This window comes from Jaculus jaculus, chromosome 1 (genome assembly GCF_020740685.1).
Source record: "Jaculus jaculus isolate mJacJac1 chromosome 1, mJacJac1.mat.Y.cur, whole genome shotgun sequence".
Taxonomy (NCBI): Eukaryota; Metazoa; Chordata; class Mammalia; order Rodentia; family Dipodidae; genus Jaculus; species Jaculus jaculus.
This window is the reverse complement of record NC_059102.1, coordinates 168,864,107-168,986,002: the sequence shown is the minus strand read 5'-3', so window position 1 is coordinate 168,986,002 and position 121,896 is coordinate 168,864,107. Positions and strand designations below refer to the sequence as shown.

At 40.4% G+C, this 121,896-nt stretch overlaps 4 protein-coding genes and 1 pseudogene across 4 annotated transcripts in view; 1 reads left to right on the top strand and 4 right to left on the bottom strand.

Moving 5' to 3' along the window:
- Positions 1–11,326: 11,326 nt before the first annotated feature.
- Positions 11,327–11,629, bottom strand: LOC101613846 (annotated as a pseudogene).
- Positions 11,630–27,333: 15,704 nt separating this feature from the next.
- Cblif (cobalamin binding intrinsic factor) lies at positions 27,334–42,076 on the bottom strand. The gene is made up of 9 exons (XM_004667694.1): positions 41,998–42,076; positions 41,070–41,246; positions 40,045–40,158; positions 39,503–39,643; positions 37,804–37,985; positions 32,351–32,528; positions 30,492–30,693; positions 29,307–29,425; positions 27,334–27,395 (listed from the first exon to the last, which is right to left on the bottom strand). Exons 1-9 carry the CDS (start codon positions 42,074–42,076, stop codon positions 27,334–27,336), a joined length of 1,254 nt encoding a protein of 417 aa, XP_004667751.1.
- Positions 42,077–50,138: 8,062 nt separating this feature from the next.
- On the bottom strand, positions 50,139–66,212 carry Tcn1 (transcobalamin 1). Its single transcript, XM_004667693.2, has 9 exons — positions 66,134–66,212; positions 61,588–61,767; positions 60,258–60,398; positions 58,958–59,113; positions 56,976–57,166; positions 53,801–53,990; positions 51,259–51,442; positions 50,438–50,556; positions 50,139–50,267 (listed from the first exon to the last, which is right to left on the bottom strand). Exons 1-9 carry the CDS (start codon positions 66,210–66,212, stop codon positions 50,206–50,208), a joined length of 1,302 nt encoding a protein of 433 aa, XP_004667750.1. The 3' UTR covers positions 50,139–50,205.
- Positions 66,213–71,624: 5,412 nt separating this feature from the next.
- On the bottom strand, positions 71,625–71,849 carry LOC101615484 (SS18-like protein 2). The gene has a single exon (XM_045135147.1). The coding sequence runs from the start codon at positions 71,847–71,849 to the stop codon at positions 71,625–71,627; it is 225 nt and encodes a 74-aa protein (XP_044991082.1).
- A 38,889-nt stretch (positions 71,850–110,738) lies between these two features.
- The window catches only part of LOC123456415 (oocyte-secreted protein 4A-like), a 20,294-nt gene continuing 9,136 nt past the window's right edge, over positions 110,739–121,896 (top strand). The window contains exon 1 of the mRNA XM_045139472.1: positions 110,739–110,832. Within this exon, the coding sequence (XP_044995407.1) occupies positions 110,739–110,832 (94 nt within the window). The remainder of the gene's footprint in view (positions 110,833–121,896) is intronic.

Sequence of the window (121,896 nt, the reverse complement as noted above, 5' to 3'; positions counted from 1 at the left end):
CTTTATTGTGGTCCCAAAGGTTTTGGTTTGTTGGGCTATCATTACCATTTGATTCTGTGAATTTTGTGATTTCCTTCTTATTTCTTCATTGACCCATTCACCATTTAATAGTGTATTGTTTAGTTTCCATGATTTTGTGTATGCTCTATAGCTTTTCTTGCTATTAATTTGTAATTTGATCCCATTGTGATCAGATAACATGCAAGGAATTATTTCAGTTTTCCTGTATTTGTTAAGATTTTCTTTTTGTCCTAATATATCATCTATTTTAGAGAATGTTCCATGTGCTGCTGAAAAGAATTTGTATTCTGTAGGATTTGGATGAAATGTCCTGTGTATATCTGTTAGGTCCATTTGTTCTATGACCTCATTTAATCCAGATGCATCCGTGTTTATTTTTGGCTGGGACGACTTGTCAGTTGATGAGAGTGGGGTGTTGAAGTCACCCACTACAATTGTGTTTGGTGTTATCTGTGACCTTAGTTCTAATAGCATTTGTTTTATAAAATTTGGAACCCCCATGTTATGTGCATATATGCTTAGGATTTTAATGTCCTCCTGTTGGAGTGTTCCTTTATTCAATATAAAGTGACCTTCCTTATCTTTCCTAATCAATGTTGGTCTAAAGTCTACCCTGTCAGATGTTAGGATAGTGACTCCTCCTTCTTTTCTAGGCCCACTTTCTTGAAACACCATTTTCTACCCTTTCACCCATCCTTTGTAGAATGGTGTCCATCCTTTTTAGAAAGGTAAGTTTCTGTGCCACACAATTGGAGAACAGGGAAAGCTCCCCAACTCCTTCTATGAAGCTAGTATCACCCTAATTTCAAAACCAGGCAGAGATGCCACAAGAAAAGACAACTATAGGCATATTTCCCTGATGAACTTAGATGCAAAGATCCTGAACAAAATCCTTGAAGACCAAATCCAACAACACATCAAAAGCATTATCCACTTTGATCAAGTGGGATTCATCCCACGAACTCAGGGGTGGTTCAACATATGGAAATCTGTCAATTTAATATACCACATAAACAAGGTTAAACACAAAAACCACAGGATCATTTCAATAGATGCAAAAAAGGCCTTTGACAAAACACAATATCACTTCATGATCAAAACATTGGAGAGAATTGGCATGATTGGTTTATATCTTAACATAAAAGCTCCTAAAGCCCAAATAATACTTAATGGAGAGAGACTGAAGTAATTCCCATTGAGATCAGGAACAAGACAGAGGTGTCCACTCTCACCTCTGCTCTTCAATATAGTATTGGAAGTCCTAGCTCAAGCAATAAGACACGAGAAAGAAATAAAAAGGATTCAATTTGGAAAGGAAGAAGTTCAGTTAGTTCTGTTCACAGGTAACATGATTCTATACATAAGAGACCCGAGAGCCTCCATCCCAAAACTCTTAAAGGTGATTAACTCCTTCACCAAAGTAGCAGGATACAAAATCAATTCACAAAAATCAGTAGCGTTTCTATATGCAAATGACAAAGATACAGAGAAATTAATAAGTGCCATTGTCCCATTTTCAGTAGCAACAAGGAAAAAAATACCTTGGAATAACATTAACCAAGGAAGTGAAAGACCTATACATTGAAAACATAAAAATACTCAAAAAAGAAATTGAGGAGGACTTGAGAAAATGGAAAGACCTCCCATGCTCCTGGATAGGCAGAATTAACATGGTGAAAATGGCAATCCTACCAAAGGCAATATGCAGACTTAATGCAATACCAATAAAAATCCCAACATTGTTCTTCACAAAGATAGAAAAATGATCTCAAAATTCATATGGAAAGGCAGAAGGCCTCAGATATCCAAGCATATTCTCATCAAAAGAAACACCTCTGGAGGCATCACCATACCTGATCTAAAGCTATATTGCAAAGCCATAGTAATAAAAACAGTATGGTACTGGCATAAAAACAGGAGTATAGATTAGTGGAATAGAATTGAGGACCCAGACTTTGGGTCAAGTAACTATAGTTACTTGATATTTGACAAATGCCCTAACAATGTAGGCTGAACAAAAGACAGCACAGCATCTTCAACAAATGGTGCTGGACAAACTGCATAACCATATGCAGGAAATTGAAACTTGATCCACACATCTCACCATGCACAACAACCAAGTCCAAATGGATCAATGACCTCAATATACCACCAGAAACTCGGCTACTACTGGAAGAAAAGTTACAAGGAACATTCCAAGATTTAGGAATTGGAAAACACTTCCTGGACAAAACCCTAGTAGCACAGGATCTTAAACAATCACTCAACCAATGGGATCACATGAAGCTGAAGAGTTTCTTCACAGACAAACATACAATAAGCAGAGTCAATAGATTACCCACAGAGGGAAAATATTGGCTGAATATCTAACTGACAGAGGCCTAATCTCTAGAATCTACAGAAAACTCAAAAACCTAAACAATGAAAAGTCAAACAACCCACTCACAAAATGGAGCAAAGAACTGGACAGGCAGTTCTCGGAGAAAGAAATACAAATGGCAAACACACACTTAAGAAAATGTTCATCATCCCTAATAATCAGGGAAATGCAAATTAAAACACCTATGAGATTCCACCTTTCCCCAGTAAGGATAGCAAATATTAAATGCTGCCAAGGATGTGGCAAAATAGGAACCCTCATCCATTGTTGGTGGGAATGTAAGATGGTACAATCACTTTGGAAAGCAATATGGAGACTCCTGAAAAAGCTGACTATAGAATTACCAACAGACCCAGTTATTCCCTTACTGGGCATGTACCCTAAGTGGCCCATGCCTTAGTTCAGAGAGATTTGCTCAACCATGTTTATAGCTGCTCAATTTGTAACAGCTAAGAGCTGGAATCATCCCAGATGTCCACCATTAGATGAATGGATAACTAAGATGCAGTATATCTACATGATAGAATTCTACACAGCAGTAAGGAAAAATGACACAATGAAATTTGAAGGAAAATGGTCGATCCTGGAACAGATCATTCTCAGCGAACTCACCCAATCACAAAAAGATAATCACCGCATAGTCTCACTCATCTACAGCTCCTAACCTGAATCTATCCAAGATGCTAACTTACCTAGCAAGCATCTCGAGGACCAGAGAATATGGTGGGAGGGGAAGGAAAGGAGGGTAAACACAAAACTGGACCCAAATGGCAATGGTACCATAAAACTCTATATCCTAAAAGACAGACCAAATGGTTGAGCCTTCACCAGGCCCTTAGAGGGAACACCTGAATCACAAGGCCATGGAGACAGTACGATGAAGACTGACCTTAATCTTCTACTGTCTCTCTCTCTCTGTCCCCATCCTTCTCTCTAACTCTTTTATATTACTTATCTTTTTCTTCCTTCTCTTCTTGGACACTGACGTCTAACTCCCAGTACCAGCCAAGGGCTATCATCCACAATGAGTTTTTGATCAGAAAGACCTACAAGGTTTCCTAAAAGAATGACAGATTTCTGTCAGAGTACTTAATGACCCACCAAAGGTTAGTGGTAAGAACCCACTGCTGAAGACACCATATGCTGTTGGTACATAACATGGAGTTACATGGCTGGAAGATGGAAAAGAGTCAGTCCCCAGACAGCACGTCTAGTGCCAGAAGGTGCTACATGGGCAGTTGGGGGAAAATGACCAATATCTGTCCAAGCAACTCATGGTCTAACCTACTTACCAGCAAACAACTTGTTGTGATGCTCACACAAGTGCAATAGTGGTGTACAGCCATGGTGGGAAACCAAGTGCTCTTGATTTGGCTAACTGATCTGCTCAGTGGAACAGAATCCACAGCTAGAGCTGTGAAACAAGCCAGAGCCATTTCCAAAAATTAAGCCACTCTCCATTATCAAGCTACCATCAGTCATAGGCTACAAGATGGCATACAACTATTAAATTGTCTCTAAAAAATAATAGTTATCCCATTTATCTGGTGCTTACTTTACTCTGTCTGAAAATCTGCTATTCTTTTTCAGATAGACCCAGATCCCAAGGAGAGAACCACCCCATCACACCTCAAAAGGGCCCTAGCTAAAACTAAGAATAATTGGTGAAACAAGCAAGAGTGCTGTTTTCTTGGTGAACCTGGTACCAGCACAAGTGTGAAGCAGATAGACACAGAGAATAATTAGCTCCTGCCAAATCAGATATCCAGAGACACAGAGGCTTCCAAGACCTCATCACTGAAGCAGACCTAAAATGAACCCAACATGGCTCAGGGAAATTTGTGGAAGAGGGGCCAGAAAGAATGTCAGAGCCATATGTTGGGTCACGATACACAGAAACATTTCCTCCTACCTATAACTGAGAGCTAACTCCACAATGCATGACCCATATACCTCAACAAGGAGGGTTCATGTGGAGGGGGTAGGGCATGGATGAGCCTAACAATGGTACCAACTTTACTGTATTCACTGAGTACAGAACTAATAAAATAAATAAAAAAAAATAATAAAATGTTAAAAAAAAAAGGTGAATTTCTTGGAGGCAACAAATTGAAGGATCCTGCTTTTTAGCCCAGTTTGAAAACCTATGTCTTTTGGTTGGGGCATTGAGGCCATTAATATTAAGAGTTATTATTGAAAAGTGTGCATTTATTTTTGCCATTTTTTTTCTGTTTTGTAGCTCTTGTTGGTTTTCCTTTGCTCTCTAGTATTAACTAGCCCATATATTTTTTTTGAGTTAGGGTCTCACTTTAACCCAAGCTGACCTGAAGTTCACTGTATAATAGTAGTCTGGCTTCAAACTCACAGCGATCCTCCTACCTCAGCCTCTTGAGTGTTTGGATTAAAGGCATGTGCCACCATACCCAGCAGAAAGAATTGGGCACACTGTAAATGACTTCTAGATGTACACTCCACTTTATGTATCTGACTATACATGGGTACTAGGGAATCAAACTCAGGTTGTTAGGCTTTGCAGACAAATGCCTTAACCCCTAATATCTCCAGCTCCCTAGCTTGTTTTTAAATTATTGTCATATCATTATGCACATTTAATATCTGTTGGATACAGTTTTCATTTTTGCACACTACTGTGCAAAAGTCATCCTGGTATGTTTTGTGTTCAAGAAAATAAAATTTAAACTGTTTTCTTAGGTTTCATACTTTTTGTTTTGACATTGGATGTCTAATAAAAAGGTTTAAATTTTGGAACCATTTGTATTTCTGAGTGTCACTCAAGGCCAGTTCCCCTCTCAAGGTTTACAGGTGCTCAGTTGGAAGGGATAGGAGGTGCCATCTATTTGGTCCCAGTTACTCAACACTGTATTATCTTGTTGTATAATTGATATTGGTAACTTACATATCTGGTTAAAGGCAAGTACAATTGCATACATTTTGTAAATGGGGAAAAGATATTTGCTAGCAATCATCTCTTCTTTTTTCCCTTCATCTTTACAAAGCTAGATGTTTTTCTAAGACTACTTCTCTAAAGAAAGTTTAGGGTTTACCACTCATGACCATAAGATGGCAGAAAAATGCTTTTATAGTCACAAACCTGAACTAAATGCATGCTTAGGAATTATGCAGCATATAAGAAAGAACACACACATGCAAACTTATGATTTTGCAATTGGAGGGGGACAATAACATTTTAATTTGTTCTTTTGCTATTCCAGTGAGTATGCTTGGGTGGGTAGCTCATTATAAGCAATATACATATTTTAAATACTTCATACATTCATTCCTCCATCCATCTGTATATGTACATTTGTATGTCTTTCTCTGTAATGTGTTATCTATTGATCTATCTTCATTATCATCATCATCTGTCATCTATCTATCTATCTATCTAACTATCTAATCTATCTATCTATCTAATCATCATCATCATCTGTCTGAGGATTTCAATGAGGACTCTAAGCTGGCTCAAATTCTGGATTCTGTATATTGCTTCTGCCTCTTGAATGCTAGGATTATAGGTAGGTGCCACCATTCCTGGAAAGAATTCTTAAAACTTTTCCAAACTAAAGAGATTTTAAAATATGATTGCAGGCCAGCCTCCTCATTTTACAGATGAGGATGCTAAGTTTTTAGTTGGAGACTTGTCTAGGCCAATCAGTTTGTTTAGAAGCATGCAGAGAATGACTGGTCAAAATCTTTGATTTGTAGTCCATATTTCTTCTCATACTGTATTTCCAAACTATTAAATTTTTTTATTATTGACCATTTCCCTAATTATAGACAATAAGCCATGATAATTCCCTCTACTTTCTCCTTCACAACACCTCTCTCCATCATGTCACCTTCCCTCTCCATCAGTCTCTTTTACTTTGATGTCATTATCTTTTCCTCTTATTATGATTGTCTTGTGTAGGTAGCACCAGACTTGTGAGGTCATGATATTCAGGTATTTTTGTGTCTAGAAGAGTGCATTGTAAGGAGTCCTACCCTTCCTTTGGGTCTTGCATTCTTTCTGCTACCTCTTTCACAATGGACCCTGAGCCTTGGAAAATGTGATAGAGATGTTTCAGTGTTGAGCACTCCTCTTTCACTTCTTCTCAGCAGGATGGTGCCTTTTGAGTCATCCCAGAGGTCACCTCCATCTGAAAAGAGAAGCTTCACTTACAAGGAGTGAGAGAAACATTAATATATGGGTATTTACATTAAGAGAAGTGATTACCAGGCAGTTTTGTGAGCATAATATATTCATTTATTCAGACACTAGAAGGCATTATACCTCTAGGGCTCATGACCCCCCATAATGGGTTTTTCAGTATCAGGCATGTATTCCCTCCCATGGATCAGGCCTCCAGTTCAATTAGAAAGTGATTGTTTTGCCCCATAGCAGACATGCCACTATTGCACCTGTTGGCTCATTTGGCCTGGCTAGCCAAGATTAAGGCTTGCCATGTCCACTGTTGAGTATCTTCACGAATGATTTCTCTCTCTTCCTTGGAGCTGCATGCAGCATAACTTTTTCTATCTTTCTGTCAGCTGGTCTACATGGAGGAAATTTTCAGATCACTTCCAGCAAGATTTCTCAGTGACCTTGAAGCCCAAGCAGGTGGAGTCTTCGGCAAGAGGGTTTTAACATCTATTACTGATAGGTGGGAACCCAAGAGCCTTGACAATGGCCTGTAATGTTTTGGGGGCATCAGAGACCTCCCTGGCCAACAACTCACTGGAAGGTATCCCATCCCTGTCACTGAAAATTTTCTAGTAACAATCTGTGGCTTCTGGATGTTCCATTGTCCAAAAAAGTAGGTTTCTATATGACTTATTCATGCCCTCTTAGATTTTGATTAGCCCTCCCTCCACCTTTCCTTTACTCAGTCTCTTCTGGCCTCATCTGGGCCTTTTCACCCCCCAGTAATCTGTTCTTCTACCTACATATATACAATACCTTCCACTTAAGTCTTCTCCTCTCCTCCCTACTTTATAGCTCTTTCTAGCTTACTTGTTTCTACTACTGAGTTTTATTCCAACTCACATACAGGTCCAAACATTTGTAGCTAGGATCCGCATATGAGAAAGAACATGGTTTTCTGGGCCTGGATTACCTCACTAAGTATAATCCTTTCCAGGTCCATCCATTTCCCTGCAAGTTCCATAATTTCATTCTCTTTACTGCTTCCCCTCTTAGTTGATCTCTCCTTTATTTATTTTTATTTTAAGATATTTATTTATGAAAGAGAGAGAAATAGCAAGGGAAAGAGCAGATATATATAGAGAGACTGGGTATATCAGGGCCTACAGCCACTGCAAATGAAGTCTAGACACATGCACCACCTTGTGCATCTGGCTTACATGGGTACTGGGAAACCGAACCTGTGTCCTTAGGCTTTGCAGACAAACACTTTAGCTGCTAAGCCATCTCCCCAGCCTCTCTCTTTTATTTTGATGTCATCATCTTTTTCTCCTATTATGAGGGTCTTGTATAGGTAGTGCCAGACACTGTGAGGTCATGGAGATTCAGGCCATTTTGTGTCTGGAAGATTGCATTGTAAACAGTCCTACCCTTCCTTTGGCTCTTACATTCTTTCTGTCACCTCTTCTGCAATGGACCCTCATCCTTGGAAGGTGTGATAGAGATCCTAGCAGAATTTTCAGTATTTTTGTGTTTCTATTTCTCTTTTAGAATCAGGAATATTAATAATCCTATTAAGTGATTTTCTTCTTAGGTAATTTTCTAATGCAAAGTGACCAACACATAGGAATCAATAACAGGAAGAACAAGAGGTACATAGCTTGGGGGAAAAAAATCTTCAACCTGTATAATTTTCTCCACAAATAAAGGGAAAGTAGACATTCTTTGTTTGTGAGATAATGATTAATGGAAATCAACTAGAAATTGTAGGTAGATATATAAAAAGTTTGAAAAAATCTTTGTAAATAAGTATATAATCTAGACTAAATATATGTGACAATGCCTCAAGACTCATAGGTGAATTTATTTTGCAATATTTTCTCTTCATATGGCAGCCACATTTATTATTATTATTTTCATAGTGCATGCATACATAATACCTTTTAAAGCATGCTCTCAAAGCCATTTGTCATAGTAGATCCCCTGTCAACTCATTCCCCATCCTGAGTACAATGAATACAAATGAATGTGCATGTGTCCACACACCTGTGCACAGAGTGAACTCCCTCATAGGTAGGTAAAACAAGGTTTTCATCTATGAAGCCAATTTGTTAGTTCTTTCTCATTGCACACTCACATCCTGGTTTCTCCAATTTTCATCATTAGAACAAAAGTTGAGGGTGGAATTACCCCATAGGTATATGTGTGAAAGCGCGCACACACAAGTATTTCATCTGCCAATTTGTTCTTAAGCAAAAAAATGTGATCTTTGGGCTGGAGAGATGGCTTAGCAGTTAAGGAACTTCCCTGTGAAGCCTAAGGACCCATGTTTGACCCTCCAGGTCTCAAGCAAGCCAGATGCACAAGGTGACACAAGCACACAAGGTTGCTCATGCGCACAGGTGGCGCACACATCTGGAGTTCTATTGCAGCAGCAGGAGGCCCTGATGTGTGACAATTCTCTCTCTCACTCTCTCCCTTGCTCTGTCATTAAAAAAAAAAAAAAAAAAGCCAGTCTGTTGGGCTTGTCTCAAAAAAAGTGATCTTTGTTTATAATTTCCCTCCCAGTTTCTAATTGCTCCATTGTTACATTGAGAATGGATAAGACAATGGAGCAAACAAACACAACCCTCTAATCACCAACAGCTGTCTCACACACAGTTGACCACTACACAGGCTGGTGAGGATGGCACCATAAGGCTGTGCAGTCTGCTTCATCCACCTGGCAGTATGAGGAGCTTTTTGCATGTCTACAAGTAGTTGTTTTCAACACAGATTTTGGTAACCTTTAAGTATGTGGTCATAAGGATGGATTAGAATTTATCTTTCCAATACCCTGTCCCTAGACTTGCAGATGGCTCCTGTGGTTCCATGGCATAAACGTTGTGATATATTATGAGAGAACTCTTTACTTCCCTCTTTTGAGGTTTTCTTCCATTACAATGGCAGTCTCACCATTACTGGGATAGAGTGATTGACAAATCAGATGTGTTTGGAATGAGAATCTGCTCCTGTGTGGCTCACACCTTTGTTCTTGGAGCTAAAATTTTTTTTTTGAGAGCAAGTACCTTCTCTATAAGGCCAAATGGAAGGCCTGTGACTCAGATGTTCAGTCTGTCTAAGTCTGGGTTTGATAGTGGGAAACGTTTCATTTCTGTATACCTAAGCACTGTTATCTGATCTTCATGAGTGATACTTTGAGTTTTGTATATTTTTGTGTCTTCTTACAATGCTTTTGTTTGTATAAATTTCACACTTGGAGTTTTCTGAGTTAAAGATGAGTACAGTTAAACTTCATTATCATTGGAGTATTGACTCCAGGACACTTAGTGATTCAAAAAAGTCTGTGGATATTTAAGTCCCTTATATCGAATGGCGAGGTATTTGCACATAACCTATGAACTTCTACCTGTATACTTTAAATTATCTCTCAATTACTCACAGTATCTAATGCAATGTAAGTTCTATGAAAGCAGTTGTCATACTTTATTGTTTAGGGTGTAATGACAAGAAACACAGCCTGTGCATGTTCAGTACAGATTTGATTTAAAAACATGTTTTTAAATATTTTATTTACTTATTTGAGTGTGTGTGGGGGGCAGATAAGGAGAATGGGTGTGCCAGGGCCTCCAGCCACTGCACATAAGCTCCAGATGCATGTGCTACCTTGTGCATCTGGCTTATCTGGGTACTGGGGAATAGAACCAAGGCTCTTAGGCTTCACAGGCAAGTGCCTTAACTGCTAATCCATCTCTCCAGCCCTGATTTAAAAGTTATTTTTGTGATACAGGATGCCATGTCTTGACTGGGACCTGCTGGGACTTAGAAATTCCATCAGCTGGATCCCATTGGAAGTCCTTTCCCCTTTACCCTGCTGTGGTGCACAGGACCCTACATTTTGACTGCAACAGCTGTGTGTAAGTTCCAGTGGCAAGATTCCCTCTAGAAATCTCCCCTTTACCCCATATGGTGCACAGGACCTTACATCTTGATTGGGATGGGTATGCTTAAGCTCCAGCAACCTTATCCTTTTAGAATTCTTGTCCTGATTTGCCCCACACATTGCACAGGACCCACCTCTTGACCAGGACAAGCATGTTAAGTCCCAGCAGTTGAATCTCTTTAGAAATTAGGTACAAAAAAAGATTTCACTGTATATCACAAAATGGTACAAGACAGCTAGGCCTTCAGCACACATGCTTAAGAAGTACAAGAAACTACACAGTAACAGTGACATTTCCTGGAAGCAAGTTGCCCAAAGCAAGACAGAGGCATCCCTTTGTCTAACAACCTGGCCCCAGTGTGGCTCAAGCAGTCTCATGGTGGCAGTGAAACTGGGGGAATCAGAAACTAACTATAACTGTGCCTGGGAAGAGGATTAAGGGAGCAAATGCACTTATGGAAGGCTCCATGAAGAAGAGACTGCATTTTCATACTTCAACTTTGCCCAAATAATCTAGTCAAGGTGTCATAACCTCCAGAATTCTTCCTTCCAAAGACATGTTTTTACTTTCCATTGACTGTGTTCTGAAGACATCAAAGGGCCACACAGAGGAAAGTGACCATTTCTGGTCACAGAGTATCTTCTGAGCCTTTTGTGCTTAAGCAACAAGTCCTGGAAGATGCAACTGAATAGAAAGCAAAACAAAACAATGAAAATATGTCCTAAGTAAAATGATTTTATCCAGACAAGTGTTTTCACACAATGTTCATGATTTAGTGGAGGGATGAGGAGCTGCTGTCACCTGGCGTCACAGCCCTTCTGCTGCTGGCTTTAAGGTTCACTCCAAGGACAGCTGCACACTGTCAGCCTGGCTCTTCAGCTGCTGACACTCGTACTTTCTTGAAATGGAACACATTTCCAGTTGTTGTTTTAAATGTATTTTGCTCATTATGTCATAAAAGCTGGGCTCTGACAAAGTCTCTTCTGTAGGTGGTATGCTAAAAATCCTCACAATTTTCCTCTTATTCCTCTTGGCATACATGAAGAGGCCAAAGCTGACAAGCATCATTATCAAGCAGACATAGGTGGCCTAACTCCATGCTTCATGAACAGTGTAATCAATAGAGCTATCATCACCCATGGGGGCAGCGAGCTCTGTAGGTGCAGCTAGGGAAGCCAGCGCCGCTGGCTAGCTTGAGGGGAGGCTCCTCTCTGGGAAGGGGAGGGAAGGGAGAACAGGGCCAATGCAGGGGCCGGTGATGGAGTGGATGTGGAGGGCTTCTGCTGCGTCATTTCCTACAGGCCCCTTGGTTTCCGGATGCAGCCAGGAGCCAGTGTTGTTTTTTTGGTCCCTCCTACACCTGTACTTCACGCACCTCTTTTCTCCTTTTCTTCAGTATTTGAAGCCGAGGTGCAGTGGTGGCCCTGATGCCATGGCTCGCCGTGACCGGAGAGCGTCCTCTTCTCCCGCCAGGCATGCGGTGAAGCGGGTGGGAAGCAGTGCCTTTTTTATGTATAGTTTCCATCTCTCTGTTGAATTACCCTTTCACATCATTTTCTGATTTTCTTTTTTTCTTTTTCTTTCTTTCTTTTTTTTTTTTTTTTTTAGTTTTCGAGGTAGGGTCTCACTCTAGTTCAGGTTGACCTGGAATTCACTATGTAGTCTCAGGCTGGCCTGGAACTCACCTTTATCCTCCTACCTCTGCCTCCCAAGTGCTGGAATTAGAGGCATGTACTACCACATCTGGCTCATTTTCTGATTTTCTTAATGCTTCTTGGAATTCATTCTTGAATTTCTTTATGTCTTCATTGGCCTTAGCCAGCTGGTTATTGAGGTCCTCATTTGTTTTTTTTTCTGTCTCCTTCAGATCATTTAACTGCCTTTGGAACCCTTCCTGGTTCTTTTCTATTATGTCTAATCTAGCACGGACAACATTCATGCAATTATTGGTCCTTTGTTACTTTTCTGCAAGTTCTGCTATTTGCTTGGTCAGGGTTGCATAGCTTGAAACTTCATTTTGGGGTTCTGATTCTATTGTCTTTTCTATGTTTTGACTAGAGGCATCCATTGTGGGACTGGACCATCTTATTGGATTAACTTGCATTTGATTTTTCATGTTACTCCTTTTGTGCTGTAGTCTGCTCATCACAGTGTAGGAGTCTTATTTGATTTAGGAAGAAATATACACTTGAAGTGTCTTAGGTGATTATTCCCTTTTCTGTTTTCTTCCACTAGGCTTCTGATGGCAATGGGGCCCACCTGCTCAGAGGGAAGAAAGGCTCTGGTTGGGGCCCGGAGACCTGATGAAGGGGTTTGTTGTTCTATGATGTGGGGTATGGGACTGTGAGGCTAGGTGGCCCAAGGGGACAGGGGTAGTGGGGAATGGGACAAAGCAGACTGATATTGTGGCTGGGTTGCTGCTGCTGCCCCCCACTCCTGTGCAGGGACTCAGACCTCCATGTGTGAACACTGTCCCACTTGCTGCTGCCCCTCACCCTGTGTGCGGACTCAGGCCAGCAGGCTAGCATTTCCCCTGGGGCCTCCACAGTGCAAATACCACCCCACTTGCCACTGCCCCCTTACTCCTTTTGAAGATTATATCTTTTAGGCTATCTCCAAGGATAAAGGATTATATGGTACCAGCTCATTTTGGATTTACTTTTGTGTTTGTTCCCCCTTCCCCTCCTCCCAGACCCTTCCATTCCTGTTGTCTTGGTCTAGGGTTACCTATCAGGTATGTCAGCAATTCAAACTCGCCCAGGTTAGGAACCAAAGATAAATGAGACCATGTGACATTTGTCTTTCTGTGATTGAGTTTTCTGAGTATGATCTGTTCCAAGTTTGTCCATTTTTCTACAAATTTCATTGTAGCTTCTGGTCAAGATGGCATCTGCCTAACCATGCTTCATTTCACAGGGAAGGAAAGGCAAGATTGGTGGGGCCTTTCAGGTGTGCAGGCCCTAGAAGACCTCTAGTGGGAGGGCACAGAGTAGGGAATCTCCTGATTTCCATACTCTTGGGTAGCTCACCAGTTCCCAAACCTCTCAAGCAGCCATCCCAATGCTGATCCAGCTGCCGTGCCAGTTCCTGCACTGCAGACCAAGTTCTCCTCTGCATTACCTGCAGTCTATGTGGACCCAAGCCATCTGGATAACATTCCTCCCTCCTTCCCATGGCTTGTCTCCCTCTTCCTGCAGCCAGGACCGCCATGTTATCCCCCCATTATGCTGCATCACTGGCCTGCTCCATCCCCCCATAACTGCATCACTGGACCCAGCAGCAGTCCCATCCCTCCCACTGTGACACATCACAGGACCATGCAGTCCCATCCCCCTCCTGATTCCCTGCACTAGCAGACCCCACAGTCCCATCCCCTCACCCCACTGCATCACAGGACCCCACAGTAACATCCTTCCCCCTGCCACAACACCAGACTACATTGTCCCATACCCCCTCCCCCTGCCTCATCAGGCCACCTGACCATGCAGTCCTGACCCAACAACCAACGAGCCCCTCCACCAGGTCTTTGGGTCCCTACCAGAGCCTCACAAACTCCTCTCACCTGAGCAGACAGGCCTTCTTGCCATCAGAAGCCTAATATAGTCCAACATAAAAAGGAATAATCACTGAATGCACTTCAAGAGTAAAACATAGCTTCTTCCTGAATTAAATAAGATTCCCACACTGTGATGGGCAGACCACAACACAAAAAGAATAACATAAAAAAATCAAACGGAAGTAAATCCAACAAGGTTGCCCAGTCCCACAATGGAAGTCTCTAATCAAAATGTAGGAGAAACTATATAGATAGATAGATAGATAGATAGATAGATAGATAGATAGATCAGAGACAACAGGGTAAGAACCCCAAAATGAAGACACAAGTTATGTTACCCTGGCCAAGCAACTACCAGAAACTGCAGAAAGTCAATGAAGGTCCAACAATTGTATGAATGCTTTCCTTGCTAGGTTAGACCTAATAGAAAAAACCAGGAAGTCTTCCAAACACAGTTAAGTGATTTGAAGGGTGGGGGGGAGGAGAGAGAGAGAGAGAAAAGGAGAGAGGGAGGGAGGGAGGGAGGGAGGGAGGGAGGGAAGGAAAGAGAGATCCTCAATAATCAGCTGGCTAAGCTCAATGAAGACATAAATCAATTTAAGGATGAATTCCAAGAAGCATTAAGAAAATCAGAAAAGGGAGGCTTCTAGCCAAGGTGGCGACTGCCTAGCTGCACTGCAAATCCCAGGGAAAGAAAGGCAGACCAAATGGCTGAACCTTCACCAGGCCCTTACAGGGAACACCTGAACCACAAGACACTGGAAAGGGTAGGATCAAGGCTAACCTTAATCTATATTTTCCCTCCCTCCCTCTCTCTCTCTCTCTCTCTCTCCTCTCTTGTATATTAGTTATCTTTTTCCTCATTTTCTTAGTGGGCACTGACCTGTAACTCCCAGTACCAGCATGGGGCTATCATCCACAATGAGCTTTTGATCAGAGAGACCTACAAGACCTCCTAAAAGACAGACAGATTTCTATCAGAGTACTTGATGACCCACCAAAGGTTAGTGGTAAGACCCTACTGCTGAAGACACCATATGCAGTTGACATGTAAAATGGAATGGCATGGCTAGAAGCTAGAAGAGAGTCAGTCTCCAGACAGTCAGTGCTTCTAGTGCCAGAAGGTGCTACATGGGCGACTGGGCAAAAATGACCAATATCTGTCCAAGCAACTCATGGTCTAACCTACTTAGTAGCAAATAACCTGTTGTGATGTCCACACAAGTGCAATAGTGACACACAGCCATGGTGGGGAACCAACTGCTCTTAATTTGGCTAACTGATCCCCTCAGTGATATGGGACCCATAGCTGGAGCTGAGAACCAAGTCAGAACCATATCCAAACATAAGCCCACTCTCCAATATAAAGCTACCATCAATCATGGGCTGCAAGAGGGCCTACACCTATTAAATTCTGTATAAAAAAGTAAAGGCTATCTCATTTGTCCTGGTGCTAACTTACTCTCCATTGGAGAATCTGCTTCTCTTTTTCAGATGTAGATCCCAAGGAGAGAGCCACCCCATCATACCTCAGAAGGGCCCCAGCTGAAACTAAGAAAAATTGGTGAAACAAGCAAGGGTGCTGTTTTCCTGGTGAACTGGATACCAGCACAAGGGAGAAGGAGACAAACATAGAGAAAAATCAACCCCTACCAAATCAAAGAGCCGGAGACCCAGAGGCCCACAACACCTCATCACTGAAGCAGACCAAAAATGAACCCAACATGGCTCAGGGAAATTTTGCAGAAGAGGGGGCAGAAAGAATGTCAGAGCCACATGTTGGGTCATGATATGCAGAGACATTTATCTTACCCATAACTATGGGCTAACTCCACAATGCATGACCCATATACCTCAACAAGGAGGGGCCGAAGGGGAGGGGGTAGTTCATGGATGAACCTAATAATGGTACCAAACTGACTGTATTTGCTGAATACAAAACTAATTAATAAAAAAATTTAAAAAAATCAGAAAAGGGAACTTGACAGAGGGATAGAGGGATGGATACTATACATAAAAAGACAATAGAAAATACTAACCAAATTGAACAAGTGAAAACCTATACAGAACTTCTGAAGAACAGAGTCACTCATGTGGAGGACAGAACCTCAGAACTGGAAGACAAGACAGAAGAAACAATTTGCGAGTCCACAAATTTAAATAAGTTCAAAATATTTTGTGAAGAGAACATGAGGGAACTGTGGGATACCCTAAAATGTCCCAAGAAGGGGAATAAATTCAGACCATAGGCATGAAGAACTTATTCAACAAAATTATTGAAGAAAACTTTCCCATTCTTTTAAAAGATACTCCCATCAAGTTACAAAAGCTAACAGAACTCCAAATAGACTGGACCAAAGGAGAAATTCTCCAAGACATATTATCATTAAGGATCTAAACATCACTACTAAAAACAAAGTCCTAGAAGCAGCTAGGGCTAAACAACACATTACATATAAAGGTAACTCCATCAGAATTACTTCAGACTGCTCAATGGAAACCCTGAAAGCCAGAAGGGCCTGGAATGGAGCACTGCAAAGTCTAAGAACCTATGGCTTCTAACCCAAAATACTCTACCCAGCAAAGGTATCCCTCATAATAGATGATGAAAGAAAAACTTTTCATGATAAAACTCAGCTTTACAACTATATGAACACAAAACCAAACCTACAGAGAGTACTTCAGGGAATTCTCCACACAGAAGAATCAAATAACCAACCTCAAGTACCTATGAGAAGCAGATCACAATAATCAAACTCAGAGAAGGCACAAAAACTACAAAGTCCAAGAAAACACCAATCCACACAAACCACCACAGTATGCCAGAGATTAAATCAAACCTTATAGTCATTATCCTAAATATTAATGGCCTTCATTCACCCATCAGAAGACATAAACTAACAGGGTGGATCAGAAAATTAGACCCCTCATTCTACTGTCTTTAAGAAACCCACCTCATCACTAAAGACAGACACGTCTTTGGGGTGAAAGGGTGGAAAATGATATTCCAAGCAAACGGAAATAAGAAACAAGCATGTGTAGCTATTCTAATATTGGATAAAATAGACTTCAAACCAAAAGTAATCAAAAAGACAAAGGAAGCCACTTCTTACTTATCAAGAGAATGATCCAACCAGAGGATATCACAATCATCAATCTTTATGCACCAAATACAGGTGCACCCCAATTCATAAAGCAAAATCTACTTGACAACAAACAAGAAATAACCACAACACCATCATAGCTGGGGCTTCAATACTCCATTATCAGCTATATATAGATCATCCAAACACAGAATTAAGAGGGAAGTGAGAGAGTTCAACAAAACCATAGATCAATTAGACCTAATGGATATCTACAGAACATTCTACCTGATATCCACAGATTACACATTCTTTTCAGCAGCCCATGGAACCTTCTCTAAAGTAGACCATATACTAGGTCATAAAGCCTGCCTCAATATATTTAGGAAGATCAACATAATTTCCTGCATGATATCAGATCACAATGCTGTATTGATAGAAATTAACAAGAAACGATGTGCCAGGAATTCCATCAGTTCCTGGAAACTGAACAACACACTTTTAGACAATAAATGGGTAGTGGATGAAATAAAAAATGAAATTGCAAAATTTCTAGAAATGAATGACAATGAGAACACATCATACTGAAATTTATGGGACACAATGAAGGCAGTCCTAAGGGGAAAATTCATAGTATTAAATGCTTTCATAACAAAGAAAGAGAGATCCCAAATCAATAACGGAACCATCTGCCTAAAGGCACTGGAAAAACAAGAAGAACCCAACCCAAAAAGCTTCAGATGGAAAGAAAGAATTAAGATCAGAGCAGAAATTAATGAATTGGAAACTAAGAAAGCAATTAAGAAAATTGATGAAACAAAGAGCTGGTTCTTTGATAAAATAAACAAGATTGATAAACCCTTGGCCAATTTGATCAAGTGGAAAAAAGAGATGCTTCAAATTTACAAAATTAGAAATGAAAAAAGGAGAGATCACAACAGACATAAGTGAAATTGGAATAATCATCAGGACTTATTTCAAAAACCTCTACTCCACAAAATGGGAAAATATGGAGGAAATGGATGAATTTCTGAACACATATTACCTACCAAAGCTAAACCCAGAGCAGATTAATCTCCTAAACAAACCTATCACATCCATTGAGATTGAAAAGGCAATAAAAAACCTCCCAAAAAGAAGAGTCCAGGACCAGATCACTTCTCAGCTGAATTCTATCAAACCTTCATGGAAGAGCTGAAACCAACTTTTCTCAAACCATGCCACACAATTGGAGTACAGGAAAAGCTCCCCAACTCCTTCTATGAAGCTAGCATCACCCTAATACCAAAACCAGGCAGAGATGCTACAAGAAGAGAAAACTGCAGGCCTGTTTCCCTGATGAACTTAGATACAAAGATCCTGAACAAAATCCTCACAAACTAAATTCAACAACACATCAAAAGCATTATCCACCTTGATCAAGTAGGCTTCATTACAGGAATGCAGTGTTGATTCAACATATGGGAATCTGTCAATGTAATACACCACATAAATAAGCTTAAACACAAAAAACACATGATCATTTCTATAAATGCAGAAAAGACCTTTGACGAAATACATCATTTCATGATCAAAACATTGGAGAGAATACATGGACAGTTTGTATCTCAATATAATAAAGGCTATATATAAATCTCCTAAATACCAAGTAATACTTATGGGGAGAGACTGAATGAATTCCCCCAAAAAATCTCAACATTTTTCTTCACAGAGATAGATAAAATGATCATATAGAATGGCAGAAGGCCTCATATATCCAAGCAGTCCTTATCAAAAGAAACACCTTTGGAGGCATCACCATACTACATCCAAAGCTATATTACAAAGCCAAGCATGGTGGTGCATACCTTTAATCCCAGCACTTGGGAGGCAGAGGTAGGAGGATAGCCATGAGTTCAAGGCCACCATGAGACTACATAGTGAATTCCAGGTCAGCCTGAGCTAGAGTGAGACTCTACCTTGAAAAAAAAAAAGCTATATTACAAATCCATAGTAATAAAAACAACATGGTACTGGAGCATAGACCAATGGAACAGAACCAAGGACCTGAGTTTTGGGTCATACATTTCACTATGTACAAAAATCTAGTCCAAATGGATCAAAGACCTCAATATAAGACCAGAAACTTGGCTACTACTGGAAGAAAAAATAGGAGGAACGTTTAATGGTATAGGAATGGGAAAAGACTTCCTGAACAAAACCCCAGTAGCTCAAGAACTTAAGCAGTCCCTCAACCAATGGGGTCACATGAAGCTGAAAAGTTTCTTCACAGACGAACATACAATAAGCAGAGCCAATAGATTTCCCACAGAATGGGAGGAAATTTTTCTGGTTGTACAATTGACAGAGGCCTAATTCCTAGAATCTACATTTTCTCAAAAACCTAAACAATAAAAAATCAAACAACCCACTCACAAAATAGGGCAAATAACTGGATAGGGAGTTCTCAGAGGAAGAAATACAAATGGCAAACACACACTTAAGACAATTTTCATCATCCCTTACCATCAGGGAAATGAAAAATAAAACAACTATGATAGTCCTTACCCCAGTAAGGATAGAAAGAATTTTAAAAAAATCAAATGAAAACAAATGGTGAGGATGTGGAGAAACAGGAACCCTCATTCAGTATTGGTGGGATTGTAAAATGGTACAACCACTATGAAAAGCAATATGGAGACTCCAATAAAGGTTGACTATAGAGTGACCAACAGACCCAGTTATTCCCTTACTGGGCATTTACCCTAAAAGCTCCATCCCTCAGTTCAGAGAGATTTGCTTAACCATGTTTATTGCTGTTCAATTCATAATAGCTAAGAGCTGGAATCAACCTGGATGTCCCTAATTAGACAAGTGGATAACCAAGATGTGGTATATCTACATGATGGAATTCTACACAGTAGTAAGGAAAAATGACACAATGAATTTTGAAGAAAAATGGTCGATCCTGGAACAGATCATTCTTGGAGAACTCACCCAATCACAGGGAGGAGGCTAACGATGGCACCATCATAGCTATATACACACTGTGTACGTAACTAATAAAAAAGAGTAGTAAGGGGGGGGCACCTGAAAAATAGTATCCTGCAGAGTGTGGGATGAAGCCTAAGCTTAAAAGAAAAAAAATTTTTTTTCTGTCTCTGGCCTATAACTCCCAGTACCAGAAATTTGTTGCTATCCACATTGAGCTGTTGATCAGAGAGACTTACAAGGTCCCCAAATCAGCACAGCTTTCTGTCAAACCACTTGATTACCTGCCTGAGGTAAAACCCATGAACCTATTGCTGAAGACACCATATGTTGCTAACACAGAGCTTGAGCAATCTGAAAGGAGTTCAGAAGAAAGCCAGTCCCCAGACAGTTAGCCTGTCTAGTGCTGGAAAGCAGTACATGAGCTACTGGGGAAATGTGGCCAACAGTGGTCTGAGCAAACAGAGGCCTAAGCTACTCAGAAGCAAACACCCTGAAATGATGTAAATGCCAGTGCAGTAATGACACAGAGCTTTGGTGCGTAAGCAGTAACTTTCTCATTGGCTAAGAGGTCTGCTCAGTGTAAAGTAACCCATATCTGGAATTGGATACCATGTCAGAATCCTATGGAGACAAAAATTATGCTGTCCAGTGTCAAGCTCTCACTAGTCTTTGGTTAAAAGAGGTGTTAAATGCATAAAATTCTCCCTAAATTAATAATGCTTGTCCCGTTTAAACTATGCTGACTTCACACTCTCTTGGAGCATCTGTTCTTCTTTTTCAGAAGTTAGAGAGAACAGAGGAGATAAACTACCCCTCACACTTCAGCCAAGCTACAGCTGAATCCACAGAGGAATGGGGAGATGAGAATTAGCACTGCTTTCATGCTGAATCTGATAATCAGTGCCATGGTATAGGAGACAGACCCTGAGGATATGCAGCACCTACCAAAGCAGAGATCCAGAGGCTCCTAAGAGCTCATCACTGAAGTAGGTTTAAAATTCACCCACCATGGCTCAGGGAACTTGCAAAAGAGGGAGCGGAAAGATTGTAAGAGCCACAGGTTGAGAAGTCATGCTCATAGGCATTCCCTTGCCCCTAAAATGACTGCTGCTCACACAACACATAAATCATAACCCCATAGGGACTACCTGCAACCCCACTGAGAGCATCCCCAGTGAAATGGAGGCAGGGATGAGGGAAAAGAGGGTGCCAGCACTTGGTATATCCCTACGAAATATGTTGTTAATGTTAATGACAATGATAATAATAGCAATGAGCATAAAAAAGACAGAGACTACCATATGGGTAAGAAAACAGGATCCATTCATTTCCTGTCTTTAAGAAACTCACTTCATACTCAAAGAAAGACAGACACTATCAGGGTGAAAGGATGTAGAAGGATATTCTAAACAAATGGATCTAGGAAATAAGCAGGTATGGCTATTCTGAAAAAATGGACTTCAAACATAAACTAATTGCAACAAATAAAGATCATTTCATGTTGATCAAAGGAATAATAAACCAAGATTATATTACAATTCTAAACATATATACACCAAACACTGGTGCACCTAATTTTATAAACCAAATTTGCTACATAAAGTCAGAGACAAATTCCAAAACAGTAATAGTGGGTGACTTTAGTATCCCATTATCACCAGTAGACAGGTCATCTAATTAGAATATAAACAAAGAAACAATGGGCTTAATAGACACCATAGGTCAAATGGACATACCAGATATTTATAGAACATGCCATCCAAACTACAGACTGCACATTCTTAGAAGCTCATGGCACTTTCTCTAAAAATGATCACATATTAGGATACAAAGCAAGTCTCAACAACTTTAGGAAAATTGAAATAACTTCTTGCATTTTATCTGAACAACATGTAAGACAACTAGAAATTAACAAAAAGAGAAACTAGAGAAGACACATGAACTCCAGGAGATTGAACAATACACTATTAAACAATGAATGGCTCATTGAATAAATCAAGAAGGAAATAAAAAAAAAATAACTGACAGAACTGAATGAAAATGAAAATAAAACATACCAAAACCTAAAGGACAGAATGAAGACAGACTTATGGACATACTTAGTATAGATACAACATATGTTGCTACCATCCTTTCCCTTATCTCTGTCCCTTTTCTGAAGGGGCCTTCTTCATTGGAGTCACAGGTTATCCCCATAGGGATTGATTGTGGGTTATGCATTGTGGGAGCACCAGCGAAGACAGTCTATCTAAAAAATTATTTTTCTTGATTTGTTTTTGAAGAGGAAGGGAGGAAAAGGCAGAGAGAGAGGAAGGAAGGAGGGAAGGGCAGGAGGAGGGAAAGAGGAGAGAAAGAGGGAGAGAGAGAAAGAAGAGCTGGTGCCATGAAGAAAACAAAACTAAACAAAATAGAACATTGCTGACAGTATCAACATACCAGATTTCAGGTTATATTACAGAGCTATTGTACTATAAACAGCATGGTATTGCCCCCCAAACAGACCTGTTGATCAGTGGAATGTCATAGATGACCTAGGTATAAGTCCAAGTAACTATAGCCACTTGCTTTTAACAGAGGCCAAAAACAAACACTGGATAAAAAATATCATTTTCGCCAGGTGTGGTAGTGCCCGCTTTTCATCCCAACACTTGGAAGGCAGAGGTAGGAGGATTGCTATGAGTTCGAGGCCACCCTGAGACTCCATAGTGAATTCCAGGTCAGCCTGGGCTAGAGTGAGACCCTACCTCAAAAACAAAAAAAAAAAAAAAAAACAACAAAAAAAATCATTTTCAACAAATGGTGCTGAGAAATCTGGATATTCACATGTCAGATAGTGAATCTAGACTCTTCTCTTTCACTATGCACAAAAATGAACTCCAAATGGATCAAGGACCTTAATAATGAAATGATAAGACAGGAATGTAGGAAGAACAGTTCAAGATTCAGATTTTCTTAGTAGTACCCTGTTAGCCCATGAAATAAGGCAAATAAACAAATGGGATGTTATGAAACTCAAAAGCTTATGTATAGCCAAGGAAACCATCAGCCAAGCCAACAGATGGCCTATAGAATGGTTGAGTCTTCACTAGCTGACAGAGAGCTAATATGAAAAATGTACAAAGTGCTTAAAAATCTAAGCAATTAAAATATAATGACCAATGAAAAAACAGGCCATGAACCCAGAAAGCCAAATGTCACATGTTCTCTCTCATGTGTGGATCCTAGCTACAAATGTTTAGATTTGTGTGAACTGGAACCAAAAATTGGTAATAGTCGCCAGTAAACTAGAAAAAACTATAAGGGAGAGAGGAAAGGGAAGGACTTTAGGGCATGGTATTGTAGATATGTAAATAGAAGAACAGATTACAGGGAGTGGAATGGCCTAAGTGAGGCCAAGGGAAGAGAAGGGAGGGGGAAGGTCAATCAAAATTCAAGAGATTATAAATAAGACATATGAAAGCCTACTGTTTTGGATAACGACACATCCAGAAGCCATAGGTTGCTACTAGAAATTTTTCAGTGCCAGGGATGGGATACCTTCCAGTGATTTATTGGCCATGGAGATCCCTGTTGCCTCCAAAACATTACAGGCTATTGCCAAGGCCCTTGGCTTCCCTCGAGTACCAGATGGTAATACCCTATTGCTAAATACTTCACATGCCTGGGTGGCAAGGTCACTGATAAATCAAGCTGATGCTGAGCTGAAACCTCCTCCCCATAGACCACCCAACTGAAAGCTGGAAAAAGCTGCACTGCCTGCAGCCCTATTGGAGACAGAAGTCATCAGCAGGGAAATAGTGGACACTGGAAGCCTCAAGTTTGGCCAGCCAGGCAAAATGACCAAATGGGTCAATAGTGGCATGTCTGCTCTGGGGGAAACCAACTGCTCTCTAATTGGACTGGAGGCCTACTCTATGGGAGGGAATTCATGCCTAGTACTGAAAACCTAATCAAAAGCCTGTAACAGGGGAGGTCGTGAGCCTTAGGGGTATAAAGCCTGCTCTTGTCTGGCTAAATGCATATATTATGTTCACCAAACTGCCCTGTAAGCACGACACTTAATGTTCATAATCATAAATTAATGTTACTCTCACTTTTGGCTAGAAAAGCTCTTTTCAGATGGCAGTGATCACTGGGATGACCCAAAAGGCAACATAGTGCTGAGAAGAAGTGACAGAGCAGTGTCCAGCATTGAAACATCTCTATCACACCCTTTAAGGCTCAGGGTCCATTGTGGAATAGGTGGCAGAAAGAATGTAAGAGGCAAAGAAAGGGTACCACTCCTTACAATGCAACTGTCCAGACAGAAATTGGCCTCAATATCCATGACCTCACAGTGCCTAGCAATACCTTCACAAGACCCTCATAATAGGAGAAGAAGATGATGACATCAAAATAAAAGATAGACTAATGGGAATGGGAGGAGATATGATGGAGAGTGAAGTTGTGAAGGGAAAAGTGGGGGAGGGGAGGGAATTCCCCTGGCTTATTGTCTGTAAGTATAGAAGTTGCCAATAAAAAAATTTAGAAAAACAAAAACAAAACAGGCCAAGGAACTGAGCACTACAGAGTTCTCAAAAGAAGAAATACAAATGGGTAATAAATATGTATTTGAAACATTCAACATATTTAGCCATTAGGGAAATGCAAATTAAAAACAGATTCCATCTCACCCTGATTAGAATAGTTATCATAAAAAAATCAAATGACAATTGCTAGTGATAATGTGGGAAAAGAAGGACACTTACTCAACTGTGGATGGGAGTGTAAGCTTTTATAGCCATTATGGAAATCAGTATGGAGGTTTCTCAGAAAGCTAAAAACTGTCTACTATATGATCTAGCTATACCACTCCCGGGCATATACCATAAGGACTCTATACTTTATTATACAGATAGTTGATCATCCATGTTTATTGCTGCTCTATTTATAATAGCTAGGAAGTGGAATCAGCTTAAATGTGCATCAACTGATGAAGGGATAATGAAGATGTGGTATCTATACACAATAGAATTTTATTCATCTCTGAGAAATATGAAACTATGAAATTCACAGGAAAATGGGTAGATAATGGAAATTATTACAGTAAGTGAGGTAACGTAGCTTAGAAAGACAGATGTTACATGTTCTTACATGTAGATCTTAGCACTGAATGTAAGTTGGATTAAAAGTTAATAGTAGAGGCCAGGAAGCCAGAAAGGGTCCATGAGGAGGGAGTGGGGGGAGGCCTTAAGGGGAGGGGATAGTAGGTAAATCAATAGAGGGATAGGATACAAGGTGGGGGCTAGAAAGGACTAAAGGAGGTCAGGAGAGGGGGATAGAAGAGAGGAGGGGGCAGGATAGGGTTAACCAAAACTAAATGTAATATGAATAAACCATATGGAAACATTTTCTGTTAGCCAACTAAAAACGTACTTTAAGAAAAGAAAGCGACTTTGAGCAGACATAACCTTTGGGGGTGGAGAATGCTGTGGTCAGAAGCCATAGCTTGTAATAGGAAAATTTTAGGATACCCTCCAGGTAGTTTGTCAGGAAGTTCCCTGAGGCCCCTCAAAACAATACAGGCTATTACAAACACTTTTTTTTTTTTCCCCCACAAGAACTAGATGGTAAGACCCTATTGCTTAAGATACCACAGTGTTGGTTGCAGGATATTGAGAAATCAAACTGGAACTGGAAGCTTCCTTCCTGCTAGAAAGTGCTTTGCAGGCTACTGGGGAAGAGAAAGCAATGATCTTTCCTAACAGTGCATTCTGAGATGCACAACCAGCAGCCAGGCAAGATATCCCTACTGGTGCAATACTGGCTTGACTATTAGGGAGTAAAGCACTGCTCTTTGATTTGATTTGAGACCTCATTCCACAGGAAGATATCTAGGCCAGGCGCTGAAAATCTAGTCATAACCCAAGGGTTGCAAAGGTCATGGATGTTAGGAGGGAGGCTAATGTTGTTTGGCTAAATGGATACGTTGTGCTCCTCAAACTATCCTGTAAATATTTATGCTTATGTCCATAAATTAGTATTTATTTTAATTTTTGTCAGATAAGTTTCTTCTTGTAGATGGCAATAACTACTGGGGAGAAGTGCTGAGCAGTGACAGTTAAGTGCTCAACACTCAATAAGACTGGTCAGTCACCTCCACTGAAGCTGAGGGAACACTACAGAAGAGGCAGTGGAAAGAATGTAAGAGCCAGAGGATGGGAGGAGTGCTTTGGAGTGCTGCGTTCTGTACATGAAGTGGCTGTTGCATTCATGACCTCACAGTAGCTGCTGTTTCCTGCCCAGTGTTGGGGAAAACATGACAAAGGAGAACTAGTTGGAAAAGAATAAGGGATTATGTGGAAGAGTCATGGGGTTGGGGGGCAAAAGAAAGTAATTGGGGATTATCATCAAAATAAATTATGTGAATTATCAACAAAGATTATACTATAAAATACTTTTATGCACAGTTGGATGAATCTGGAGATGCAGAACCTACTGCAGAGAGCCAGCTGTATATTTTAGGTCTTCTGATGTAAATTTTCATGCGCTCTAGGAAGTCTGTTCTAGTATTATGACTTGAAAGCTTAACATTTTTATAGCTGTCTATATAATATATTAAATTATATATATTAAACATCTAAAAACTATACAAAATATTTTAAAACATTATTTTACCCACAAAATGCTTTAGAAATGGAAGGGGAGAGTAAAAACATTATTTGCTGAACTCTCAATAATTTGAGAATTACTTATGGAATCATTTTGGTCATTTCATATATATATATATATGTGTGTGTGTGTGTGTGTGTGTGTGTGTGTGTGTGTGTGTGTATAGATCTCATATACTTATATATGTCTGTATATATGTTTATAGAGGTAAATTGAAAAGGACTTTTGGTACTTGAGACACAAATAGGAATTTAAAATATATCATTTCATTACATTGTTTACTTAACTTGGAAGATCACAGTGATCTCTAAAAGTATCACTGGAATGTTTCCCATCCCACTCTCTCCAGGTTTAAATCATGAATTAGAGCCTGCATTGAGAAGTTGGAAATTTTATTTTCATGAGTTACAGATGTTGAACATCTCAGGAACTTTGGGTCATGAATTTCTGTGATTTTACTGGGAATGGGGCAGCATTGCAGATATCCACTTTTCTGGCATACATTTGAGATAAAGTAAAAAAAAAAAAAAAATCCACCCATCCTTTGGAGTTCTTCAACAGAAGCTGAGCCTACCTTCTTCTCAGTATTTGGTGAAGTTGGCTGTGATGTGCTCATGGTTGAAGGGAATATAGTAAGCAACTCCTGTAAAGAAGCAGAGAAAGACACGAGGTGCATGCAAGCATCCCACCCCTCAAGTCTGCCCATTGCGTGCGTTAGAGGAGTATAATCCCTCTAGAGAGAAATGGGAAGCTTGACTAGTCTGGAAGAAATGTGGGATTGGGATTTTTAGGTAGTTCTTATTTCTAGGTTTTAGGACACCCTTTTGCAGAGCATATCTTTGGGCTAGCTCCTTAAGGTTTGCCAGCCTCTTTTCTTTCACACAGAACATTGTGTCAAACAATTTCTTCTAAAAAGTTATCTTCAGGATTAGGAGCAATGTCTGCTAGATGTCCAGGAAAGTACCTGACATCAATAACCTCACAACAAATGGTTGTTGTTGCATAAATGGTCCAAATTAAAGCACTTAGGGAGTATCTCACTGTTTTTGAACACCTCATAGGAAATAAGGGAAGGTCAGTGGGCTGAGAATCTTTGAGGACAAGAAAGATAGGCGATTCACCCAGTAGTTTCAGGTCACAGACAGTATGGCAATTTCATGGCAAATATTTTTGGATCTGAGGCTTATCTTTTTGCTGTCCTTGCTCTCAGAAAAGTAAAATGATTGGCAGACATGGGAATAAGCCTCAGTTATGTTCCCAGGGCAATTTCTCCAGATAAGGTTAGGAGAAATCATTAATAATAATAATAATAATACATTTTTGAACATATGCAATACAAAGACAGTATACTTATAATTTTAAACATTTTTTTTCTAATCTTCACAATAACCCAGGAAATGATTATTTCTGTTTCCATTTTATGGCCATGAAGACTATAGCCCAGAGAAACTGGATTACTTATATAATGCAGCTTGTAAGTAAGAGAAGGAGATTTTCAAAGATCAAAGTGACACCAGAATCTTTATCCTATGTCTTAGGCAATCCCACAAACTCTGACTAGCCAGGTTTTGTTAACTGTGATAGAAGCTAAGCAAAACATTTCTCCATTTTAAGACTAGACAGTGGAATCTTTTATCAAGTCATGGCCTTGGCCTGTCTCTAACTTCATTTGTCTTTACAGTCCTCTGTATGGTAAGAATTAGCACCAAGTTAACATTATTCTTAGAAAAATACATACACCTGTGTTCTTTAAGTTAGAAGATAGTATATGTGCAACAAATTTAAGAAGTATCATGAGAGCCGGGTGTGGTGATGCGCACCTTTGATCCCAGCACTCGGGAGGCAGAGGTAGAAGGATCGCCAGGAGTTCAAGGCTACCCTGAGACTACATAGTGAATTCCAGGTCAGGCTGGGCTAGAGTGAGACCCTATCTCAAAATAAAGTACTAAGAAGTGTTATGATTTTGTTGGAATCTGAATTTTATTCTTACCATTACCCACATAATTATGCAGTCATGGACTCTCCATTCATCAGAGATGAAAAAAGTGAAGAATGAATTTTGGACAAAGCTCTGGTAGGAAGTAAACATATCCTAGTGTTTGGAAGCCTGGACTTGATTGTCAGCTCTACCATGTTCTGGGGCCATACTTCCCATAGCTCCCTTCAGTGTCTCAGACTCAGTTACCTCTCTGTAAGAAGTCACTGAATAATTGCAGAGTTGATCTATAATGGCTGTAAAGACATATGCAATGCCTCTGCATGTGATTATTAGAGATCTGTATGTAGTCACATTTGCAGATGAAGTGCGTGAATTAATTTAAAAAGAATGAATGAATTGGGTGTGGTGGCACAGGCCTTTAGCCATAGCACTTGGAAATCAGAGGTAAGAGGATTTCATGAGTTCAAGGCCACCCTAAGGCTACATAATGAATTTCAGGTCAGCCTGGGTTACAGCGACCTTACTTCAAAAAAAGAAAAAGAAAAAAAAAAAAAAAGAATGATGAGTGTAACCGTTAGGCTGTGGAAGAAAAGCCCATTTCTTTTCTTTTCTCACCTTCATCTAAAGGTGTTTTGTTGCTAAGGAACTGCCAATATGTCTTGTGATTTACATCTTCTGCAATATTGTTGATAGAAGAGACAACTGGGCCCCAAGATGTCATTATGGTTTCAAATCTAAGAACGAAAAGAAAAACAACTCAAAAAAATTAGAGCTCTTTTTATGAATGAGAGAAGTTCTTTCTGACATTCTTATCAATAATTTTGAAGCTCCCTCTCTTGACCTCTTTATCCAGTCACTGTGGGGTCTTTGGTCTGGTTTATTTATTGCAGTCCTTATCACCTCACAGCTTCATTATTGTGGCCATCCCTTATCTCTTCTTGTCTGCTGTTCTCACAATCCAAACATTTGACAACATGAATTCTCTTACTCAAAAACACAATGCTTCTCTGGATGCAAAACCTAAGCTTCTTCACTTGAAATTTCAGGCTTTTTGCAATATCACCTAACCTTTGCTTTCAGATAACACTTAGTGCAGTCCTGTAGCCTCTTTTCTAGCAAAGCTGGTGTACTAACTGACTCCAGCTCCCATCCTCACTCCTATCTCAATGCATCATATTAGCCATTTCTTCTTCCTGGAATGACCCCTATCCATATTAAATAACACGTGTTCTGTGGAACCAAAGCCGGGGATCCTTCTTTTACCATTCTAACCTACACTGAACTCTCATTCCTTGAATTCTGTTATTAAAACAACATCACAGGGCTGGAGAGATGGCTTAGCACCTAAGGTACTTGACTATGAAGCCCAAGGATGCAGGTTCAGTTCCCCAGAGCCTACATAAGCCATATGCACATGGTGGCACATGCGTCTGGAGTTCATTTGCAGTGGCTACAGACCCTAGAATGCCCATTCTCTCTAACAAGTAATTAAAAATTTAAAAATCCACAAAATAAACTCCATCATATATTGATGTGTATGATAACTTTTCATGAGATCCTTTTCTGTTCATGGGATTTAAATTTCTTCAATAGGCTATTAGATAATCTGTTATCAGAAGGAAAAAGTAAGAAAATGAGAAGCAGGGAAGGAGGAATGGAAAGAGAGAGAGAGAGAGAGAGAGAGAGAGAGAGAGAGAGAGAGAGAGAGGGAAGAGAAGAGAAGAGAAGGTGAGAGACTGTAAGAGGGAATAGGAAGTTGAGTTAGGCTTGGGGAGAACGAGGCATCTCTATACCACTCACTTGAACATGGGATTTTTGCGTTGTGCTTCTTCTAGGACAACGAGCAGCACAGATCCACCTCTCACACTGACCTCGATGGTCACATTGAAAAGCAGTTCTACCCCCCTCAGCTGGTTGTTTATGGTATATGTGACAGTGATGTTAGTTGCTGATGTGGGGACAGGGGTAGGATAGTTAAATCGAGTTGGTTGCACTTCATGATCTATGAAGAAAAAAATTTGTTAGAGATTGTGGGGTTTGCATTATAGATGCAAAATTGTCAACAACTTACCTCAGGAAACATTTCAAGACAATAGTTAAGTTTAAGATCATTTAATAAGATATTTGGACAACTATTCTAGAATCCTGGCAGAGATCTCATGTTCAAGTTGGGAAATCATTGAGAAGCAGGTTAGGGAGTTGGTTTCTGTAGATTCTGCGCTGAGTACACAAGGCACATATAATCTCAGCCCACCTTAAGATTCAGTGTAACACAAGAGGAATGTGACTTTGGTATTTTATTAGAAAAAGGTCTAGAGGAATGTATTTCCAAGACTCTATCTAGAGTGATCAACTTTTTATGAAGGTTATCTACTTTCCAAATGTATATTTCTTCAATGTCTGAATTTAGAATATTTCTGTATTGCTTGATTGGATAAAATAAAGATACAAAAAAGTAGCACACCAAGTATGATGGTTAATCTCCATTGTCAACTTGACAGAACTTAGAATCACCATGAAAATGAATATATGGGCATATCTATGATGGATTTTCTTCTCTTTTTTTTGGTTTTTCGAGGTAGGGTCTCACTCTGGTCCAGGCTGACCTGGAATTAACTCTGTAGTCTCAGGGTGGCCTTGAACTCATGGCGATCCTCCTACCTCTGCTTCCCGAGTGCTGGGATTAAAGGCGTGCGCCACCACGCCCGGCCTTATGATGGATTTTCTATATTAAGTTAATGAGGTGGGACAGCCTATCCTAACTGAGTGGGATCTTGTACTGCATAAAATGGAAAATGCCAGCTGTCCACCAGAATCATTGTTCTCTGCTTCCTGACTGTAGGTACAATATCACTGTTGCTTCATTCTCCTGCCACATACCTTCCCTGCCATGATGGATCATAACCTAAAACTGTCAACCAAAACAAACCTTCCTCTAGTTTCTTTCATCCGGTATTTGTGACAGTGAGAAAGTGGCCATTCTACCAGATTCCATCCTACCCCTACTGTTCTGTGAGCATCAGGCTTTCACATTCAGATCTTTAAGGCTTGGCTGAAATGTCAGCTCTTCTCTTTAAAGCTTTCCAAATAAAATCAACAGGCTGTGTATGTTGGCACACTTCTGTAATCCCAGTACTTGGGAGGTGGAGACAGGAATTCATGGTCATCCTTGGTTTCACAGGTGAGTATGAGGCTAGTCAAGTGGATATGGGCTGAATTCCGAGGGCTGTACGGTTTGGCTCTGTGCAAGCAGATGCTCAGGTATTGGAGGGCAGGTAAGGCTCTACCCCTGTGGGGGAAACTGCCAAAACAGGCCTGTATGTCTCCTAACATTAGTTCACATATAATTCTTAGTTTAAGTTGTGACTTTATCACATAAGAAAAGGAGGCTGTCCCGGGGCTGGAGAGATGGTTTAGTGGTTAAGCACTTGCCTGTGAAGCCTAAGGACCCCTGTTCGAGTCTCGATTCCCCAGGACCCACATTAGCCAGATACACAAGGGGGGGCATGCGTCTGGAGTTCGTTTGCAGTGGCTGGAGGCCCTGGCACAGCCATTCTCTCTCTCTGCCTCTTTCTCTCTGTCACTCTCAAATGAATAAATAAAAATAAACAAAAATAAAAATAAAAAAAAGAAAAAGAGTCTGTCCCAAAAGTTCTTACCAGGGCCACAGGTCACTTGGGGAATATCTAGGTATGTCTTGCCATTCAAGGAAGGGAGGATTTGGGCAATGGACATGGGGTTTTGGAATTTCCCCTGCTTAATCTCCTTGAGTATTGTATCCATAGTCTTCTCACAGTCCCACTTTTTGGTAGGTTGCTCAGGTGTCACGGAGAGAGCCTGGGACAGAAGGGACAGAAAGAGGGAGTGGCAGAGAAGGTGAGAAAGAGGGAGAATATATTGTGAGGTATAATGGAGCTGACTCCTGTGAAGGATAGACTTGATCACTAATCTTTGTGATCATCCAAAACCCCCAAAGTGCAGCAACATGATCTATGGACCATGTTTGTTCTTCTCAGAGCTACATCTCTACTTCATAGCTCAGGATTTATCATATAATCATTGTAGAACAAATAATTATTCAATGACTGGATTCAGGAAACTGTTAGGACTGTTTAGGATGTTTGTGAGTAGTTTTTGGAAGTAGAGTAAAGGTGTCACACAAAGCAGACTACAGAGGGAACTTTAGTGAGGATAACCTGGATAACCTAAGGGTTTCCATGCACACATTTAGGTAGATTCCTCCCATAGCTTGTAACTATGCCAGGATTATCAGTCAGAGGTTCTCCAATCCTGGCCTTGGCATGGGGTCATGGTCTGGGCTGCACTGATCTCCCTGCATTATGCCTGTAGGGACAGTGATTGGTGGCTGTATGCACTAATTTGCTTTCCCCTGACATACATATTAAGATAGAAAAATATTTTTCTCTTGCTGGGGCTAGTCATCCAAGAACATGTGAGCAAACACTGAGCTGCTACTGGCCATCTTTCTGAGACACTTGGAAAAAGCTACCCAGGAGAAAGACGATGAAGGAAACTAGGGATGAGAGATGAATAAACATCTCTGATGTCATGATTTGAACCCTTTATTCTGGTTATTCTTGAAACCACTTAATGTACCCTTGACTTCCAAGTGTATATAAAATAATTAATTTAAATTTTTGATTGAGCAAAACTAATTGAGCTTCTGTTACTTACAAAATGAGTTTCAGTTAATATACTGAGCAATTCATTTTATGTCACCCAGTTTTATATCTCATGGATAAACTAGAAAGCATAATACTCCTCTGTCTTTTTTTTTTTTTTTTGAGGTAGGGTTTTGCTCTAGCTCAGGCTGACGTGGAATTCACTATATAGTCCCAGGGTGGCCTCGAACTCACTACCTCTGCTTCCCAAGTGCTAGGATTAAAGGTATGCATCACCACGACCAGCTTACTCTCCCATGGACAGATATGTGAAAGCATTTTGTAATGCCTGATGTGGAAACTATTATTGCAGCCTCCCTTTCTTTAACATTAGGCAAACTAGAACCACAAGTCACACTGGCTTCAGATTGCAAAGACCAATGTGCATGAATCTTGGAATAGAAAATAGAAGGTCGACGGGAGTCAGAACAGTCTGCTAGGAAGAGAAGTATGGGTACTCTGACAGTTGTGTCAGGCATGGCCAATCTGTTAATTCTGGCAGCCCTGGACCAGGACTCTTGCTAAAGACTCCTTTACAAGGCAGTTTGGTTTTAGAAGCATCAGGTAGATATATATTCCTCAACAACAGTATTCTGAATTTCAGTAAGTGGTATTTTTTTTTCCCCTTGAAATAAAACACCACCAATGCCAGAGCTAGGGAGGTGGCTCAGACGTTAAAGTTGCTTACAAACCCACCAGCCCAAATTCAATTCCCCAGCACCCATGCAAAGCCAAACACAAAGTGGCACAGGCTTCTGTGATCCCAACAAGCCTAAGGCAATAGGAGTCAGAGTCAGGAAGTTTGGAAGATTGAAGACCATCTAGACCAGTGTACAGGAAGTAGCAAAAGCAAGACAACAATATCAAGGGGAATTTCAAGGAGAGGACAAACACTCTGAGGTTTTCTCAGACCTTCATATGTACACTGTGGCACATGAAATCCCCTCCTGCAACACACACACACACACACACACACACACACACGAAAAACATTATCAAGATGGGGAGATGGCTAATCAGTTAAAGGTACTTGCCTACAAAGCCTGGCATTATAGGTTCAGTTCCCCGGTACCCACATAAAACCAGATCCACAAAGTGGGCACAAGTGCATGGAGTTCATGTGAAGTGGTAAGAGGCCCTGGTGTGCCCATTCTCTCCCTCTCCCCACACCACTCTCTCAAATAAGCAAAAAGAAAAAGCAAAGCATCATAAATGCTAACATGCTAGAGTGTTGAGCTATTAGAAATCATTCATAACTTCATAAGTTTATGAGACTCTTTGTTAATATAAGTTCTTATCTGAGGAACTGAGGAAACTTGAATGCAGTAAATGGTGATGAAGAGAGAAATTTTGGTGCATAGGATGAGAATGGCTCAGGTCATGCAAAGGACTGACGTTTGAAAACAACAACCAAGGCTGGAGAAGTTTGACAGCGCTAGTGTTCTCTTAGGAGATGCTATGCCCAGACAGTAGTAGGGAGAGCACCGTGGCTGTGATCCTTCTGTGTATCACACATCAGTTTACTTGCTTGCAACATTACTATTGTGGGGAAAATAAAACTCAGAGAATGTGAGTATTTGTTCAAGATGTCAGATTTGGGATCCAAATCCAAGTTGCTATGAGTTCAGAACACTTTGATCTTAATGCCCGAATATTTCAGGTTAGACATAGTTTATAGATTGCACACCTGCTGGGTTCAGCTTTCACCCTTTCTGGGTCAATTCTAGGTATGGGTGTACAGGAGCAGGGAGAAGTTATGGAACTTCGCTGCAGGAAATATACTTAGCCAGTGGTTTCTGGATATGCATGTGTTACACCTTGGTAGGAAAAGCTTTTCTTCTCGGGTATCCTCTATCAGAGTGTACGTAGCAGGTGAGGAAATCCCAAATAGAACTCAGAAGTCAAATCAGCAAAGTAAATGTTTCGTGTCTGGCCTGAAGTAAGCAAGCAAGGTACCTGGAGCAAGGCTAAGTGAGTTGTGCCCCTCCCTTCCTCTAGAATTCCTTTTGAAACAAGTTCTGTTTGAGGCAAGCCCAACAGAATGGCCTTTGTAATGCAAGAGAGTGAGAACTAGAGCAAAAGCAAGAGCACAAGCGAGTGAGAGAGAGAGAGAGTGAGCGAGAGTGAGCAAGACAGAAAGAGAGAAAGAGAAGGGGGGGGGAATTGGCGTGCCAGAGCTCCAGACACATCCACCACCTTGTGCGCACGTGTGACCTTGTGCACTTGTGTCACTCTGTGGGTCTGGCTTACATGGGACCTGGAGAGTCTAACCTGGGTCCTTAAGCTTCGCAGGCAAGCACCTTAACCACTAAGCCATCTCTCTAGCCCCATCTTTCATTTTATCTCCCACAGAATTATTGGATGATTCAGCTGTGGTCACTGGCCATGATATAAAAGTTGTACTCTTGAGCTTGAGAGATGGCTCAGTGGTTAAGGTGCTGCCTTCAAAGCCTAAGGACCTGGTTTTGATTCCTCAGAACCCATGTAAGCCAGATTCACAAGGTGTCACATGTGTCTGGAGTTAGTTTGCAGTGGTAGAGGCCCTGGTCCAGCCATTCTCTCTCTCTCTCTTTCTCTCATAAATAAATAAATAAATATTCTTAAAGTTGTACTCTTTATTTTTTGGGGGTATTGTCTCACTCTATCACAGGCTGGGCTTGAACTCACAGTGATCCTCCTACCTCAGGCTCCTGACTGCTGGGATTATAGGCATGCACCATGCCTGGCTTGGCTTTGTAAGTTCTATACAAGGTACATTGGAATGATAAGTTTTAACTATTAAGCTTAACATTATTAATTAACTATTAATTAGATGATTTATACCTTTCCAAATTCTTAATGTTTGAAGGATACCAATAGTGTCTGTTTTTTTTTTAAACCTCCCAGGAGACAATTCTCTTTCAATAGTCCAGAACTACATGAGCTTGGGACTGGAATCATAACTCCAGGACTCTCCCTTTCCTTGGCTTTCTGAGTTGTAAATTCATGGTGTAGTTTTTTTTCTTAATTTTATAATATATTTTGAGATGTTAGAGCATAGACATCTCAGTTGAGGATAAAGGATTTTACTTTATGTAGCTTCAGAATTTCTGATTGTAGTTGGTTATCTCTTCCCACTATCGTGGATGCAGCTGCCTTCCTTGGAGGACATAGCCTAGTTAGCTGGTGCAGGTGGAAGGGGTGGTAATGTATTTGGATCTGCTAAGCAGTATCTTATCCAGTTCAAGCCAAGCCAGGGAATATATGCTGGGAAAGCCTAGGACTGAATATGGATGTGGTTGAGAGACACATATAGCTTCACTATTCACTAGGGTTTAAAAAAAAGTAATTCATTAATTTTCAAGCACAGGGGATAGAGAGAGAGGGAGAAAATGAATGAAGGAATGAAAATGGGCATGACAGGGCCTCTTGCCACTGCAAATAAAATCCAGATGCATGTGCTATGTTTTGTGCATCTATCTGGCTTTATGTGAGTATTGGGGAATTGAACCTGGGTTCACAGGCTTTGCAAGCAAATGCCTTTAACTGCTGAGCCATCTTTCTAGCCCTGGATTTATCTATGACATGATCAATGCCATTATAATTTATCTTTACTCAATAAATAGATATGTTTATTTCAGAGAGCTATACATCATTATCCTTTTAATCTGAATCTCACATTTTGCATCACTATTTGTGTGTATATTATCTACTGGGCAAGAGAGATTACTAGGGATTTTTTGTGAGGTAGAATCAACTTTTGATATTTCCATTAGTCATTGGAATACAAGCCAGCCTTTTGTGGTTCAAGATAAATGGTTTAAAAGGAACACATGCCTACCATGTTAGAAGCAGAAATCTAAACTTTTTTGAGCAACTGCTTGAATATCAGTATTTATGCATCAAACTTTCAATAGTCTCTAACTATCATAAGTAAACAGGTTACTATTGGTAACAAAACCTCAGGTTTCTTGAATTTTTTTGTCTTTTTAATATTTTATTTATTTATTTGAGAGAAACATGGAGGGAGGGAGAGAGAGCGAGAGAGAGAATGGACATACCAGGACCTGCAGCTAGCTACTACAAATGAACTCCAGATGCATATGCCACCTTGTTCATCTGAGTTCATATAGATTCTGGGAAATCAGACTTGGGTCCTTAGGCTTCATAGGCAAGCACCTTAACCACTAAGCAATCTCTCCAGCCCCTCACTTATTTTTCAAGGAAGGAAAATGAGCTCTTATGGGGTTGTTTTCACTCAATCTATGAGCTAGTGCTTACCTGCATTTTACCAGTGGAGGAAATGAGGCAACACTTTCCAGGAATCTCCCCCAAATGACATTTCTTGGACTTTCCTAGACATTTTAGATACAAGGTATACAAGGTCCCTCAATCCTACAACCCAAGCATATTGGCCTGTACACAGTCACAAGCATCTAGGATGGGTTTACCTGCATAGCCAGGCCAGTGCTGTAAAGGTTTCCAATGATGCCATTGTCTTTGATGTTCATGCTGATATTCTCCACAACAACTTTTAGTACCTGGCCAAACAAGGCTCTGTAATTTTCTTGGGAACCCACGGGGATCTTGTTGTACATGCAGGTCAGGGCCAAGGTCACCACTGCTCCTGTGTCTGGGAATCACAGGTAGGATAAACCCGCATTTCAATCACCATCATGGCTCATGTTTATCAGGTTCTAGTTACAGGACCTCATTTACTTCTCAAGACCACCTGTGAAATAGGACCTGCAATTATCTTTGCTTAAGAAATGAGGAAATGAAGGCTCTGTGAAGACAAGTCTTTTCCCATAGCCATACAGTCAGTAAGTAGCAGGACTAGAACTTGAACATAAATTATAGAAATCAACAGGTCCAGATTTTAAATAATGCAAGTAAAGAGTATGCTCAGTCCACTTATCTTGTTCCAGTGGTTATCTTTTGAAATGTTGCCAGTTCTTGGAAGCCTGGCCATCACCACCACTAAGAAAAGCCGTCTAGATCTTTCTAGCACAGCAGATTCAATCTTGTTAGTATTTGTTGTTTGTACTTACTTTTCTATCTCAGCATTATTTATATGCTTTCTGGATTGGGGGCTCTGCAAAACACTGGTGTGGGAATGCTGCAACCCCATCAGTACAGTGGCTTCTTCACTGTTTGCATGTGATAAACATGCATGGACCAAATGAACAAGCTCTGGGGTGACAAGATGGGAGCAAATGAAAGACTTGGCAGATAGCATCTTTAATTTCTCTGACCTTCCCATCTCTCCTCATCTCTACCTGGAAGTTACAAAACTTCATCATGAGTAGCAGTGTTATTAACATCCAGAGACAAAGAAGTCCAAACTTCCTGAACTGGCAGAAATGGCCCCAAATCCATGAGGCTCAAGGTGGGAAAGGAAGGCCCGTTTGTTCTCAAATTCACATGTACCTTCTTGTCTGATAGACTGTGAAAGGAGAAAGGTTGATCAAGAAGCATGTCAAAGGCAGCGAAAGCTTGAGATAACACTGCTGCTTAGAGAGTGGCAGATGGATATGACAGTGAGGCCCATGCCAGTGGCACCCACAAAGGAGAGAGTTACACACAGAAAAGGAGACAAGAAGGAAGTAATATTGCAGAGGAGAAAGGTTCCATTCACAAGTAGCCAAATGCTTGTAGGACAAAGGAATAAGATGGTCACAGTGTTTATTGAAAGGGAACATCCTGGGATTAGGGCTCAGACAACAGGTGCTTAATAGAAAGAGGTTTTTGGATATAAAAAGAATAAGTACTGCGAATACAGAGCATGGACAAATTAGTAGTGATTAAAGAAAGAGTGTAGCTTGGGCAGAGTCAATACATCGCTACCAGGTTTGGGAAGAAATTTTGACTTGGGTAACATGTTTATTGTTCCTAGTCATGGTTCTGTGGCTGTCAGACATCTAAGTATTGTCCTTGCTTCTACACGTTACTGTTTCCCCGGCTTTCATTTACTCCTTTATTCACACATCCAACAAACATTTCCTAGGTGTCTCTCACCTATTCCCACTTGCATGATTCTCAGCTTCTCTGTGGAAAGTCTCCTGCCCCACACCCCCTCCAGCTCTGCCTCTCAGAATCCCGAGCCGTCGATGTTCTCAGTGTAGGGCAGTGTTTGATGCAACAACTTACCCACATTGAAGGGAGAAGAGTTGGCCAGCAGGGCCTTTGCAAGGCGCACTGCTATTGGTAAGGTTGTCTCTGGGTTCTTCTGGCACAGTGCCAAGATTGCCAGGCCAGGCCCGTAGAAGGCCAAGGCTTCATCATTTGGACCTCAAAAGATGAAAGAGAACCATCCTTAGGTTAACATTCATTATGCTGAAGACATTTGTGAAGAAGATAAAGCCAAAGTTTTAAATAAAAATTTTAAGAAAAAATATATCCCCAAAGTAAGACACAGAACGGGCCTATGACAGCTAGGATTCTCAGCATAAGAGTGCCATTTGGCATTTGAAGAGAATATGATGGATGATGCTATCTCCATACAGGCAATCCATGTGCCCAGTGCAGTAACTAGAGAAGTGGATCTCTCACTGGTGTGAGATCAAGCAGAGGTGATCCTGTGCCTTTCCCCCTAATACTAAATTATCCCCATATCCATCATTTTCCTTTGCAGGATTAAAATTCCCAGGAAGGACCCTATCCCTCACTTTCCCTTTCCAATGAGTTCTTACTTGAAGGTGCCCAGTTCTCCATTCGTTTCTGGAGAACTGACACTTTACTTCCAGAGTCTCGGCAGGAAGAGGTGAGGGCCATGATGGTAAGGGAGAGTGGCCCAATGGTCAGGTCTGCAAAGGAGAGAACAAGAACAGTGTTGCACGGACATTCTCAGGTGAGGCACCACTGGGCCTGCGCTGAGCTTTCTGCTTCTCAGCAAGGTCATCTGGAGTTTTAAGTAGTGCATTCTTTTTTGATGTCTTCCCAGATAAATGCAGAAATATTCTTAAGGGAATATTGTATCTTTTGTGTGATTTGATGATTCTATAATAAAACCTATTATTTGGTACAATTTACAAAAAGAGTCCCTGTGTCTGGTTAGAAAAGAAAGAAAAATATCCCTCAGTTATCCATGATTGTGCAGTATAAAGTAACAAACTCTGTTGTGTAACTTGGACCTCATATCGGCACTTGTGAAGTAAGAGCATAGATCTTGTTGCAGGTGTTGTCATTGTTGTTAGAAGTCAAGGTGAAGTTAAATAACATCCAGGGACTTGCTCAAGGACACAGAGTTCAAACCTAGTAGATCAAGAACTGGAAGCACTTTCTTTATACATCCTGTCTGGAACTTTCTGTTTCCCTGTGCTTCTTCCCAAATATTCTAACTTCACATATATTTCTTTTAAAAACTATTTTATTTATTAATTTATGAGAGAGAGAGAGAGAGAGAGAGAGAGAGGGAGAGGGAAAGAAAGAGAGAGGGAGAATATTGCAGGATCACTGCAAATGAACTCCAGATGCACAAGGTGGCCCATGCATCTGGCTTACGTGGGTACTGGAGAATTGAATCTGGGTCCTTAGACTTCAAAGGCAAGTACCATAACTACTAAGCAATCCTTCCAGGCCTACATATATTTCTAAACAGGTATTCTACAGGTGTGAACGAGGGAGCATTGGGATGGGAAGTGTCCCAAAGATAGGCTCTGAGGGTAGTCAGTGTTGTGGAGAATTCAGGCCACAGGGAGGGGCTCAGATATCTCACCCGCAGTGTCACTGGCCAGGAGCTTATAAGTCAGGAGCTTCTGGGCCTCTGGGTCAATGGCACTGGCCAGGTTCATGGCAATCAGGATGCTGGGGTTTGGGAAGGCTGATGTGGTCACCGACTTCTCCATGAGTGCTTGTAGACCATCAACCCAGGGCCACTGTTCTGAGGGGACAGCTGAGAAGAGAAAAGCCGTTCTATCAGCCCACTGACTCAGCCCTTATTTCCTCTCTTCACAAACATAACCCCATGCCATACACCTTTTAACACAAGGCTTGAGAGTTCTGTGATCAAGTGACTGAAGAGAAATGTAGAAAATATGAATTTTTTCAGATTAATTAGTCATTATATCTTCTCCAATAGCCTTATATATTTAAAACTACTTTTCATTTACTAACTTTAAGCAGTGTGGCTTAGATTTTTTTTTTTTTACATGAGTTCTAGCCACTTCTTGGAAATCACTGATTTTTCTCTTGCATTAATGAAGAATATTAAAGATTTAGCACATAATCTATCCTTGCTATGTACACAAGCTTCCTATTTATAGTGGTACCTGGTTGAGTAACCACTAAGTGCCTATTTTGCATCAGCAACATCATTCCTATAATCCTAATTCAATCTCTCTTTCCATCTTCTGAAAAATTTTAATTTTATTAGCATATAAAAAGCAGGTTTCAGTATATTGTATTTTAAATAAGTTTGGTTTCAATCTCTTTTAATAGAAATTGACTTGATTCTGAGGGAACTTATGCTATTAAGTCAGGAGATAGGAACAACATTCCCCCTGCCCCTAAGTTATCCACTTTGGCATTCCTGTAGTCAGTGCCATTTCAACTGCTTTCTTGTCAGCAGAGCTCAGTGACTGAGATCTCTGCCTATCCTTGGGAAAGAGCTTCCCTGAATTCTGCAGAACAAAGTCCATACTCACAGCATGAGCTTCTGGTCTGGGTACTGGTTCCAGCCATAGCCCAGAGAAGATGTAGGAGACCAAGGACAAGCCAAGGCATTTTACTCTCCTGTCTTGTTCTGGTCTTCCTGTCCACAAATATCAGTATTTGCTAATGAAGTGTTTGCTACCTTCTCTTATATAAGCTTATCTTTGTGAAAGCTGGCTGCAGGCCTAGCCTCTCCTAACTGCCTATGCCAAGTTCTCTTACAGTGATACAACTCATTTCTATTTTCTTATCTGCATCTACCCACTGGGTAGACCCTCCATGGTGCCTGAAGGTGACCTCTATGTAGCACATGAGGTAAGAACCTTGGGGTGGGGCATAGACAACCACAATAAAGTGTCCTTTAACAAATTCCCAGATCACTGCATTGGGAAATCTGGCCAATATGTGAATATAAATAAGAATTTCCTTGGGTTTTACTGTGTCCAGGCAGATTGAGGTTTAGGTATTTGGTAGGCATCAGCTCACTCTGTGGTTCATAACACCCTTTTTAGGCACTTAGGTGAGGATCTACCTTCAGGTGAGGTTTGCATGTAGCAGTTAACTTGGACCTGGGTGACAGCCAAGATTCTTTGAAATTGTTTGACTTAAACATGGAACGGAAATAGGTTTGATGTTCTCCCCCCTCCCATATTTAGTGATACACAGTCTTCAACACCCAGCAAACTTCAGTATTTTTTATTTCTCTTTATTTGGAATATAGATATTTAGGTATCTGTCACTCTGACATTTTCTTTCTTTTAAATATTTTCTCTATCTATTTGAGAGAGAAAGAGAAAGGATGGGCACACCAAAGCCTTGTGCTGCTGCAAACAAACTCCAAATGCATGCACCAGTTTGTGCATCTGGCCTTATGGAGCTGGGCCAGTGGTCTTTGCAAACAAACGTCTTTAACCACTGAGCAATTTTCCCAATTCTCATTCTGGTGTTTTTAATTTACCACTTGTTTTTGTTGATTCCTGACACTTTTTAAAAAAAATACTGAACCCCCTCCTCCTCCATTTCTCTCCCACAGTATCTCCCATCCTTCTATTTACATCTCTCATGTGTCCTTTTGCCCTTCCCTGATCCTTCTTCTTGCTCATCTCTTTATATTCACTGTTATTTTTTTTTAGTTTTGTTTGTTTATTTTTATTTATTTATTTGAGAGCGACAGAGAGAGAAAGAGGCAGAGAGAGAGAGAGAGAGAGAGAGAGAGTGAGAATGGGCACGCTAAGGCTTCCAGTCACTGCAAACGAACTCCAGACATGTGCGCCCCCTTGTGCATCTGGCTAATGTGGGTCCTGGGGAATTGAGCCTTGAACTGGGGTCCTTAGGCTTCACAGGCAAGCACTTAACCACTAAGCCATCTCTTCAGCCCTCACTATTATTTTTTTAAAGTAAGTAATTAGAAAATGTGGGATTGATGAGCTGTATAAGATGTATGCCTTTCTCAGAATGTAGTTATACTATAAAGCAAAACATCCTTTACCTACCCCACTCAAAAAAGACAACTGGAACTAATATCTTGAAATTCTGCACTTTAAGTGGCTGCTTTTCAGGGTGAGGGGAGTTATGCAGTGGTGCATCCAGTCTTAGAATAAAAGTCTAACTCCACAATGCATGATCCACCATTCCCCAATGAAGAGAGGCCCTGCAGAGGGGGAGGACAGGGAGGAGGCTACCATGGTTGTATACATACTGTGTACATAAATAATAATTAAGAACAAAGTCCTTTTAAGGACTTATAAGGCTCTATAAGATTTTGTTTCTGGTTTTCAATTATTTTCTCCCTTGCTCACAGTGTTCTAGACAGGCAGAATCTCTGGTGGTGTATTTCTTGAGAGCTTAGCCACTTTGCCTTGACATCTAGGATAGTCTTGCAAATGTTCTTGTGGTGGCTTCTGCTTCCTTCATGTCTCTGCACAAGGGAGGGTTTTTGAAGGGCTTTCCAGACCACCTCATACACAAAAGCTTCACCCCACTAAAATGCACCCCACCCCTTACCTGCCAGAGCTCACACTCTCCTTCATATCATGCGCAGTTATTTATTGTACTCCCTTTGCTAGAGTGTCTGCTCCAAGAAGGCAGGCTAGTTTTCCCCACTGCTTTGAATGAGTTGACTGAAAAACAAATATAAGACATGGGTTCTGAAATACTTTTTGAATTTTTTCATGGAATGTTGATGGTTTTGTGAGGTGAGAGCACAGGGAATACTCATTGGGATGTGCTAGACAGCATCTATCATGGTATCCTATTTCCTGGTATGCATGTCTTTGCAAGTCCCTATGAATACTGTGTGGGCTGGTCTCACTGCTTAAGGTTGTGATGGGTTAAAGTTACAAAGGTCTGAATTACTCTTCGTTCTCTCCTGGCTCTTGCTAAAGAAAGCCAACTGCCAGATTATGAGCTTCCTTGTGGAGAAGCCTATGTGGTGAAATACGTATAGATTCAAGCAAGCACATAGGAAAAGGGGGATAGTGTTAGTATTCATGTGAATAAACTGGAAAGCAGACACTTCTTTAATCAGGTTTTTTAGATGAAGGCAGCCCAGCTGACATGTTTATTTCAGCCTCATGAGAATCTCTACTCCCTGAATTTCTAACCTACAAGAACTATGGGATAATGTGATTAAACTTTAATATAAGGGCTGGAGAGATGGCTTAGTGGTTAAGCGCTTGCCTGTGAAGCCTAAGGACCCCGGTTCGAGGCTCGGTTCCCCAGGTCCCACGTTAGCCAGATGCACAAGCGGGCGCACGCGTCTGGAGTTCGTTTGCAGAGGCTGGAAGCCCTGGCGCGCCCATTCTCTCTCTCTCCCTCTATCTGTCTTTCTCTCTGTGTCTGTCGCTCTCAAATAAATAAAATTAAAAAAAATGTAACATAACTTGTTAAACAATAGTATATATATGTGTGTGTGTGTGTGTGTGTGTGTGTGTATCTATATCTATATCTATATCTATATCTATATCTATATCTATATCTATATCTATATCTATATATCTATATCTATATCTATATCTATATCTATATCTATATCTATATCTATATCTATATCTATATCTATATCTATATCTATATCATCTGTCTCTGTGTGTGTGTGTGTGTGTGTGTGTGTGTGTGTGTATCTCCAATGTATCATGTATTGTGGGAGATAAGAAGGATCTTGTGTGTCATGCGAAGGACTGAATAGAAGATAGAACAAAGCCATACTTCTATCCCCTCTGTTGGATATTCATGTCCTGATAACCCGTGAATATGTTAAGTAAGTTATATGGTAAAACAGAAAACATGGCTATATAGGTGGATAATTATGTGCCCAGAAGTCATAAATGGTTATAAGAAAAACTTAGGGAGGGATATCTTCCAATGATTTATTGGTCAGGAAGGCTCCTGATGCCCCCAAACAATATAACACAAGCTATTGCCAAGGCTCTTGGTTGCTTGGTTGCCTACCAGAACTAGATGGCAAAACCCCATCATTGAGGTCTCCACATGCTTGGGCTGTAGGACATTGGGAAATCAAGTGGGAGCTGAGCTGGAAGCCTCCTCCCCATGGACCTGCTGTCATGGTACTGCAAAGAACTATGTAGCCTGTCGGCAGAGAAAAGTTAACAATGGTCTTAACTAGCAGTGGACCCTGCAAGCTTCATAGCTGGATAGGCAGGTCACATATATCATCTGGTGCAATGGTGGTGTGTCTGTAATCGGGGAAATCAACTATGCTCTGATTAGTTTTGAGGTCCCCTCCATGGAAGGGAATTCCTGCCTGATACTGAAAATCTAATCAAAAGCCTATGGCTAGGGAGGTCATAAGCTCTATAGGGGAAGATACCACTGTTATTTGGCTAAATGTTTATACTATGTACACCAAATTGCCCTCTAAATATTTATGTTTATGCCTATATATTAATACTACTCTTACTTTTGCTTAGAGAAATTTCTTCTTTCAGATGGTGGTGACTACTGAGGAGAATCAAAAGTCATCCAAGTGCTGAGAACAAGTGACAGAGTGCAGCACTGAGACATCTCTATTACACCCTCCAAGGCTCAGAGACCACTGTGGAATAAGTGGCAGAAAGAATGTGAGAGCTCAAGAAAGAAATAGAGTGCTTTGGAATACTATCTACCAGACACAAAGTGGCTGTGGCATTCATTACAGTGGCTGGTGGTACCTACATAAGACCTGCATAGTATGAGGGTAAAAAAGGGACAACATTAAAAGGGAACAGAGATCAGTTAGAAAGAAGAAGGGGTTTAGTGGAGGGCGGATGTGGGAGGGGGACAAAGGAATGTTGTAGGAGGGGATTATGATCAGGGTACATTGAACATATATATGGAGCTTGTTAATAAAATGTAAAATGTAAGAAAGTAAATAAAATAAAAAGCCCAAGGTGATACATGGTGTGAAGGTTGCTAAGGAGTGATATGGGATAGAAAGATTAGCTCTGATTTGTAGATATAGGAGTCCTCACAAGTGAGGGGGGAAGCAAGAGAGTCTGAGTCGGAGAGGGAGAGTTGATGACGGGAGGAGAGGCTGCAGTGATGCAGCCTCTGGCCTTGAGGGTGGAAGGGGCTATCACTCTTGGAAAGCAAGCTGTTTTGAAGCTGGGAAAAGCAAGGAAATGTATTGTTGCATAGATATTCTAGAAGGTTCATAGCCTTTCAACACCTTGATGTTAACCTAGTGAGGCCTGGTTGGGTCTTCTAACATCTCAAACTGTAAAATATTAAATCTATATGAAGCTACTGAATTCTTGAAAATTGTTGCAGCAATAAAAATCCACTGTAGGACTAAGAACCCAGCATGTTGTTGACTTTGGGCTTCAGAGCCTACCTGTGACCATCCTAAGGTGATTCACACATCTTTGGTATGCCAGATCTTGAGGTCCATTTTTGTCTTTTGATTTTTTTTTTTTTTTTTTTTTTTGAGGTCAGGTATCACCTTAGCCCAGAATAACCAGGAACTCACTCTGTAACCTTAGGCTGACCTCAAATTCATGTCAATACTCCTACCTCAGCCTCTTTGGTGTTGGGATTAAAGCCATGAACCACCATGCCTGGCTTGTGTGCCAGCTCTTTAACAATGCATTTCTTTTAAGTCACCACTTACAACTATGGTTGCTGCAAATCTGATTAGAACATAATTATTGTAGTCAGCAAATAAGTCCTGCAACAGGAGCCCTACAAGCCATGTATTTCTTAACTAGTTCATTTCAACAATCTTTGGTTAACTGTACAAATCATATCATCAAGTTTTATGGGGATAGTTCCTTTCAGCTGTTAATATTTTCTTTTAAAAATTATTATTATTATTATTATTTTGGTTTTTCAAGGTAGGGCCTCACTCTAGCTCAGACTGACCTGGAATTCACTACATAGTCTCAGATGGCCTTGAACTCATGAATATCCTCCTACCTCTGCCTCCTGAATACTGGGATTAAAGGCTTGTGTCACTATGCTCAGCAAAAAATTATTTTTTTTAATTTGGAGATTGTGATTTCTTATAATTGTGGGTCCAGCATGATGATGGGGAGGAAACAGAGAGATGCTGGGAAAGGCTACAGTTTCTTTGTCAGAAGGAATAAATCTGTGAGCTCTGTAACACAACATGGTAACTATATTACACATTTCAAAATTGCTCAGAGAATACATTTTCAATACCTCACCACAAAAATGACAAGTGAGGTGGTAGGTATGTTAATTAGCCTGATTTAATCATTTCATACTGTTGAAGGCATGGAAATAATTTCCTTGTCTATGAAGCCACTAACCTTGTTCACCTTTCCTGATGTCCTGGCAAGTGATGCATTTCATAGTCATGTCACTTATGATGGACAGGAATGTCAACCCTAACATTTTATATGTTTGTCACTGAGTGTGAAATCCCCCACGTCTGGGAACTGTATGGTTAACTTTGAAAGGCTACAGTTGGCTGGGGACAGGAGTCCAGAGCTCTGAGAGAATCTCCACTCTGGGAGATCAGCCCAAAACATTGTTGCCAAGGAGGCCCTGTCACTGCTGGCTGCTTCTAAGGTTTTTCTGCGGTCAGTTTGCCAGTTCATTTTGTTCTTCCCCAATCCAGTAGTCTAACGCGAAAAGACATCTAGTTACTACTAAACTTTCAATAGATAATCAACCTAGAACACTTTCAATTATAGGTAGAATCCAGCCCTCATTTGAGTTCCCCACTTTCAGAGGCTCCTGACTATGTCAATGGATACTTTCTTGCTTGTGTGATGTTCCTGTTTTTACTGAATCTCTGAATCCTGGTTAATAAAGCCTGTTACCTACATTCCTTTACCAGCCCGTGATTGTCTTGTGGGTCAAACAATACCATCCTCTGGGCAAGGACTTGCTCTTGCACGGGTCACTGAGAGCAGAACCTGGGCCTCTCATGTTTCATCACCCTCTACCATTCGTATTTTATTTTCTATTAGTTTGTTAGTATACAAAAGGATGGGTTTCATTATGACATTTTCATACATGTATTTGTTTATACATATATACATTCATACATATATTTTCTTCCACTCTTTTTACTCCCCTCCTTTCACTAACCCACACTTATTTTCTCATAGATTGGGTAGTTTCCAAGTGTGGCAACTGCTGCCTGCGCTAACAGCACCATCAGGGCCAAAGGGCTGACCTGACTACTTGGGTCTCCATCTTTGCTTTGAAGATGAGGCATTGACCCAAGAAGACAGATGCCATTGCTGCCTAGTCACAAAGGCATCCATCACCCCAGGGTAATGAAGGCAAGGCAGAGTTGAATCTGAGAGTGGCGGATCAGTATTAGAAAAGAAAAGGTATATGGGAATAGGTTTCAATCTGTCTATGAGGCAGTGTCCCTGGTGAGCAGGAAGACAGCAAGGAATAATGTGGGAGCATTGCTAAAATATTTTAATTGCACATGAAAATATCTTTATTTTGGGGTTGCTTTAAGCTTCACATGAAATACGTTCACCCCTTGGTGTCTTCAAGGGCTCCCAGGCATGTCCATCCAGGTTCTCAAGCAAAGTGTAACCCAGCTCGTGCTGTGTTGCAGTTACCTTTTTGTTGCTGGGACAGAGCATATGACCAAAAGCAGCTGGTGGGAGGAAAGCTTCTATTTTGGTTTACAGTCTTAAGGGGAAGCATCATAATAGCAAGGGAAAGCATGTCACCAGCAGAGGCTGAACCTCACCTCTGCCACAGCAGGTGATAAACAGAAGCAGCAGAGCGAGCCAAACTCTAGCAAGGGGGAGCTGGCTACAAAACCTCTAAGTTTGCCCCCAGCAACCTATCTCCTCCAGCAAGTCTCCACCATTCGAATTTGCCATCATCTGGGGACCAAGCATTTGGAACACATTTATTTACGGGGGACATCTGATTCAAACAACAACATGATGCTTAGATATGACTTAGCCATTTTTTAAAATGAATTCTGCAGCAGTAAATACCAGAGGTGAGTTTTGTACCTGTATTTAATATCAGAATAATTTTATGAAGAAATAACAAAGAATGTGGGAGAAGAGCAAGTGTCTGATGATCTTATTCCTCAAACTGTGGGCTGAGTTTTTTTTTTTTTTTTTTTTTTGAGCCTCATATTTTCCCCTCTCTTCCAAGTAATCCTTTTCATCCCTTACTTGTGTGAAGTCAGTATAACCAGGTTCCTCCCTTGCATTTGTACCACCAGGCACGCAGTCTTTGTGCAAACATTCTGTTGATATCTTTGCTTCCTGCTGTAACATTAGACCTTTCCCAGTTGTCCAAGTTGTCCCTGAACAATAGAGGAAACTTGGCTAGAATTCAGCTCACTATACATGTAGTCTAATCTCTTTCTCCTAAGGTGATCTTCCCTCAAATAACTTTTAGAATCCTTTAAAAAATGAACCAGTTAATGCATGATCTTTTTGAACAGTAGTTGATCTTTTATTGAAAGTGATGAGAAAGGGAGGTTATTGTCTGTCCCTACTGGGATTTTGATAAATGACAAGGAAAGCATAAAGATAATTTCTTCATGAAGTTTGGTTGCAACAAGTTGGTTCAGGAGCTGAGTATATGACTCAGTTGATAGACTAATTGACTAATTATATGAAGCCCTTGGTTCATTCCCTAGCACTACGTAAATTGGGTGTGGTGACTATGCCTATAGCCCTACCTAGCACTCGAGAGGTTAAAATTTGCAACATAAAAAGGTCAATTTTGAGGAAGGTCTGAGTTTATTAGTATTTGCTCCAACGAATCTCCAAGTTTTCACCATTATGGACAACATAGTTACCAACTCCTGTAAAGAAGGAGAAAGGGAATTGAGTCAAAATATTTAACAAGTGAATGATGAAATGATGAGAACCATCTTTCCCAACATTTTGACCCATTCCCCACACTCACAGGCTCATACCCAGATGCGCTGGGCATTTTTACTCTGTGAGTCATTTTGCTACATTGACTCCTTACCTTGGCTCAGTGGCTTGCCTCCACTCAGAAGTTCCCAGTAGGTTCTGTCATTATTGTTGGCCTTTATTCCCTGAACAGAAGTGATGTAGGGACCCCATGAGCTTTGCTTCACTGTAAAACTGCAGGAGACAGTGAATAAATTGTAAAATCTTTAAATTTTCAAAGAAAATCCTTCATGGGTATTTCTTAAACTTCAACATGCCTAAGAATCACTTGATAACATTACAAAAATTATATAGATTAGCCAGATGTGGCGGCACACACCTTTAATCCCAGCACTGGGGAGGCAGAGGTAGGAGGATCGCCGTGAGTTTGAGGCTACCCTGAGACTACAGAGTGAATTCCAGGTCAGCCTTGACCAGAGTGAGACCCTACCTTGAAATCCAGCCCCCCACCAAAAAAATATATTGATTTACTGGTTCTATCCCCAGGTAATTTAATTCTTAGGCCAGGAATCTGTTTTCTAAACACTTCTGATGCAAACATTCCTCATTTCATGCTAAGTTGGAGTCATGATGCCTGTGGGTTCTGCCTACCTGACTGCCATAATATAATAGATGCTTTGTTGAAGTTAAAGGCTTCAACTTTTTATCCCCTCAAGAGAGTAACTGTTGAAGATACCAGAGCAGTGGGAGAAAGTAATAGCTTCATGTTTCAAAGACACCATAAGTCTATAGTACACATAGCTGACTTAAGAGGCTGTATTGATTGACGTTTTGCTAAAGAAAAAAGAACACCCTGGGACTCATTATCCTATTAGGCTAACCTAATACTTACTTTGTGCAACAAATATTTTAGTCTTAAGTTATATATAGACATACCCAAATAAGGTCTCATTCTTTTTCTGAGCTGCCTTCATCACATCTATGAAGACAGAACCGTTTGGTATGGTGATGTAGGTGGAATATGTCTCATTGATTTTCAAAGAGTAGTGAACTGAGATATATGAAGGTGAATGAGGGGTTGTCACAGGCTGAGGCACCTGAATGGAGATGCTGAAGTTATCTGGCAGAAATGAAAAGGCAGAAAGAAATATTCAGGATAATAAAGTTTATGCTAAAGTCTTTCTTTTCTTTACTGAAAATGTTCTTAGCAGTTTTACTCATAATATCACAAACTAGACCAGCCCAAATATCTGTTCATAGGTTAATGGTTAAACAAATCTTTGTACATTCATACAGTGGAAAATAATTGACATATGCAACATAGATTAATCACAAAAGCAGTACTCTTAGCAAAGCTACCCCCCCCATATAAATACCATGTGATTCCTTCCTGCATAGTTCAAGAACAGATAAGGCTAGACTGATAAAAACAACAGTGGTTTTTCTCATGTATAGATCAGGTTGGTAGGGGATTAGCCAAAACTGGATCAGAACTTTTAGGTCTACTGGAACTGTTCTATACTGTGAACTAGGATGTATATATTCTTTCTCACATGCAACATTCAAAGTACAGTAAAATCCATACATTTTACTGCATGTGTACAGCCTTGAAAGATGTTTTTCATGCTGTTATTGCTACCTATAAGCTCATGTAGAGCCTTTCTTAAGGACCAGCACATATATCCCCTCGTCCCTGTCTGCTGTCCTAAAAGAAGTACTTATAGGCAGAGATCTCAAATCTGGCCGTGTGTCACAATCAGATAAAATACAGATTCCTGGGTATTAGTTATCCCTAGGAAATCTGACCCAAAATCTACTTTAAATCCAAGACAAAGGGCACAGTAGGGTTCTGTTTTCATTTCTTTTTTCATTTTAAAGAGTTGGATTTGCTAGAAGGGCCAAATGCCATCAATCAAGAAGCAGATCAGTCATGAGGCTGACATTTAACTCAATTCCCAGCAATTTGAGCAATTTAATTACTCAATGTACTTATCTCACAGAGGGTCCTAAGTATTATTTCATTTTATTTTTTCTTGTTTTGGTATAATGTCTACTTCCTTTCTCAACCTTTTGTTTTGTATTTCTTAACATTTATTGAGAACATATTAAGTTTCAGATACTGTACTAGACACTTAATGTGAATTAGCTTACTCCTTTCTTACAGAAACCATTCCCATTCTTTAAAAAAGTAAGTAGAAAACAGAAGCTTAGGAAATGGCTCAGTGGGTAAGGGCACTTGCTTGAAAGCCTGACATGTCTGAAATCGATTCTCTAGTACCCACTTAAGGCAGATGCACAAAGTGGCACATGCAACTGGAGTTTGTTGGTCGTGGCAGGAAGCGCTGGCATGCCCACTCTCACTCTCTTCCCCTCCTCTCTCAAATAAGTAAATAAGTATTAAAAAAGAATTTGTAAGTGCTGCTGAAAATGTCTAGACACATTTCACTGATGCATGCACACCAGAAAAAGACTCAAGGAAGATAGAGTTCATCTCTCTGAACACATTTCAGGAAATGACAGTTGGGGACTTTATTGGTGTTTGTCTAACTTGACCACTTTATAGGCAAGGATGACCCTCCCACCCCTACTTCCCCAGTGCTAGGTTGATGGACATGCCCCACCGTGTCTGGCTGTGCTGAAGATACTTATAAATGGAAAACAAGCTAACAAATCCTAATTTGTGAGTACAACCCTTCAATCAAACAAAAGGGGCAGGTGGAGTCCAGACTCCCTGGGGTAAACATTTTTTCCTCATTTAAAATGGAATTCCCTGGGTAGATTTCCTCTTTAATATAGACAGACATATTCTTTTTCAGAGACTTAGGACATTGTTTTACTAATTGATATATGGAAACAAATGTAAATATGTAAGAATGTTTATTTGTCGCACATAACTTTTTTGGTATATAATAAAGGTAGAAGTTACCCGTGTGTGTGTGCGGGGGCGGGTAGTAGCTTAGAGATTGAACATTTTGCTCACATTCCCTAAGTCTTTCAGTGGTTAACCCAAGAATGCACAAAGACAGGAGGAAGTACCCTCTTTTTTTCTAACTTATTGTCAAGTGACTTATTTGAACAAATAATTTATACAACATTTCTCTTAAAATGCTATCATATTTCTTCCACCTAGATGTCTTATTTCTTGAAGTCACTCACTGTGAATAATGGAAAGTTAGAAACCAGTGGTCCACTTCTTGTACCTTTCTTTTAAAAAAAAGAATAGACACGATGCTCAGAAATATCGATTATTGAATGATGTGTACCTTGGTTACCAGTGTTGGAACCAAGATTGTATCACCCTAAGCGTGATCCTAAGGTAGTTCCAGTATCTGATGATGTAATGAGAACCGAATCTCTCTGGGAGATATTCCACTTTCATTGGAGGCTTATCTCCTGGATACCACCTCACATGCTTTGAGTGTTATGCTGAAAAAAAAAAAAAAAAACCACAAGAAAAACCCTTTTTAATTGCTTATACCTAAACCATGACCACAAGGAACATCCTTGTTAACATCCAAGTAGGTCTTTCCCTGCAGGGCAGGTAGGATCTGGACTAGAGCAGGTGGTATATTGATTGCTCCTTGAGAAGTTTCCTTGAGTATTGTGTCCTGAGTTTTTTGGCAATTCCATTCACTTTCTTTGTAATAGTTTGATGAGACAAAAAGAGCCTAAGGAGGGAGAAGGAGAGAGTAAGAGAATGAAACACTTCAAATAAGGTTGAAGGCTTCATATAACTATTCGAATAAGTATTTTTTGAACATTGGCTACATACACTGGCTATTTAGATAATTCAAGTATCTTTCTTTAATTTAAAAATTTAAAATTTTATTTGTGTGTGTGTGTGTGTGACAGAGAGAGAGAGAGAGAGAGAGAGAGAGAGAGAGAGAGAGAGAGAGAGAGAGAGAGATTGGCATACCAGGGCCTCCAGCCTTTGCAATTGAACCCCAGACATGTGAGACACCTTGTGTGCAAGCATGACCTTGTGTGCATATGTCACCTTGTGCATCTGGGGAATCAAACCTGGGTCTTTAGGTTTCATTGGCAAGTGCCTTAACCACTAAGCAATCTCTCCAGCCCTAAAGTATCTTTCTTTTTTTTTTTTTTGGTTTTTCGAGGTAGGGTTTCACTCTAGCCCAGGCTGACCTGGAATTCACTATGGAGTCTCAGGATGGCCTCAAACCCACAGCGATCCTCCTACCTCTGCCTCCCAAGTGCTGGGATTACAGGCATGCGCCACCACACCTGGCTTTTAAAGTATCTTTCTTGATAGAAAACTAGTTTGGATGGAGAGGTGGGGGAACTGCCTAGTGGGAAGAGGCTCTCCCCATATTTTACCACTCCTATATCCCAACACTAGAAAAATATCTGTCATGCATGAGGTACTCAATAAGTAATATTATTAATAGCCAAACTATAAAAAGAGCACTCTAATGAATGCCCTAAGATAAACCTCCTGTGGCATGATATTTTTATTCTTTATTTATAAGAGACAGAGAGTGGTAGAGAGAGAATTGGTACACCAGACACTGCCATTGAACTCCAGACCCTGTTCCATCTTTTGTGTATGCACCACCTTATGTGTCTGGCTTATGTGGGTTCTGGGGAGTCAGACATGTGTCCTTAGGATTTGCAGGTTAGCACCTTCACTGCTAATCCATATCTCCAGCCATAATAGCATGACTTTTCAAAAGAGGAGAGGAGCTTATTGAATAAGGTGGCACTTAAGATGGGCCTTGATGTGATGATGGAATTTTGATCCATGAAAGGAGAGGACCTCTTTACTCAGAAGAAACAGCATGAGAAAAGGCCCAAAGGAGGTGTGACATGGACATGGCCTGGTAGTGATGAGGGCATCTACATTTTAACAAAATGTCCTGGGATCTTTCTTTGTCTAGGAGGACTGACATATAGGAAACACAATTGTGGGAGGAAGTTAGGTCATACTGGTAGATGCTCGAATCTCTAGGTAATATCACTTGATTAAGAAGGTGGAACCTAACGGCCTATGGAACACCAACTTCCCACACTTCAAAATGTAAGCTCAGTTGAAGGTGCAGACATAGTAAGGCTTTAAAAGTTAGGAGAGTGAGCAAGGCAGGAGGTGGAGCTGCTTGGGCTTCAACATGTTGCTTTGTAGTTTTCCAAGGTAGTTTTCCTTTGAATTGTGCCTTGGAAGTTCTTAAATCTAATTAAATAGTCCTTTAGCATTTTGTTATGTTAAGAACAAAAGCAAAATGGAAACAATAACCTCTTCAAGAGTGTCTTGTAGGCCTCAATAATCTTGTGCCTTAGAATCCCATGAAGAGCTTTTAAACAAGACCAAGGTCCATGCTTCACCTCTCAGTGTGGTTGAGATGTTAATGTTTCCCAAGAGCTCCTTTAGGTGATTCCATTTGAGAGACCATTGTTTTATTTTAAATTCAAACTTAGCAACAATCCTTGCGCCCTTCTACCTTGCATGCCTCGTCTCTTGAGGTGTGCTGAACACCTTGACTACAGAACACATAACATTATGTCAGTGTCTGTAGGTCTTTATCCTTGCTGCCTTCTCTCTCATGAAAGTCCTCTCACCCTAAGTCAACTAGGCCAAAAGCACTATGCTCATGACTTGATAATTTTTTTTCTGTAAATTTTCCTTGCTTTGTTCATGTATCTACCCCCATAGAGTTCAGAAAATCATTGAGTGAAAGCTCAATTACAGTGGCAGACCTCAAGGAATGAATGAAAGTGTGGATGTTGACTATGAATTTAGGGAATAACTATCAAGATATTATTATCCCCATCAGTTTTGTAAAATCCGGCTAGTTACTGACACTGTGTGAATTGTGCTGCTATGATAGGAGCCACTTCCTATTATAAGAATAATTCTCAGGCTGGAGAGATGGCTTAGCGGTTAAGCGCTTGCCTGTGAAGCCTAAGGACTCCGGTTCGAGGCTCAGTTCCCCAGGTCCCACATTAGCCAGATGCACAAGGGGGCGCATGCGTCTGGAGTTCGTTTGCAGTGGCTGGAAGCCCTGGCGCACCCGTTCTCTCTCTCTCTTTCTCTCTCTGTCTGTCACTCTCAAGTAAATAAAAATAAAACCAAAAAATTTAAAGAATACTTCTCAGTATATGCATTACTGAATTAATAGTACTAAAAACGATGGCTTTGGTTACTGTCACTGCCACTTACCACTTCTACAATAATAACCTAACTGGGGCAGGAAGATGAAGGCATACAACAATGCAGCACAGGAACGTGTGGAATTGCATGCAGGTGAACAAGGCATGGGAGCTTCACATTTCATAAAGAAACTGTGCTTAGAAAAAGCCTCACAGAGAGCTGGGCATGGTGATACACACCTTTAGTCCCAGCACTCAGGAGGCAGAGGTAGGAGGATTGCTGTAAGTTTGAGGCCAGCTTGGAACTACAGCGTAAGCTCCAGGTCAGCCTGGCCTAGAGTGAGGCTGTACCTTGGTAAAGCAAAAACATTAACACAAAGCCTCACAGATGCATTGGCTATGGAGAGGTAAAAATTAAAGTTAAGAGTATATGATAGGCAGGGGAAGAGAATAACATAAGCAAAATAAATGTTAGTGTAGAAAGAACATAATGGAGTTAATAAGAAAGGTCTAACTCTCTTCTCTGCCTCCTGTTTCATGCCCTGGCTTACCTGCATAGCTACTCCAGTGCTAAATGCATTTCCAATGAGACCATTTTCTTTTTTCTCAGACAGAATTTTTTTTACCAGTGACTGTATATGATTCTCAATGCTCTTTAGATTCTCTTCATCTGCTTTGGTCTGCCCTTTTGTTAGACTCCTCTTCACACAGGTCAGAGCCAGGACAGCCATTGCACCCGTGTCTGTAAGGAAACACAATGTTAACAGATCAACCAACCATTCCAGCTTTCTCCTACACCAAGGGGGCTCTTGGGATGTGGAACTGTCAGGGCTCAAAGAGGCAATGATTGAGAAGAATGGTATGGTTGGTTATGCTAATTGGTGATAGGAGTGAAGGGTTTCAAGAGACAACAATCATCCCTCCAACATTAGCCACTCAAATATTTGAATATGTCTTCCCTATGTTGAGTTACTATGTACTTCATACTTAATACATCACATTATACATATGATTTTATAAATGCCTATAGGCAAACAGTCTTCTAGTTTTAGTCTTAGTGGCATTTAAAAAAAATCTCTGGTCAGTTCTTCAGCCACACTGGCAAATGAATTGAGAAAACCTAGGACAATAAATCAAACAAAATGAGCTTGTTCCCAGTCAGTCCTATACACTGAATAGAAAGTGGAACTTCACAGAACATTTCCCTAGTAAGCCTCCTCATGGGAGAAGAAGGGTCAGAAGACAGAGGGAGGATGAAGGCTGCTTTGCTGTCTTGATACTTGGTTTCTCCTTTGTCCTTTAGCATGGTTCCTTGCCTCTTTAACAGATGGGGAATCTCACATTCTCTTTAGTATTCAGAATGCTGATGGCAATTGACTTTCAACTTCTTTTTTTTAAAAAATTATTTGTTTATTTGAGAGAGAGAAAGAGGGAGGGAGGGAGAAAGGAATGGGGGGGGGGGGAGAATGGGCACACCAGGGCCTCTAGCCACAGCAAACAAACTCTAGATGCATGTGCCACCTTGTGCATCTGGCTTATGTGGGTTATAGAAAATCAAACCAGGATCCTTTGGCTTTGCAGGCAAATGCCCTAACAGCTAAGCCATCTCTCCAGACCTATTTTCAACTGGAGAGAGAGAGAGAGAGAGAGAGATGGGGGGAGGGCACTGTGTCTAGACCCAAAGGTGCTAAGAGTCAGTACAGGTTTCCTGGAGGAGACGTCCTTTGAGATGTCTAAACTGACACAGTGGAAAATTAGTTTTCCTTCATTGTGCAAACACACTTCCTTGACTGAAATATTGGACTTTGGAGTAGTGTTGTTCAAGTCAACCAACATATCCAAATTGTCTGAATAAATTAGACAGAGGCTGCTAAAAGTTAAATGAATTCCACTGCATTTTCTTTCCTAAGCTCTCACACCTTCCAAGATGTCTCATGTAAACATTATACTTTATTTTTATTTTACTGATGGGGAAATCTAGGTCAAAAGGTGGGATAATAATCAGGTCTTTCTATTGTACCTCACATCTAGGAAGAGGTTTAACACATTATCCATTATTCCCCTCAGATTCATACCTGAGGGGATTAGGGTTTAAAAAATCCAGGAGCTGGGGGAATAGCTCAGTTGGTAATGTGTTTGCCTTGCAAGTGTGAAGACTTAAGTTCAATGCCCAGTACCCTTGAGTGTGGTGGCACATGCCCATAATCCATTGTGGAGGAGGGTGGTGGTGAAGACTGATGCATCTCTGGAGCTCACTGGCCAGTCACTCGAGCTTAACTGGTGAGGTCTAGGCTGATGAGAGACTGTCTCAAAGAGAGGTAGGTGGCACACATGAAGAATGACATCCAAAGCTCTCTTCTGACCCTGTACACTTGGCATCTCCCCACATGTGTGGCCCCACACATACACACATGCATGCATACCACACAATAAGCAGAAACAAAACCCATTTAATTTGGTAGAAAAATGCAGAGGGCAAGAACTACTGATGACCATGCCTTGTGTGTTAAAGGAACTGTGTTTGAAGACTCACCGACTGAGAACTGGCCACCAAAATAATAGTTTTTATTTTCAGGAGCGAAGAATTCGGCAATGCTAGTGGTTGAGTATTTCCCGTTGAACAGACACAAAGCCAACACGCCCAGACTGAGCTGGTAGTAGTTAGTCAGTGGATTGCCGTCGTGCACTACTGGCAGAGAGGAGAACACAGACCTTACTAACAGAAGGGGCACTGGGGTAATTAATGCGTTTTAAGTCTATTCTTATGTGCTATATCCCCACGTCTCCATATTTAAAGAGAGGTCAGTAATAGAGAGGAGAGGTCACTGATAGGATCAGCAAATATGAGACATGTAAAGGTGCCCCCAAATTCCACTCAGCTCCTTTCATTTTATAACTGAGGACATCTAGCACTAAGGAGCTTGAAATATTGTCCGGACATTCAGGTAGCTCCAGAAATAGGGCTAGGGCCTAGGCTTTCCTGCCTTCAAGCCTCTTGCTCTTTTTTTAAAAAATTTATTTATTTAAAAAAAATTTTTTTGTTCATTTTTATTTATTTATTTGAGAGTGACAGAGAGATTAAGAGGCAGATAGAGAGAGAGAGAGAGAGAGAGAGAGAGGGAGAGAGAATGGGCGCGCCAAGGCTTCCAGCCACTGCAAATGAACTCCAGACGTGTGCGCCCCCTTGTGCATCTGGCTAATGTGGGCCCTGGAGAATCAATCCTCGAACTCGGGTCCTTAGGCTTCATATGCAAGCGCTTAACTGCTAAGCCATGTCTCCAGCCCCCTCTTGCTCTTTTAAAGGCGAGGTTGAAACTGTGAGTGAAGTATGGGTTGGGGGCAGCTCAAAGGACAATAGAATTGGAGTGACAATTAATAGCAGGGCAAATTCTGGGCATGACTTGAAATAAGACTGATGCTTTTCACTAGCAGCTGTCATGATGCATATGTTTTCAAACTGATACCATACTTTGGCCATCTTTAGTGCTTATGTTAGCATTGGATGCTTTTGTGTCCCATTTTGTTGATTCTGGTTGATTCATCATTTGTCTAAAAAGTCAAGCTCCTGGGGGGCTAGAGCACTGTGCCCTGTGTGTGCACAGACGTGTCCCATGATATGTAGAGGAGAGACTGACAGAGATCACTGTACACCTGAGCATAATTACATACACTCCATGGGGAGGGCTAAAAGAGGCAAGAAGGGCCACTTGTTTTCAAGGATAGAGGGGAATGAACAAGATAAAGAGCACAAGAGAGTGGAGGGGAATCGTACACAGTACCAAATAAATGGAGAAGACAAGACTATCTAAGATCTCCGATCATTTGACTCTTACCCATATTTTCCATTTCTGCTTGGAATTTGTCTTCTAGATGACTGACCAGGTGATTTTCATATATGAAGATTTCATCAGGAGTGTAACATGCTCCCACAGCCAGTATAACCAAAGCAAGATTTCCTGAAGTTAAATTTAACCCTGAAAAGAAAAGTTTTCAAGTTTCACAAGGTACATGCTTGCTACTTTTTGCCTCCCACCTTCTTTGAGACATAACAAAGCTATTACTTCTTTTTTCTAGTCTATACCAACATTTTATTGTTCATGTCTTTATCACAAATAAGAATATTTTAGGAAGATACTGTATCAATGCAAGCAGGATCTTAACTTTTTCTATGAAATCATGTAATATTTATAAAAATGTAAATACGAAAAATAAATAAAAAAATTTAGGATATTTTTCTTTGTGGCTGTTTTTTTCCAGGGTAGTAATAAGAAATTTTTACATTCTTATATTGACTATCAAAACCTTCATGCTTTTTGTAACTTTTTGAATAATATTATGAGGAGATAAGTTGGCTTCCTTTCTTTTTTATATTAACTAGAAACTGGAGACTTAATATTAGCAGTGATTGGCTCAAGGCTGAGCCTGGACTCCAACCCAATCAAAATCTCTACTGCGTTATGCTTGCTGCTCTTCTGTAAGTTTTCTTTGCTGCTGCCTATATTCCTATATAGTTGAACCCAGTTAACTTATAATATAATATTAATGGATAAGAGGGAGAGAGCTCTTCTCTTCCTTTGCTTTCTATTGTGGCCCCTTTATTTCTTTTAATTTTTGTATTGTTTTGGGTGTGTACAAAATACTAGGTTTCATGAGAATATTTTCATATATGTATATCATTGTACTTTGTTTATCATTACCTATACCCTCCCTATACCTCTTGTGACCTCTTGAAGAAAAATAGACCCAAGGCCCTGATATGGAGTGAAAGGCAGGGAGTAAATATTTTGAATCACATCTTGTTACTGCAGCTAGGCTAGGCATAGCAAGAGTACTTTGGACACATACTTTTCAGGATTGGAGAAAATATTTTCAGGTAGGCAGATAGATTTTTTTTAAATTATTTATTTATTTATTTGAGAGCGACAGACACAGAGAGAAAGACAGATAGAGGGGGGAGAGAGAGAGAATGGGCGCGCCAGGGCTTCCAGCCTCTGCAAACGAACTCCAGACGCTTGCGCCCCCTTGTGCATCTGGCTAACGTGGGACCTGGGGAACCGAGCCTCGAACCGGGGTCCTTAGGCTTCACAGGCAAGCGCTTAACCGCTATGCCATCTCTCCAGCCCTAGATTTTTGTTAAATTTTCCAGAGGATACAGGTACTCACGTGTCTTTTCCACATAATCTCTCACTTGCTGAAAGAGCTTTTGGGTTAGGTTTTGGTTCTGGATCCCAACAAGTCTGAGAGACAACAGGACACTGGCAGGTAGGCTTCCGCTGGTATATTTCGAGTTGATCATTGTGTTCAACAGAGGGTTCAGACGGAAGTGATTCTCTTTACTTACCTCTGTGGGAAAATACGGGAGAAACAATGTTAAATAATATTATGAGACAGGTACGGATGGCTTCCTTTCTTCTTTATATTCAAAACTCAGATTCATTATTGACATAACTGGCTACCAGCCTGTTCAAATCGCTATTGCTCCATGCTTGCTTCTTTTTTACTGTCAACCTTTCTGGTTGTAGTCTACATTCCCCTATGGTTGTGAATTCAATTAGCTTTTAGAACTTCATTAATGTGTAAGAAACACACAGTAGCAGGGGATGATACTGAAACAGACAGGATCATTTATGATTAGACCTGGTTCAAGTCCAGTGGCCACTGGCTCTGTTGGTAGAATAATGTAGAAGTGTTCTGGAGCTCATCCCCCACCTACATTATTCTAACAGCTAGCATGGATGTACTTCAGTATCTTAATAGCAACCTTATCATCATGTATTAGCAGAATATCAGTCATGCCTAGAATATCCAGGATCATTCCCTAGTTTTCTGTATGAGGCCTAGAGACAATGTCTTTAAAGAAATCTCCATAATTGGAGGAGAAGCTGAAATTAGAACATATGTCTTCCTGTTATCTCTCTATGCATCTATTGATCTATCTACCATCAATCATCTTGTTATCTATCATCAATCATCTACAAACTATCATTGGTCATCAGTCATCTATCATTAATTACTGATCATAAACCCTCCTTCTATCTATCATTAATCATCTGTCTATAATCAATTATATATCTAACTTACTTTCCAGTGTAAATGGGTTCAGTATTATCTATTTGCTAAGATGCAACATTCCATTTTGTTTAATCATTTTATGCTAAGCTGTCTTTATAAATTCTAGACTGAAGACTTAAGTGGCCAGTTAGTCATATTTTAGTCATATTTGTCACTGAAAATTTATCATTTAATAATAGCAGACAAATGATAGAATGCATGTCTTTTAAAAAATATTAATTTGAGAGAGAAAGAAAGAGGGAGAGAGAGAGAGAGGTTGAGGTGGAGGGAAAGCCAGGGCCTCTTGCCTCTGAAAATGAACACCAGACACATATTCTACTTTGTACATCTGGATTCATGCAGATATAGAGAATTAAACCCTGGCTGTCAGGCTTTGTAAGCAAGTACCTTTAACTTCTGAGCCATTTCCTCAGCCCATGAATGCATGTCTTCTGACCTCTAACCTATGGCTCTTTATGCCTCCTCAATTCAGTTCTTTTAGTATTCATCTTCTAATTTAGTTGAGTTAATACTGAGGGAATGAGGACAAAATCTTTATGTTACATTGGTGATCAACTCTCAAATTCTGTTGTCTTTAAAACTGGTTTAGCAGTACATGACCTTTGCAAAACTTCTAGCTGTAGACCAACATTCCTAAATCATACAGGCACTATTGATGGAAGTAAAAGAAACTCTAGGTCTGAAGGGATGGCTTAGAGGTTAAGGTGTTTGCCTGTGAAGTGAAAGGACCCAGGTTCGATTCCCCAGGACCCATGTACGCCAGATACACGAGGTGGCACACACATCTGAAATTTATTTACAATGGCTAGTGGCTCTGGTGTGCCCATTCTCTCTCCCTCTCCCTCTCTGCTCTTCCTATCTTTCTGTCAAATAACTAAAATAAATTAAAAAAAAAAAAGAACATCTAGAGTCCCCAAAGAGATAGAAGATAATAAGCAGAGTTAGTGTTCTGTAAAAACAAGGTAACTTCTCAACGTACATTGTCTATGATTTTGAGAAGTAGCTACAACCTAACCCAGCTCCATCTTGTCTCATGGGTGAGTGTGATAGCATATGTAAGCCCTGGATTTAGTCAGATTTGCCTGGACTATTTGGTTCCTTAAATTATGACTGTGGCAACACCAACAGACCCACCTGGATATGGAAGAGAGCCAGTCCCAGTCCCCAGACGATTAGCCCATCTAGTGTTGGAAAGTGCTACATGAGAAACTGGGGGAAAGTGGCCAGCAATGCTGTGAGCAAGCAGGGGCCTAAGCTACTCAGAAGCAACGCCTGACAAGAAGTGCTCACCAGTGCAATGGTCACACACAGCCTTGGTGGGTAAGCAATGGCTTTCTGATTGGCTAAGAAATCTGCTCAGTGGAAAGAAACCTATATCTGGAACTGAGAACCAGGTCAGAATCCCATGGAGACAAAGATCATGCTCTCCAGTGTCAAGCTCCCACTAGTCGTTGGCTAAAAGAGAGGCTACATCCACCAAACTCTCCTCAGATAAGTAATGCTTATCCAATTTAACCTATGTTGACTTCACTCTCTGTTGGAGACTCAGTTTTTCTTTTTCAGAAAGTAGCGAGACCCAAGGAGATAAACTACCCCTCACACTTTATCCAAGGTTCAGCTGAAAACACAGAGAAAGTAGGAAGATGAGCAAAAGTGCTGTTTCCATGGTGAGCCTGACAATCAGCACCAGGGTGAAGGAGATAGAAGTGAGAATAGTCCACACATGTCAAAGCAGAAATCCAGAGGCTCCTAAGAACTCATCACTGAAAAAGACTCAAAACACACCCTCAAAGGCTCAGGGAATTTTGTGGATGAGGGGGCAGAAAGATTGTAAGAGCCACAGGTTGGGACGTCATACCCAGAGGTATTGCCTCCCCCAATAACTGCTGTTCTTACAAGGCATAGCCCACAACCCTATGGGGAACACCTGCAACCCTCACTGAGGAGTGTCCCCAGAGGGATGGGGGCAGGGATGAGGGAAAAGATGGTACCAACACATGATGTACCCATACTAAGTATGTCCTTTATAAAGAAAATCCCATGTAAAAAAATTATGACTGTGGGTTAGTTATAGAACTGTTTTGATGCCTGGTTTCCTTTCTTAAAAGCTGCAAGTGAAGGTTAACATGTTCATAATAGACAATGAATAAGAAACTGTTTAATAAACTGCAGAGTGCTGGGCATCTTATTGCTTTTAGTTAGTGCAACTGAAGTCGATTGTTATACTTAGAGAACACAGGAAATGTGATTTCCTTCTCCCGCTTATCCTCACTGGTTTCAAAAAGTCAAGAAGATCTGAATGGTGTGATTGCAGTACAGATGTGGTTTGTTGCAGGCACAATAGGACAATTGTGAGCCATTTATCTGAGGTTTTTGTGAAAGCAAACAGTTTAGCAGATTTTTTTTTTTTTTAAGTTCCTGGTCAACAACTCACATCAGCTTCCTTGATTAGTAAAGACAAATTTATTCTTTTGTGTGCTGAAGTGAACTTTAAATCTTTTATTCTCAGGCTCTAAGAGGAGAAATGATAGTCTAGAAGGAAAATAATGGGTTGATAGATTTTAGTTTTATCCTATCTGAGTATGTCTGTCTCCCTGAGTTGATTTTCTTTTGCTGGCTCTGGGGAGCAGGAGGGTGAAGCCACAGATGGAACCACCCAGTCTTCTCTGGGATGGTCTGAAGTTCATTTTCATGGTACAGGCCCACAAAAGAGGAAACAAGCGTCTGAGAACTACCCCACTGTTCTGGAGACAAGGTTGTGTTAACTCCCCCAAGCTCCTCTGTTCATGGATGAAGAATTTCTTTACAGAAGTCCAAAAACATTAACTCACTGAGATTCTAAGGGCTCCAACTAGATCCAAACCTAGTTTTCCTTTATTCCACTTTTAATCTTCTTGACTGGACCTCTCAGGAGAAAACACTCAAAGGGAGAGATGATGGGTCTCTTACCTACCACTCATGATGAAAAACTGAAGGGAGAGGAGAGAAACAGCGTGAAATATATAAAAGGAGCAATGACAAAGCAGTCTTCCTAGTTTGAAAGGGACTATTGTCATTTTTTCCTGTACATTTTCAAGTATCTAACCTAAACTCTACAGGATGAATTGTAGAAAAATAGTTTGCTTCTTAAAAATCAGAAAATAACTTTCCATGATTGTAAGAAGTTTCAGGGCCTGGAGATTTCTCCCTTTGGAAATGAACAATCTAGATAGTCATGGGACAGGCATGATGCAGTATAGAGGATCTGAGGATAGGAAAGGCAATTAGGTGAGTTCACATGAAATTTATGACCCCCCCCCTTTTTTTTGGTTTTCCGAGGTAGGGTCTCACTCTAGCTCAGGCTGACCTGGAATTCACTATATAGTCTCAGGAGGCCCTCAAACTCACAGTGATCCTCCTACCTCTGCCTTCCCAGTGCCGGGATTAAAGGCATGCACCACAACGCCCAGTTTATGATCCTTCTTAAAGCAATAAACAATGTGAAACTTTGCTCATCAGTCTTTTCCCATCCTGTTCATTCCTCATGGAATGTAGAATGGACATAGGTGTCTTTTCCTAGTTCACTTTGCACAGAGCTTCTTATCCATAGCCTTTAGGACTCTCACACAAAAGCAGCATCATCAGAAAGTGTACTTACCACAAATGGTGCATAGTTGGCTTGGAATCAGAAAGACCAATAGGAGCCCCTCTAAGGGCAGATGGTGTGATTGTTGCATCTCTCTAGCTGGGAAGATTGAGGGCTTGTCTGGCTCTGCAGTGTTGAGGGCTTGGCTTGGGTGATGGGTAATGAAAACTTCTCCTTCATGTTGCCCAGCCTCTGTCACTCAAGCAACTATTAAGCAATGTTAGGAGGTACCATCATGTGCTTTTGTTCAGTAATGTGATAAATCAGGAAGAGACTCAAAAGGTACAGTTAAGGAGAATGAGAAAATGCTTTTCTTTGTTTCCTGTCCTGAGCCTTCAGGATTCACATTGATTACTTATCTCCAGCCCAATGGGCATAAACTATATAGTGGCTATTTTCAGTGATGCCTGCCTCTTTTTTCCATTCTGCTTTGTTTATATTTTCTGAGCAATTAGATTTGACAGGGAAAGGGACTGCAACATTAAAAGGAGAAATAGAAATGGTTAAGTCTTAAATTGTAGCAGACAGGTTTAGGGAAGCTGACACATGGGGAAATCTTTGGCATGCTTTTTATTTCTAGTGATTTAGAGCAATGGCAACATTTAATTTGCTAATAAATCCAAAGTCAGCACTCTGCCTCAGCTGGAGTGGGAATGCTAGAACCATTCGAGGTTAAAAAAATTATTTTCAACATATTGCATATTCCTCCTGGGTTACACACTTATGTTTCCTCTTTCCCGCCCCCTTTCCACTGAGGGTCGTCCTCAATGCTGTCATCTCAGTCATTCCCTGTGGGGTCATAAACGCACCAGTCAGTGTCTATGGAGGGTGGGGTGGAAAGTGCCTCATAAAACACCTTCCCACCCCATGGCTCTTCCGATCTTTCACCCTCTCTTCTGCAATGTTTCCTGAACCTTCGAGGGGGTGTGGTAAGTCTTTTATAGCCCTATGCTCTCAGCAGCCTCTGGTTTTCTACTTTGATAAGTTTTGAATCTTTTCAGCATTTGCTGCAGCTTCCCTGGAGAAGGTGCTCAGGCCCTGGCAGATGTGATAGAGATGATGTGTCTTGGGGTGTGGGTTTTCTGACCTAAAATTTTATCCTAAGATAGATGATACCCTGCCCAGAAAGAAGACCAGGGAAATACACATGGAATGTGGATTACAGTCCTTCCAGGATAGCTGTGTGTGCGGCATGCAAGATCTTTTGGCTATCATTATTATTTTAGGGTCTATAGAGGATACCCTCAACCTTGCTGAAGACTTTCTTACATGGGCATTTATTGCAGGAAATCTTTTTCCCTGGAGGGATAACACATGTCTTCTCCCCAGATAGGGCACAGATGACAGACCAAAGGCTGATGACACCAAAACCAGTTTTGGTGACTCAGTGAGTTTATTGGGGTTACTTGCAGGAGCATGGGCGATTACAGGATAGCTGCGCCATCACAAAGCCCCTCCCCATCCTGGAGGGCAACCTCGTGGAAGCTGCATTATGGAGACCCACCTCTATTAGCCTTCTACCTGCTATATAGTCTAGCTTTTCCTCCCAAATCACCTGCAGCTGGGGCAAGGGCAGGGCACAACAATTGCTGCAATTTTAGGTGAGGGCCTTGTGACCCTCCCTACCTCCATTCACGAGAGAGTTGTCATCAATAGCTCTATTACCATTACTATAGACCTGGTATTGATGAACAATTGGTTAAAAGATTGGAAAATTAGGTATACATTTTCAAGGTAGAGGCCTGACTGTGATTCCTCTCTTACTTTTCCCCTTGCTGCTAACTAAGGGCCATACCCAAGCTGCTACAGCTGCCTCTTCCTGTTCCCGTGTTGCTGGGCTCAGCTTGGAGAGTGAAATGGGTAAAAGCAGGAGACATACCCTGATGTGTATCAGTATGCTATTTAGCTAATCCATACTAGAGATTACCATGACTCTGGGGCTTCCTCCCCATGCAATTCTGTATACATTATCTGAGGTTGCATAGCTCTCACCCCACCTCACAAGCTTGTTTTGTTTTGCGCACAGTTCCATATGATTCTTTATGTGTCCTTTGTCACGTAGTTCTGTAAAACTGTCCATAGAAAACATACAGCAGTCCAGTCTCAGCACTAGAGGTATTTCTAAAACACAAGCTTTCCTTCAGCCTGCCTGCGTAATAGTAATTTTGAGAGTTCTCTAGTCCTTTCTGAGTAGCACCTGGCTTTCTTGCTGACTTGGACCCAAATTTCTGCAACAGTATCAGTATACTGTTCTACTACAAAGTTGCCATAGTTGCATGGTCAAAATATTCTTTTTAAAAATGTATTTGAAAGGGGAGAGAGAGAGAGAGAGAGAGAGAGAGAGAGAGAGAGAGAGAGAGAGAGAGAGAGAGAGGGAGAGAGAGAGAGGGGGAATGCACCAGGGCCTCTAGCCACTACAAATGACCTCCAGATGCATGTGACACCATGTTCATCTGGCTATTGTGGGTAATGGGGAATTGAATCTGGGTCCTTAGGCTTTTCAGGCAAGTGCCTTAACTGCTAAGCCATCTCTCCAGTCCTCAAAGTATTCTTTACTTCAAGCAATGTCCCAAGGAAAAACCATTGCACCTCTGTTATGGTTACTTTGACTGGTCACAGGGTGCCTAGATAAAGTGTTGCTTCTGGATGTGCTTGTAATGGTGTGTCCATGTGAGACCAGAATGTGAACCAGTGGGTGAAGGAAAGTAGACTTCTCTCTCAGATGTGACTGGGAATCATGCAATTCTTTAAGAGATTGAATAGAGCAAGCATAAAGTATGATCTGTTCCAAGTTTGACCATTTTTCTACAAATTTAATTGTGTCATTTTTTTTCTTACTGCTGTGTAGAATTCCAGTGGGCACATGGGTTGATTCCAGTTCTTAGCTATTATGAATTGAGCAGCTATAAACATGGTTGAGCAAATATCTCTGAACTGAAGTGTGGAGCTTTTAGGGTAAATGCTCAATAAGGGACTAGCAAGTTCTATTGGTGACTTTATATTCATCCTTCTCAGAAGTCTCCATATTGATTTCCATAGTGGTTGTACCATCTTACATTCCCACCAACAGTGAATGAGGGTTCCTATTTCTTCACATCCTCACCAACATTTGTTTTAGTTTGATGTTTTAATGTTTGCTATTCTTTTTAAAAATATTTTTGTTCATTTTTTATTTATTTATTTGAGAGAGAGGGAGAGACACAGATAGAGAGAGAATGAGCGCACCAGGGCGTCCAGCCACTGCAAACGAACTCCAGATGCGTGTGCCCCCTTGTGCATCTGGCTAATGTGGGTCCTGGGGAATCGAGCTTCGAACCGAGGTCCTTAGGCTTCACAGGCAAGCGCTTAACCACTAAGGCATCTCTCCAGCCCATGTTTGCTATTCTTACTGGGGTAAGGTGGAATATCATAGTTGTTTTAATTTGCATTTCCCTAATGGTTTGGATATTGAACATTTTCTTAAGTGTATGTTAGCCATTTGTAATTTTTCCTCTTTGAGCTCCCTATTTAGTTCTCTGGCATAATTCTGATGGGATTGCCTTTGTATATTGTGAGTTGTTTCTGTCTTTCTGCTTTTAACTCTCTCTCTCTCTTTTGAGGTAGGGTCTCACTCTAGCTCAGGCTGACCTGGAATTCACTCTGTAGTCTCAGGGTGGCCTCAGCCTCATGGTGATCCTCCTTTGCCTCCCGAGTGCTGGGATTTAAGGTGTGCGCCACCACGCCTGACTTAACACTGTCCTTTTGTTTTCACTGTAAGAGTTTTAGCTATGATGTGCTTTGAAGTTTCTTCTTTGGTCCTGTCTGTTTGGTGTTCTTTGGGCTTCTTATATCTGAATGAGCTTCTCTTTTGAGAGATTGGGAAATTTTTCATCAATAATTTTGTTGAATATGTTCTCTGTGCCTCTGGCCTGGATTTCCTCTCCTGGTATACCCATGATCTGGATGTTTGGTTGTTTTAGGGTATCCCACAGTTCCCGCATATTCTGTTCTCTTGATTTTTTGAATTTAGCAAAATTTTTGTCCTCTTAGTCCTCTGTCTTGTCTTCCAGGCCAGAGGTTCTGTCTTCCACATGAGTACCTCTGTTGCTGAGGGCTTTTACAGAGGGTTTTTATAATTTCTATTTGATTTTTGTTTTCTGTTGTGTTATTTTGCATCATGTACATTTTTTTTTTCAAGGTAGGGTTTCACTCTAGCTCAGGCTGATCTGGAATTCACTATGTAGTCTCAGGGTGGCCTCGAACTCATGGTGATCCTCCTACCTCTGCCTGCTGAGTGCTGGGATTAAAGGCGTGCACCACCATGCCTGGCTTTCATGTACATATTTTTTTTTTAGGTATTGTTTTAGTATGAATTCTGATTTTCTTGATATTTCCTGGGATTCATTCTTTTTTAAAAAAATATTTTATTTATTTATTTGAGAGAGAGAGAGAGAAAGAGAGAGAATGGGCGTGCCAGTGCCTCCAGCCAATGCAAATGAACTCCAGATGTGTGCGCCCCCTTGTGCATCTGGCTTACGTGGGTCCTGGAGAATTAAACCGGGATCCTTTGGCTTTGCAGGCAAATGCTTCAACCACTAAGCCATCTCTCTGGCCCAAGGTCTTTCTTTGAAATATATTTACTTTTTGGTTTCTGGAGGTAGGGTTTCACTCTAGCCCAAGCTGACCTGGAATTCACTATGTAGTCTCAGACTGGCATCAAACTCATAGTGATTCTACCTCAATGTCCCAAGTGTTAGGATTAAGGGTGTGTACCACCACACCCAGCTTTATTTATTTTTTAATAGGACATAGCTAAAAATGGCAGAAGAAGTGACAACACGAAAAAAAATCACCTATGTCATTCCTAATGAGTTAAAAGCTGGATTATAATATAAATGAAAGGCTGTTGGACACTTGAAAATAAATCAGGTCGCTTCCTTATGTGACCCAAATGAGACATTTGTCACCTTCTTGCAGAACCATCTCTACATCTACCAGTATACAGGAAACGTCGGTGGCAGTGGGGCGTAGCGGGACTACAAGGACCTAAGTGAATGATTCTAGAACATGAGAAATTCTAGGACAAATGGCTTATTTGTTTTTGCCAACAAGTAGTCAAATAATAATAATAATAATAATGGGGAACTGTTAAGCATTGTTAAATTGATATGAACAATATGTAATGTAGTAACATTGTTTTGATCCCAACTCAGACTAATCAGCAGACATTTTGTGGTACTGAAGAAATCTGTGCATCACTTATCATCACATGATATTCGATAATAACTAGAATTACTGTTAATTGCTTCCTGAAAGTGGTACTGGTGTCACATATCTAAATGCCTTACAGTCTTCTTGAGGGATTTGCTCAATTCCTTAATATTTACACTGAGAAGACAGTGAGCTCATAGTTTTCTTCACACTTCCACACAATCTTCACTTATATTTCAAATAGCTGAGCTGGTAACAATTCTGTCTCACAGGGTCCACATTCAGTCATTCCTCATGCTGGCCACCAGGAAGCTTATTCTGGTGCTCTTGAAGAAACGGCTGTGTTCCTATCTGCGATGGTTGCTAAGTAAATGAGGTTTCTATGCAGCACGTGCTGATGCTCGTTCGCTTGGCCCTTGTTCTGATACTCCACAATATAGTGGATCAGCTGGTCATTGTCCTCCAGGAGCTGCTGGACAATGTCCTGATTGATCTTCACCATGCCTCGCAGCCAGGAAGGTGCAAAGATGACCGACATGGTGAAGACTCACGCTGCACCCACCCCAGGAGCCCTCCTGGGATTCATTCTTGCACTTAATCAAGTCTTCATTCAGCTTTATCAACTGGTTGTTGAAATCTTCCATTTCTTGACTCACCTTCAGTTTTCTCATCTTTTTTGAGGGCTCTAATGTTTTCTTCAATCAAGTTAAGCCTACTGTCAAAAGCTGAATGCTCTAAGAGATCATTCTGTTCAATTTCATTGACACAATTGTTAGTTCTTCGAAGGTTTGCTTCCAGTTCAGTGATTCTTTTGATCAGGGTCTCATTGGTCATTGTGTTTTCATTTTGGGAATGAATTTCCGTTGATTTCTCTGTTTCCTTGGAGGCTTCCATTTTAGGATTAGACATCCTTGGTGGAGATCTCTGTTTCCTAGCCTTCACTGGCTTTTTTTGTGTTGTTGTCTAACCATTTTAGGGAGACTCTTTATTTTACTGAGGAGGAAGCAAGATTTTGTCCTTTGGCCTGTGCACCCTCTGACTCAGGTGAACAGGGATGTTGGTACCCTGTGGCCAGTGAGGATACCAGCCCACACAGTAACCAGACCTCCCCAAGCAAGGCACAGTGGGATCTACCAGAACCAGGGAACTAGGAGGAGCTATGGAACAGGGATCTTGCCTACTCACTTCTTGCTGTGCCTGCCTACACACCCTCCTGTGCAGGGTACCTAGACCAGGGAGCTGGAAGGAATTGGAAACAGGGACCTGGCCTACTCACTCCAATCCACACACAAGGCACCAGGAACCAGGACCAGGAAACTGGGAGGAGCCAGGAAGCCAGGGCCTGGCCTACTCACTCCATACCTGCCTGTGAACCCTTCTGAGCAGGATCCAGGAGCGGGGAGGAGCAGGGAAATAGGGATCTGGCCTACTCACTCCAAGATGCCTCCACACTGCCGAGCCCACCCACACACAGTCTGGTGCAGGGAACGTGGACCAGGGAACTGAGAGGTGTGGGGAAACAGAGGTCTCACTCTACCTCTGCCTGTACACCCTCCTGCGTAGGGAAGTGGGACCAGGGAATTAGGAGGAGCTGGGAAACAGGGGTCTGGCCTACTCACTCCATGCATTCCTGCACACCCTCCTCTTTTTTTTTTTTTTTTTTTTTTTTGAGGTAAGGTAAGGCTCTAGCCCAGGAACTAGTCTCAGGGTGGCCTTGAAGTCATGGCGATCCTCCCACCTCTGCCTCAAGTGCTGGGATTAAAGGTGTGCATCACTATGCCTGACCTCTTACTAACCCTTACATCAGTAGTTTCATACTTGGCCACATTTAAAGAAAAGTAATTCTCAAGGATCATAATTTGTAATACTGTGCATTATAACTTTTAATCTGTGAAAGTATAAATTTTGGATTTTTTTTGCAAGAGATATTATATTGTACTTTTTGGGGGGGAGGGCAGGGGTAGTGTCTTGCTCTAACCCAGGCTTATCTAGAATTTACTATGTAGTCTCAGGGTGGCCTAGAACTAGTGGCAATCCTTCTACTTCTGCCTCCTGAGTGCTGGAATTAAAGGCATGTGCCACCATGCCTGGCCTGTACTGTTCTAAAAATAATTAAAAACTCCCCATTCCAAGTTACTATACTTTGAATAAATGTCTAGACTTTAAATGTGATCTTTAAACTATAAAACCTTTCAGCCCCTTTCTACCTCTCCAGTGCCTTGTACATGATGCCATAACCTTAGCCCTTCAGTCCCTCCAATGTGCCAAGTTCCTTCCTGCCACAGGCTTTGGCATATGCGGTTTCCTCTCTTTAGCTCTCATGTGGTGTGCTTCCTGCCTTGTCAAATAATCCACTTATCCTTGTGTGTAAATGCTACTTCCCCAGGGCTACCCTCTCTCTGAACCTGTAGACCTGGGTTTGTCCCCTTGTTAGCCTGAAAAAAATTTTTTTTAACTAATTAAAAAAAAATGACATTCTGGGCAGCCACTACAAAACAATGGAAATAGTCAAAATTAATTAGCAAATTTGTCCTTAAAGTTTACCTAAACAGCAAATAAGATTTTATTTTAACTTAAAAATATATTTATTTACTTATTTGAAAGAGAGAGAGAGAGAAAGAGAGAGAGAGAGAGAGAGAGAGAGAATGGCAATGCTAGGGCCTCCTGCTGCTGCAAAAATTCCAGATGCATGTGCCACTTTGTGCATCTGGATTTACCTGGGTACTGGGGAATTAATCCTGGGCCATCAGGCTTTGCAAACAAGTTGCCCTAAACATTCAGCAATCTCTTTAGCCCTCTCTTTTGATATTCTTTATTTTCTCTTATATCACTTGCAAGGATTTCAATGAATTATTAGAAGCATTCTTTCTTTCTTTTTAAAAATATTTCTATTTGTGAGGTGTGACACATACAGAGAAAGAGGAGAAAGAGAGCAAACGGGAGAGGGAGAGAGAAAATATATAGGTGTGCCAGGGCCTCTTGCCACTGCACTGAGCTTCAGATGTATGCCCACTTTATGTGTTGATGCATCTGGCCTTCTGTGGGTAATGGGGACTCAAACCTGGGTCATCAGGCTTTGCAAGCAAGCACCTTTAACTACTGAGCCATATCCCAACTCTTCAGAATTTTTTTAAAATTGTATTTATTTTTACTATTCAATATGGTCATATTTTGTATGTAAACATCACATGTTGGTATCATCCATTCCCTCCTCCCTGCCCCTTTTTGAAGAGGCTTTTCTTTGTTTTCCTCATTTTTTATTAACATTTTCCATGAGTATAAAAAATATCCCATGGTAATACCTTCCCTCCCCTCCCCACTTTCACCTTTGAAATTCCATTCTCCATCATATCCCCTCCCCATCTCAACCAGTCTCTCTTTTATTTTGATGTCATGATCTTTTCCTCCTATTATGATGGTCTTGTGTAGGTAGTGTCAGGCACTGTGAGGTCATGGATATGCAGGCCATTTTGTGTCTGGAGAAGCATGTTGTAAAGAGTCCTACTCTTCCTTTGGCTCTTACATTCTTTCTGCCACCTCTTCTGCATTAGACCCTGAGCCTTGGAAGGTGTGATTGAGATGTTACTCAGTACTCCAGTCACTTCTTTGCAGCACCATGATACCTTCTGAGTCATCCCAAGGTCACTGCCATCTGAAAAGAGAAGATTCTCTACTCAAAGTGAGAGTAGCATTAATATTAAGAGAAGTGCTTACTGGGCATTTTGATAAGCATAGTATATACACTTCTCCAGGCATCAGCAGATGTTACACCCCTAGGGCTCATGGATACCCCTGTTTTAAGTTTTCAGTATCAGGTATGTATTCCCCCCTCCCCCATTGAGCGGGCCTCCAGTCCAATTGGAGGGCAGTTGGTTTCCACCATGACAGAAGAGGCCTTTCTTATTGGAGATGCAGGTCAACCCCATGGGAATTGTGGGTCATGCATTTTGGGGGCAGCAGTCAGTTATGAGGGAGAGGCAATGTCTCTGTAAAAAGTGTCCCAACTTGTGGCTCTAACAATCTTTCTGCCCCCTCTTCCACAAAATTCCCTGAGCCATGCTGGGAGCATTTTAAGTCTACTTCAGTGACGGGCACTTAGGAACATCTAGATGTCTGATTCGGTAGGTGTTGAGTGTCCTCAGTATCTTTTCCCATCACCCTTGTGCTGATATCAGCAGCACTTTTTCTAATTTTCCCAATTCCTCTGTGGTTTCAGTTGGGGCCAGGGTGGAGTGTGCTGGGTTGTTTATCTTTTCAAGTCCAGTTCCCATCTGAAAAAGAAAAGCAGAATTTCCAAAAGAGAGTGAAGTCAATGCCAGTTAAATGGGATAACCATTATTAATTTAAAGAGAATTAAAAGGGTTTAGATACTTTTATAGTGTAAGGTTAGTGGGAGCTTAACAATGTAAAGCAGAATCATTATCTGGATATGATTATGACTTGTTTTCCAGCTCCAGATATGGTTTACTTTCCAATGAGCAGATCCATTAGCCAATCCAAGAGCAGCTGGTTACCCACCATAGCTATATGTCACAATTACACTTGTTTGAGCATCACATCAGGTTGTTTGCTTCTGAGTTGCTTAGACTTTGAGTTACTTGGACAGATGTTGACCAATTTGCCCCAGTAGCTCATGTAATGCCTTCCAGCACTGTGTGGGTTAATTATCTGAGTACTATTTCTCCTCCAGATTCCAACCATGTCTCTCCATGGCCCATGCCAACAGCATTTGGTGTCTTCAGCAGTAGGGTCTTACCATTAACCTCTGGTGGTTAATCAAATACTCTGACTGAAGTCTGTCTTGTTTGTTTTGGGACATCTAGTAGGTCTCTCTGATCAACAGCTTATTGTGGATGTAGATAACATCCTGGTACAGAAATTTCAGGTCAGCACTATGCAAAAAGGAAAAAGAAAAATCCAGAGAAGAAAGAGAAACAGGAGAAATTTGAGATTAGGTTTTGTCTCATTCTCTCCAGGACCCTTTGAGTCAAGTGCTCTCTCTAAAGTTCCGTTGAGGGTTCCACCTTTTAGTTTGATTTCCAGGATATAGGATACTATGGCACCAGTTCAATTTGGGTTCAAATTTTGTGTTCCTTCCCCCACCATTTCCCTTCCCCCAAACCCTACCTTCCTTATTGTCCAAGCCTCAAGATGCTATTCACTTATGTCAGCAACTTGTGCTGATCCAGGTTAGGAACTGCAGATGAGTGAGATCAAGTGATGTTTGTCTTTCTGTGGTTGTGTGAGTTCACTTAAAATGATCTGTGCCAAGTTCAAACACTTTTATAAAAATTTCAATGTGCCATTTTTTCTTACTGTTGAGTAGAATTCCACCATGTAGATACACCACATCTTGGTTATACATTCATTCAGTGATGGACACCTGGGTTGATTCCAGTTTTTGGCTATTATGAATTGAGCAGCTATAAACATGGCTGAGCAAATATTTCTGAACTGAGCTTTTAGGGTACATGCCCAGTAAGGTAATTACTGGCAATCCTATATTCCTCCTTTTCAGGAGTCTCCACATTGATTTCCAGTGTTTTTACCAGCTTACATTCCCACCAACAGTGAATGAGAGTTCCTATTTCTCCACAGCCTCACCAACATTTGTTTTCATTTGATTTTTTTTAATGTTTGCTATATTTACTGGAGTAATGTGGAATCTCATAGTTGTTTTAACTTGCATTTCCTTAATGGTTAGGTATGTTGAACATTTTCTTAAGTGTGTTTAGCCGTTTGTAATTCTTCCTCTGAGAACTCCCTATTTAGTTTTCTGCCCCACTTTTGGAGTGGGTTGTTTAATTTCTCATTGTTTAGTTTTTTGAGTTCTTTGTAGATTCTAGATATTAGGCTTCTGTCATTGTTATAGCTGGTAAAGATTTTCTCCCATTCAGTGGGTAATCTATGGTCTCTGCTTATGGTATGTTTGTCTGTGCAAAAGCTTTTTAGCTTCATGAGATTACCTTGGTTGAGTGCTTGTTTACTTTTCTTGGCTACTGGGATTTTATTCAGGAAGTCTTTTCCCAGTTCCATATCATGGAGAGTGCTTCCTTTTTCTTCTTCTAGTAGTTGAAAAGATCCAGGTCTTACATTGAGGTCTTCAATCCATTTAGACTTGATCTTTGTGTATGGCAATATGAGTGGGTCTAATTTCATTTTTCTACATATGGTCATCCAACTTGTCCAACACCACTTGTTGAAGATGCTGTCTTTTCTCCAGTCTACATTATTGACACCTTTGTCAAAGATCAAGCAGCTGTCGTGGCTTGTCCTAAAGTCTGGGTCTTCAATTCTGTTCCATTGGTCTATGTTTCTGTTTTTATTCCAGTACCATGCTGTTTTTATCACTATGGCTTTGTAATACAGCTTTAGATCAGGTATGGTGATACAACCAGAGGTGTTTCCTTTGTTGAGGATATGTTTGGATATCTGAGGCCTTCGGCCAATCCATATGAATTATGAGATCTTTTTTTGAGTCTCAATGAAGAATGATGCTGTTAGTTTTATTGGTATTATGTTAAATCTGTGTATTGCTCTTGACAGAATTGCCATTTTTACAATATTAACTCTACCTATCCAGAAACATGGGAGGCCTTCCATCTTCTTTTTTTTAAAAAAATTTTTATTAACATTTTCCATGATTATAAAATATATCCCATGGTAATTCCCTCCCTCCCCACCCCCACACTTTCCCATTTGAAGTTCCATTCTCCATCATATTACTTCCCCATTACAATCATTGTAATTACATATATCCAATATCAACCTATTAAGTATCCTCCTCCCTTCCTTTCTCTACCCTTTATGTCTTCTTTTTACCTTACTGGCCTCTGCTACTAAGTATTTTCATTCTCACGCAGAAGCCCAATCATCTGTAGCTAGGATCCACATATGAGAGAGAACATGTAGCGCTTGGCTTTCTGGGCCTGGGTTACCACTTAGTATAATACTTTCCAGGTCCATCCATTTTTATGCAAATTTCATAACTTCATTTTTCTTTACCGCTGAGTAGAACTCCATTGTATAAATGTGCCACATCTTCATTATCCACTCATCTGTTGAGGGACATGTACGCTGGCTCCATTTCCCAGCTATTATAAATTGAGCAGCAATAAACATGGTTGAGCATGTACTTCTAAGGAAATGAGATGAATCCTTTGGATATATGCCTAGGAGTGCTATAGCTGGGTCATGTGGTAGATCAATCTTTAGCTGTTTTAGGAACCTCTACACTGTTTTCCACAATGGCTGTACCAGATTGCATTCCCATCAGCAGTGTAGAAGGGTTCCTTTTTTAAGGCATCCCCGCCAACATTTATAATCATTTGTTTTCATGATGGTGGCCAATCTGACAGGAGTGAGGTGGAATCTCAATGTAGTTTTAATCTGCATTTCCCTGATGACTAGTGACGTAGAACATTTTTTTAGATGCTTATATGCCATTCGTATTTCTTCCTTTGAGAACTCTCTATTTAGCTCCATAGCCCATTTTTTGATTGGCTTGTTTGATTCCTTATTATTTAACTTTTTGAGTTCTTTGTATATCCTAGATATTAATACTCTATCAGATATATAGCTGGCGAAGATTTTTTTCCCATTCTGTAGGTTGCCTCTTTGCTTTTTTCACTGTGTCCTTTGCAGTGCAAAATCTTTGTAATTTCATGAGGTCCCAGAGATTAATCTGTGGTTTTATTGCCTGAGCAATTGGGGTTGTATTCAGAAAGTCTTTGCCAAGACCAATATGTTGAAGGGTTTCCCCTACTGTTTCCTCTAGCAGTTTCAGAGTTTCAGGTCTGATGTTAAGGTCTTTAATCCATTTGGACTTAATTCTTGTGCATGGCGAGAGAGAAGAATCTATTTTCATCCTTCTACAGATATATATCCAGTTTTCAAAACACCATTTGCTGAAGAGGCTGTCTCTTCTCCAATGAGTATTTTTGGCATTTTTATCGAATATCAGGTGGCTATAGCTACTTGGGCTTACATCTGGGTCCTCTTTCTGTTCCACTGAGCTACATGTCTGTTTTTGTGCCAGTACCATGCTGTTTTTGTTACTATGGCTCTGTAGTACAGGTTAAAATCAGGTATGGTGATACCACCAGCCTCATTTTTGTTGCTCAGTATTATTTTAGATATTCGAGGTTTTTTGTGATTCCAAATGAATTTTTGGATTGTTTTTTCTATTTCCATGAAGAAAGCCTTTGGAATTTTGATAGGGATTGCATTAAATGTATAGATTGATTTAGGTAAGATTGCCATTTTCACAATATTGATTCTTCCAATCCAGGAACAAGGGATGTTTCTCCACTTTCTAGTGTCTTCTGCAATTTCTTGCTTGAGTGTTTTAAAGTTCTCATTGTAGAGATTCTTTACTTCCTTGGTTAGGTTTATTCCAAGGTACTTTATTTATTTATTTATTTTTTTGATGCAATTGTGAACGGGAGTGATTCTCTGCTTTCATCCTCTGTGTGTTTGTTGTTAGCATATATGAAGGCTACTGATTTCTGTGTATTTATTTTGTATCCTGCTACATGGCTGTAGGTTTTGATCAGCTCTAACAGTTTGCTAGTAGAGTCTTTAGGGTCCTTTATGTATAGAATCATGTCATCTGCAAATAATGATAACTTGATCTCTTCCTTTTCAATTTGTATCCCTTTTATGTGTGTTTCTTGCCTTATTGCTATGGCTAAGACTTCCAAAACTATATTAAATAAAAGTGGGGACAGTGGACACCCTTGTCTTGTTCCTGATTTTAGTGGGAAAGCTTCCAGTTTTTCCCGATTTAGTAATATGTTGGCTGTAGGCTTGTCATAAATAGCCTTTATTATATTGAGATATGTTCCTTCTACTCCCAGTCTCTGTAGGACTTTTATCATGAAAGGATGTTGGATTTTGTCAAATGCTTTCTGTGCGTCTAATGAGATGATCATGTGATTTTTGTCCTTCAACCCGTTTATGTAATGTATTACATTTATAGATTTGCGTATGTTGAACCATCCCTGCATCTCTGGGATAAAGCCTACTTGGTCAGGGTGAATGATCTTTTTGATATATTCTTGTATACTGTTTGCCAATATTTTGTTGAGAATTTTTGCATCTATGTTCATGAGGGAGATTGGTCTGTAATTTTCTTTTTTTGTTCTATCTTTGCTTGGTTTTGGTATCAGGGTGATGCTGGCCTCATAGAAGGAGTTTGGTAGAATTCCTTCTTTTTCTATTTCCTGGAAAAGCTTAAGAAGCAATGGTGTTAGCTCTTCCTTAAATGTCTGCTAAAATTCAGCAGTGAATCCATCTGGGCCTGGGCTTTTTTTAGTTTGGAGATTATTGATAACTGTTCGGATCACCATGTTTGTTATAGGTCTATTTAAGTGATTAATCTCATTTTGATTTAATTTAGGTAGGTCATATAGATCAAGGAAATCATCCATTTCTTTCAGATTTTCATACTTTGTGGAGTATATGCTTTTATGGTATATCCCTATGATTTTTTGAATTTCTCTGGAATCTGTTGTGATGTTACCTTGTTCATCTCTGATTTAATTAATTTGTGTCTCTTCTCTCTTTCTTTTGGTCAGATTTGCTAAGGGTTTATCAATCTTGTTTATCTGTTCAAAGACCCAACTCTTTGTTTCATTAATTCTTTGGATTGTTCTTTTTGTTTCTATTTCATTAATTTCTGCCTTAATCTTTATTATTTCTTCCCGTCTACTGATTTTTGGTTTGCCTTGTTCTTCTTTTTCCAAGGCTTTAAGGCGAAGCATTAGGTCGTTTTCTTGTGACCTTTCTAATTTCTTAATATAGGCACTTAATATAATTTATAATAATTTACCTCTTAGAACTGCCTTCATTGTGTCCCAGAGATTTTAGTATGTTGTGTTCTCATTATCATTTGACTCTATAAATTTTTTGATTTCCTTTTTGATTTCGTCATTGACCCATTCATCATTTAGTAGTGTATTGTTTAGTTTCCATGATTTTGTGTATGCTCTATAGCCTTTCTTGCTACTGATTTGTAGTTTAATTCCATTGTGGTCAGATAGAATGCAAGGAATTATTTCAGTTTTCCTGAATTTGTTAAGATTTGCTTTATGTCCTAATATATGGTCTATTTTAGAGAATGTTCCATGTGCTGCTGAAAAGAATGTATATTCTGCAGCCTTTGGATGAAATGTCCTGTATATATCTGTTAAGTGCATTCCTTCTATGACCTCATTTAGTCCAGATGCCTCTCTGTGTATTCTTTCCCTGGATGACCTGTCAATTGATGAGAGTGGGGTGTTAAAGTCACCCACCACCACTGTGTTTGGTATTATCTGTGACCTTAGTTCTAATAGTGTTTGTTTGATGAATTTGGGAGCCCCCAAGTTGGGTGCATATATGTTTAGGATTGTAATGTCCTCCTGTTGGAGTGTGACCTTAATCAATATAAAGTGACCTTCCTTATCTTTCTTGACTAACATTGGACTAAAGTCTACCTTGTCCGATATTAGGATAGCAACCCCTGCTTGTTTTCTAGGCCCATTTGCTTGAAATACCATCTTCCAACCTTTCACTCTAAGGTAATTTCTATCCTTTGTAGAAAGGTGAGTTTCTTGGAGACAACAAATTGTAGGATCTTGCTTTTTAACCCAGTTTGTGACTCTATGTGTTTTCATTGGGGCATTGAGGCCGTTGATATTAAGAGATATTATTGAATGGTGTGTATTTATGTTTGCCATTTTTTTTTTTTTTGTGGTTCTGGTTCTACCTGTGCTCTCTTCTGTATTGCTTGTTTTTTCTAGGTTCCTTATATGTGTGCTTTTCCTTTTCTTCAGCATGGAGGATTCCATCAAGTATTTTCTGTAGAGCTCGTTTTGTCTTCAAATACTCCTTTAACCTGCTTTTGTCATGGAATGTCCTTATTTCTCCATCTATTTGAATGGATAACTTTGCAGGATAAAGTAACCTTGGTTGACAGTTGTTATCTTTCAGAACTTGGAATATATCACCCCAAGCCCTTCTGCCTTTAAAAGTTTGTGTTGAATTATCTGCTGTAATCCTGATGGGCTTACTTTTGTAGGTATCTTGATTTTTCTCTCTAACTGCTTTCAATATTTTTTCTTTGGTGTGTGTGTTTGGAAGTTTGATTATAATATGGAGAGGAGAGGTTCTTTCCAAGTTTTGTCTGGCTGGGGTTTCTAAAGGCTTACTGTATCTGTATTGGCATCTCTTTCCCAATTTGGGGGAATTTTCTTCTATGATTTTGTTGAAGACACCTACTATGCCTTTTGAGTGAAATTCTTCTCCTTCTACTATGCCTTGAATTCTAATATTTGATCTTTTCATAGTGTCCTGAATATCTTGAAATTCCTACTCATACTTTTCTATAAGTTTGTCTTTCTCTTTGTTGGCCTGTATTAGATCTTCCACCTGGTCTTCTAGCTTAGATATTCTGTCCACTCCTTCATCCATTCTACTGGTGAGATTTTCTACAGAGTTTTTTATTTCATTAACTGTGTTCTTCATTGCTAGTAATTCTGACTGGTTTTTCTTTATTATTTCTATTTCCTTATTTCTATCTTGTATTGCCTTCTTTGTTTCATGAAATTGGTGTCCTGCATCTTCTTTGATTCCTTTGATTTCCTCTTTAAGTTCCTCTTTGACTCCTTTGATTTGTTCTCTGACTTCTTTGAACATATTTATAATCATTCTTTTGAAATCTTTTTCAGGCATGTCTTCTAACTCGTTCTCACTGGAGGTCATTTCTGATGCATTAATACTTTTAGGTGGATTTATATCGTCTTGCTTTTTAGTGTTTCTTGTGTTATAATGTATATAGTTTTGCATCTTGGATTAAGTTAATGCTTTGATTTTCTAGGTAGCTGGGTATTCTTAGCTGTATCAATTGATTTGATGTTATATATTTTCAGGGTAGGAGCTTAAGGTGTTAGATGTGGCTCTTAAGAGTCTGAGAGTATCTACAAAGGTGCTCCTAGGGGTTGAGTTTCCCTGCCATGGGAGTATTCAAGTAGGCTGAGTGGAATAAAACACTGGTAGATTCTAAAAGTTAACTAAACACTGTACCCATTCAGTCAAAAACAGCCCCAAGTATGTATGCCTGGGTAGTTATTATAGCAACCAGATCCTCTATCCACACAGAGGTTAAGAATTCTGGTCTGTTGAGGGATCCCAGTCAGCTTGTGACCAAGTGAGACCCTTCCCTGGTGCAAACCCAGTTACCTTGGATGAGTTTGGTCTCAGTCAAGTTGCTGCCTGGGTCGTCGGGCTGCTGTTCTGATTTCTGAAGCTGGGTACTGGCTTTTCCTGCAGGGCAAACCAAGCCTGGCAACTGTGGCCCTGCAGATCAGCACCCCCGCTGCTGGAACTGCTGCTGCTTCTGGGTCTGCTGTTGTTGCCGCTCCTGGGTCTGCCACTGCTGCCACTCCTGGGTCTGCTGCTGCTGGGGCCGCTGGTACCGGTTCCAGAACTGCTGATGTTGGTGCCGAACTCTGCTCCTGGTTAGGTCCCACTGTTGGCTGAAGTTGGCGTGGCCAGGTCCCGGGACTCTGCTCTGTTCGCTGGAGCTGGGCTCAGGCGGTGGTGGAGGGGAGGGAGCCGCAGCTGTTCTGGTTCTCTCGCTGTTCCACGTGTTCTTCTGCCTTGTTCTGCTCCTCCGCTGCTCTCTCTTCACGTTTCCTGAGTTGCAGAGAGCGCGGTGTGAGGGGAAGCTCCTGCACCTGGCTTTTCCTGCGGCTGGAGCCGAGCCCGGCGGCTTTCTGGTGTGCCCCGCTGCCACCGTGGTTCGCGGAGCTGCCGGCGCTGCTTTTGCTGGCCTGTGCAGGCTCTGGATGCTCTGGATGTCTCCTACTTCTCTGCTGCTGCTTCAATTTCGTATACCCCTCATTTTTTAGTAAAAGTGTGTATTTTGCTGAGGTTTATTGGCCTTTTTTCCCCCAGGCTGCTTTGGCGTGGTACCTACGCCGCCATCTTAACCGGAAGTCCCTCTTCCATCTTCTTACATCCTCCTGTATTTATTTCATGAGTGTTTTTATGTTTTCATTTTATAGTTCCTTCACATCCTTTGCTAGTGTTATTCCAAGGTATTTAATGTTTTTGTTGCTATTAAAATGGGACAGTCTAACTGATTTATTTTTCTGTACATTTGCTCTTTGCATATGGAAAAGCTACTGATTTTTTCTGCATTGATTTTGTATCCTGCCACTTTGCTGAAAAAATTTATCACCTTTAGAAGTTTTGGGATGGAGACTTTTTGGTCACCTATATATAGGATTATGTCATCTGCAAATAGGGCTAACTTGACTTTTTCCTTTCCAGTTTGAATCCATTTTATTTCTTTCTCCTGTCTTATTGCCTGGACTACTACTTCTAGTCCTATGTTGAAGAGCAGTGGTGAGAGTGGGCGCCCCTGTCTTGTTCCTGGTCTCAGTGGGAACTCCTTGAGTTTTTCCCCATTAAGTATTATTTGGACTTTAGGAGCTTTATATATTATATAGCCTTTATTGTGTTGAGATATAAACCCTATATGCCTATTTTTTTTATAAGTATTTTGATCATGAAGTGGTGTTGTATTTTGTCAAAGGCCTTCTCTGCATTAATTGAGATGATGATGTGGTTCTTATGGTTCAGTTTATTTATCTGGTGTATTATGTTGACAGATTTCCATATGTGAAACCATTTTTGGTTTTGGTATCTGGTGATGCAAGCTTCATAAAAGGAGTTGGGGAGGATTCTCTGGTCTCTGATAATGCTGAATACTTTGAGAAACAATGGTTTCAGTTCTTCTATGAAGGTTTGAGAGAATTCAGCTGAGAAGCCATCTGGTCCTTGACTTTTCTTTTTGGGGAAGTTTTTGATTACCTTTTCAATCTCCATGGATATGATAGGCTTATTTAGGAGATTAATTTGCTCTGAGTTTAGTTTTGGTAGGTGGTATGTGTTTAGGAATTCATCCATTTCTTCCAGATTACTTAATTTTGTGGAATAGAGGTTTTTCCATTGCCTTTAGGTGGACAGTCATTTTATTGATTTGTGATTTTTCTGTCTTTGTAATGCACACATTTAGGACTATGAATTTTTCCCTTTATGACTGCCTTCATTGAGTCCCATACATTTTGGTAGGTTGTGTTTTCATTATCATTCAAATCTAGGAATTTTACAGTTTTTATTTATTTATTTATTTTATTTTTTATTTTTATTTTTTATTTATTTGAGAGTGACAGACACAGAGAGAAAGACAGATAGAGGGAGAGAGAGAGAATGGGCATGCCAGGGCTTCCAGCCTTTGCAAACGAACTCCAGATGCGTGCGCCCCCTTGTGCATCTGGCTAACGTGGGACCTGGGGAACTGAGCCTCGAACCGGGTCCTTAGGCTTCACAGGCAAGCGCTTAACTGCTAAGCCATCTTTCCAGCCCCAGTTTTGTTTTTTTTTAATTTTCCCATGACCCACTCATTGTTTAAAAGTGTGCTGTTTAGTCTCCAGGAGTTGGTAGAGTTCTTGATGTGTCTCTTGCTCTTAATTTCTAGCTTTTAAGCATTGTGATCTGACATGATGCAGGAAGTTACTTCAATTTTCCTGACTTTATGGAGGCACACTTTATGGCCTAATATATGGTCAATTTTGGAGAAGGTTACCTGGGATGCTGAGAATAATGTGTATTATGTAGAGTTGTGGTGGAAAGTTCTGTAGGTATCTGTTAGGTGTAGTTGATCTATGATGCTATTGAGCTCTATTATTTCCCTGTTGATTTTCTGCTTGGATGATCTATCTAGTGATGATAGTGGAGTATTGAAGTCTCTGATTATGATGGTGTTGTTTTTTATTTCTGTTTTAATGTCAGGTATATTTTATTTTCTAAACTGCCCCTGTGTTTGGGTCATATATATTTATGATTGTGATATGCTCATGTTGGATCATTCCCTTGATGGAAGTGGCCTTCTTTGTCCTTTTTGATCACTTTTGCTTTGAAGTGTATTTTATCAGATATTATTATAGCAACACCTGCTTGTTTTTTATTTCCATTTGCTTAGAATATCATTTTCCAGCCTTTCACCCTGAGAAGGTGTCTATCTTTACTGGCAAGGTTGGTTTCTTGAAGATAGAAGATAGAGGATAGAAGGGTCCTGTTTCTTGATCCATCTTGATAGCCTGTATCTTTTGATGGGAAAGTTATGCCCATTAGTATTTAAGTTTACTTCTGTGAGGTTTGAATTAATCCCTGTCATGATGAGGTGTTTTATGGGGTTGGATGCTTACTTGTGTTATGTACTGTTTTGAGCCTGGTTTATTTTGGTTATTGTGATCTTCTTCTTGTTGGCTCCTGAGATTGGTTGACTATTCTATGTAGAGTATCCCCTCAAGTATTCTCTGTAGGCTTGGCTTTGTGTTTATATAATTATAGAGTTGACTTTTTTCATGAAAAGTTTTTTATTTCTCCATCTTTTATGAGGGATATTTTTGCTGGGTAAAGGAGCTTGGGTTGGAAGCCATAGCTTTTCAGACTATGAAGTGTTCCATTCCAGGCCCTTCTGGCTTTCAGGGTTTCCATTGAGAAATCTGATGTTATCCTAATGGGATTGCCCTTGTATGTTGTGAATTGCTTCTCTCTTGCTGATTTAAACACTCATTCTTTGTTTTCATTGTTAAGGGTTTTAACTATGATGTGTCTTGGAGGGTTTCTCCTTTGGTCCTGGCTTTTTGGTGTTCTATGTGCTTCTTGTATCTGGATGGGCCTCTCTTTTGCAAGATTCAGAAAATTTTCTTCAATAATTTTGTTGAGTATATTTTCTATGCCTCTGGTCTGGATTTCCTCTCCTCTTGGTGTGCCCATGATCTGGATGTTCGGTCATTTTAGAGCGTCTCACAGTTCCTTCATATTCTGTTCATTTAATTTTTTGAATTTAGCAAAGTTTTTGGCCTCCTGATCAATTTCTTCTGTCTTATCTTCCAGGGCATAGGTTTTTGTCTTCCACATGAGTAACTTTATTGGTGAGTGGTTCTGTAGAGGTTTTCATAAATTCTACTTGATTTTTGTTTTCTGTTGCATTGTTTTGGATAATGTCCATCTCTTTTTTGAGGTATAATTTTCATTTGAATTATAATTTTTCTTGATGCTTCTTGTTTTTCATTCTTGCATTTGATCAAGCCTTCATTAAGCTTAATCAACTTTCAACTTATTTATATCTCTTTGGAGGGATCTAACGTTTTATTCCATCAAGTTAAGCCTACTGTCAAAAGTTTTATGCTCTAGGAGACAATTCTGTTCAATTTCATTAATACAATAGTTGGTTCTTTGATGGTTTGCTTTGAGTTCAGTGATTTTTTTTTTTTTTTAATTAGGGTCTCATTGGTTGTTGTGTTTTCATTTTGGGAGTGAATTTCTGTTGATTTCTCTATGATTTCATTGGAGACTTCCATAGTAGGACTAGGCATCCTTGCTGGAGATCTCTCAGTTTTCTGACTTTCGTTGGCTGTTTTTTTTAGTTGGTGTCTACCCATTTTAGGAAGACTCTTTCTTTTATTGAGGAGGAAGCAAGTTTGTGTCCTTTATCCCACCCATCCTCTGACTCAGGTGAACAAGGATGTTGGTAGTTAGTGGCCAGTAAGATACCAGAGAAAAAGGCCTGATTTCACATCTCACACAGGGGCCAGGCTTCCCCAAGCAAGGCACAATGGGACCTACCAGGACAAGGGGTCTAGGAGAAGTAAGGGCATAGGGATCTGGCCTACTTTGTGCTGTGCCATCCAGGACATAGACCAGTGCAGGCAACCTAGACTGGGGAGGTGGGAGGAGCCCAGATACTGGGTTCTGGTCTACTCACTCCAGAGGTCATGGCTGCCCATACACTGATGTGCAAGGATCTCAGACCTGGGTGGTGGTGGTGGGGACCAGAAATGGGTCTAGTCTACTCACTCCAGTCTGCTGTGCCCGCCCACACACTGATTGTGCAAGGAACTCAGACCTGGGTGGTCCAGAATTATTTCTTAAATGTGCTTGATGTTTATCTACCTGTAAAACTATGAGTTCTTCAAAGGCAAGAATAAGTATTTTATGCTCAATATTGTGTCCCTTACTGTAAAATACAAAATGACTTATGAGATTGCCAAATGTTTGCTAAAATAAACTTTAGATTATTAAGCCAAATGATAAATGAAAACACATTTGGTAGCTAATCTCAGTGGAGAAATACTATAAATTTATAAAGTAATAGACTAGAAAAAAGTAAATATTAGGATGGAGTGGCCCACACAAGAAACTTAATTTAAGCATTTAGAGTGTAGTCTAGATTGTTCGGGTATTAAATAGGCTATTGTCATTTATTATCCAGCATTTCTTTAAAAAATAAAGGAACCGATACCACTTCTGTTTTTAACTTTCTCCATGTTTCTAAGTAAGAGCTATGTAATTCCTTTTTTTTTTCATTAAAAAATTATTTATTTATTTGAGAGCAACAGAGAGAGAAAGAAGGAGAAAGAGAGAGAGAGAGAGAGAGAGAGAGAGAGAGAGAGAGAGAGAGAGAAAATGGGTGTGCCAGGACCTCCAGCCACTGCAAATGAACTCCAGATGCATCTGTGCATCTGGCTTATGTGGGTCCTGGGGAATCACGCCTTGAACCAAGGTCCTTAGGCTCCATAGGCAAGTGCTTAACTGCTAAGCCATCTCTCCAGCCCTTTTTTAAAATTTAAAATTTTTAAAATTTATTTAGGAATTCTTATATTTACTGGGCTTAATGAAGATTAAGGGAGTGAGCCAAACATCAAGGCATCTAGTAAAACCCATACCCCTAAAAGCTTGGGGCTCAGAGCAAGGATATAAGTAAAGACATTTACAGGGTTTATTTCTGTAGCTGTAAATTGATTGAAGTAACTGTTAAGATATATTGTGCTCTCTTTCTTTCACAAACTACCTTTCATAATGGGCTGGAAAGAGATTTTAATTGAGAGAGGGAGGGGAGGAAAGGAGAGAGAGAGAGAGAGAGAAATTAAATTGCCAAGTAAGGTGAATGGGGTAGAACATGACAAAAGGAAAAGCACTTATAGTTAGAAAAAAACAAAAAGAATTAACAACAGAGCCTTTTTCCAAGCATAAATAAAACAAAAACAAAAAACCAATTAGATACATCATTTGAGGAGCTGGAAGGCAAAAAACAAAAAAACAAACAAACAAAAAACAAAACAAACAAAAAAAAACAAGAAGAAGAAAGAAAGAAACAAAGATTGGCAAGTCTCTCCATAAAATAGCAAACATAGGCAGCCTGACCACCTCTGACTCAGAAAGAGCCAAAAGGAAGGATGATTGCATCACCACAAAATCCTTCATGATGTTAGCTGCCAACTAATGACCCCTGAAAAATGCTGGAAACTGGAAGCCACTACCCTGCTTTGAGTAGCTTTACAACCAACATCACACCCAAGTGACTTCCTTCATAAGCACTGTTCACAAGCTCGTATTTTCCAGAAATGTGTCAGGATATTGCTGATCGGAATTGCTTAGTGTTTGGAAAATATGGGCATACAAAGAACAAAATAAAAACTCTTTATAAAAGCTGCCAGAGAAAGATTTCCATCTCTGTATCATTTTCCTGATCACTCCAGGGCTAAAATCAGTGGGTACATCTTGAGCTGCACCTTGGGATAATAGAGCTTTTGAGGCATGTCAATGTACGCTTTGTTAAAATTGCCCCAAAATGATTATTTAGGGGCCAGAGCACAACTTCAGGTATAATTCTTTAGAAATGTTACCCACCTTTCTTTTCTGGAGTTGAGGGCTCCATTTTTACTGGGTTTAGCAATGAACTCCTTTAGCAATGAGTCAAGTCTCTGCCAAGACTCCACAGCCCGTGAAACACCTGTCATCTCATTGGTCTGGAACTCACCTCATTAGGCTAGATTAGCAAACCCCAGGGATCAGTTTGTCTTCCCCAGTGCTAGTATAACAGAAGAGCCTGCTGACTCACAGTATCAGGCTTTTCTTTTTTAAATGTGAATTCTGGGATCAAACTCAGGTCTCATATTTATGCCTTTGGATTGATTGACCTCCCCTGTCACTAAGGGGATATTTTAAACTAATCATTTCAAATGTTAATAGCATCAAAATCAGCTGAAAGTCTTGTTAAAATCTACAGATTGCTGCTGTCTCTGAGATTCTTTTTTTTAAAGTTTTTTTTTGTTTGTTTATTTTTATTCATTTATTTGAAAAGGATGGGCACAGAGAGCGAATGGGTGCACCAGGGCCTCTGGCCACTGCAAATGAACTCCAGACGCATGCGCCCCCTTGTGCCTCTGGTTAATGTGGGTCCTGGAGAATTGAGCCTTGAACCGGGGTCCTTAGGGTTCACAGGCAAGCGCTTAACCGCTCAGCCATCTCTCTAGCCCATCTCTGAGATTCTTATGAAAATAAAGTAAAAACAGCTAAGCTGTCAGTCCTTCACAGTGTTCTGACCAATGTAAGAAGTCACATTTAAAATATACATAAATGCACACTAAAAATGGTCTCAGGAGAAGCATGCATCCTTCATTGTTCCTACAGAGACTGTGTGTCAGATATGAAAAACCCCTCAGCAACCTGGTAGGGTTTCCCTGAAGAGTTCTATCACCCACAGAACATGAACTGGACCAGCACCCACAGAGCCCCAGAAGTTTCACACAGCTCAGCAGCTTCCAGCTTTGGTTCTGAAAGGCTACATTTTTGCTGGCTTTACCAATGAACTCCTTTAGCAAGGAGTCAGGTCTTTTCCAAGACTCCACAGCCCATGAAACATCTGTCAAATGATTGATGCAAACCATGATGCAGCTCCTCTAAATCCTCTGCATCGTATCTGACTGCAGCCAGGAATAATGAGGAAGTGTTCTCCACAGTAATTCCTTGCTTGACAATGTGCCGACAAAGTTTTACAGTCTGTTGCCCTATTGAAAGAACATTAAGTGAAGATATTATGACCTCATGGCCTAGTCAGTCCCATGGCAGCTGATGCATCTTATTGGGGTGGCCAAGTCACTGGGACTGTGTAGACATTCTAGAGGAAGATGCAGTACACAGAGTAAAGAAATTGGTGTATTATTGCCAAAGACACCACATGCTTGATTGTGGGACCCTAAGAAATCAATCTGGAACTCAGCCAAAAGCTTCCTCCCTGCTGGCTGTCATAGTGCTGGAAAGTGCCATGTGGGCTGCCTGGGAGAGAATAGTCATAAACAGTCTTTTTTGTCATTTGCAGTGGACCCTAAATAATTAGCCATCTAGGTAAGATGGGACCATAGATGGAATAGTGGCATGTATGTCATGGGGTAATCAACTGCTTTCTCAATTTGAGGTCTGCTTCACTGGAGGTAATTCATGGCCCATACTGAAAACCCAGGGCTGGGAAAGTCATAGGCCTTACTACTACTGTTGTTTGGGATAATGGATATGTTGTGCGTGCATCAAATTGCCTCCTAAATACTTATGTCCATACCTTAGTGTTGTTCTCACTTTTGGTGAGAGAAGCTTGGTTTTGTAGATAGCGGTGACTCTTGGGGAGACTCAAAACTTGTCAAAGTACTGGTAGTTGAGTGCTCAGTACTAAAGGAGACATCTCTATCCTATCCTCCAAGGCTCAGCATTCACTGCAGCAGAGGTGGTAGAAAGAATTTAAGAGCCAAAGGACAGAGTAGAGTACTTTGGAATGCTGTGTTCTGGACATGAGGTGGTTGTTGCATTCATGACGTCTCGGCAGCTGACATTACCTGCGCAATATGTGCACAAAAATGGGCCTATCATTATGTCTTCATGGATGGCGGAGGAGCACAAAACATGACATCAAGATAAAGGAGGGACTGCATCCACCAAATTCTCTCCAAAGCAATAAGGCTTCTCCCGTTTAACCAGGGCTGACTTCACTCTCCGTTGGAGAATCTGCTTCTCTTTTTCAGACTGGAGTGGGACTCAAGGAGGTAAATGACCTCTTGCGCTTCAGCCAAGCCACAGCCGAAACCATGGTGAAATTAGGGAGAGGAGCTCCAGTGCTGCTTTCTTGGTGCACCTGACGATCAGCACAAAGGTGAAGATGATAGACACTGAGGACACTCAACACCAGCCAAAAGAGAGCTCTAGGGGCTCCTGAGAGCCCATCACTGTGGTAGACTTAAAATGCACCCAGCATGGCTCAGGGAATTTTGCAGAAGGGGAGGAAAGATTGTTAGAGCCACAAGTTGGGAAATTATGCACAGAGCTATTGCCTCTCCCCCATAACTGACTGCTGCCCCCACAATGCACAACCCACAACCCCCACAGGGATAACCTGCGACCCCAATGAGGAGACCCCAATGGGGAACAAAGATGAGGGAAGGGATGGGACCAACATGTGTCGTTTCCATACTAAGTAATGTCCATAGCTAGTAAAAAAAAATTGCATATCTAAACCCGATGGCACCTTAAATGGAATGAAAAAAAAAAAAAAAGGGAATTGATTCTCAAGTATATGTTAAATAGCCCCGCGTGGTGGCGCACACTTTTAATCCTAGCGCTGGGGAGGCTGAGGTAGGAGGATTGTCTGAGTTTGAGGCCACCCTGAGACTACATAGTGAATTCCAGGTTAGCCTGTGCTAGAGTGAGACCCATAGGTTGAAACAACAACAACAAAACAAACAAACAAAAAAAACACAACTCACCAAATGAACAAATACTTTAAATAAGGGAAAGTACAACTCAGATTTCAATCACCTACAAAAGCACCAGCATCCTAAACCTTTTCAACAGCGCCATCTACAGGAAGGGCAGCTTTGAGCCCTTGCTTGGATTGACAACTGAGCACAGATGGTGGTTCTTTAGCTGTATACAGCAAGCTTTAAAAGCTATTAAAGCCCACCTCACTTCCTCCCGCCCCAGAAGATATCAATGAAAAAGATAGCAATGACACTTCTTGGTTCTTTTTTATTATACTATCGGTTTCTGTTTAACATCAGAAGAATGTAAATAAAGTCACAAATCACAGTGGTAACCATCCAACTTACTTTTCTTTCTTCTTGGTTTTTCGACATAGGGTTTCACTCTGGTCCAGGCTGACCTGGAATTCACTATGTAGTCTCAGGGTGGCCTCAACCTCACCGTGATCCTCCTACCTCTGCCTCCTGAGTGCTGGGATTAAAGGCGTGCGCCACCACGCCTGGCTACCATCCAACTTTCTGTTGTTTTCTCTACTAAATTATTTTTAAGCTATCTATAAGTTAGATATAATGTGGATGGTTATGTTCTTTAGGCAATACTAAGAAGGCAAATCAGACATGAGAACAAGAGAATATGAATTAACCAATTAGTTTAGCACGTATTTTTTATAATAGTTACAAGAAAAAACTACATAAAAGACCTGAATTATTTTTTTCTGCATTTTTAAACTATTTGTATATGCAAGTATATGCATGTGCACCAGGATCTCTTGCTGCTACAAACACATGCTCATCTGCCTTTGCATTGATCCTGTAGAATCGAATCCAGGCTGGTAGGGTTTATAAGCAAGTGTCTTTAACTGTTAAGCAATACACCTAGTCTCCCTACATTAGTTTTCTTATGTTCTAGTAACTAAGGTTTTCAGGAACATCTAAGACGATTTTGCTTTAACCAAGTACTTGTGTTTAAGATTCTACATATGTAGGATGATGCTGTATCAAAGCCTGCTCAGTTTCATCAGATAACAAGATTTTTCTGCCTGAGTCCATTATTCCAAAGTAGGGTGTTGGTGTTAGAGATGGTTATGAGCATGACACTGTGTGTTTTATGGCCCAGAAAATACAAAAGCCTGCTGCTGTTAAATCTGAGCCTTGTAAATCAAGTCATGGTGTTTAGGTCAGGTCTTGGTTGCGGGCATTGCATTAGGATATTTTAAAAATGGATTCTGGAGATCAAACTCCATTCTACATGCTTGCAAGGCAAGCACTACCATCTGAGCTTTCTCCCCAGCCCTCATACCTGTAACCCCTCACCAAGTTATGAGGTGACTGCATGACCATTGACCACTGAGCAAACAATTGTGATTCCTTCAATGACAGCATGGCGTCTAAGTTTGAAACAATGTCAGTATCTCGTAGACATGATCACAGCTTGTAGAGTGCAGCCAACCCAGTTAATGCAGGAGCTCTGTAACCCAAAATGCAGGGTTGCTGATATGTTTTCCATCAGTCATTCCTAAGACATCAGCAGAGCCCAAATTGAAACCATTTGAACTTATACTACAGAAAGTTTTGGTTGGGCAGGATCTGACTTGAAATTCTGTTTACTCATCCTTATGCTCTGTTTCTGCTTCTAGTGGGTTTCAGCTTCTGTTCTTTCTTTTCCTAACAAGTTCATGGCCACATTACTGCATACAGCTGAGATCAGTTTTCAACAGCGAAGTATTATTAAGTAGCTATTAAAAACGAGATTGATAACAACCTTTCTCCCAGTTCCCATCTCCTTGGAAACCAGCAGAGCAGTATAGAAAGAAATTAGCTTCATTTAATTGTTAGAAACTTATTAAATACAAATATACAATAAAAAAACAAATATACAATAAGATATGTTATTTTATTTATAGATTTGTTGTTGCATTAAATGTTAAAAACAATTTTAGCTTCTTTTTAGAGGCATCATAAAGGACTTACAATATGTTAAAAGGAATTAAAACCTGCAAGCACATAAAAATTGAAGGTCATATAAAACTGGGTTACTTCTTATTGCTGTGGAGTGTCCAAACTTCCAAAACTCAAAGATGAAAGGATGAATAATAAGATCTTTGAAGTGAATGATTATAGGCTCCATAAAAAGGTGTTGACTGTGGAAGAAAACAGAGTCCATGAATAACCGATATTCCTTACTTTTGAGACCCGAGGCTCAGGGATATTTTTCAAAGAGAAAGAGCCTCTGAACTCATGCTCATGGGAATAGAATGGGCTATTTTTAATTTCTTTTGCTATTTTGTATATGTGTGTTATATATGTATGCGTGTATATGCATTCATACGTGTTTGTGGGGGTGCACCTGTGTGTACATACACGAATGTAGAGGAGAGGTGGATGCGGAGGCCTTTCTCAGTTGCTCTCCACCTTGTATTGACAAGTCTCTTTCTGGAGCCAGAGCTTGTCATTTGGCTAGACTAGCTAGCCACTAAGTCCCAGTGATTCCCCAGCTCCACCTTCACAGTGCTGGGGCTCAGGCTGCAAACCCGCCATTTTACTTGATTTTTGGGGGTCAAAACTCAGGTCCTCATGCTTGTGTGGCAAGCACTTTACAGAATGAGTCATCTCCTCATTACTAATTCTATATAGTATATGTACATGCATGAGTGTGTGTGCGGGTAGATACCCTCAGGCACACCATCCTCCTTTCCTTGAGATTGGGTCTGTCATTGGCCTGGTGCTTCCCAGCTTAGGAGATACAGGCATGAGTCACAGCCCCAGGCATTTTTATATAGATACTCAGGACAGTACTAATATCCTCATTCATAAGAGACAAGCACATTGTCCACGGAGATATCTCCCCAGTCTGGAACCAGCTAATTTTTGGGCTCCATAATAAGAGAAATATTGAAAATAATCTGTAGTTAAAGAATGGCTGCCGCATAGATCTTCTCTCCTTAAGATTATAGAAAAAAAAGACTTTCACAGGAAACTTGTATATGTTTGAAATTTTGTTTGAAAATAGCCCAGTGGTAAAACACACATGGTTTAGCCTATATGTTTCCTTCACAGACCTGTTCCCCCAGCTGAAGACATTTGATTTTGTGTGTGAAAGTTTTAAAGAAAATGCTCCCAACTGGCAATTCCAAAATGTACCAAGCCCTCCCAACAGCACAGTCATTGTTCAGTCCTAAATGTCATAGAGTGAAATCTTTACTGTAAAGGAAAAACATCCCAGACTGAGGAGAGAATTATAGGCTGGGATATTGCGGTATCCTCTCACCAAATCACGAAATGACTGCATGTATCATCAGCACAAAGTATACTATTGAAGTAAGTCTTCAAAGTCACACTGATGTGGAATGATGCTGGAACAAGAGTGAGGTCCCCATGTATCTTCCCAGCTCACCTCCGCTCCTGAACTGTGAGCCATTCAGGTGTCCAGGGAGTTGTACCGTGCCTACTGCTTACTTTGCCTGGATAAGTTTTGGTTTTACAAAACATGTGAGTGGGCACAGCAAGTGTTGGGTTTTGGAGGATTCCTTACCCAGTTATCTCTGAAGGGAGTGCATCCACAGTATAACTGCTGTATCAGGAACCAGTGTTGAACAGGAGGGTATTGGATGAGTCCTGCACTTATTTGAGAGTCATCAGGCATGATATAGGAGCTTCAAATGAAAAAACAGTGAAAAAAAAAGCAAACAAAAAACCAGGAATTAGAAAGTAGCTCAGGGCCCTAAGTGCTGCCACCCCTGGGCTTGAACTTCAGGCACAGGTATTATCAGGCCTTGATTTTACAGTTAACTGGTTACTTTTTGTTCACTCCTATTGGATTTTTAGGGCCGAGCTGACTAAGGAAGTCATGTTCTAGCTAGCCAGGAGGCTAGCTGATTGGCCAGCCTTTTTGTACTCAGGCGAGACCTGTAGCTGTACATCTCTTACTAGGCCAGGGTCAGCAAACCTATTTCAAAGCAGACTTGTAGGAGGCCTCCTACCTATGGCTAGAAAAATTGTATTTCCTAATTGGGCTAAAAATCCATATTGTCTATATTGTTTATTACTGAGTCAATTTCAAATTTAGGAGAGGATACAGATCATTTGTGTAATTTTATAGACCCCGACTTTTCCGTACACATAGAGCATCTTTCTTTTTCTTAACTGGGATTGAAACGAGGACCTCAAGATGACTAGGCAAGTACTCTCCCACTGAACTATACCCTCAGCTCCCCTCTTGCTTTATGTTTTGAGGCAGAGTCTCACTAACGTGCCTTGGCTGGCCTTGAATTTTGCTGTCCACCTGCTTCAGTCTCTCAAGTAGTTGAGATTACAGTCTCATGCCACCAGCCTGGCTGGCAGGTAAGGGGCTCTTGACTTGGTCAAAGCTGATCTCCATACTTTTCAACCCTTCATCGATGGTAAATTTCAATGGTGGGATACATTCAGCTTGATCAGGTGTATGGAAATTGAAAGAACCCAAGATCTAGAAGGAAGAGTTATGGCTTTGTAATTCTGTGGACTCTCTTGGTCTGTGTTTTGTACTCTGAGTAGGGGCTGCTATAGAGATTCAATCATACCAGCTGGCATCCTATAAAGCCTATGTGCAAACATCATGATTCTTAAAGTCTCTGGACAAGCAAGGATACATTTCAGCAAAGAGCTGTTGGCAGTAAGGGAGAGGCCAACAGATCCTCTGGACTGACCTGGTAACTATACACTCCAAATGAAGCTCAGCGGAAACAAATCCATTTCTTGGTGTGTAGGTGAGCCAGGAGTGAAACACCGTTCTATCACAGAAAACCTGATTGGGAAAGAGAGCTTTTAAATGTGCATTTATTTGGCATAACATGCCTTAAAATATTAAAATAAAAGAGCTGGTCACTCTGGTATCAAGGTGTTTGCCCCAGTCATGCTGATTAATCTCATCTTTGGCAAAGCAAAAATATTTAGAGAATAAAACACACCACATGGTTTTGGAATTGAATTAACAAGTGTGTCAGGGGCAGTCACATTGATCTTAAAGGTTTTCTATTGGTCTTTTTGAACCCAAATTCTAGGAGATAGCTTTATTGGTATTTAGAAGGTAACTTGCACTGCAATGAGGATTTAAAGGGCAGGACAAGACAATTATTGTAGGTGTTCAAAACACATTATCGCATGCTCTGGATTAAAATATGTTGATTTTCTTTACTTTTGATTTCCAAGTTTCTAAAACCATTGTGCTAAAAGAAGGATTGCTAATTTAAAACAATGTATTTGTATCAACAGATCTCTTATTTCTGAACATAAAGTATATACATCCTATAGCAAATATGTTTGGTTGCCAATAAATTAGGTAGAAGTTAGTTCTATGGTTACATTATTTTGGGTTCAATTTTTGATTACTCTTTGCATGCATTTCTCCTTGAACCCCAATCCTTTAGGCTATTAAGATAGTATTAGATATGGTGTTATTATTCCTGCTTATATGAGTTCTAGTGTCATAAAACTGCAGACTAAACTGATTAGCTGCATGATATCCTGCAAGATGGGTGAATCCTATGTTGCCTGAGGTCCATATGAGTTATCTTGCTTAAATTCAAATCAAGAGGTCAGATAAGAAGAAAGATAATATTAAAAGTGTGGAATGCTCTCATCTTAATTGGCAGTTTAGATCTCTTCAGTTATAAGTATTTTAAGCTCCTGAGAGAAAGGCTGCCTAGAAGCAAAGGTGGGTTAGGGCACTTAGATCAAAGTTTCTTAGCCTTGACACTGTTGGCACTTAGGAAGGTGGCCTCTGATATGTGTCCCGCAGGGCCTTGGTATTCTCTCTAGCTTCTGTCCACCAGGTGCCAAGTACACGCCTCTTTTCTCCAGTTAGGAAACTAAAATTGTGCCCCCCCAAAACTGCCAAATGTCCCCTGGAGAGGGGATCATCCCCACTTGATAACTATAGGCTTAGGCTGTTGAAGGGCTCTGTATCTTTTTTTTTTTGTTGTTGTTGTTGTTTTTGGTAGTGCTGTAGGACAAGCCCAGACTTTCATGCAAGCAAGGTAAATACCAGCTGAGCAATATTCCAGCTTGTGAAGGGCTCTAAATGCAACAACTACTTTCTAATCGCTGAAAATGTCTCAAAATGCTCATCCTCTTGGCAGGTGCATTGGAGCATATCTGAGTCCCTAGTACCTTGCTGTGGTAGGCACAGAGCTGGGTAAGAGTACGTGATGGACAAGCAGCATGGTACTTGGACCAGTGAAGAGCATGCACTGGGAGAACTCACGCTGGTGACGTATAGGCCAAGTTCCCGTCATAACATTTATTCCCATGTATGAGGCTGTGCAAACGACAGCAAGAGAAACTGGATGTATTGTACTGACTTTTGGTGTCAATGAAACTTTCTATATCAAAACCTCTGAATTTCTTTCCTGAGGTGAAAATTCTATGACTATATTTTCAATAATATTGTTGAATTAGAAGTGAACAAGTAAAAGGTATTTCTAGTTCAAGACCTCCCTAGATCATTTTTTCCTCTGAACTTCCGTTGAAATATCTTATCATTGTAAACATCTCCTTCTGCTTATCCCAGGGTCTTAGTACAGCCAAAGCAAAAGGCATATTAGACTGGGCACGTAAGCCTTGTTTCTGAAGCTGGCTCTGCTGTGAACTCAAGCTTTTATGCTACATGGTTGGCTCTTATGCTTCAGTGTCTTACTCTAGACAAGTGGGGGCAGCAATGATCTCATAGCAGTATAGTGTGTAAAAATACTATACATGGAGTGTGTGTTCTATCTTAATAGGCCACAGACTTCTTGAAAGTTCTGAGCTTTTTAAAACCATGTTCATTGTTTTTTAAAATATTTTTTGTTCATTTTTATTTATTTGAGAGTGACAGAGACAGAAAGAGGCAGAGAGAGGGAGAGAGAGAGAGAGAGAGAGAGAGAGAGAGAGAGAGAGAGAGAGAGAGAGAATGGGCGTGCCAGAGCTTCTAGCCACTGCAAACGAAAGCCAGACGTGTGCGCCCCCTTGTGCATCTGGCTAACGTGGGTCCTGGGGAATTGAGCCTTGAACTGGGGTTCTTAGACTTCACAGGCAAGCACTTAACCACTAAGCAATCTCTCCAGCCCCCATGTTCACTGTTTTACACATAGTAGATCTCTGGTGAATGAATGGAAATGACTTGTTCCTTTTAGCCTTCCTCCCAGTCTACTGAGAGATGATAATATACCAGTAGCACATCACAGGAAGAACAAACAACATAATGCTTCCAAAGACTTGCCAGATGGCACCAAGTCAAATGGCTGTTTCTCTTACCTGTAATACAATCCCACAGAGGCTGATTGGGTAATCAAACTCAAGTTCATCTGGTCGCACGTGAATTGCCTGACAACCTGTTCCTAGGAATAATTCATCAGGGCCGACAAGTTCATCTGAATAAAACAGTGCTCGTTTAGCTATAGCACGGAAATTAAAATAGTTGCATTCCACCAGCACTGTTGAAAGAGAAGACAAGTGGTCAGTTGTTCTGCCTCAGTAAGTAATGCACAGAACACTGAGCAGGATCAGGTCGCAGAAGGATCTTTGAAAGAAATGGAAAGTAGAGGTATGTGCAAATATGGTTCCTTTCATAGTATGACTCCCCTCCTTTTACTTCTCCTTGGCAGACATATTCTTTCTCTGACATCTCCCAAATGGCCAGAATCAATTCACAGCACCCTCAGAAGTTTGGCCTGAGATTAACCATAGTGTGTATTTCCTCAAAATGGTGGCAGAGGTGCATACTTTTCGTAAAGTACTCATATGAGGTACTCTGGTGTCCCTTTAACACCAGAGCCCTTTAATAGTAGATTTCATGCTTTAACTTTAAAAAAAATTTTTTTTTTGGTTACTTTTACTTATTTATTTGAGAGCGACAGAGAGAGAGAAAGAGAGAGAATGGGTGTTCCAGGGCCTCCAGCTACTGCAAACAAACTCCAGATGTGTGCACCCCCTTGTGCATCTGGCTAACGTGGGTCCTGGGGAATCCAGCCTCGAACCAGAGTCCTTAGGCTTCACAGGCAAGCGTTTAATCGCTAAACCATCTCTCCAGCTTTCATGCTTTAACTTTTAAGCCATGGCTGTGCAGCAGATGAGTAATAAACATAGAGAGAAAGGTGTTTGTCAGGCTCATAGGATTTGTAAAGAGCTGGAACTGAAGGTCATTGCTGGGTCGCTGTTCTTAGGACTACATTGCATTACCTTGGGAGAGTGGATGTTCAGTTTATGTTCTCCTAGACTCTCTCCCTGAGTTTTCGTTTGTCTTTCTAATTATCTAACAGATTCACAAAAGAAAATGTGAAATATTCCTCTCAACATGCACATGTCCATTCAATGCAGAACTTTCCCTTTGAGACAGCGTCTCTTGTAACCCTGCTGGAGTTTAAACTCACTATGCAATGGCAGATGACCTTCAACTTCTGATACTCCTACTCCCTAAGTGCTAGAATAACAGGAATGTACCACCACATCCAGTTGATGTTGTGCTGGGGCTCCAACCCAGACTCTCATGTATGCTAGGCAAGCACTCTCCCAACTGAGCTACAAACTCAGCCCCCAGATCTCATGAGTTTTTTCAAAACATTTTCCCTATTTGATTTTCCTCATATAATACCAAAGTCCATCTGATCTTGAAGCCAAAAGGTCTTAAAATTTCTCCTCAATTACTTCTCTTTTCCTTCCCAAATAAGCTGTCTACAACTGAGTCTTTTCACTTTTACCTTCACAACCTCATCTACTTACTCCTGCATGGACAGTACTTTGGCACCACATATGCCTGTCTCTCTATGGGCCTTGTCAGTAGCCTGCTGTAAGCTTGATGCTTCCAGTTCCATCTTCTTTCTAGGTCAGCTGCAAACAGGGATGGATGCAGATACTCTCATTTCACTAGCACACACCCAACCTTCTAATTGCTTCCCATTGTCATTAGTAGAACACTGAAACCTTGATGGCCTGTAATAATGAAATCTCTCTGCTAAGCTTCCTTAACTTGCTATGTTGCCCCAGTGGGTGTCAACTGTCAGACCCAATGCTCCAATTTTACACCAAGCAACTATAAAGCGTAGCCATTTGTCTGCAAAGCCAAAGGACCCAGGTTCGATTCCCCAGGACCCACGTTAGCCAGATGCACAAGGGGGTGCACCCGTCTGGAGTTTGTTTGCAATGGCTGGAGACCCTGGCATGCCAATTCTCTCTCCTTCTCTCTCCCTCTCTTTCTCTGTCAAATAAATAAAAACTAAAAAAATAAAGCCTCTTTTGTTATCCCTAAATAAAATTAACACATAATTTTAGGTCACTATAATTCACTAATTATACTATAAAATAAGAAGATAAGAGGAAAATCATTGATATTAAAGAAATACATACATCAGTACATGGAACCTAGAATGGTTCTAGGTGAAAGGTCTGACATAGGTTTATCATGTAGCATTATGCAAAATGCTAACACCGAGGCCGAGGTTTCAAGCAGTGGTACAGCCTTTCATTCATTTATCTCACATACCTCATTTGCCTCAAGCAGGTCTACTACTTGGGATCCCCTTACTATTTAACTCTGCAGTGAGATTGTTCCAGAAAGATCAATAACCTGCTACTGTTCCGAGAAGCATAATATGTAATTTCTCTTTAGTATATATGCATAACACGTATTAAAGCACTGGGACACAGGGTGAGCCAGTCCTCGGGTATTCCACACGTGTGTAGCACAGTGGCTACAGGCAGTAACGCTATAGCGAATCTGAAATGGCTACTGAGTTAGCTCCTTGTTCTACACACACACCCTGCCAACACACCAACACCAAACCACAATGTATCTTTGTACCAACAAACACCATGTTGGGGTTTGGGAAATAGCTCAGTCCATAAAGTGCTGAGTTCAATTCTCCTAAAGATGCTGGGCATGGTGGTGTACACCAGAAAACTCAGTGTTGGGGAGGTAGAAACAGGAGGAAGCCTGGGGACTAGCCAGCCAGCCTAGCATGTACATGTAACCACACACATGAACATGTGTGTGCCCACACAAAGCATCACATTATACATCTTCAATATATACATTTTTACACTTACATATTTGCCAATAATACTTCAACAAATCTGGGAAAAAGACTATACGTAAATAAAGAATAAATTCTAGGGCTGGAGAGATTGCACAATGGTTAAAGCTGCTTGCTTGTAAGGTCTGTCAGACTGGGTTTGATTCCCCAGCATCCACATAAAGGCTGGTGCACAAAATGGCACATGCATCTAGAAGTCATTGGCAGGAGTCCTTGGCATGCCCATACTCATTCATTCTCTCTCAAATAAGTAAACTAGAAAATACTTTAAGGCTATAGAGATGGTTTAGCAGTCAAAGTGCTTTCCTATAAAGCCTAAGGATCATGTTTGACTCTCCAGATCCCATGTAAGCCAAACACACAAAAGTAAAGCAGGCACAAGGTTGCACACGTCCACTATGTGGCACAAGCGCCTGAAGTTCAATTGCAGTGGCTGAGGCCCTGGTGTACCAGTTCTCTCTCTCTCTCTCTCTCTCTCTCTCTCTCTCTCTCTCTCTCTTCCCCCTCTTGCTCTCCCAAGCACTCTCTCTAAAATAAAAAAAAAGTCATTTTCAAGGAGAGAGAGAGAGAGAGAGAAAGGGAATGGACATGCCCACAGCTGCAAACAAACTCCAGATGCATGTACCACTTTGTGCAACTGGCTTTATGGGGGTACCAGGGAATTGAACCCAGGTCATTAGGCTTTGTAGGCAATCACCTTAACCACTGAGCAATTTCTCCAGCCCCATTTATTTATACCTTCCAAGGCTCAGTGAACATTGCAGAAGAGGGGGCGGAAAGACTGTAAGAGCTACAGAATAAGGAGTATCCAGAGGCATTGCCCTTCCCCCCATGACTGAATGAAACTCTCATTATCTTATAACCCACAACCCCATGGTAAATTCCACTGAGGAGTGTCCTCAGTGGAATGGGGACAGGGAAGAGGGGGATGGGATCACCACATGATTTGTCCATACAACAAAGTTTCTAATTAATAAAAATAAAAGTTTTTTTTTAAAAAAGGATCAGGAGAGTAAGGAAAAGTAAAAAAGAAAAAACAAGAACAAGAACAAGTTGTAGGGCTGGAGAGATGGCTTAGTAGTTAAGGCACTTGCCTGTGAAGCCTATGGATCCAAGTTCAATTCCCCAGTACCCATGTAAGCCAGATGTACAGTGTGGCACATGCATCTGGAGTTTGTTTGTAATGGTCAGAGGCCCTGGAACATTCATTCTTTCTCTCTCTAATAAACAAATTAATTAATTAATTAAAAAGAATAAGTTCTTAGAAGCAATTTCTCATCTATGTGAATCAATGATGAAATGTTTGAAGTTCACATAGGATACAAGGCGGTTCTCTGCCATTGAGGATTACCCCTTGTATTTCAGCCTGCATAGATTGCCTTCGTTGCTTCCAGACTCTTCCTAACAAAGCAGCATCCATCACCAGAGTGCCCCAGGGAGAAGTACATGTCTGTCTTACTACCACTTTCTAGCCAGGCTGGTCTCCTCCAAATCTTATGGGACATGAAAATAAATCCCAAAAGTCTCATACATTTCTTATGTCACAATATTACTATGAGGAAAACCTCCCTCAAGTTTTAAGTTCCATTGCCTGAAAATTGTGTGTGATTTTACGTGTGTAAAGCTCCTGCATATTCATTTTCCTTGAAGCTTCACATTTCTGTTATCATTTCCAGTTTGAATTTAATTTCACTATTTCATTGGGAAATTGTACATTCTTTGCTTTTCTTGTGTGTGTGTGTATGTGTGTGTGTATGTGCGTGTGTATACATGTTTGCATAGGTTACATGTGGGTGTGCCTGGGGAGGATGATGTTGGCTGTTTTCCTCAGTTACATACTTTATCTTATTTTGAGACAGAGTCTTCCACTCAACCAAGACTTCACCAACTTGGCTAAAGTAGCTAGCAAGTAGGCCCAGGAGCTTACCCACTTAAAATTTTACTGTCTACAACCTCAATCTGCACTGGTTTTATGAATGATAATGGCAAATTGTGGGAAACCTTCAGACAAGACCTTCAAACACCCACTGTAGGCTGGCTGGAACTTTAACTCAACCCAAACACAGCAAGCACTTAACCCATTATTCTCCTGATTGGGTTTTCCTTTGTTAGTAAGAAAAGGACCAGAGTCCTGAATGAGAGCTGCAGGGCTCTGCGCAATTGGGCACTTGTTTCAGAAGCAAAGCCCAGTGTTGATATTGGGGACAGTGATGGGATGGGGTTATAAGCTGTGCTGTTCTGTGTGTGTGTTCAAGGGGGGTGGTGTGAGCGTGCAAGGGTTCTCTTTCATTCCTCTCTCCTGCTTAACTTCTGCATCCTGATGTTTTGCTCAGAAACCAAGTACTTCATTCTTAGTTTTCACATAATTTCTACATTTTTCACCAGCCCTCTCATAAACACCATGACAATACATTGAACTAAAGATTAGAAAAGCTTACTTTTAGGGATTTCCCCATGTGGATGGAAGGCTCTCTGCTTCCCTGTCCTTCCCTTTATCATCTCATTTTTCCCCCATTTAAAAAATATCATAATCTTGGTCATTTCAGCAGCTTGGACACAGATTATCACCTCTGAAATGCAGCCATTTTGTACAACCTTATTCTTTCTTTGAGCTAAAGGCAAACAGTAGGAAGTATTTCCGGCTCTTCAACATCCAAACCTTCCCTTAAGTAAAGATCTTAATGTTATTCCCAAGGTCCTGTTTTAAATGTGATGCTTCTAAGAATTCTCTCTCCTCAGTACTACATTTCTTTTTTTTAAATTTATTTTTATTTATTTATTTTAGAGTGACAGACAGAGAGAGAAAGAGGCAGATAGGTAGGGAGAGAGAGAGAGAGAGAGAGAGAGAGAGAGAGAGAGAGAGAGAGAGAGAGAGAGAGAATGGGCACGCCAGGGCCTCCAGCCACTGCAAATGCTTTGAACCGGGGTCCTTAGGCTTCACAGGCAAGCACTTAACCATTAAGCCATCTCTCCAGCCCAGTACTACATTTCTTTTTATGTGCCCTTGTAACCATTTTTCCTCTTCCTTTTGAGCTGTTATAATGGTTTATTCACATGCAAAACTTTTAAATTAATCTCTGCCTCTCAGATGACCAAGCCTCCAGTGCTGTGTGGCCTGAAGATATTTCAGGGAATTCAACTCACTCTATTTGGCATCAGGAAAAAGGCTATGCGATGTTAACAGGGAAACAAAGACCTTAAAAGTCCTTTCTGCAGGTCTTTGGGAAACAACCAGACCCTGGCATCTGAAGGCAGCTTGAGTTTAGTCTGTGTAGGATGTTGAAGGCCAGCCTATGCTTTACTTAGTTGGCTGCAGGGAACACTGGGGTATTCAAGACAGAGTTTTACAGAGGTGTATCTTTAAGAAATTGTATTGTGATGTGAAGAGGAAAGAGCTAATTATGTAAGGAAAGCCAGCTAAGAATGTGTGATTTCATCATGCAGGTAAGAAGTGGAGAAACCATAGTTAAAATATGGACAATGGGAAGGACTCTTGTGGAAGAACAAGAGACCCAGGGTTATTTAGTAGGAACTCCCGGGAGCTCCTGAGCAGGACAAAATGGGTAGAAGAAAGGAAGAGAGGAAGGGAAGCCAGCTCTGAGAAACCTCAGCAAAAATAACAGCCGCCTAAGTAATGCGCACGTTTGGGGAGAGAGCACGGGACTAAGAGAAGCATTGACTTTTAAGCTTAGAGGATGGCACACTATACATAGCCCTAATACCCAGAGGCAGATAGAGCATGGGGCTGGCAGTTATTAAGCTCTTAATGTATCACATGGGAAAATAATAAGAAAAACCGCAGAGCCCATGGTCTTTGAGAAACTACCCCATGAAAACATTCCTAGTCAGGGTCCACTCTGATACCTGGCTCTTGCCCAGAACATATCCACATCAAGGGAACCAGCAGCAGTAGTCCTCCTAATGTGGTAAAAGCCTTCATCGTGCTAGACCTCAGGCTGAGAACTCCTCAGGCATCGCATAGAAGAGAGGAACTGGGAAGCCAGAAGTGTTTTTATGCTGGAGGCCAAATGCAGATGTTTTCAATCAGCCTAATTCAGAGAGGAGCAAGAAAGCCTTTAACTTATTGTCAGCTCTAGCTCCTGAGCTTTTCTTTATCATCTGGGCCCAGAAGTGTTCTATAATATCCTGTGAACACAGCACACATTATGGCGGGCTCATAAAACTGCCTTCCTGGGACCCAGATAGCCATTTTTGCAGGACAGTTTTGATATGAGTTAATAAGTTGATTTATGGGTGCCACAAATTCTGACATGATGACGTATTTTGTTACCTACTGTTGGAACCATCTTCTCTAAGTTTGTGACATATACTCAATTTAATGCTGGATATGGTGGCTCATGCCTTTAATCCTAGCTCTTGGGAGACTGAGGTAGGATTGCTGTGAGTTTGAGGCCAGCCTGGACTAGAGTGAGACCCTGCCTCAAAAGAAGCACCCCAAACAAAACTAAATTGATTAGTTAGTTAATTAGTTTCTTGGGTGCTAATAGGAGATGCACCAGCAGCTGCAGCAGTTGGACAATATTATGAACCCAGGAAGAGAAGCAACAGGGTCAGTAACCCCACTTTGACAGAGTTCTGTTCTCTTAGGTGATTTCTAATGTCCTCTATGAGGTCGTGTGTCTAAGCCTTTGATTTCTTTTTCTTTTCTACCCAAGTTTTCCTACCTTCAGGGAGACATAATGGTGTACCAGGCACTAGTGGAAACTCCTGGGTGAGTCCTTCCAAGAGAGTCTCTTTAATCTGAAGGTTTTCAAATTTTCCAGGATCCATGAATAGCTTATGTTTTCTTCAGGCAGATGGCAATGAGGGTATTTGTTAATTTTGCTTTTCCTATACTAGCATTTGTACAAGTTCAAGAATATACTAGTACTATATTTTGTAGCATCAGGGGAGGGAGTGGAGGAGAGAAAGCGGTGGGGGACTGTTAATAAAAATTAAAGATGTTATGAATAAGCCATATGGAAAATCACTTCTTACCAACTAGCTAACTCATTCTCTCTCTCTCTCTCTCTCTCTCTCTCTCTCTGTATATATATATGAAGGAATTCATGCCTGGTACTGAAAACCTAATAAAAGCCTATGACTGAGGAGGTCATAAGTTGTTGTTTGGCTAAATGGATATAATATGAACACCACACTGCCTTCTAAATACTTATGTTCATGCCCCTATATTAATGCTACTTTTGGTTAGAGAAGCTTCTCTTTTCACATCTAATATATACTTAGTTATAGCCCTTGTGATATTTTCTAAACTTTTTCAGAATGTATGTGAGTGTATAGAAAGGGTACATTGTATACATTTATTGTAGTATGTATACTATGCATTTGTCTACACACAGAAAGGCATTATAGATATACGGGTTTATGTTGTTATTTTTACTTGCTAATTAATAATGCATTACATAGTTATCCTACAACTGATCAAGTCATGACAAGTGATAGATGGTTGCACTAGTCTCATTTTACCTGCATTACAGAGCTGTATAATTGAGATCTCTTAAGATAAACTACCATAACTAAGTGCCAGCTTGCCTCTAGGACAGAATGTTTGAATGAGTCATATTTCATCATACGGCAACACCACAGACTGGTTACTTATAAGATGATAGACATCTAGGCTGTTTCCAGTCTGGGTCTGTTATGAGTAAAGCTGCATTGATATATGGATTGTAGTCTATATACACATTTTCATTTCTCTTAGGTAAATATTCAGGAATGCAGCTTCTGGGCTGTTCAAGCACATGTTAATTACTAACCTACTTTTCAGTGACGGCTTCACTTTGGAATCTCAACAGAAGCTTCCTTTCTGGGTTACTTCACAGCTTCACCAGCATTTGGGATTGTGCTTCGTTTTCAGCTTTCCACACTAGTCAGTGTGTAGTTGTCTCTAACTGTGGTCTAAATTTTCCTAATCATTAAGGATGTACAATTTCCTCCTGTGTTGTTGCCATCTGGGAGTATATATTTATTAAGAAGTATCTGTGAATATTTTGAGTTATGTTAATCTTAGTCATTTGTACCTCCTTGTTATTTTTATGAGTGTTATCCTTTAATTACTCATTTCCATCTTGTGATTTCCTTGTCTGATTATGGCCTTACCTGAGTTGCTTTATTCAGCCTACATCCCTTTCATAAAGGTTTTACAACCTATTCCTATATTTTCCTTTAAGGCTTTTATTTTCATGGCATGGAAAAGGCATTTTGAGAACTGAATTCAATAAATTAGTGAGAAAATGCCAGCTTAACTTATTCAAATAATCACTGATGAAAAAAAGCACACAAATTTTAGGTAGCATTTTGCTGTTTTCAAACACAATTTGTTTTAGTTGATTCTTCTCTCCCTCCTTGTTTTCTCCATCCTCCTGTCCCACTGTATCTTTCTCTCTTTCTGCTTTTATGTCACATGTGTCCTTTTGTTCTTCTGCCAGACCCTCTCCTCATCATCTGCCTGTACTCTGTCTTGATTCCCTTTATAGCTCTTTAGGCTTTACCAACCCAATAACTTCGTATACTGCTGCAGAGATCTTTGCACATTCATGTTTATTGTGGCTCTATTTACAACAGCAAAGCAATGGAACCAGCTGCGATGTCTATAAACAGATGAATGGATAATGAAAATGAGGTACGTATACACAACGGAATTTTACTCAGCAGTAGTCATTGATTTTTAAAAAATTATTATATTTATTTATTTATCATTTTGAAATATTTATTTATTTGAGAGAGAGAGAGAGAGAGAGAGAGGTAGATAGAAAGAGAGAATGGGCACACCAGTGCCTCCAGCCACTGCAAATGGACTCCAGATACATGTCCCCCTGCCCCTTGTGCATCTGGCTTACATGGGGTCTGGGGAATTGAACCGGAGTCCTTAGGCTTTGCATGGAAATGCCTTAACTGCTAAGCTATTTCCCCAGCCCGAATTATTATTTTTATGAGGGAAGTACAGAGCCAAGGAAAGGTATCCATGTGGCTAGAGATCCTACATGAAGGACTGGAAAAAAACTACTGAATGAAGAGAGAGAGGAAAGTTCAAGGAGCTCCTGCCATTTGGGGAGCTGGAGGAGATAAAGAACCCATGTGGAGAGTAAGGGCCAAGGGAAAAATCTCACCCATAGCTGGAAGTCCCCAAGTGGTCAATAGTCATTGATTTTTTTTGGGGGGGGAGTTGAGGTAGGGTCTCACTCTAGCCCAGGCTGACCTGGAATTCACTATGGAGTCTCAGGGTGGCCTCGAACTCATGGCAATGCTCCTACCTCTGCCTCCTGAGTGCTGGGATTAAAGGCATGTGCCATCACGCCTGCCTTTTTTTTTTGTCATTGATTTTTTAACATAACTTTTTTGTTTTATTAAAATTATCTTGTGGCTGGAGAGAGAGCTCAGTCATTAAGGTGCTTGCCTGCAAAACCTAACAACCCTAGTTCGATTTTCTAGTACCCATATAAAGCCAAATGCACAATGTGGCACATGCATCTAGAGTTTGTTTGCAGAAGCTATAGGTCCTGGTGTGTCCATTCTATATCTGTCTCCTTTTGCTTGCAAATAAGTAAATAAAATAGTTAAAAAGCATGTTGATTATTATCAATGTATAGGTATTTGTAAGAATGTCTTATTCTATTTAATGTTTCATTAATTGTCAGAATTATTTGAAAAAATGCCAATCTTATCATCAACTCCACTGTTCCTCTGTTGTGTGCTGGGAAGTTCAGAGGCAACACCATGATCTCCCAGGAACACCTGAGGAAATTTAGAAGTTGCCGAGAAATGGTGATCCTTGAGAGATGTCAGGAACCATGTCAGCTGCTAGCTCAAGGTAACCCATGGTTCCAACACCTGATAGTACACCATTCCTTTTTGTTCATCCATACCTTCATGTAGCTTGGGATTTAATGGTTGCTATGAGGTAAAACAAAGGAATTATGGTGAGAAAATCAACATGGAATAAGAAATTAAGGTGTTGGTATCTGATTTGATCCAAAGATTTGGGAAACTGTGCAGTGTTGAGTTGGCATAGGCATTCCATCAGCAATTGTGCTTATTTAAAGGATAAAATAAAAATGGTATATTTTATTTCTTTTTAAAATTTTTTTGTTGTTTATTTTTATTTATTTGAGAGTGACAAACAGACACAGAGAAAAATAGGCAGATAGATAGAGAATGGGCATGCCAGGGCCTCCAGCCACTATAAACAAACTCCAGATGCATGCACCCCCTTGTGCATCTGGCTTATGTGGGACCTGGAGAATGGAACCTCAAACCAGGGTCCTTAGGCTTCACAGACAAGTTTTTAATCACTAAGCCATCTCTCTAGCCCTTATATTTTATTTCAATGTATGTGTTTTTAAGTGTTCAAATAACTTATATATTGTTGGGGCATAAATATTTATTATGTTGATATAACTACTTAATGAAGAAGTGTAATTCTTTTGACCAACTAATGCTTTAAAAATAATTTATTGTGCCATTACAAGTACCATGGATACCAGCACAAAGGGGAAGGAGACCAATGCAGAGAAAAATCAACTCCTATCAAATCAGAGAGCCAGAGCCTCAGAGGCCCCCAACACCTCATCACTGAAGCAGACCAAAAATGAACCCAACATGGCTCAGGGAAATTTTGCGGAAGAGGGGGCAGAAAGAATGTCAGAGTCACATGTTGGGTCATGATTTCCAGAGACATTTATCATACCAATAACTGGGGGCTAACTCCACAATGCACGACCCATTTACATCAACAAGGAGGGTCCAATGGGAGGGGGTAGATCACAGATGAGCCTAAACAATGGTACCAAACTGCCTGTATTTACTGAAAACTAATAAATTAAATTAAAAAAAAAAGTGTGACAATGGGCTGGGCGTGGTGGCACATTCCTTTAATCCCAGCACTTGGGAGGCAGAGGTAGGAGGATTGCTGTGAGTTCAAAGCCATTTTGAGACTAAATAGTGCATTCCAGGTTAGCCTGGGCTAGAGTGAGACCCTACCTTGAAAAACAAAAACAAACAAAAAAAAGCATGACTATGCATATCTGTATCCCCAGTCCTGTAAGAGGGCAGAGACCAGAGAATCACTGGGACTTGTTGGTCTACTATTCTGACCAAGCATGGCAGGTCTACGTTGAGTGATAGACTGTTTCAAGGAAACATATGTATTAACATGGGTTGGGGAGGGACACCTGATGGTTTCTTCTGGCCTCTGAATGTGTGCACAAATGTGCACACACCACATACACATCACATGGTACCACATACACATCACAACACAACACATCACATCACATCACACATACTCTATACATATATGCCACAAAGTTGGGGAAAATAGAAATGAAGCTAACCATAGTGAGGGCGGGAAGAGAGGATGAAGAGCCAGGTAGGACAATTGTCTCAGGGTATTTGAGCCTCTAAAAAGAACGGGTGGTTAAGCTGTGCTCAGAGCCTCTTCAGAGTAAGCCTGAGGTGTCCTGTTTTGTTTGTGTGGGAGATTGCTCTGTAGTGACACCACTGTACTCCTCAGTAGGTGAACAAATGTTTTCTTCTTTTTAAAGTTTTTCTTGTTTTAATACAAGTGTTGGTGGCACGTAGCTTACACATTTTAGTTCTAGTAGACTTAGCTGAGAGTTAATAGGAGTGAGTTAGGTGTATGGGCATGGCATTGGAGAGAAGCAAGTGACAGATGGTAAGTAGTGAATTTCTGGTCCTGTGCTGGTTTTTCCTCAGTCTAAGTAAGATGCTCACTATGTTATTTGATTAGCTGTGTTTGAGGACATCTGTTCTAATTTTACTCAAATTTTAGGATTCAGTAAAATCTGACCAAATAAAATTGAAAAAAAATAAACAAACTTTGATCAAAAACATGTAAAGCCAATTCAAGGCCAATGACTCCCTGGGTGGAATACACTTGCATCAAAGCATGACCTCTGTAATTTACAAACATCTTTGAGGTATAAAAAAGAGAAAAGAAATAACAATTAGCAATAAATAGGATGTATGTTTTAAAAATTATGAGATTTTAAAATGTCTTTATAAGGACACAACATCATCTGTGACCTATTCTTGCTTAAAAGGTTTGAGTCTCATTATGACAAAATAATCAGATTGGTTCTGAATGAGAATCTAAAGATAAATTAAGACTTTTTAAAATACTTTTCTTCTTTGGGCTGGGGAGATGGCTCAGCAGTTAAAGACCTGTCTGCCTGGATTTGATTCCCCAGTACCCATGTAAAGCCAGACACAAAAGTGGTACATGTGTGTTTGTTGCTGCAAGAGGTCCTGGAACAAATGCACATACATACATATAAATGAATAAATTATTTTTAAAAAGTTCCTGTTATATGAAAATAATGAGGTACAGATGACTAAGATTAACGTAACTCAGAATATTCACAGATACTTCTTGATAAATATATACTCCCAGATGGCAACAACACAGGAGGAAATTGAACATCCTTAATGATTAGGAAAATTTAGACCACAGTTAGAGACAACTGCACACTGACTAGTGTGGAAAGCTGAAAACGAAGCACAATCCCGAATGCTGGTAAAGCTGTGAAGTAACCCGGAAAGGAAGCTTCTGTTGAGATTCCAAAGTGAAGCCGTCACTGAAAAGTAGGTTAGTAATTAACATGTGCTTGTACAGCCCAGAAGCTGCATTCCTGAATATTTACCTAAGAGAAATGAAAATGTATGTATAGACTAAGAGCCATATACAAATGCAGTTTTATTCATAATAGGCTCAAAATAGAAATAGCCTAGGTGTCTATAATCTCATAAGTAACCAATTTGTGATACTTTTATGACAAAATATGACTCAGGAATACTAAGGACTAAACTGTTGTTGCCCCTTGCAATTTGAAATGAATTCCAAGTGATTACATCAAGTAAGAGAAATGAGATACAGATGTACATATACTGTACAATCCCACTTAAATTATATTTTGGGAAAGATAAAGTTATGGGGACAGAAAACAAGCATGTGTTTGCTTAGGACTGCAGGTAGGTAAACAAAGTAGTATGTGGGAATATTTTAGCATGGAGGACTTTAATACTTTAATTGTTTTGGTGTTTATATGATTGTACATGTTGATCAAGATTTATAGACCTATTCATTTACAAAGACTTTGCACATAATGTTTATGTTGTTTGCAAATGTACTGATTTTTAAAATAAAGAGTGTTAAAATTTAATTAGGAAGAAAATTAGAGATTGGATGGATATGTCTTTATGGCATTCCTAATTTAAAATGTAGGCCTGGAGAGATGACTTAGTACTTAAGGCACTTGCCTGTGAAGCCTAAGGACCCAGCTTCAATTCCCCAGAACCCACGTGAGCCAGCTACATATGGTAGCACACAAGTCTGAGTTGGTTTGCAGTGGCTAGAGGCCCTGGTATAGCCATTCTCTCTCTCTCTCTCATAAATGAATAAGTAAATAAAAGTACTTTTGAAAGTAGCAATATGGGGAGACAAAGATCACAGGTTACCTTATCTAAGATGATTGTATCTAGAGAGCTACCTGTGTACCTGTGAAGGCCATAGTTAATATCATTGTATTTCACACTGACCATTTGCTAACAAATTTTAAGAGCTGTTAACACTCCCTACACTAACACACATATATTGTTATATATATATTTATGCTAACACATATATTATTACATATAAAATATTAATGCTCTTAGTTTTTGTAAGTTCTTAAAATGTAGTTTAAAATGTTAAAAGACAGTACTTATAATAGGGAAAGGATAATTTTTCATGACATAATAACAACTGGGGATTTATTGTCCCTCAACCTAAATATACCAACAAAAGCATAAGTAGAAATAACAAAAATATCAGGCTATCAGCAACCTTTTATTCAATGCTCCCAGCACATTATGTATTGCTATTACATAGCCAATAATTTAAAGATTTAAACCACTGGTTCCTTAACCAGTTTACTAAGTGTTTGTGAACAGTAGCTTTGCAGGGTGGAGATATATATATATATATTTGGGTTACTTAAGGTTAAAGGCATTGTTCTAGGTATAGGCACAAGGCTGCTCTGATCTCTATCTGGACTGCTGTTGAGCCTGGTCTATTCTGGATAGCAATAGTTCTGGGATGATGTTTTACTTCACTTGAAATCTATTTCCTATAAGATTAAAAAGCATAGCTATTAAAGCTAAAGTATGAATCTATTTAATGAGTAGCATGAAAATATTTAATAAATTCTTAAATCAAAATGTGGCAGTTAATTACATATCTTTCTATTGTCCATCTTCCTATATCTCTTATTTTGCACTGTGTTTACCAAGCTCTGGAGATGTAAGAATGCATGGTCTTTAGCTTTAAAGAGCTCATTATAGGACTGGAGAGATGGATTAGCAGTTAAGTACTTGCCTGTGAAGCCTATGGACCCTGGTTCGAGGCTCGATTCTCCAGTACCCACGTTAGCCAGCTGCACAAGGGGGCACATGCATTTGGAGTTCATTGCAGTGGCTGGAGGCCCTGGCGTGCCCATTCTCTCTCTCTCTCTATCTGCCTCTTTCTCTCTCTCTATCGCTTTCAAATAAATAAATAAAAGTATACAAAATATTTTTTTTTAAATTTTTTTTTATTTATTTATTTGAGAGCGACAGACACAGAGAGAAAGACAGATAGAGGGAGAGAGAGAGAATGGGCGCGCCAGGGCTTCCAGCCTCTGCAAACGAACTCCAGACACGTGCGCCCCCTTGTGCATCTGGCTAACGTGGGACCTGGGGAACCGAGCCTCGAACCGGGGTCCTTAGGCTTCACAGGCAAGCGCTTAACCGCTAAACCATCTCTCCAGCCCCAAAATATTTTTTTTAAGAGCTTATTATATAGTGGTCTTCCACAGTTTTAGAGCATGACCGTTAAGGTAGTGATAAAATTCAGGTAACAAAATGATACTTAATGCATTATTTTAATTTTAAAAATATTTTAGTTATTTAAATGCATTATTTTAGTAATTTCTAATTTCAGTAGTTTTATGTGTTTTGTGTTGTATTAACATGTAGTCATTGAACCCTAGTAATTGATGATGTAGACAAAAAAATAAGAGGAATTTGAATTAAATGTTTCTTTTGGATTGTTGGTATCAAAACACAGGGTTTTGCATAAGATCAGTAAGTATCTTATCACTAAGTTCATTCCCAGCCCCCAAATTTTCATTTAAGCTCCTTTTCATAGTGAGATTTTTAATTTCTCGTTTTCATTTGTCTTTGTTTGAAGGAAAGGAATTCAAAGGTGAATAAAATATTTTCAGGTTTTGCTATTCAAAATGTATTCCCAGATTACCATTGGTACCATCTGTGAATTTACTACAATGACAGCATGTATTAGAATCTTCCATGTAACAAGGTCCTCAGGTGATATTAATATTCTTTAAATTTGCCAAACAAGCCCTCTTATGCACACGCTCAGTGAACTCAAACCTCTCCTTTTACATCAGCTATTCTCACACCATTAGTAGCAGCATCACCTGGGAACTTGCTGAACTGTTAACTCCTCACTCCCACCTTAATCTTGCTGAATCCGAAAAATGACTGGAGTTCAGCCATTCTGTGTTTTAAAAAATATACCCTCCAGGTGATTTTGAGGTCTGCTGAGAGCCTGTTCAGAGGCTGGCTGGTGAGGTGAGGTGAGGTGAAAATAGGTGTGGCCTCACATTCTCAGGGCTTTGCCTTCCAAGGTTCAGAAGAGAAGCATATTCTCAGGGAGTTGCTTCTTTAGTGTGTAGATGTGGAGATTTCAGGATGCTAAGGAGTTGTAAGACAATTTACTTGAGTGATACAATAGTTCCATATGAACAATACAGCCTCTGCAGTCTCAAGCAAGCGGAGAGCCTTCTATCACCTTTGAATCACCTTCTGGGGACTTGTCATTGTTAAAAGTCGTGAATGAGCTTCAGCTGGGCTTTCATGGACATTCTTCTATGGGAACACTCATTTTCCATTATTAGTTCTTTGATGATAATTGAATAAAGTGTTACATTTTAGAGTACAGTCTATTGGTGGCATGGGTATACCGTATGATAATTTACTCCTGAATGTGGGTTCATCTATTCTGTCTGGGAGGGAGGAAGAGGGGAAGGAGGGAGAGGAGGGGGAGAGAGAGAGGTACCAGGGTCTCTTGCCACTGCAGTTGAACTCCAGATGCATGCACCACTTTGCACATTGGCTTTACATGGGTACTATAGAACTGAACCTGGGCTGACAGGCTTTGCAAGCAAGTGCCTTTAACCACTGAGGCTTCTCCCCAGTCCCCCCGTTTCCTGTTTGGATTTGATTTGTTTTCCAATCTGGGCAAATGAAGACTTTTCTGGGCGTCCAAGGGAATTTTACTCCTTTCCTTTAAGAAGTCTGGTGCTGGAGATCAGCAAGGTATCACATGTGACTTGGTGTTTATAGATGACTTGCTTTGCCGCAGTCTGAGTGTGAAGTAACTCAGGTCTTTATGTTTTTAATCCCATTTTTATTTTTAGATAATTATAGATTCATAGATAGTTTTAAGAAGTAATACAGAGAAACCAATATGCAATTTTCTCAATTTCACTCAACAATACCATCCTGTAGAACTGTGTAATACAGTATGACATCAGGGTATTTTTATAATTATGGCTATATTTCAAACCTTTAATCCTAGCATTTGGGAGGCAGAGGTAGAAGGATTGCTGTGAGTTTGAGGCCAGCCCAAGACTACATAGTGAATTCTAGGTCAGCCTGGGCTAGAATGAGAACCTTTCACAAACAACAACAAAAACATTCCCTTCCAATGCTATAAGGATACCCAATATTTTCCTTTTACTGCTAATTCCACTTTCCTTTAGAATCATTTGTGCCAATCCTTCTCTTCATCCCAACTTAATCCATTTGCATCTTAATACTTGGGAAACAGAAATCTGTTCCTCATCTTTGCAATTTTGTCATTTCAAAAGTGTCATATAAGTGGAATCATATATGATATAAACTTATTCTGTGTGTGTGTGTGTGTGTGTGTGTGTACATGTGTATGGTATGGATTGACTTTTCTATTTGTCATAACAACCTACAAATTCATCTCAAATGTTGTATGTATTAAAAATTCTTTTTTATTGCTAAGCATGAAATGGGTTTACTGTGTTTTATTTATCCATTTACCCACTGTAAAACATGTAATCTATTTCCAGTTTTGGGCTATTAAGGGCTGTTATAAACATTTGTATATATTTTATGTGAATTTATGTGTACAAAAATTTATATAATTTATAAAAGTAAGTATATTGACATCCAACTAATAGGGAGTACTAAGATTTTCATGTAATAACCTATAGTTTCTGGGAATAGCATTATCCACCCATACCAGGTACATCCATTCAAACGCTTTCAAAATATTTTTAATTATCTCATAAAGTAGTGGGTTTCCCATATGCCTTTTTCATACATCTTTTGTTTTGGGCAACTAAAATTCACCTTCCCCATTCTCCTGTCCCTCCTCTACTTTATCACTTGTATTCTCCTATCGTCCCTGAAATACTCTCCCTATGTTCCATTTCTAGCTTCCTGACCTCTGTAAAGACTCTTACTTAAACATACATACAAAAGTTTGAAGCTAAGATCTTCATGTGAGAGACAACACGTAGCATGTGTTTCAGTCTTGGTTACCTAACAATATGATTTTTTTCCAGTTCCATCAACTTTTGAAATTTTATAATTTCTTCTTTCTTCACAGCTAACTAACACTCCACTGTGTGTATGTGCCACATTTTCCTTCTCCAGCTATCAGCTGATGAACGTTTAGGTGATTTCATGTCCTAGCTACTGTGAATGGAGTTGCAACAAACACGGACGATCAGAAATCTCTTTAGTAGAATGCAGAGTCCTTTGGATATATGTTCAGGAGTGGTATAGCTGAGTCAGATGGTAGTTCTATTTTTAGTAACTCCTGAACGGTTTCCATGGTGGCTTTACAGTTTTCACTCCAACTACCAGTGAATAAGAGTCCTTTTCATGCCAGGTACCTTGCCTTTCATCCTAGCACAATGGAATCAGAGGTAGGAGGAGCACCATGAATTTGAAGCCCAGGGAAGATTAAGCTGGAGTGAGACCCTACCTTTAAACACACACACCCCCACCACACTCAGGCTTTCCCCACATTCTCTCCAGCATTTGTTGCCAGAATTTGTTGACTAAGAAGCTACATAATATAATAAAGTATTTTGGGGATGCAAATATCAACTAAGGTTTCTGATGATCATAGATTTATATTTTTCTTTATTTGCTACACCAGTGCAAAATCTTGGCGATTTCACTGGCCACTTGATGACAACAACAGTTATTCTGCTCTGAGAAACTGTGGCAATCTAACAGACATACTATATAATTTAAGATAACTTATTAAAATCTCATTTTAGTTAAGATGATGTATTTTTAGAAGGTTGGTTTATGCCAAAACTTAAAACTGGATAAAGAAAATCTTATGATTTCACCTTATTAGGTTTTACTGGATAAAGTTGCTCTTTAGAGTTTTTTTTAATTTTAATTTTTAAAGTTTTATTTATTTGAGAGAGTCAGAGAGAGCAAGAGAGAGAGAGAGAGAGAGAGAGAGAGAGAGAGAGAATGGGAGACAATGGGTATGCCAGGGATTCCAGCCATTGCAAATGAACTCCATATGCATGCATGTGCTACCTTGTGCATCTGGCTTACCTACGTCCCGGGGAATTGAACCAGGGTCTTTTGGCTTTACAGGCAAAATGCCTTAACCACTAAGCCATCCCTTCAGCCTTCTTTGGAGGTTTTAAGGAAGCGTTGTGGTGAGGGTAATAGGATACACATGACATGAAAGGGGAATATGGAGGACAGAGGGTACAAGCAAGGGAAGGGACAAGGGAAGGGGAAAGGAGTGGGTGAGGAGAATCAACCCAAACACAATATGTATGAACATGTCGTTATTTCATATGATAATTAAAATACAAATAAAATAAATTTGTTTTTAAAGACATTTTCATCATTTTCCTGGAGAGTTACATATTCTTGATAAAACATGCTTTCTGTGAAGTAAAAATGATTGGTTAGGCAATGCTTTTCATAATCATTGACCACATTTATTTTTAAAAATATTTTTATTTATTTGCAAGGGGAGAGAAAGAAAGAAAACAGACATGCTAGGGTCTCTTGCTGCATCAAACAACCTTCAGACACCTGCGCCATGTGCCATCTGGTCTTATGTGGCATTGGAGAATTGGACCCAGGCTGTCAGACTTTGCAAGAAAGCGCCTTAACTGCTGAGCCACTTCCAGCCCCCTGGCCACATTTGTGTGCATTTATCTGAGACAGAAACTCTGAGAGCTGGTCAGAGGGACATTTAACTAAGCCTCAACCCAGCCTATCTGGATGAGCAACATCAATGCTTCTCAAAAGAACCCACAGTGGCTGTGAGGCACAGTGTTGTCAGTAAGCTCATAATCATTTTCCTTTACCACTCCATTTTTAGATTCTTAGATCATGGCACAAATCCCAGCTGTTTGTGCTCCACTACTCACATATCAAATGTTAGAGAAGACACGGTGTCACACGCATCCAACTGCTTGGGAAGACAAAAGCTGGGGTTATCGTCTGGAACCATCTTGTACAGCCTCTCCTGCTCATTATCTGACAGGGCACTGCACAAACTTCAACTTGTGGGGGTGGGAAGTTGTGCAGAGGGCTTTGGCCAGTGCTTCCTGAATCATCCCTCGCAGCTGAGGAGAACCACGTTCTATAAACACCTGACACCCACCTCACGTGGTTTCTTGTTTCTTGTGGTGGTTGCACGGAGCTCCCGGGCGATGAAGCGCCCTAGCGTGTTAGTGGGGCTCCTCCTGCTTTTTGTGTCCACTCATGGTTTCGAGGATGGTAAGAAAAGGGGTATTTCGAAGAGGGGAAAGCTCTTCCCATTCACTGCTGACCTTAGAGAGTTGATGTTTTAGAATCTGATGACCATCTGCCTGGTAGGAGTGAGTCACTGCCAGTTTCATCCTGGCATTGTCACCACTGTCCTTCTTGAGTCCACCGTGAGGTGACTTCGGCTTCCTATGATTGCTTTCATTTGCAACAACTAGGAATCTTATGTGGTGTGTTTGTAATTTTGTGTGCTCATACTGAAGGTGAATGGAAAAGACGGGAGGGATGTCAGGTGTCTCGCAGAGATTGTTCTCAACAGATTCTGCTCATGTCGATCCGGCTGTGCCACTCACCAGCTAAGATCCCTTAGGTTTACTCATCTCTAAGTGTGGGGTAATAGGGCTGACTTCAGTATATATTAGAAAAAATACGCAAGAAAACAAATGTGACATCATTCCACAACAAAACTTCTTATTCAGGTAAATGCAAAATTGTTTTCTTTCAGAAGTTTTTATTTGCATATGGCTTGTCAAGGTAACATTAACTGGCTCAACGATTCTTAAAATGAAGGCACTTGATATTTTTTTACAAGCAAGTATTGAAACATTTCCATTCTTATTTTAGATCTATAAGAATTATACTCAGATAGTTCAAAGATTCTTTTTAGGCAGTATTGGGGATTGAACCTAGAGCCTTGTACTCTACCTCTGACCTACATCATCAGTCCTCCTTCTTGTTTTACTTCTTACTTTCAGACAGGGTCTCACTATGCTGTCCTTGAACTCACAGTATTCCTGCCTGAGCCTTTTAAGTAGGTGGATTATAAGCCCGTGCCATCAGGCCTAGCTTCAAAGCTGCATTTTTTTTTTCTTTTAGGTAGGGTCTTATTCTAGCCCAGCTGACTTGGAACTCGCCCTGTAGCCCAGGCTGGCCTTGAACTCAGTGTGATACTCCTACTTCTGCCTTCCTAGTGTTGGGAGTAAAGATGTGAGCCAGCATGTCTGGGTAAAGAAGTATTTTC

Bases quoted from the DNA above. Each gene is read 5' to 3' on its own strand.
- Cblif (XM_004667694.1), bottom strand. From the start codon at position 42,076: ATGCCTTGGCTTGTCCTTGGTCTCCTACATCTTCTCTGGGCTATGGCT. The intron at 37,986-39,502 runs GTAAGTTGTTGC...TGTGATTCCCAG, and splicing joins CTCTTCTCCCTTCAATGTGG to ACACAGGAGCAGTGGTGACC. The intron at 27,396-29,306 runs GTGAGAAAAGAA...GCTTCTTTACAG, and splicing joins CAAAACACCTTTAGATGAAG to GAGTTGCTTACTATATTCCC.
- Tcn1 (XM_004667693.2), bottom strand. From the start codon at position 66,212: ATGCAACAATCACACCATCTGCCCTTAGAGGGGCTCCTATTGGTCTTT. The intron at 57,167-58,957 runs GTGAGTCTTCAA...GTTTCCTTACAG, and splicing joins TGGTGGCCAGTTCTCAGTCG to ACACGGGTGCAATGGCTGTC. The intron at 53,991-56,975 runs GTAAGCCAGGGC...CTCCCTCCTTAG, and splicing joins GCACTGGAGTAGCTATGCAG to GCTCTTTTTGTCTCATCAAA.
- LOC101615484 (XM_045135147.1), bottom strand. From the start codon at position 71,849: ATGTCGGTCATCTTTGCACCTTCCTGGCTGCGAGGCATGGTGAAGATC.